Source organism: Leiobunum rupestre, chromosome 6, assembly GCF_980474605.1.
Source record: "Leiobunum rupestre chromosome 6, qqLeiRupe1.1.hap1, whole genome shotgun sequence".
Classification (NCBI taxonomy): domain Eukaryota; kingdom Metazoa; phylum Arthropoda; class Arachnida; order Opiliones; family Sclerosomatidae; genus Leiobunum; species Leiobunum rupestre.
Genome location: NC_143389.1, coordinates 26,419,986 through 26,564,164, shown reverse-complemented (window position 1 = coordinate 26,564,164; position 144,179 = coordinate 26,419,986). Strand labels below are relative to the sequence as shown.

General features: G+C 35.6%; 6 protein-coding genes and 1 long non-coding RNA gene across 13 annotated transcripts; 4 read left to right on the top strand and 3 right to left on the bottom strand.

Annotated features, from left to right (window-relative positions):
• Positions 1–13,048: 13,048 nt before the first annotated feature.
• LOC149940528 (uncharacterized) lies at positions 13,049–14,617 on the top strand. Its single transcript, XM_090179289.1, has 3 exons — positions 13,049–13,171; positions 13,497–13,592; positions 13,658–14,617. Exons 1-3 carry the CDS (start codon positions 13,049–13,051, stop codon positions 14,615–14,617), a joined length of 1,179 nt encoding a protein of 392 aa, XP_090035415.1.
• A 21,740-nt stretch (positions 14,618–36,357) lies between these two features.
• On the top strand, positions 36,358–41,525 carry LOC149940527 (UPAR/Ly6 domain-containing protein crok-like). 2 transcript variants are annotated; one of them, XM_090177938.1, is made up of 4 exons: positions 36,358–36,490; positions 38,404–38,574; positions 38,726–38,903; positions 40,641–41,525. In XM_090177938.1, the coding sequence occupies exons 1-4, from the start codon at positions 36,424–36,426 to the stop codon at positions 40,714–40,716; spliced, it is 492 nt and encodes a 163-aa protein (XP_090034064.1). In that variant the 5' UTR covers positions 36,358–36,423; the 3' UTR covers positions 40,717–41,525. The 2 variants fall into 2 exon arrangements, with proteins under 2 accessions (XP_090034064.1, XP_090034065.1); XM_090177939.1 differs by lacking the exon at positions 40,641–41,525 and adding an exon at positions 40,303–40,612.
• A 7,768-nt stretch (positions 41,526–49,293) lies between these two features.
• Positions 49,294–51,131, top strand: LOC149940526 (uncharacterized). Of its 5 annotated transcripts, none has more exons than XM_090178003.1 (4): positions 49,294–49,343; positions 49,410–49,493; positions 49,588–49,674; positions 50,442–51,131. In XM_090178003.1, the coding sequence occupies exon 4, from the start codon at positions 50,529–50,531 to the stop codon at positions 51,084–51,086; it is 558 nt and encodes a 185-aa protein (XP_090034129.1). In that variant the 5' UTR covers positions 49,294–49,343; positions 49,410–49,493; positions 49,588–49,674; positions 50,442–50,528; the 3' UTR covers positions 51,087–51,131. The 5 variants fall into 5 exon arrangements, with proteins under 5 accessions (XP_090034129.1, XP_090034130.1, XP_090034128.1 ...); XM_090178004.1 differs by having other exon boundaries at positions 49,577–49,663; XM_090178002.1 differs by having other exon boundaries at positions 49,577–49,674.
• A 2,950-nt stretch (positions 51,132–54,081) lies between these two features.
• LOC149940525 (UPAR/Ly6 domain-containing protein crok) lies at positions 54,082–62,263 on the bottom strand. Its single transcript, XM_090178900.1, has 3 exons — positions 62,083–62,263; positions 61,419–61,601; positions 54,082–54,976 (listed from the first exon to the last, which is right to left on the bottom strand). Exons 1-3 carry the CDS (start codon positions 62,171–62,173, stop codon positions 54,756–54,758), a joined length of 495 nt encoding a protein of 164 aa, XP_090035026.1. The 5' UTR covers positions 62,174–62,263; the 3' UTR covers positions 54,082–54,755.
• A 305-nt stretch (positions 62,264–62,568) lies between these two features.
• On the top strand, positions 62,569–70,692 carry LOC149940524 (uncharacterized). Its single transcript, XM_090178899.1, has 2 exons — positions 62,569–62,598; positions 69,704–70,692. Exon 2 carries the CDS (start codon positions 69,705–69,707, stop codon positions 70,434–70,436), a length of 732 nt encoding a protein of 243 aa, XP_090035025.1. The 5' UTR covers positions 62,569–62,598; position 69,704; the 3' UTR covers positions 70,437–70,692.
• Positions 70,693–70,965: 273 nt separating this feature from the next.
• Sec31 (COPII coat complex component secretory 31) lies at positions 70,966–106,675 on the bottom strand. The gene is made up of 26 exons (XM_090178861.1): positions 106,488–106,675; positions 105,488–105,603; positions 105,185–105,274; positions 103,222–103,420; positions 102,656–102,751; positions 102,451–102,588; positions 102,203–102,345; positions 101,945–102,056; positions 101,715–101,867; positions 101,473–101,598; positions 100,453–100,683; positions 99,893–99,967; positions 99,749–99,814; positions 98,669–98,935; positions 98,389–98,515; positions 96,766–96,920; positions 95,490–95,660; positions 95,222–95,425; positions 94,206–94,401; positions 83,179–83,359; positions 81,542–81,609; positions 80,344–80,432; positions 79,661–79,960; positions 78,408–78,542; positions 72,430–72,501; positions 70,966–71,281 (listed from the first exon to the last, which is right to left on the bottom strand). Exons 2-26 carry the CDS (start codon positions 105,598–105,600, stop codon positions 71,093–71,095), a joined length of 3,696 nt encoding a protein of 1,231 aa, XP_090034987.1. The 5' UTR covers positions 105,601–105,603; positions 106,488–106,675; the 3' UTR covers positions 70,966–71,092.
• Positions 106,676–129,494: 22,819 nt separating this feature from the next.
• On the bottom strand, positions 129,495–130,304 carry LOC149940522 (uncharacterized). Of its 2 annotated transcripts, XR_016481405.1 has the most exons (4): positions 130,262–130,304; positions 129,834–129,938; positions 129,633–129,747; positions 129,495–129,578 (listed from the first exon to the last, which is right to left on the bottom strand). It is a non-coding gene; the product is annotated as an uncharacterized LOC149940522 (long non-coding RNA). The 2 variants fall into 2 exon arrangements; XR_016481404.1 differs by lacking the exon at positions 130,262–130,304 and having other exon boundaries at positions 129,834–130,017.
• Positions 130,305–144,179: the final 13,875 nt, after the last annotated feature.

Here is a 144,179-nt window from a genome sequence, read left to right as displayed (position 1 = left end):
GTAGATGGCAGCATTACCTAATCACGGGACCATTTCAACCTCCCAACTTTAAAGTTTTCTTTCATTCTCGCAAAACGTGCCCCGGATTGTTTAATTTATTTATAGGTGCATATATTGTTTAGATCGAAATATATTATCTACTCTGTTTAGATTTACTCTTTTACCTTAAAAGCATAGTAAACGAGTTTCAATAATCAGAGTCAACATAACTTGGCAGTGAAATAAACGTTGGCACGTGTTTAATTCTTGTCTCGCTCAAAGTACCACCTTGGCCAACCGAGACAAAATAAAAACACTCGATAAAATTACTGAAACTGTCCGTACTAGTGGTACTCGAACATTTCTGTACATTATCGATAGGTGGCGGTGCGACTATTGAAACTGGCAAATTACTGAAAGCAGACAAGTTGTTGACTGCATTGAAGTAATTACTGCAGTCGCCGGGAGTAGTGGCTCACTCCTGTAATCCCAGGCGTCCGGGAGGCAGAGTTTGTGGAAGACCGTGTGAGGACGACCACTAATCCCCCAACGGGTGGTTGTCATACTTCCGCCACGGGTGTCCCAACCCTATCCCCAATTATCCCCCCGTTGGCGTGGCCGTAACACATATCTCGCACCTGATTAATCAAGTGGACGAGCGGACTGTATTGTCCCACCCGTCACAATGGCTCATAACGAGCAAAAAAAAAATTACTGCAGTCAACAACAAGTCTGCTTTATTTAATTATGGTTTTAAGGTAAAAGAATAAATTTAAACAAAGTAGATAATATATTTCGATCTAAATAATATATTTGATACAATGCGATTCTAATATTAGCCATTCTCTTTGAAATGTTTTATGGTTGTACAAAGGATTTTAACTCAGTATAACACTTAGGACGCGCAAGGTCTAGCATATTACTTCAGAGCACATCACTTGTCTATAAATAAGTCCAGTTTATGACGTTTATGGGAAAATAATTCCAGATCTTGCCCGTTATTTGATTTCACTACTTTTATGGCCTGGAGTAATATAGGACGTGACGTTTTTGTGTAAAGGACCTTGCAATTTTCAATCGAATGGTTTTTGGGTGGATTTTACGCTTTTTTGTTCATAACAATAGAAGTGAAGTTATTATAATACCTTCAAACGTAACAAAGCGGAAATAATATTTATAAACAAAATTGGAAAGTGAACTTTCACCTATTTGGAATATTGAGAACTGCCTAGCTCTTTCGCCAACATTGTGTACGTTTAGATATTGTTTACCTTAATGTTTTGAAAATGTGACGTCATTATGCTCTTTAATTCATTTTTTAATAATAATAAATAAGCTTGTACGATTGTTATTAAACTTTACACGTTTTGTACTGTGTGTATTACTCATTGGCATCGATAACCGCCCTCTGGCGGCACACTGCCCACCCTGACACTAGCGAGACACTTCGAACTCACTGCACCTCTATCACTTAGAAACAACCTATAAATCAGTAGCATTCGAATGTTTAATCTATTTCCCTAGGACAAGATCTGTAATTATATTCCCATAAACGTCATAAACTGGACTTATTTATCGACAAGCCCTATGGCGGACAACCCCCACCCTGACACTCGCAAGACTATTGTTGTCGAACTCAGCGCCCATTTTTACCTACAATCCACCTATAAATATGTTGCTTACATAGTTTCCAAGTATATCCGTCATAGCGGTCTATTTTTTCGAACACAGCGCCACTTTTTCACCTAGAATCAACCCTCAAACCTTTTGCATTATTTTTTTAAATCGCTGGTCGCCAGTGTTCAGCGATAGATACAAATATCTTAGATAAAACGTATTTAGATACGTGTATAGATATTTTTTCTTTACATAAAATAATAGTTCCAAAATTCGAGTACCATCTAAACTTACCTAAAAGAAAGAGTTAGATAAAAAAATCAATTGCCATCTTTTTAGTTGCAGATATTTTTAGAGATAAAAATATTTTTCTAGATTGTTTAATTTCAGTAACTTACTTTTTATTATGAATTTCAATCTGATTCAGGCTTTTTGAGCAAACGTTTGTTTACTCATTATCTGTTGTGTAACTCTTAGATTTTACGGGTAGATATTATTACGTCATAGTTTTTGCGAAGTTACCTTAGTATCTCACGATTAAGTTGTATCAACAATCAATACATTTAAGACGATGCTCCAGTTGATACGCGAAGTAGCTTAGGTCATATTATAAAAATGTCGGATTCAATTAATGTTGTTGACGAAATAGGTGTAGCCGGCCATAGCAAACCAAGACAAGTGACAGTCGAAAATGGTACATTATGGAAACCTAATCTTCCGTATCTTCTGGACGGCGAGTTTTTTTTACCGGTTGATAATTGTAACTTAAACGACAAATCACTACCGGTCAGGTGTTTAAGTTGTCCTGAAAGAAAAGTGTTGATGGCTTCTAGAACATCGACTGGTAACTTGCTGAAACACATTAAGGTAATTAAGTATTTACATATACTTATGTTTTTATAGTATCTTTAAATATTTTCAGTGAAAACATAAACAAATGTTACGAAAATAGCGTTGAGTAAAATGTTATAGTAGTGGTAGTAGTGGTCACCGCTGTGACACCGCCGTGTTTAATGATTGCTTGTTGTTAAGCTTTTTCAATATATGACGTCCTCAAATGATTTGGTCATGCTAATATGATCTTAATAAGATTTACGAGATTACAATTATTCGAATTTAGAAGACAGCGCTAAGACCCTATCAGCCAAAAAAGTAAGTTGGACCGACGTCTCTCGTAGTCCGTTCAACTAACTTCAGACTTTTTGGCTGAGGGGGGCGGGGTAATTTTGAGAGTAAATTAAGCATTTACGACGTCTCCACGACAATTTATTCTTTTCCGTTTATTAATTTCGATGCACCGTTATTTGTTCGGTTAACATCGACACTCCGTGAAACGACAAAAAACCAGCTGTCTCGTTACTCAACTTATATCTCTGTGATAAAGAGGGGTTCGTTCCAAGATACTCTTGTTCGATCCGATAGTCCTGTATTGGGATCTTTTAAGAACAATTAGCTGGAACTTATAGTGTTAATTAATTATTATAGAGAATACACCCTGACGTTTTAAAACAAATCCAAGAAAAAAAGCTGCCAAGAAATCGTCTTCGGAACTAGATTGTAATGGTGAAAGTTCGAAGCGTCTACGCTGTCAGCCTCCGTCCAAAAACGAAGTAAGTGTTTTGCATTTAAGCGCAAATTGTGGCTTTCAATCGGATGTTTTAATTTCACTATTTAAAAAGGGAATATAACTTCGTTGTTCGGTGTGGAACACCAACACTTTTTTTCACCACTCCCGCCTATGCTCTGACTTTAGACATTTTAGCGTTGCTTACTTATTGAGGGTTTTATTTATTAAAGATCGTCTTTCCGGTTTTATTCCCTTTGAAATGAACACACTATTCATTTAACATGTGGTCCAAACTTCTCAAATATATAAATACTTAAAACAGGTTAATATCCAAATATATTTGGAAAGCCTCTATGAATACCGCTTATTAATTAAGCCAGAAGTATTTTATATGCGAAGTGGCAGGTGGTATAAAATAACATATCTACAGATAGGTTCAAGGCCAACCAATCAGTCAAAATGGCTTCTGGGTGGGTCTATTTCCTTACTCGTTATCGCGTAAACGGACATGTTTGAAATCGCAAAGCCGTTGGGCCGGAATTCGAAGCTCAGTGAAGGCTGAACTTGCCACTCTACAGGGTATTGACAACAAAATGGAGGAGGGCGAATATCTCAAAAGTGTTATAGCTACGGTATTGAAAGTTTAGGGTGTAATAGATCGCTTAGGGGTCAACCGACAATTAAAAATTCTATGACCTTGAACCATATCTTCAAGGTTGTTCGAAATTTAACTTAAGAGCCGTGAGAGTTACGAAGTTGGTTCCGATCAGAAAGGTTTTCCTCCCCGTCACATTTTTAAGCTAACTAGGAAGTCGAGAAATGTTAGGCCATTTAAATTTCCATAGTCGGTTTATCCCGTAAGCGCTCCATAACACCCTAAAATATCACAACCGTAGCTAAAACACCTTATGAGATATTCGCCCTGGTCCATTTTTTAGTTAACACCCTGTATAAATTATCTCTGACAAAGAAAACGTATTCGCAATTACCGATACATTTGTCGGTAATAACGGTAGTATGGTAATCTACTTTTAACTATACCATAAAGTACTACGAAGTAAAATTTTTTTTATAAACTCTTTTTGATAGGTTGACGAAGTCGTGATGGACTATGTAATAGCCGAAATGCGGCCAGTATATACTGTTGAAAAACCCTCATTTCGACGTCTGGTTAAAAGTTTGTCCGGTGGCACCGAACCATCTTATGGTACCAGTTTCAAGGATAAACTCCTGACAAAACGAGAAACTTTGGAATACAACTCAAGGGTTACGTTTGTACAGCAGCTGATGTCTGGAGCTCTAATCATAAGTCCTTTATGGGGGTTACCGCACATTATATAGACCCTTTGTCGTTAAACCGTACATCTGCCTTACTTGCATGTCAAAGAATGAAATTTAATCACACGTTCGTCGAAATTTCGTCCGTTTTATTTGCAGTTTATTCAAATTATGACTTAAGTATTCCGAAATTAGTGGGGACGGTCACGGATAATGCGTCTAATTTTGGAAAGGCTTTTAGACTCTTTAGTGTTCCAGACAATATGTCCGACGATGAGGTTTGCTTCCTAGAAAATGATTATCAGAAGACCATAGACATACAAGAATTTCCCGATGTCTCGTTAGAATGTGACGATACAAACGATTCAAGTCTTCCGAAACACTATAAGTGTTTTGCTCATTCGTTGAATTTGGTTGCGACTACGGATGCTGAGCAATCATTGAAAGATAACACCTTCAAGTCACGATATAATTCGGCCATAGGAAAATGTTGCTCTATTTGGAATAAAATAAGTCGTTCGACTTCGTCGTCCGACTATATCCAAGAAATTCTTCATAAACGGCTACCCACACCTTGTCCAACTAGATGGAACTCATTTTATGATTGCCTATTGGAAATTAATAACGCTAAGGAACATTTACCCGCCATTTCAACGTACTTAAATCAAAATCAGTTTAAATCCACAGATTTTGATTTCATTTCGGTATACCTATCGATAATGCGTCCGATTGCTTTGGCGTTAGACATACTCCAAGGCGAAAAACGGTGTTACCTTGGGCTAGTGCTACCAACTTTGTGCCAGATTAAACTTTCGTTAGCTGCTCTTGACAAGTTAAATAAATGTTCGCCTTTAAAAAAGTCTATTATTGAAGGGTTAGATAAAAGGTTTAGAGAAATACTTATATTGGAAAACTCTGCAAGTACACCATACGTATTAGCTACGGTCTCGCTACCGAAGTTCAAGCTACAGTGGCTATCAAAATGTGGTGAAGGACATAAATTAGAGTTTGTTAAAAACCTTTTCATATTAGAAGCTACTAAGTTATCAAGAAAGATTCGTCCACCGGAACGTAATACAGATGAAGTGGATCTGTCAGCTGCGTCTGATAAAGTGGACTCTTTCTTTTCGTTTCTAAACAACCACGAAGACGTCGATCCTGACGATTCTATGTGTAATAAAATTACCCTACAAGTTATTAATTATTTCGAAAATAAAAGTAGGGACCTAATCATTTTACATGAGTATCCTATAATAAAGGAAATTTTTCTTAAATACAACACTATATTGCCTTCCTCCGCAGCTGTAGAACGAGCCTTTAGCGCCGCTGGGCAAATTCTAACACCAAGGCGAAATAGATTAGACGACAATATGTTTGAAACTATGCTAATGTTGAAGTATAACCAAAATAATTTTTTGTAGAAGTATAAATGGGTTGAATATATCTAAAATCCCAATAAAGAAATTTGGCAATGTATAAAAGAGTTTTTTTTTTCTTTACTTAATAAATATTCTAGGTATGTATCCGGCTTTGTCATTGGAGAGTCTTGCGTAATCCCAATAGGTTTTTTAAATGAAGACCACCAACAAAAATTTACTAAAAATGTCTACTGGGGGTCAGTGGCGTAACTAGGAACTACGCCCCCCCCCCGCGGAAATCGACTTCGGGGCCCCTTTTTTCTTAATCATAAAATTTTCGGGGCCTCTAGTTCTCTGCCCCCCCCCCCCCCCACGGAAATCGGGGCCCCGTTTTTCTTAATCATAAAATTTTCGGGGCCCCTAGTTCTCGCCCCCCCCCCCCCGTGCCACGGGGTCTGCGGGGCAGGGTTGCAAGAAAGCCGGCTTTTTTTGAAAAAATTCAAACCAGTGGTTTTAATTGGCTATAACCGGTTTTTTCGGTTATAGCCGGCTAAAATATAAACAGTACCTTTTACATATGTAAGTAGAAATTGTCGGTCGTTATTGTCGTAACTAAGGAGCTAAAAAATAAAGCGAAATAGCTATACATGTATAAAATAACTGAATTATTTTGATTTCTTCGGGAAATTCCCCATAGTTTTTGTGTATGACGCACCGACAGTAATGTAAGAACGACAAATGAAAATTAGTTTGTTTACAAGATAAGTTAGTCGTCAGGCACTCGTAAATTACCTAATATTTCAAAAAGAACATTCTGACCCGCTGAGCTACATGTCAGGCAGCGCAGCGTTTTATTTTATCTCGTAACTTAATTATTTCAGCATTACTAGAAGGCACAGTAGTTAATTTAGATACATTAGTATACACTTTAAGAGTATTTTACTATGTATGGTAACGAAAATAACAGATATAGTAGATGTCACTATTATAAATATGTATCTAAAGAAAACAAGGATCTACTTTAAGATACTTCAATAGGCATCTGCGAAAATGTATATTCAAATAAAAAATGTATATACTGTTAGATACTTTTACTCAAATAAAAGGATAAATGTATCTACTATCTGTATCTTGTACCTAGATACCAAATCGCTGAACACTGCTGGTCGCTCCGGTATAGTGCTTCTTATGTGTTTATTACTCCACGGTTTCGTTACTGACTCGCTGAACAGTACATTTGTCGCCATAGCTCAAGAACTATAGCAGATATGAACTTATCCTTTGGAAGGACACGATGGGAGCTTCCTTTGAAACTGTATACCAAATTTAATTTAAATCGGTTCAGTAGTTTTTGCTGTAGAGCGGTCTGCGAGGAGAAGATGGAAGAAGAAGAAGAAAAAATTAAGCCTTACTTTGCCCCATTACTACGAAACGTCAAATCAACCCTGTTCCTGTAACCAATCAATTGTTTTGATACGACTTATAGTTTTTGAGATACGAGGGGGTAAAATCGGCTTCATTCTGACTCGAAATAATATAGCAAGTGCTCGGGTAGGTGCTTTACTCTATACCCGAACCTTGCATAGGGACTACCGTCCCTTTTGATTTGTCAAAATTTAAAAGCATATTAAACATTTATTTTTATCACAAAATTTAATACTGTAATGAAACTTCTTTATAATATTTGAAATTTTACTTGGAAAATAACTATTTCAATAGATCCACCTTTTCTTGGTGGCGCCTTTCTCTTGCAGCTTCTTTCAATTCATGAACTTTTAAGATAAGTCTCCGCAATTGTGTTAGCTTTATTTTCAACTTTTTTTTTGGTTTCTGCGGAGAGGCGATAGGACGTTTTAGGTGCAATTGAAACTTTTCCAACACTTCTCATGACTTCAGGTACAACACTATCGTCATTTACTGCAATCTTCGCTACTTCCATCTGCAAACTCGACATCTTTACGAGTTGAACCTGATTTAAGATTATTTTCCACCATATTTCTTTTCATAACGGTTTTATATCGCGTTTCACATTGTGAAGAGCTGCGGTTAAATGACAAAACATCTTTTATGTCCTTAGAAATTTTAAACCACATGACTTTCTTATTTTTGAACATCTTCATTTGTCCTATTTTGGGTAAATACTCGGCATACTTATCTAGTAATAGTTTTGTATCTCCTGTACCCCACTCAGCTGTTTTGGAAAATAGAAAATAAACAAAAAAGATTTAAATGAAAAAATATTGGGTTAATTCAATACTTTTGTTTGCAGATTCTTCATCATTTAAATCAATGAAATTTTCATTTGAGTTAGATAAACTAGACATATTTAAACCGTCGGAAATGAAGCCGCTTTCAAGTAGGAGTTTTTCATCGAGTTCTACCAAGGATTTCTCTCCTATAAGAAAAAATTGATAAGAAATACATATTTTTCCTTTAATGATATATCGATTATTTCAATTTGCCAAGTTGCAATGTGGATTGAATCATTAGTCTATGATTCAATTGAGGAAGGAAGAGTTCAGCCTAGGCATGTGTTGTGTTATATACTTACCATCAACTACAACGTGAGCGAGAATAATCGCATTGTTTCGAATAAATAAACCGTCTTCATTAACAAAAAGTTTATCAAAAATGACATTGCTCGCCATTTTACCTGAAAAACGCGTCTTCATGTTTCGCGCCAAAAACCAGGGGGCGAAAAATTAATTACGTGTTTCACTGGGAAATCTGCTCGGCAGCGCTCCGTGGAAATCTTATCCAGAGCAGTGACATAAAAAGCGAAATCGGGGCGATCTCCGAGCAGCTCAGTGGAAAATGCTACTAATAAGTAATAACACCGTTTGAACCAATGCTCAATTTCCGGGGCTATAAGTAGCTTGAAGACTTGGCCATCTAACCTCTATCTACCTCGAAATTAATAAAAATTTTGAGTTTCAAATTTGAATTTTAATTAAAAACCGCGTTTCAAAATTTAAAAAAAACCGCGATCCCGGGTTTCAAGCACGAGCTTGAGACCGCCATTTTATTTTGTTATTTTTGGAGAGATAGTTTTGGGTTAGTGGCGGTGGAGGAATGCGTTACTATCGTACAACAGCCAACGAAAGGTACTGTTCTAATAGGTGCACACGGAAATATTATAAAAATCGTTTTAGTTATTTATCCGATTTCTATGGGGAGAACAGACCACTGACAGGTAAGTGCGAGATCGGAGCTGACTATGGCGAGATCATAGACTAAATAAAGCTACGCTTACTAGACTGGGGGCTTAACGTTGTAGAACTGTTAAATTGAACGAAAGAAAGGTTACTTTGAATTAGCAAGGTAAATTTTAATAGTGTCTTTGGTTGTTTCACCTGTTTGATAGGAACTCCTCCATTTTCCTTCTTTTTTTGTTTTGCTTAGTAGGCTTTTTCTTCTTTCTCAGTTATTATGGCTTCATTAAGAAACTTGAAAGCATAAAACAGCCTCATTTTACAATATACATAAATAAGCATTACTCTGTACTTATGACAGATATTTTTGTCTTGAAAATCACACTTCGATACAATGTTTTGTAAGATGTTTGATTTGTGCATTGAATTATTAAATTCTACTATGAAAACTTTTTCACACCTTAACATAAATTGCAAAACTGCATCTGACGGAGATTTCAAACCCTCAAAATCACCTTTAGAATGAGAATAGTCTTAAGTGTGTAACAATTTGTATATTCGGTTTCCATTACGTTTGACTCGTGAATAAATTTGCAAATTTCTTTGTGACAATTGGCATGTTTTTTTAGCTATTTTCTTCTTGGAGCTGCCAACAACATATGAAAGGCAATTTAAATCGATGTTTGATCCAAAATTTTCAGAAATTTTTTCAGCAGTCGATGTGTCCAATATATCTAACCCTATTTTTCTTTGAGACTTAATGTCGTCAATTTCTTGATTAACTTGAACTTTTTCTTAAGTTCTATGGTTGTTAAGGGTACTTAATTTTAACAGTACTACTCCATCATCCATCTCACAGTTTTGGCTGTTGCTTTTTACTAAAAATGACATAGCGATTAGATTTTTAAAATGGCTTTTAAATTTGGAAGGTGATGGATTTTGGCTGCTGCCACCCCTTTGACGCAGTGCAGCAAATAAATTTTCTAGTGTGTCCTGATTTAATCTTCTGGTGAAGAAAAACTTGACATTTTCAATCTTCAGGTTTTCCCACAATTGCTCTATCGCATTGATGCTATGGATCCAATCATTTACGCAGTGTATTTTCACTTTCGAGGGATGTCTGAATTTAAGATCTTCAAGCATTAAAACTTTCAAATGTTCAGAATTTTCGTGAAATAGTCTTAGAAGAGCTTCTTGACTTTTGAATTTACTAGCATTGCAAGCGTCAAATAGTTTATCAATCTCTTCGATGAATTCCGCAGTGTACGCAGCATTGGCTTCTAGCTCTCCCAAACTCACATACGTCAACATACCATTAGATACCGAATGACTAAAGAGCTTAGCTGCATCCTTGACACGCATTTTTTAATAACTATTTGGGTGAATCATTTTTTCTTTAATTTTGGTGCAAACCTTATAGGTTTTTGGCTGTCTTTTTTGAAAAATTGTTCCACACAATGGAAGTAAATTGCATGTTCTTGATAATCAATTACGTATTTTCTGAAATTGTTTCTAAGGCTCTTTAAGAGGTGTGGTACATCATATATGAAAAAGATTTTACTGTCGTTGTGAAAGAAGTAGGGTTTATCTTTTGAAACTTTTAATTGGTTGTATAAGCTTCAATTTGTGGAGCCTTGATCACAAATTGTAACTCTAACATTTAGACCAATATCTTGCAGCTTAGTTAGGGTCTGGAATAGTAAATCTTTCAACTCTTTCGCATTCATGGGGCCTCTTGGAAAATCATATGCAACTGGTTGTTTCCAGTGTTTGAACAAACCGTGTACCATAATCACAAGTGTTTCATTAGCAATAACCTTTGGCACCTTCTCTTCTGAATTAACGAATCCCTCAATTTTATCACTTGACTGGTCTTATGAAACGGCTTGCAAAAGTGACATTTCATCAAAAGTAACGTTGCAATTTCTGTCTCGTTCATCCATATTTTGGAGACTTTTCTTTAGGCTTTCAAACAAGATATCATTCATTCCCGGTTCCAGCTTGATTGAAGACATCCAGTTCCTTAATGTGCGAGGATTAGGCAGATAAAATAACTTCCTTATAAGTCGATATGCTTTTGGACTTTGATGGTAAATTGACAATGCAATCTCTTTGTCTCTATCATTAATCCATCTTCTTACTATTGAGTTTTTTGTTGCTAACCGTAACTGAGTTTCAAAAAATGAGACTTGTTCATCATTAAAAACTCTGGCAATTTCCACTATTTTATTTATTTTGTCTTGAGGTGTTCTTGGTTTTAAGGTTTTCAATTCTCTTATTTTTTTCTTGTACCGACTAATTGCTGAAGATTTGACCCTTAACTTCTTTTTTAATATTCTTCTCCTTGACGTGTCTACAACTGAGGTTGTCTTTCGGGTGATAGCTAAATTTTCTTTTCCTGCGGGGGATTCTGCTTTGCGTAAACAGCCAACATTTTGAGTACCAATTCCAAAATTTTCAGCTACGTCTGGAGGATTTTCCTCTTCGGGGGATTTTGCTTTGCGTGAGCAGGCAATATTTAATCTACTTATTTAAAAAAGTTCCACCAAGTATAGAGGGAGTAGAGGCTTTTCGTCCAAGGAGCTTAGTTCTTCGAGGCTTGCTTCCAAACAAAACATTTTTGATGTTTCTTCATAACCTTGAGCAAATAAATATTCATTTACCATGAAATTAATTTCTAATTTCGGAAAGAACATGGAATTAGCTTTAGAGGTTTCTTCATCAAATTTTAGTTTCTTTCGTGGTATTTCAGTTTCTGAATTAGAATGTCTTTTCCTGTGAAAAATGTCACGGTCATTTTCGTTACAAGTTCTGGTTCAACTATGCTCATAGAACTGCTGGGAGAAACTTCGAATTACTAAGCGAAATCCCATTATATTCTTCATAGAAAGAAAACCTTGTTCATTTTGATTTAATCACCCAATAAGCGAAACCCCATTATATTCGTAATAGAAAGCAACCGCTTTTATGTTGCTGTAACCCCTCTCCAACCACACAGTCTTCTGTCTTTCGCGTTTAGCTCGTGGTAAGGAATAGGTGGTTTAAAAGAATAAACCCCATTATCCTCAGTTTCCACAACCAAGAACGCTAGTTCTTTAACGACGTACTCATCTTTGGACCTCATAAAGTTGACTTCAATAATGCATGAGTTTCCTTCCGACCTTTAATTTATAATATATAAGAAACGATTCCCTCAAACATTTTCAAATGTTAAGAAACCGTTTATATATAACTAGCTACATCCATACTTACATCGTACTAGAATTCAAATTCCAAGTTGCAAGGGACTCGGGGATCTTTATTCAGAATGATATTTTAAAGAAAAAATTCCGGCTTTTATGGTAAACTTTGTTGTACTTTGTACCACGCCTTAAACAATTAGGATTATGCCACCACGTTCGAAACAGCAGATTAAGCAGGCTTTGGAAATTAAGGGCATATCGGCGCAATACGCGTTTAAACAATTCACGGTCAATTTTCAAATCCCTGTGTCCATGTATTTTCTAAGAGATACGGTGCTCATAGCTATATCGCAGTACAATAACGACCGGCGAACGCATCAAATACCGTCAATATAACTCCCCATGTTAATTCTATGCGGTACGGTGCCCGGTGAGATACCGTCAAAATAATACCTAATGTTATTTCTATGGGGCATGATGCCCGATGCCCCATAGAGCGTTCTCGGGGTACGGCGCCCGCTCGCCGTATATTTACGGTCGGCGAACGCTTCGATGTTGAGCCGGTCCTTTTTTTCTAGATGTCGTCAAAATAATACCCCGTGTTAATTCTAAGGGTTATCATGCCCGGTGAGTTACCGTCAAAAAAATACCCCATGTTATTTCTATGGGGCACGATGCCCGATGCGTACATTTACGGTCGGCGAACGCTTCGATGTTGAGCCGGTACTTTTTTTTCTAGATGCATCATGGGGCATCATGCTCGGTGAGTTACCGTCAAAATAATGCCCGATGCCCCATAGAGGGTTCTCTCATTTATATACTACTAAGGACTCGTACCAATCGACCAGCAAGGACCCCTGGGCGTCGAGGGAAGAGCATGAACACAAGGGGTGGTGAGCATTATAATCACCCAGGATGGCAAATGAAGATTTCGTGCGTGACCTAAAATCTGAACTTCTCGGAGAGCCGAAAGCTGAGAAGCGTATTCTAAAGGAAGATGCAATTCCCTCTATAGACCTATCCGCATATTACAATCACGTAAGCTGAACTATAGGGACAGTGCCATGTCGGATTAAAATTCTAACGAATGATCCTGCGTATAGATGGCAGTGTGAGGCAGATCTTTTATGATTGGTTGACTTCAAATCATCTTCTGCTTATATTTTTCTGTTTATCGACAGAGTTGGTATTAACATTTAGCGGTTAATTTTTAATGTACGCTTAATAAGTAAGGTATTTTTTTTAAATATTATACATTTTTAGGTATATTAGAAATCCAGAACTTTCAGATTTTCCAATTATGTATTTCTAAATTAGCCATAAGCTTTCAAAAAACGTTAGTTACGTTTGTTTAAATCTTAAGATTCGGTTAAACGTTTCAATCATCATGAGCCTCATTAGGTACTGTGGAGTTTTATTCTGCCCTCAGAAAGGACCAACAGATCTACATGGAAATAAAGTAAGTAGTTCAATTCAAAGACATACAACAATAAAATAATTGCCTAACAAATGTATCCTTTCTAGGTGACATACCATGGAGTGCCAGCTAACGACCCTCTACGCAAGTTGTGGATTCAAAAAATTAGAAGACGTGATTTCTTTTATAAATCAGTATCGAACATTTTTGTTTGTTCGCTCCATTTCGATGAAATCGATTTCATGAAGAATGCAGCAAGTGGAAAACGTCATTTACTAGATGGTGCAGTTCCATCCAAATTTAAATGGAAACCATTTGAAGACGAGGGCCCTACATCTAATTTAAAAGAATCGGGGAAAAAAATGGTACAGCCAGCAAGTATGGAAATCAATAGACAGCCTATTGCTAACATTTCTTCCAGTATTGAAGCTGTTAACCAAGGTGAATGCGTAAACGTTCCAGATGTGGAAATGATTCCCGTGAAAGAAACATCCAGCTCAACTCAACAGAATGCGTCACAGTTAGAGAACGAACGTTTGAAAATGTTGGTCTCTGATTTAAACTTAAAGCTGAAGATTCAAGACAAGCGTGTTAGTGTGTTAGAACACAAACTTCAAGAAGTCGAGCGGTTGTTACAAGAAGAAAGAGTCAACTGTAAGTTTTTTGAAAGCAAGATAAAGAAGGCCAAATTTGGCATGAATACTATTAAAGACAGCGATGCAGACGTTTATTTTTACACTGGCATTCCAAGTTATTCTAAGTTAATGGCACTCTACGAATTTCTGGATCCCGGTTCAAACGGCAAAAATATAGTTTGGTGGAGAGGAAAATATATGGAAGAACCGAAGGAAGAACACGCATCTCCGGCTGGGAGACCAAGGAAATTGGATGTTATAGACCAGTTTTTGGTTATTTTAATGCGACTGCGTTTAGGTTTATTTATCAAAGATTTAGCAGACAGGTTCGGTGTGTCGAAAAGTACAATTAGCACCACATGTATATCGTGGATTAATTTCATGTACCTCCAACTGGGACAAATTTATATTGGCAAAGCAGAGACCAAATAGACGCTACTATGCCCAGGGAGTTTAAGGAGAAATACCCAAGTACTCGCTGCGTGATAGACGCCATTGAAATAAAGTGTCAAGTTCCAAAATCCTTAGTGTTACAAACAGCGACATACTCGAACTACAAATCTACAAATACCTATAAAGGCCTGATTGGCATTAGCCCAGAAGGTTACGTAACTTTTGTGTCTGCGCTTTACACGGGAAATATTTCTGACAAAGAGTTAACTAAGAAAAGTGGATTTCTCAGTATGGATTTTAACCCTAACGATTCCATAATGGCTGATAAAGGTTTTCTTTTGGAAGATTTGCTAAGACCCCTAAATTTAACGTTAAATATTCCACCATTTTTGAAAAACCACAATCAATTTTCTAAAGAGGAAGTTATGGAGACCCATCAAATTGCCAAACTTCGAATACATATTGAAAGGCGGATTAACCGGATTAAAAATTTTCATTTTTTTGAGAGACCAATCCCAATTACGTTGGCACCTGTAATAAATCAGTTGTGGACAGTTGCCACACTTTTGACAAGTAGAGGGAAAGTAAGGTCGACACGCCACTCCCGGGTTCGGGTTTGGGTTCGGGATCGAAATCCGGAATTTAAGGGGTGAAATGGGGGTAAAATCGTTGAAAAGTCAATGTATTTATGATATTTCTCGCGACGATTTGTTTTTTCGTATATCAACATATTGTGTCCAGGCCAACTTGTTCATTTATCTACGCTTATCTCGAAAGATACTTGAACGTATATCTTATCAAGTTTTATCGTACGGAATAAGTTGAAATGATGTAAAAATTGATAACCTAGGCGACGCGTGCGTAGATTACCCCGGGGGACGCGGTTAATTTGAATTTAAGAGTGTTTTGACGTCATGGAATATTCGTTGTTAAAGTAGAATGGAAATATTTTTAAACTTCATTTTAATAACATTATCACGTAAGTGGTACTTAAATATGCTTGGCACTTGAACCAATCTCACGAGTATTTCTTAAAACGAATATCTCGATCGCGTTTTATCGTACGAAATAAGTGGAAATTATGTAAGTTGTATGATACTTGATAACCTAGGCAGGAAAATAGCGCGCGCGGGCGCGGATTACCTGGTAGGCGCGGATTGCCCGGGCGCGCGGTTATTTTGAATTTAAAACATGGATTCCCTCTCCGAAATAATTCATGTACCCAAAATTGGACCGCAAGTTTTTTTTCTTTTTAGGGGAATCTCTATGGGAGTTTAACATTACAATAAAGCTAATAGGTCCAGTTTGGGGTACTTTTGGTCCGAAATGGGGTACATAGGGCCGAAAATGGTGACTTTGGTCGTTTTAAGGGTACTTTTGGTCTAATTTGGTCCATTTTTGGGTACATCAGAAAAGCAGTTGGAAAAACGAAGAGCCTTATTTTTTTTCCACCCATCTCCAAACTCCAAAAATTTATTGCTTTAATTTATTTATCGCTTCCGTAGGTATAAAATAAGATAAAAACCACTTACCTATATTTTAATTACGGTAAATTAAAAAATACTTAATTAGTGTACTAAGTTACGTTTAAAAGAACCTTTTGTAACAATTCCAATATGTAAATATAGGTAAAAGGATTGGAAAAATACTTAAAGTAAGTGGTTTTACTGATAAACTCTAAAGGAATTTAACTTTGAAGGGTATCTTATTGTTTTTAATTTTATTCAAGTTGAAAACGTATTAAGAGTCCTTCAAAGTACTATAAAAGGATTTTATTTACGAACTAAATTCATATTTTCTTCAAACTTTCAATTCGCTTTTATTACTATTTAAATACGGTAAAATATAATTATTATACACAAATATAGTCAGAAAGATACTAAAATTAAAATTAAATTAAATTTGTGTGGATAAGATTTGTAAATATCATTTTGAAACTAATAACTTTCATGTGAGCTCTATTATTGAGATTGTTATTCCAATAAAGCAATTCTTTGGGTAGTGGGGAGGTTTTCCGGGAATTTTCCCGCACACGAGTGCGTTTACCGCGTATATTTCCGTATAAGGGCGTTTTCCGCGTAGTTTTTCCGCGAATGAGCACGTTTTTCGACACACCAGTGCGTTTTCCGCGTAGTTTTCCGAATTGAGGATCTTGTTTCTTGGTATGTTGATGAAAACTGAGAAACATTTGGGATATACTGATAAAATATTATTCTTATTGACGGGAATTCTCGTCACTGCTTATCGAATGTATAACACCTTTTAAGGAAAATAAATTTTTGAGACAAGGCTGCCATCTATAGAAGCGTTTTACAGTTCATTGAAAAATCTAATTTTTTTTTAAATCATCATCTCGTTCGTAATTGCCTTTCTATCTCTTCAATTTTAAAAGTATATCCTAATTAATTCTATATTTTTAACATTAACAAGTCTCCAAATTATACCAACTTTTAACCAATTTTCCCCAATTGTACTAATTTTTAACAGAATTTCCTAAATTATTCTAATTTTTACCATAAGCCAACTTAATTTCAAAACTATTGTCTATTTATGAAAATTGAGTTTTGTACGTATTTGGAATCGTTTCATTTTTATCCCTAAAATGGGTGATTTGTAGGAAATTTATATTATTTTTATTGGCTTTACGATATTTCAAGTTAATTTATAAAATTTATAAATGAGTTTAATTAAATTAATAATTAAGTTTCGTTCGTATATTGAATCGGTATTTATTTATTTATAATAATTTTTTCACCTAGATTAATTTTTTATCCCCCACACTCTCGATCCAGCTCCCTACTATACGTGTCCATTTATAATATCAAAATTGAACCGTCATGAATAATCCATATAAACGTAAAAGACGCGGGCGTCTTGAAGTCCAAGTTTCGTTTCCACTGAAATAGAAACAGCAAGAGGAAAGGGTCTTTCTGGTGACCTAACTTTTAACATTGCTGGATGTTTTATATTTATTGTGTTCTGTTACTTATAGTCATATGGATTTCCATTCATTCGAGGAAGTTAGTGAAATAGTGGAAGAGTATAATAGGACGTGGTTATATATGCAAGAAATAAAAGAGCATTTGGACGAAATGGAAAAGCATTTAAAAAAGTGGGAATTGAAGTTAGAAGAAGCTTGTCAAAGGGAAATTGTACTGTGAAATAAAGTTAAAGATATAAAAACCAAAACAATTGGATTGAAAATATTGCAAGATAGTTGGAAGGGAGCAGAGAAGTAAAGGGATAATATTGTATATCATTGATTGGCTTAACACCTGTTAAATAAAATATAAAATAAATTATGAAATAAAATAAAATATAAAATAAAATATAAAATAAAATATGAAATAAAATATAAAATAAAATATGAAATAAAATAAAATATAAAATAAATTGAAATAAAATAAAATAAAATGAAATAAAATATAAAAAAAATATTAAAATATTAAAATTACTAATTTTTAACAGAATTTCCTAAATTATTCTAATTTTTACCATAAGCCAACTTAATTTTAAAACTATTGTCTATTTATGAAAATTAAGTTTTGTAGATATTTTGAATCGTTTCATTTTTATCTCTAAAATGGGCGATTTGTAATAAATTTATATTATTTTTATCGGCTTTACGATATTACAAGTTAATTTATTGAAGAAAATATTAATTTAGTTTGTAAATTAATCTGTCCATAGCCATTTGGAGATAATTTCTGCACAAATTTACAATATTTATAATTTTTCCAAAGGTATGAAACTATGATTAAGAGATAAGTAAGTTGTATATAAAACAGTTCTGAATAGAAAATTAAAATAAATAATAATGTTTTTAATATCTGTTTAATAAATAATAATTATAGTAATTAAAGGTGGCAGATGTTTTCGCAAACAACTAGTGTACTTTTTATCAAATATTATAAACGATTTAAGCAGCGTGCCTATATTATTCTGTCTGCGTTTCTAATTTTTTTTAAATTTAATTTCCATCTGTATGCATTTGGATAGAGCATACCTTCGTTTATCGGAGCGAAGATCGTGTGGTACAGCTTAAATTTGCTTTAATTACCCTGAAATGATAAGATTACGATTATTCGTTCTACAGCTGAACAGAAAATGACATAGCGAACGAATTTTCCAGATTTCTTTTGAACCTCCATCCGTAAATGCTACAAGAAAAACCTCGTCCTTCACCATAAGAAAGAAAAATGGGGAATAGAATTTAGTTTTGGTTATCGTTTTGTTCATACTGTAATAGCAACAATACTAAGATGACTTTTCGATAAAGGATTAGTTTTGGAGAACTTTTTATATTATCGCGTGTTGATCCTTATTACCGTATGGATTTCAACACAATTGAAGAATATAAAACACAATGCAAATAATTTAATTCTTTTAACTGATAATACTGATTTGAAAACCTTGATGTAATTTTATTTATAAGCTGTGGGTTTTTATGCTATATAATTTCAAACGCAGGTATTGTTTAAAGTACACTCTGTTTGAAAAGTCTTCGACAGCTGAAATTTTTGCCCTCTTTTTAATTCTGCTAGAAAACTATAATAGATGGCTCGATGAAACCAATTGCAACTTTTATTTATTTTCCAATATCTTTCGTTATTTATCGGTTTCGTCCGCCAAAAATTAATAGTTTGGCGGGAACCGTCAAAACTCATTTTTGACAACTGTTTAAATATTGGTTCTACGGCACTGACTCGCGCGTTTTTGAATTCACAATGGTCGATTCATATTTAGAAAGTGGAAAAATTATCTCTCTACAACCAACGGTTGAGAAGCTATCGCGTTTCCAAATTGTCGTCGAAGTTGCGTTATTTATAATCGCTTGATGCATTTTAGGTGTTTCCTAGTTTAGAGGTAAGTTTTGAAACGCTATAACTTCTCAACCGTTGGTTGTAGAGGGATAATTTTTCCACTTTCTAAATATGAATCGACCATTGTGAATTCAAAAACGCGCGAGTCAGTGCCGTAGAACCAATATTTAAACAGTTGTCAAAAATGAGTTTTGACGGTTCCCGCCAAACTATTAATTTTTGGCGGACGAAACCAATAAATAACGAAAGATATTGGAAAAAAAATAAAAGTTGCAATTGGTTTCATCGAACTATCTATTATAGTTTTCTAGCAGAATTAAAAAGAGGGCAAAAATTTCAGCTGTCGAAGACTTTTCAAACAGAGTGTACAAATGCATAATTTAATATATCAGGTTTTGTATTTTTGTGTTTATTGATAATATAAATACCGATAACATTATGCAACTAAATATTACATTTATGTATTGGTGAGCTTTAAAGGTACTTGGATCTTTTTAACTAAGAACCCTATGTAAATAATGTAACCATATTAATAGTTAATTAATAAATTATAAAAATATAAACGCTTTCTATATATAAAATATAAAATAAATTATGAAATAAAATAAAATATAAAATAAAATATGAAATAAAATAAAATATAACATAAAATGAAATAAAATAAAAAATATAAAAATCTAAAAATATTAAAATTACTAATTTTTAACAGAATTTCCTAAATTATTCAAATTTTTGCCATAAGCCAACTTAATTTTAAAACTATTGTCTATTTACGAAAATTGAGTTTTGTAGATATTTTAAATAATTTCATTTTTATCCCTGGTTAAAAGTTATTATAATTAGGGATATTTTGTTAAAAGTTAGTATAATTTGGGAGATTCTTTTTAAAAAAAACTGCATAGTTTTGGTTATTTTCAAACAAAAATAGAAAATTAAAGCCTGCTTTTTGATTTTGAATACCTCGGAGCTTAATAACAACGCTAATCACTTGCATCTTGTAAAAAACAGTAACCTGAGATTAGAATTAAAATTTGCTAAACCGTTACCGGAGCCGATTTCCATTCTAATTTACGCTGAGTTTCTTTAAGTATTTTTTCAATCCTTATACCTATATTTACATATTGGAATTGTTACAAAAGGTTCTTTTAAACGTAACTTAGTACATTAATTTATTTTGGAAGTTCAAAACGTATTAAGAGCCCTTCAAAGTACTATAAAAGGATTTAATTTACAAACTAAATTAATATTTTCTTCAAACTTTCCATTCGTTATAATTTGAATTTAAATGAAAACATCATGGATTATAGGTGCGTAATCTACTATTAGACCGAACGGATTAAAAAATACTTTAAGTATTTTTTACTGATAAACTCTAAAGGAATTTAACTTTAAAGGGTATCTTAGATTATTGTTTTTAATTTTATTCAAGATCAAAACGTATAAAGAGTCCTTCAAAGTACTTTAAAAGGATTTTATTTACGTACTAAATCCATATTTTTTTTCAAACTTAGAAGTTAGTTTGTATGAAATACTTACTAATACCTGAAAAATGGACTTTAGAGTGGATAAGATTTGTAAATATCATTTGAAACTAATAATTTTCACGCTTTATTTAAGTCAAGCAATTACATTTTTAAAAATGAAAGAAGTTAAACAATATATCAAGGTATTACACTCAGGTAAAAAAAATTAGTTGCATTATGTTATTATATTTATTTCTTAATTACAGTGATGCTTAAAAGCAAACCTCATATGGTATGTACTTGAACCCATTATGGTATTTGAAATAGCTTAATATATGAAGAAAGTAAACATATTTCTTAAAGCATAGAAAGCGTTAATATTTTTATAATTTATTAATTAACTATTAATATGGTTACATTATTTACATAGGGTTCTTAGTTAAAAAGATCCAAGTACCTTTAAAGCTCACCAATACATAAATGTAATATTTAGTTGCATAATGTTATCGGTATTTATATTATCAATAAACACAAAAATACAAAACCTGATATATTAAATTATGCATTTGTACTTTAAACAATACCTGCGTTTGAAATTATATAGCATAAAAACCCACAGCTTATAAATAAAATTACATCAAGGTTTTCAAATCAGTATTATCAGTTAAAAGAATTAAATTATTTGCATTGTGTTTTATATTCTTCAATTGTGTTGAAATCCATACGGTAATAAGGATCAACACGCGATAATATAAAAAGTTCTCCAAAACTAATCCTTTATCGAAAAGTCATCTTAGTATTGTTGCTATTACAGTATGAACAAAACGATAACCAAAACTAAATTCTATTCCCCATTTTTCTTTCTTATGGTGAAGGACGAGGTTTTTCTTGTAGCATTTACGTATGGAGGTTCAAAAGAAATCTGGAAAATTCGTTCGCTATGTCATTTTCTGTTCAGCTGTAGAACGAATAATCGTAATCTTATCATTTCAGGGTAATTAAAGCAAATTTAAGCTGTACCACACGATCTTCGCTCCGATAAACGAAGGTATGCTCTATCCAAATGCATACAGATGGAAATTACATTTAAAAAAAATTAGAAACGCAGACAGAATAATATAGGCACGCTGCTTAAATCGTTTATAATATTTGATAAAAAGTACACTAGTTGTTTGCGAAAACATCTGCCACCTTTAATTACTATAAATATTATTTATTAAACAGATATTAAAAACATTATTATTTATTTTAATTTTCTATTCAGAACTGTTTTATATACAACTTACTTATCTCTTAATCATAGTTTCATACCTTTGGAAAAATTATAAATATTGTAAATTTGTGCAGAAATTATCTCCAAATGGCTATGGACAGATTAATTTACAAACTAAATTAATATTTTCTTCAATAAATTAACTTGTAATATCGTAAAGCCGATAAAAATAATATAAATTTATTACAAATCGCCCATTTTAGAGATAAAAATGAAACGATTCAAAATATCTACAAAACTTAATTTTCATAAATAGACAATAGTTTTAAAATTAAGTTGGCTTATGGTAAAAATTAGAATAATTTAGGAAATTCTGTTAAAAATTAGTAATTTTAATATTTTAATATTTTTTTTATATTTTATTTCATTTTATTTTATTTTATTTCAATTTATTTTATATTTTATTTTATTTCAATTTATTTTATATTTTATTTTATTTCATATTTTATTTTATATTTTATTTTATATTTTATTTTATTTCATAATTTATTTTATATTTTATTTAACAGGTGTTAAGCCAATCAATGACATACAATATTATCCCTTTACTTCTCTGCTCCCTTCCAACTATCTTGCAATATTTTCAATCCAATTGTTTTGGTTTTTATATCTTTAACTTTATTTTTCAGTACAATTTTCCTTTGACAAGCTTCTTCTAACTTCAATTCCCACTTTTTTAAATGCTTTTCCATTTCGTCCAAATGCTCTTTTATTTCTTGCATATATAACCACGTCCTATTATACACTTCCACTATTTCACTAACTTAATCGAATGAATGGAAATCCATATGACTATAAGTAACAGAACACAATAAATATAAAACGTCCAGCAATGTTAAAAGTTAGGTCACCAGAAAGACCCTTTCCTCTTGCTGTTTCTATTTCAGTGGAAACGAAACTTGGACTTCAAGACGCCCGCGTCTTTTACGTTTATATGGATTATTCATGACGGTTCAATTTTGATATTATAAATGGACACGTATAGTAGGGAGCTGGATCGAGAGTGTGGGGGATAAAAAATTAATCTAGGTGAAAAAATTATTATAAATAAATACCGATTCAATATACGAACGAAACTTAATTATTAATTTAATTAAACTCATTTATAAATTTTATAAATTAACTTGAAATATCGTAAAGCCAATAAAAATAATATAAATTTCCTACAAATCACCCATTTTAGGGATAAAAATGAAACGATTCCAAATACGTACAAAACTCAATTTTCATAAATAGACAATAGTTTTGAAATTAAGTTGGCTTATGGTAAAAATTAGAATAATTTAGGAAATTCTGTTAAAAATTAGTACAATTGGGGAAAATTGGTTAAAAGTTGGTATAATTTGGAGACTTGTAAATGTTAAAAATATAGAATTAATTAGGATATACTTTTAAAATTGAAGAGATAGAAAGGCAATTACGAACGAGATGATGATTTAAAAAAAATTAGATTTTTCAATGAACTGTAAAACGCTTCTATAGATGGCAGCCTTGTCTCAAAAATTTATTTTCCTTAAAAGGTGTTATACATTCGATAAGCAGTGACGAGAATTCCCGTCAATAAGAGTAATATTTTATCAGTATATCCCAAATTTTTCTCAGTTTTCATCAACATACCAAGAAACAAGATCCTCAATTCGGAAAACTACGCGGAAAACGCGCTGGTGTGTCGAAAAACGTGCTCATTCGCGGAAAAACTACGCGGAAAACGCCCTTATACGGAAATATACGCGGTAAACGCACTCGTATGCGGGAAAATTCCCGGAAAACCTCCCCACTACCCAAAGAATTGCTTTATTGGAATAACAATCTCAATAACAGAGCTCACATGAAAGTTATTAGTTTCAAAATGATATTTACAAATCTTATCCACACAAATTTAATTTAATTTTAATTTTAGTATCTTTCTGACTATATTTGTGTATAATAATTATATTTTACCGTATTTAAATAGTAATAAAAGCGAATTGAAAGTTTGAAGAAAATATGAATTTAGTTCGTAAATAAAATCCTTTTATAGTACTTTGAAGGACTCTTAATACGTTTTCAACTTGAATAAAATTAAAAACAATAAGATACCCTTCAAAGTTAAATTCCTTTAGAGTTTATCAGTAAAACCACTTACTTTAAGTATTTTTTCAATCCTTTTACCTATATTTACATATTGGAATTGTTACAAAGGGTTCTTTTAAACGTAACTTAGTACACTAATTAAGTATTTTTAATTTACCGTAATTAAAATATAGGTAAGTGGTTTTTATCTTATTTTATACCTACGGAAGCGATAAATAAATTAAAGCAATAAATTTTTGGAGTTTGGAGATGGGTGGAAAAAAAAGGCTCTTCGTTTTTCCCACTGCTTTTCTGATGTACCCAAAAATGGACCAAATTAGACCAAAAGTACCCTTAAAACGACCAAATTCACCATTTTCGGCCCTATGTACCCCATTTCGGACCAAAAGTACCCCAAACTGGACCTATTAGCTTTATTGTAATGTTAAACTCCCATAGAGATTCCCCTAAAAAGAAAAAAAAACTTGCGGTCCAATTTTGGGTACATGAATTATTTCGGAGAGTGAATCCATGTTTTAAATTTAAAATAACCGCGCGCCCGGGCAATCCGCGCCTCCCAGGTAATCCGCGCCCGCGCGCGCTATTTTCCTGCCTAGGTTATCAAGTATCATACAACTTACATAATTTCCACTTATTTCGTACGATAAAACGCGATCGAGATATTCGTTTTAAGAAATACTCGTGAGATTGGTTCAAGTGCCAAGCATATTTAAGTACCACTTACGTGATAATGTTATTAAAATGAAGTTTAAAAATATTTCCATTCTACTTTAACAACGAATATTCCATGACGTCAAAACACTCTTAAATTCAAATTAACCGCGTCCCCCGGGGTAATCTACGCACGCGTCGCCTAGGTTATCAATTTTTACATCATTTCAACTTATTCCGTACGATAAAACTTGATAAGATATACGTTCAAGTATCTTTCGAGATAAGCGTAGATAAATGAACAAGTTGGCCTGGACACAATATGTTGGTATACGAAAAAACAAATCGTCGCGAGAAATATCATAAATACATTGACTTTTCAACGATTTTACCCCCATTTCACCCCTTAAATTCCGGATTTCGATCCCGAACCCAAACCCGAACCCGGGAGTGGCGTGTCGACCTTACTTTCCCTCTACTTTGACAAATTTTCAAAATCCTCTCGTCGCAAAAGATTCGTCAATTGTATTAGAATTAACTGATGATGAGTTAGACTCTTACGAATTTACAGATTTCCCCCTGTTTACTTCTAACGAGAATGACGATTTTGGAGACATGTAATTTTGTAACTATTAAATTTTTTTTTTTAAGATAAATAATTCTTTATTAGAAAATTAGGTTTATCACAACAAGCTTATTTTGACTTAGGTTACAAACCAATTATCACAGTAACTGTTGAGCTAATTTAGGAAGCATCAATTCAAAGTAAAATTTGTCAATTTTTTCTAACATTACATTCCATAGTACTTAATACGCTGTATGATGATACCATTTTCAAAATAGACTACAAAATCACACCACGTGAAACCTGATAACCCTAGTTGACCCATGACTTGGTAATAATATTTATGAGACTGACTTAGCTGTGGGTTACCATATAACAATACTAACATAGGAACTTTTTTCTTTAATGGCGTCAGACGGTTTTAGGTGTTTAAGTGTGTAAGCACATTTTATTTCTATACAACCAAATGGTGGATCCTCCTTCGTGTCATACACAATACCATCAAGTGATGACCCCAACCAAACTCGACTCGGAGATATGATGAGGCCAGTTTCCCGTACTTCCACATTGTGACCCAAATCACGCATGTGGTTGACGTAGCTCTCTCACGCAGTTGGTTCCATTTTAATACCATATTTTACAGCTCTGACATGACCAATATTGGAAGGGAAAATTAAGTTGTTCATTCCTTTTTTGGTCCACAATCCATTACGTTTGCTTACACAGACTTGACCAAATGTTGATGAGGTTAGCCGAAATTTTCTCGCTTTTAACCAGTCTGCACTTTTTGATTGTAGCCTCGTTCGTATTTCCATTTGTATACACTCTTCTGATGACAGCTGTATGGCCTAAAAAAAGGTTGAAAGATCATTAATTGCTTGAAATTCTGAATGAAAACTGTATAAAATATTACCTCAAAAACTAAGGATTCCTTCTCATCCAATGGAAAGTATTTTGTGAGTAGGTTATTAGGTAAATGATGCCCTGGTATATGCACTTGCAATACATTTCCACGTTGGTAATTTGAGAGTTGTGGTTTATAAATGGCTAAGTTGTGTAATAATTCTCCAGTAAAATTAGCCATTTGTAGATGGTAACTTAGTGGTGAACCTTTTGGGGCACAACCAATTGTGGTTTCTTCCAATCAATATTCCGTTGAGATGTATTTGCAAAAAAATTAAATACAGTTCCAAGTTTCACCACAGCATCTTCTAAAGAATCATTATCTCTAGCAGCTTTCCTACTTTCGTAAATTTTACATTTCATGTCTTTCAATTCACGGTTCTCTTTAGGTGACTGAAAATTTATATCGAGTAGTCGTAACGGCTGAATTTTGTCCCCTCTTTTCCTATTCCACGTTTGTTTTGTTGATGTCTTGGACACGGGAGTGTTTTCATCAGCAATTGGCAGATTTTCATATCGTTCTTCAGATTTCATAAACTCTAATAACCTCAGTAAGGCCATGAGATGGTTGCAAGTGCCTCCCAAACCAGCAATACATTCGCAGTAGCGATCCAAAACCACCCCTTCTTGTAAATTTAATGCTACGACAACTGTATAAGGTGATTCTCTGGCTCTCTGACTTCTGTAGCATTTTCCTTTAACGTAGTACACGTTATCCTTTCTGTAATCAATTAGAAATTATATTTAGCTCAATTCTAACACAGTTATAAATTAGGAAGGGTAACAAGGCTTACCTGTCTGTAAACGTTACTTAACTATTCCTCTCAATATATTCCTCGACGAAAAACCTAAAACTTTTCTTGTAATGATTTTCAGTATCATTCTTTAACCTGTAGTATTCTGATATATCAGTATTTGATATATTTGGCAAGTCTTTTAAAGAAGATACGTAACTGACAATGGGAAAAATCAAGCCGCTAATATTCCTCTCCATTTTTAGAAAGTAAGCAGACGATCGTTAAAAACTGGCAAAACAATGTTTGAACCTAAGGCGCCATCTACATGCAGGATTAGTCATAAACGTTTTTTTGCCAAATGGAACCTGCCCCTGTAATTCCGTCTTCCACAATTCTAATTGCAGATAGGTGTATTAATCTCCGTAATTGTACTAAAGAAAATGAACAACATAATTCTTCAATTTGTAATGGAAGAAACACTAGAATTGAAAAACGCGAGAACAAGAAAACAGTTGAAATACTACTAAATAACACTATTTCTAGTCATGCCGCCACTAAATCAGATGCTGCGTAACGTAACATCTCAGAAAAGAATCTCAACACTCTAACAGAAAGTTCACCTAACTCTCAGAAAACACCTAAGTCATTAATAAACACTGAAATTTCTCCAATTATAAAATGTGCAACACTTGGAAGTCAATCTTTTTCTTCAACCTCATCAATGAAAAGTTGTAATAATGAAACTCAAAGCGAATCGTTCTTTGATTCCGAAGTGCACGATGTAACTGAAATTACTTTATCCACCAATGAAGAATCAAGAATGAATCATGATTTTGATAACTTAATGGAGGAAAAGAGAGCCATTGAGAACCATTACTCTACTGTCAGAAAACAGTTGATTTTTGCAGAGAAAAAACTACAAGGTAAAGATACTACAATCGCTCAACAGTCCATCGCCATTAGTTCCTTAAAGAGAGAAATGAACCGTTTGAAAAAACAACAAACATTATCTACTATCATTAAGAAAAAAAGGAATCGGTATTACCCAAGTTACGCGACAAAATTGTTGGACCACATTGGCAACTTCAAGTAGTCATGGTCAGGGGTCTGATAGGAGATTGGAAGCAACCGATTTACTTTGAATATGATCAGAAGATGACGAAGAAAATCCTAATCGACCTTATCAGCGAAATTCACTTGATTAATTATCGTGTCGTCGCTTGTGTGTCAGACATGGGCGGCGGCAAACAAGGATTATGGAGGGAGCTTGGTGTATCGCATTCCAGAACATCTATATTTACCCCTCCAACTATTTCTCCAGAAACCAAGATTTTATTTTTCGCCGATGCACCCCACTTACTCAAATTGCTTCGGAACTGGCTTTTAGATGGTGGATTTGAACTCTTTGATGGTGAAATTGTAAACATTGAACCCATAAAAGCATTACTCGAAATGGATTCAAGTGAAATTAAAGCCTGTCATCGAGTGAAACCCAGTGTTGGGCATTTTCGTCAAAGAGCCGCTCACGCTCACGTCTTATTGAGCGGTAAAATTTTCGCTCCTCTCTTTTCGCTCTTTTTTGAGCGGTATAATTTTCGCTCCTCTCTTTTCGCTCTTTTTTGAGCGGTAAAATTTTCGCTCCTCTCTTCGCTCTTTTTGAGTGATAATAATTGCGCTCTTTTCTAGCATACAATTAACTTATGAAGCTTTAACTACATCTTCATCTACTTTCTACACACAATCCCTAGGTATGTGCAAACTTATAAGAGTGGAGGGCGCGTTTTGAATGGTCGGTCGCAGATTATCACGTGTACATTTTTATTCCTTGTATTTCAGACTTTCAGTAAAGTCTTAAGTTTAATTTCAATGTTTATTACCAAAGCAAATACTATTTGTAGTTCATTTGCCATAATAATGAATTAATTCGCCAATTAATTAAATAATACTTGATGGCATTCAAATTATTATTAATTAATTAATTAATATTAATTGTATGAGAGGGGGCTAAGGTTTTGTCTTCCGCCCCGGGCGACCGTAAGTTTAGTTACGCCACTGTATAGCGATTGTCGTGTACTAGTTTCACGTATCGAAAACCCTCGTCGCCATTGCTAATTACTTTGAAATCGGACACCCAGAAGACAGAAGTTTAAGCGGAAAACTTTTCGCTCCTCTCTTTCCGCTCTTTTTTGAGCGGTAAAATCGGCGCTCCTCTCTTTCCGCACTTTTTTGAGGGGTAAAATTTTCGCTCCTCTCTTTCCGCTCTTTTTTTGAGCGGCAAAATTTTCGCTCTTCTTTTTCCGCTCTTTTTTGAGCCGTAAAATTTTCGCTCTTATTTTTCCGCTCTTTTTTGAGCGGTAAAATTTTCGCTCTTATTTTTCCGCTCTTTTTTGAGCGGTAAAATTTTCGCTCCTCTCATTTAAAAAGATATTTTACCGCTCATTTTCGCTCATAATAACAAATCCGCTCACAATGAGATGAGCGGTGCCCAACACTGGTGAAACCACTGCACATACTTTGCAAGAAAACTGAACGTCAGAATGTCAGAATGGCATCCCATTCTGTCGCTTGCGCTTTACGTCAATTCTCTCCAGGTCAAAATAAAGAACTAAATTTAGACACCGCTAACTTTATCGATGTCGTGAATGATTGGTTTGATGTTTTAAATAGTCGAAAGAAGTGTGTGGCTAACTGTCCTAAGAAAAGTGGATACGGTATAAATTTAAGTATTCAATACAAGTGCCTAGAAGATATGATACATCTTGCTTCGAGTATGACTTGCAAAGGAAAAAATGGACTACAAGTTTTTCAAAAAGGAATTATCATGACGTCAAGATCACTCCAGTCACTCTACATAAAACTTGAAAGAGAATTTGGCTTCCAATATATCCTATGCTACAGATTAAATCAAGATCTTCTGGAGAATTACTTTTCACAGCTTCGAACTAGGGGTGGCCTTGATGAACACCCTACTGCTCTAAATACCGTATACAGAATGCGTATTGTTATGTTGGGCAAAAATCCCGGAATGGTGCAGAAGCATTCTAATACAGCATCACACTCATCGGAGGAATTTCTGACAACGGACTTAATACGAGAACTTGGGAAAACCACAAATAGTAACAACGTTAGTGAAAGTTGTGATACGTATGTAGTCGCTGATGTTTTACGTACAGTTGATGTAAGCGTTGACCTGTCTGATAATACTGAAGACCCTACCCTACAATTAATCGACAGAACACTTGAAAATACGGCAGATCAGGTCAGAGAAAGCTGCACAAATTTAGATTTGTCAATGACGGAACAAGTCGGATTGGAATTTATCTCTGGGTGGGTTGCTAATAAACTAAAAATAAAATACCCACAACTTGTAAAAGACGGAGCTCAAGAGACTGATATGAACCATTCCTACTCTAAAAAAGTTCCATCGTGGATTAGCCAGCTTTCGTACGGAGGGGTAATAGAGCCATCAACTGATTTAAATAAAGAGGAATAGGTTATTGAAAAATTAACCAAAAATGTACAGTAACAAATCCCAGAGTTACCACACGAAGTCATCAGGTGTTACGTTAAAGTACGCACTTTCATTAGGATCAAGTTCTTAAATGAAAAATTAGAAGAAGTCAAATCAAAGAAAAACTAATAAATAATAATAATCAGCTAGGCTAATACCCAAGGCACCACCTTAGGCCTAAGTCATCATGCGACTTTTGAAGCCCTTAATTCAGGTGGCCGGGTTACAATGCGTAGGAGGGTGGTGGCAAGCCCTGCATGCCACGAGATCGAGCCAACAGCTCCCTACACTAACTATTACCGTTAACCTAGACAAGTTTTTATGGAAGGGGAAACCGAAGAACTCGGGGGAAAACCCCTTAAACCGAACTTCAACACGAAGAAAGTGCCGGATCAATGAAAAAGCGTAAGAAAATGCAAAGACTTTTAAAACTAAACTACTAGTTATAAGCGTACCTGATTTTTTTTAAATATTACTAATTTGTTCCTAATATACATTTGTTATAAGTGATTACTGTGATAATTAGTCAACAAATAGTATTTAAAAAAACCTATACGAAGAAAAGTAGAAGTAATACTTTGATGCATTATGTAGTACCTGATATTTGTGATATTACCTTTCAATAAAAGAGTTTTATCATTTCATTTGGTTTTTGAGTTCTTTGAAATTAAGCAAAGACTCCAAAGAGCTCACGAATCCTAATAACTAACCCTTAGCTCAGAGCTAACGGGTAGTCATTTGGATTTATGGCCCTAGATAAGCGTCGATATAATAAAACTATCATAGATATATTTAATTATTCTTTCAAGGAAAAAACTTAAGTTAACTCTAAAAGTTAAAAATTATTCATTTCGAGTAGGTTAACGCATTTCTAGTATGTGTTACGAAACGTCGTCTGCTAAAAGGATATTTGTGACGTCAAATATTTTAAATTTACAATAGCCAATGGCCAATGCTTTCGTCTAGTAGGTCCCTTTGGGCTGAACTTCTCATTATAATAAGAAAATAGCTCGGGAAAAAGTTTAATTCCCAGTTTTACTTACATTTTATTGGCTGTGGTTGGGTTCGTTGTCTTTTGTCTCATGAAAATATTTCGCGTGATAGTGAAACCGCGAGTGAAACGAATGAAATTATGTAAAGTAGAACCAAAAGTGTATAATATTTTTACATAAGTGTGACACTTCCTATTCTTCACATGCAAAAGTTTTACTGAGAGCTATTCACAAGACAGACTACGGGCTTCGTCGTCGTTTTGCGTAGCGTTTGACAGCGCCTCGCTAGGGGGAGATTTTCTTCTGGTGATGACGTCACTTCATTACTAGCTCTCGGTAAAATATTCCCCAAAGTGACAAACTTATGAAATAATATAATAGACTTATGGTAGAGCTCAAAAGCATATCTAAATGTTGGATCAGACCATAGACAGGAATATATACTGTCTATGATCAGACTACAGTATCAGTAGTTTCTTGAAATCAAGTGTGGGCTAGGCGAGGGCATTTTTTAGATATTACTGTGAAAATACGGGATATTATTATGGAATTACAGATATTAATTGAAATTATTTTGGAATTACGGATATTACTTGAGATTATTTTGGAATTACGGATATTACTTGAGATTATTTTGGAATTACGGATATTACTTGAGATTACACAAATTACCTGGGATTACTCTTTCCTCCTGTGATTACCCGAGGGATTACCTAACGAGTGTACACCAGATTAGTTATTTTCCCCTCGACTCGGACTAATAATAAAGGGCATTTTTTATTTTATAATATTTAATTTTTAATATAAGCAGCCTAAAGCAGATGTTATTAGTGGTCGAAGCAGTCTGAAAGTATTAGGACTAGCGCCACAATGCTACCCGGACCTTGAATGCTATCAAGACTAGTTTCGGTCACAAATAACGCTCTTTATTGTTTTATTTCGAAATTCTTATTATGCGTAATAGATCTGAAAGAGTGCAGTAAAATGTGCGATTTTTTGCTGCTTTGTATCTTTTGGTATGTCTGTACACAATCCGGGAACGGCTTAACAGAGAAATAACTATTCATTAAATTAAATTAGTCTAACAGAATAATAAAGTCCATATTTTCAACACTACGCTTGAATTTATAGCAGACGATCACAGTGGCTTTCCTAGCAGCCTTGGATATAAGGTTTTATTTTAAACTGGTCCTTATAACCAGTGACCCCCTAGCATATGAATTTTTAAACTGGTCCTTATGACCAGTGACCCCCTAGCTTATGAATTATTAAACTGGTCTTATATAAAATGTTCTAATGTCATTTATAAGCCTAAATAAACCTATACTACATGTTTAGAAGTTAGATTATGTTGGTAAAATTAACTTTACACGTATTCAAAATAGTTAACTGTATTTTATGAGTACCACAAGAATAGTATAATATAGTACTATCTCATCTAAGACTACTACCATAGCCTAGAAGACCCTCGTAATTTACCGTATTATCTCTCTTTCTCTAGGCTCCGTAACTCCAAGGTCTCCGGTCCGTTACCGCGTAGCCAGGTAGCCTACCGTACTCCAGGGAAAGCGAGACTAGACGATTGAGGGTTTGAGGCCAGAGGGGGGTTGGACAGTTCGACTCGTTCGAGAGATGCGAGCGAAGGGACTCTACATAAAACCTCGACGTGCGGCCGCGGCGGTAGTAAGCGGAGTCGCTGTACATATAAATCCAGTGAATAGGGAAATGAAAAATTGATATAAACATTAAATTAATAGGTCATCTCCAATTATTTGGAATTATTAAACTGGTCACCTTCGGTTTTTTTTTTGTTATTATTTCGAATTAATAAACTGGACACGGTGACCAGTGACCCCCCAAATTTTGAATAAATAAACTGGTCTGAGCAATTAATTAACTGGTCTTTGACCACCTGACCACCGTTATTTCCAAGGCTGTTTCCTAGGAAGCATGATAAACCATGGACCAAGAATCTAAGAGGACTCACTGCTCAGGCCTGGGCCGCGTCAAAATTCTGAGAAGGAATTCTTCACTTGAGAAGAGTTCTTCGTGAGAATTTTTCTCCCCGTGAGAACTCGCTAAAATGCGTCAAATGCCAAAAGACTCTTCTGAAGACTCTTCTGAAGACGGCGGCTTACGATAATCCCACGAACGTAGTAAACTAAGCCTTTGACAATAAATATTATTTTTAAACGATTTCACGACAATATATGAAGGAAGGAAATATTTTATTTATAATTTAGAAGGAAAGGTTTCGTAGGAAATTAACAACCATTCTATTTTCTCTGAAATTAATTTTCGTCCACAAAAATATCATAATGTTTATTTTCTTCAGCATCAACTAAACTTATTAGAATATTAGCTACCATTTTTATTTGTAATTTGACCGAGTGAGAATGATCGGAGGCATTCTCACTCTTCTCAAGAGAACTCGTGAGAAGAGATTACGTCACCTCCTGTGAGAAGGACCGTCAAAATTTTGAGAAGTGAGAATACTCACTATCAAGGGAAGAATTCTTAGAATTTTGACGTGCCTTGAACAAGTTTTTGAAAATTACGAATGTGCCGTCTCCTCTAAAATGATGAGAAAACGTTATCATCCATTATTTAAAAAATAAATTGCCGGAAAACGCGTCTTATTTGAACGAACCATTGAGAGATAGACGGTGCCAAGGGTAGAATGATAAAGTTTTCTCGTCATTTGGGAGCAGACGGCAGTATTCTTTTTTTTTAAAAACTTGTTTCGCGAAATGCTGAAATCCGACATTTTTATTGGACCTCTAGATTAATATTCCCAACTCAATGAGCTGGAGCTGGACAGTGATGGGCGCGCTCGTATCTTTGGATACTTTTAGGATACGAGATGATACTTTATCCGAAAAATAAAAATTAAAATATACGATTTTGATATGATCTTCTACATTGCAAAATGATCGCGATAGAATTTTGAAGAAATAAATTCGGGAGCGAACTATATTTGAAAAGATTCTTCTCTTACCTAGCCTAGCGAAAAAAAGAGCGGAATAGAGCTAGTGCTTCCATTTTTTGTATTAGAAATTACACGATAGATTTTTTCTGGTTTATCTTCAATTTTGTTTGTATTTGAGAGGAAATATTTTAGCGCCATCTAGATATGCCGATATACACTATTTGAGCGGCGAACGTATCTCACGTGATACCGAAATATAGCCAAACCCGAAACAATGTTAAGTGATAGAAGGGAGAGGAGCGGTCAAAGGTCGCGCCGTTTTTCTGGCTGTTTTTTAACGGGGGGGGGGGGGATAATTCCCTCTATCCCTAGGCAGACAGAGGAGGGAAAGCAAAGACTGATTCTAGCGATAAAAAGCTGCGCCGCGTAGACTGAAAGGCGATTTCAAAACTAAAACCAAAACTTCCAAAAGTTATTTTTCCCACCGTCCCAACTCCCACGCAGTTAGAGTGTCACGTGTGTTGCAAACTGGCAGCGTGGGCTGTGGCGATGCAATAGCTTTATTTATTTTCCATAATTTAGTTTTTGAAAATACGAAAATTAAGATCGATTCTAATCCATAAAATCAAAATCAAATATTGGAAGGTTTACTACTGAATTAATAATCAAAAGATAAAAATTGAAATATTAATTTTAATACTTCGAACTTTTGATATGAAAAAATTTGATTCTACTTTCTCGTGAAACGTACTTGAAATATTTTTAAATATACTTTTCAAAATAATGAAAACTAAAGAAGTATTTGAAATGATACTTATCTAAATCTTTAAAGATTTCTTCTGAAATTTTTCAGGCAAGGGCAAAAAAGAATTGAAAATAATTGAAACTCTCATATCTTAAAGAAATTTGAAAGATCGTGAAAAAATCAAAGGGCCAAAACTGAATAAAATGAAAGATTGTGAATGATTTTGTCGCCATCTATGCTCAAAAATATCAAAAATAAAATGATATTTACAAAAATTTCAGAGGGAAAAAATTGAAAGTATAGTATAACTGCTGCCATCTATGTAAAAAGATACGAAAAAGATAGATAGAAATTTTTTTGTGCATCACTGGAGCTGGAGCTTCACGTTCAATTTTGACAAAATGGCGCCGTTGTTGTCGGTTAAATGCTTGGGTTTAGTAAGTTTTAGACCTTTTATTTTTGAAATTGGTTTTTTAAAAGTTTAAGTAACGGTAATGAACCATTGTGTTAAGTAAAATAACGGTAATGAACCATTGTGTTAAGTAAAATAACGGTAATGAACCATTGTGTTAAGTAAAATAACGGTAATGAACCATTGTGTTAAGTAAAATAACGGTAATGAACCATTGTGTTAAGTAAAATAACGGTAATGAACCATTGTGTTAAGTAAAATAACGGTAATGAACCATTGTGTTAAGTAAAATAACGGTAATGAACCATTGTGTTAAGTAAAATAACGGTAATGAACCATTGTGTTAAGTAAAATAACGGTAATGAACCATTGTGTTAAGTAAAATAACGGTAATGAACCATTGTGTTAAGTAAAATAACGATAATGAACCATTGTGTTAAGTTAAATAACGATAATGAACCATTGTGTTAAGTAAAATAACGGTAATGAACCATTGTGTTAAGTAAAATATCTAGTAAGCCGCATCTAGCTGAAGTTTTTTTTAATCAAATTCACTAGAATCCATTTCATTTCTAAACTGCTTCCTACCGTGTCAAAATATCGGGAACAGTGAGTCCCCTTATATTCTTGGTCCATGGACAGACACGGCCAACTTTCATCATGGGTTGCTCATTGAGCGAGCAGACGAAATCGCGAGTATTTTGTTGCCGTTTTCTAAGATATTTTTGTTTCTAATTTAATTTAATTTTTAACGTTAGAGAAACAGTTATGAATCTAAGTTTAAATAATTTAATTGTTTTAGGAGCGACAATTTTAATTTTTACTTTCATTATTGGTAAGTAAACTTCATTTACGAATATTTTACTAAAATATGGTCGCGCCCATTCTATATGGATATCAACGATATAGAATCATCGCCTATAATGACGGTTTATGGTTATGTACAGTTGCCACCTTAGATACAGATAATTTTTAGTAAAATATTTTAATTTAACTGGGTAAAGTTTCTGTTTATCAGTTTACCTGCCCATGTTATCTCAAATTTTATAAAACACAGTCAGCATAGCATGATTTTAAAGTTATTTCTCCTTACGAAATTTTCAATTTCTAAGGTAGTAACTTGGTAGCCCATAAAATAAATTGAATTGAAATAATTCAATGGTTTAAAAATCTAGGACTTCAATGTCTCTAAAATACCACTAAACCTTAAAAAACAATAAAACACTTTCACATATTTGGCCCCTATTTGTATTATTGATATCTGTTTTTATAAATAAAGTTTCATTTTGCACAAATTTAGTTTTTACTAAGCTCGCCAATTCTAGTTGTATTAAAAACTATTTTAGTAACCTTTATTAAAAAATTATCTGCAATAATCATGATTAAAATGTTTTTATGATCTATAACACATAATGCATCAAGTGATCAAGACCTGAAAATTTGTTCCTTCAGTTTAAGAACATGCAGATGTTGAATGCAAAAATTACTATTGGAACGGTAGTGCTTAAAAGTAACAGGGCTAGCCACAACCCTTGGTGCAGTTCAAAACATCCTCCTGAATCGCTATGAAAAGTGCCTCAATCAATTTAAAAATTTTATGAAGTATAGTGTGTATTAAATTAAATTACTTTATGGGATCTATAATGGTATAATACTGATACCTTCTGACACTTAAAAGTGCCTCTTTTTGAACATGGATTTAAATGTGTTTATGTAATATAATGTATATTAAATTAAATTTGTTTAAATCTAAATTATCTCTCAAAAAGAGGAGCCTGGGTTAGATCCCAGCTTGTGGCACTGGGTGAAAACTCGGAACAACTCCTTATGCATTGAGTTTGCGACTTCTTTCCTTGCCTTTTAAAGGGGTTCTCCTCAAAGTACTTCAGTTTCCTTTTTTTCATAAAAATTTGCAGAGGTTTTAAAGCAATAGTTAGTGTATGGACCGCTAGTAGTTATCTGTGGTAGCATGGAGGAAGAGAGAGGAGACTTTATGAATAACCTTTTTACCCCGGAAGCTTGATGCCAACTCCAACAGGGTAGGAGAGTGGGGGCTGACAAAAAAGGGGATCAGCACCCGTCAACTCTCATGGCCTGGCTGCGAGATCTCTAGTTGGCTCCCTCAATTTTTGTTGAAATTGTTACCCGTTGTGAAATTACACCGAGTATGCCTAAACACTAAAAGAGGGCGCCAAATAGGGAACGCGTGAGACGACACGAAAACTGACGGGTGCTGATCCCCTTTTTTGTCAGCCCCCACTCTCCTACCCTGTGGGAGTTGGCATCAAGCTTCCGGGGTAAAAAGGTTATTCATAAAGCCTCCTCTCTCTTCCTCCATGGTGGTAGGGATAGCCACAACCCTCCAACACCGTTTAATTTCCTCTAGCCTGTCGCAATGCATGTTAGCTTATTTTTATTATAATGTTATAATGCTGATGCTTGCCAACACTTTACTTTAGTGTGACTGGGGTAATACAAAATAAATTCACCTGGTCAAGCTTTTCTGTAGTGCCATTCACAATTAGTAGAAAATGTTCAAGAACTGGTCGTAGAGGAAACACATTTATTTTTTTTATTTCTGTTCCTTTCCTAATGCGATTGTAATATAATTGCACCTGTGTATAAAGTGCTAAGCAAACGTTTGTTGGTGAATATCAAAGTCTTTGGGACACTTTGTATAAAAAAAATCTTTTATAGTTTTTATTTTTTACCTTACTTTGGAAGTATAAAAAAGTTCTCATTTTACAGGTCTACCAGAAACAAATGCGATTAAATGTTGGGTTTGTCGATCTGATGCAGATCCAAAATGTGCTGATCCTTTTGATAATACATCACTTCCAATCCAGGATTGTAGTGTTGAAAAACTTTCTCATAAGCCAGGTCTTCCATCAACTATGTGTCGAAAAACGAGGCAAAAAGGTGAAATTTTCAAAAAAATAGTCTAGTATGAGATTTTCAACCACAGTCCCTCAGAACCCTTTCTGTGAACTTGAATCTGGGGTTTTCTGAGGAATTGTCTAGTTAGTTTCCAAGAAAACATTAAATTAACTTTTAAGATGAAATTTTTCAGTGAATGGACAATGGCGTTTTATTCGCTCATGCGCTTTTATTGGAAAACCAGGTGAAGGTCATGCTGATGAAAACTACTGCTTAATGAGAACTGGCACTTACAATGTGTTCATTGAAACATGCACGTGCCAAAGCAAGGATGGTTGTAATACTTCCAGCAGTCTCAGAATCTCAGCTGTGTTAGTAGTTTTTTCACTTTTGTTTTTACTATGTAAAGTGTTAATCAGGACTTATTGACACATATTACCATCAATACTGCTACGAGGGGATAAAAAATCTTTAGTCATTTCATTAATTCATGAAATTTTATTTTACATTGAGAAAATGTTTTTAAATAAGATAGTAGTAGTGGTACTATTTTTATTGTTGATTGATACATTAATTTTAAACAAATTGGGTTATGGTGTTTTATGCAATATTTTTACCCTTGTTTCAACCGTCAAGACTGTCTTGAGAGAAGGGTGTTTAATTTTTCTCCTTATTTCCAATTGGATTTAAAATTACATTAGTGTGTTTTTATCAATTATATTTTTAATTCTTAAGAATATAAGGTGGAAGTCATGACAAACATTCCCGTTTACTATTTTAGTCTTGAACCTTTTTATACACCAAAAACCATTCATTATTTCATTTTATCTCATTTTTTGTTTTAAATATAAAACTAGTACAGTTAGCCCGGTCCCACAATGTTCAATCATTTTTTGCTGTAATGATCAAACTTAGCTCTTAGTTAAAATGTGCATTTCATATAATTATTTTCCAACTCCAGTTTATTCCCTAGATCATAATTATTCATTTTTACATCGTTGGCAAATGCTTGGAATTATTTTCACATGAATTAAACTCTGGGTTTTCAAAGCCTGTGCTTTTTTACCTAATTGGCAAACCTGGATACATCAGATATTAATATTATAGAAAATTATCCTGTATCATTTAATAGTAAATTCCATTGGCGTCCACTGAGTGTTTTTTGAAAGTGTTACATTGGACACCACACTCAAACTAACTGTTCCATTTAATAGTCACTCTCCACGTACAACAATGAGGTAGAACTTGATTGAGACAATGCTCATGTGACTAAAATATTTTGGAATGTCCAATGAAAAGTATAAATTATTAAACTATTTGGCACCACTTATAAATTAAACAAAATTACATTTCATTATTTATAAAAGAAAAACATCCATCAAGCAAAAAATATTTAGAGTTGAATATCCCTAACAATTTTGTATATACTGGTATTCCGTCCATTTACTATAATATATATTTTTTTAATTTTCCTATAATGGGGTACTTTGCATTCCAATTTTGAAATATACGTCATAGTGGCATATTTATTGTATTTTTTACACCTATATTTTACCTGCAATAATGTCTGTTTAAAGGGGTAATGAAAAAGACAGATAATCGAATCTTTATTGATTTATAGATGGAAAATGAATACAGAATTATGGTTACAATTTTCGATAAATTAAACAGAGTTTTTAATTGATTTAAAACTTAGCATAAAAGTACGCTAAATGCTACACGACTTGTTATCATAAAGTTTATTATTTTTCCTTTTCATTTTCCCTTTAGTTAAAAAAAAGTGAAGAGAATGATCTTCTAGCTCCTTAAAGCATTTATTCAGAAATAGTAGTGGCTTTTTTTTGTTTCTTGGGTATGGTATGTGTTTTTGTATTCGTCTTCAATGCACGCAAGTGCTTGCTCGAGAATTGCTTAGGAATGCAAGTGAAAGGTTGTACAAAATTTACATCAATTTGTTTTTTTTACTTTTTGTGCTAACATCCTCACAGCATTTGGTAACGTGATTTTCGAAACTATTACAAACTTTATTTTATTGAGTATAAATAAAATTAATACTTTGAATCAAAACTAACTACTGCCCCTGGTTTTGTATATATTTTTATCTATAGAGCAAACTCATGGAAAAATAAACACCTAAAGATAGGGTTAAACATTAGATTTAATAACTTTCTTCACATTATCTGAGCCCCAAAGCCACATTGTCCTAAGTAAATGACAAAAAATTTCTTAAAAACTTAAGATTTTGGGAAATTAGTTTTGTCATGAGTCACTTAATTTGAGTTTAGCTTATAGAACTGAACTGAAATCATATTTGCTAGTTACAACTACTTCTTTTCCCTAAACAAAAATAGGGAAGCTTTAATTGAAAAATTATTACCATTATGTAATTAAGTTAATATTAAATATTACAAAAATATTAAAATGTTTGATGAATCTCTACCAGTGATTGACACTGACTTGTGTAATAAAATGATTGAAAACATCTTAGACACTAAAGCAAATATTAGAAAATCTAACTTAAAGGGAGTATACAAAAGTCTACAATGTAGAAGAAAATCCTGCTTCGAGCTTGTATCTTTCAACAATTTTTCTTTACACCTCGCAGAAGAACATTCTAGACTGAGTTAGTATTTATGGAAGCTTAAACTTCCCTTTTATACTCTGATCTTAAAATCCTGAAAATAAATTTTAATTTCCATTTCAAAATGGGAAGGTTTGACAGTTGAATTCAAAATGAGTGCCTTAATTAAAATACCAAGAGGGATATTTTTCATTTCTGGTATGGAAATTTGGTGTGCAAATCTCGATTTTTATGCCAAAAATTATTTGTTAAATGATTGATTAAGGAATAGATTGAACATCCTCAACATAAGTATTTAAATCAGAATATTTAAGAGAAACTGGATTTGAGAATTCATTCCATGGTAATCAATTTTGTTTTCAAACGAACATATGCTACCTAAATATTTTTTAACTTAAAATGTGTTAAACTGTAAACATGTTTTGTGAAATTCAATCTTCTCAATTTTGTAAAAAAAAATATTTATGGTAGAACCGGATTCAGAAATTTAAAATTTGTCGAATCTATTACAATACTGAAGTTCGTTTATTTTTGCATATAGGTGTAACTGATTTCTTTTATTGGAAAACTAATTATCAAATGCACTAATCTAAAATTATATACCTGAAAAATATTTTTCATAGCTCTGATTAATTTTCACAATTAATAAAATGTTTGCTGGTGTTTTTCTACAAATGCCAATTGTTAAATAAGCGAATTAAATTTTAACTATGAGTGTATTTAAACAGTTACTATAGTTATTTGAATGAAATGATAAAACCAAAGTTTTTAATCAAGATATGTAATTTTGTAACTTAATGTTTTGTACACATAAAAGTAAGGTTTCTTTTTTCATTTGGAAGTTATTTTTTGACCTACAAGTGACTGAAAATCTTTTTTGTCCGTGTGTGAATGTAACCAAAGATAATATACACCTGATACGCTAGATTTAAAACCAATGACTTACCATTAGTCAATAGCATTTACCCACTTCCTGCTAGAACTCTCAAAATATAAGCTCCATAGTTGTGGCAGGTTCAACTATTCGTCTGAAGTTAAATTTAATGCACTGTGGAAGCTAGCAAGTAAAACTTAAGCAGACGCTTGATATAATTAGATCCATTACACGGTTCGGCACCATTGCGTCATCTAGACCCGTTTCGGTCGGTTATAGTTTCACAGCAATCAAAATTGCGTTGTCATAGGTCGTCAATATTGCGGACTTCAGTCTTGTGTACGAATTTTTCAAGATGTCCCCAGAACTAAAAGTTGGATATGGGTAGAAATTCGTGTTCTTTGAGTAACAAGGAGTAAAAACGTTTCATGAGATAAATGAATAAACATTTCTATTAGCAAAAGCTTATTAAGCGTTCGCATCAAGAAGTATGCTATCGTTACAATTTAAAATAGTGACTAGGTGATTTAAATTACCAAGAGACATAGTAAAAAATTAATTTCTTTGTTTTATGATTTCTCAGAGGTTACATGTACTGTTAACTAAAAACATTACATTGATCATTGTATTTACAAACGTTGTTCGAAATGGCCCCCATTAACGTGTAGGCAAGCTTGGACGCGCCTTTGGAAAGATTCTCGAACGCGACGAAAGATTTCTGGCGTGTTTCGGATTGTGTCGTAGGCGACAATTATGCGTTGACGTAGGTCTTCAATGTCTCGAAGTTCAGTCTTGTATACCAAGTCCTTGGCTTAAGAGGTTTTCCCCCGAGCTCTTCGGTTTCCCCTTCCATAAAAACTTGTCGTGGTTAACGGTAATAGTTAGTGTAGTTGGCTGTTGGCTCGCGTGGCATGCAGGGCTTGCCACCACCCTCCTACGCATTGTAACCCGGCCACCTGAATTAATGGCTTTAAAAGTCGCTTGATGACTTAGGCCTAAGGTGGTGCCTTGGGTATTAGCTAACAGTTCCGCCTCGATCTATCCACCTCTGAGGAAACTCGGCATCAAGATTCGTTGTCTTACTGCTAGCGGTACGTCTTCAAGTAGCTCTGGTAAAGTGTCTTGTAGAAAGCTTAAGTACGACTCACCAGATAGTCTTAGTGGTAGAAAACAAGGTCCAATTAAGTGGTCGCCAACAATTCCGCACCAGACGATGAACCAAAACTGTACTTGATGTGACCTAACCGTATTCGCGTGCGGATTTTCTGGCTGCCACTCATGACGATTCTGTAAATTGAAGATTCCGTCACGAGAAAAATTAACCTCGTCAGAAACTAGGAGCGTACTTAACCAATTGACGTCGGTAGTCTACTCCTGAAACCACTGACAAAATTCAACTCGTCTTGGATGATAACGCACTTTTGATACTAGTTATGTTTTTTATCGAAAAAGATAAGAAACCAAATGTTTAGTGAAAGGAAACAATTGGGTCCAAGGAATAATATAAACTGCGCATTTACGCGTTTTTTATTTATTATTAAGAAAAATACAAGTTATGAAGCTAGAATAGCTTGTATATAACGGTAGAAAGGAGAAACTCCCGAGTGCGGCAGCGGAAAGTCCAACGAGATTGAGCAGAAAGTACATCTGCGGGGAGGGAGTTCCAAGTTTGGATAGCACGGAAAGCAAGGTGCCATTGACGTTGTTTGGTCCGGGCCCGTGGTTTGAATATTTTGGCTGCATGACCCCTGGTCTTGCGAAGAGTGTCTAATTTGAAGAAAGCGGACAACTGGAGAGCAGACTGACCCGACCACATGCTCCAGATACACACCAGGTCATTAACCGCATGTCTGAGAAGCGGGGAGTCTAGCTTGAGGGCCTCATTCCGCGCAACCGGAGGAAGGCACTCGAGGCCCTTAGTGAGTTTAGTAAAACGGTTGTGGGCTTTTGTAAGGTTGTCCCGGTCACCTTGAAGGGGCGGGCTCCACACTTCGGATCCAAAGTTGATGTAGGGCAAGACAAGGGAGTTGTACAAGGTACGTATCAGCCGTGGGGAGCGAGAATAAAAAGAGCGACGCGTCAAGCCGGTGATAGAATTAATCTTTTTAAGAGCTTTTGTGCAGTGGTGACTGAAGTTGAGGGAGGAGACCACCCAAACTCCGTGATCGCGCACCGGAGAATCACTGGTCGGGATAGTAGAACCACCCAAAAAGTACGAAGCACAGGGATTAGAACGCCCAAGGTGGTTCACTCCACATAAAATTCCATTTTGTGAACTTTAGCCCTGGCCGCCACAGCCTGGAGGTCTTGATTGAGGCGCTGTTGATCTAATGAGGTGGAAACCTGGTTTGCTAATTTTGAGTCGTCGTCAAATAAGTAGAGTCGAGAGTGCTGGACCGCCTGCGGCATGGAATTGATGAAAACGGTGAAAAGGATCGGACCAAGCACACTCCCCTGGGGAAACCCTGTGAGAGGAGTTTGTGGTGGTGAAGCATATCCTTGAAGGACAACAGAATGCCGACGCCCGATGATGAAGTTGGAGAGCCATGTGAGAGCAGCTCCCGTAATACCAGCTTTCTGCAGAGCAGCAATCAATTCAGGATGGGGGATGGTATCGAACGCTTTTCGGAAGTCAAGATAAATTACATCGACAGGCTTCCCCTCATCCAACCAGGTGGTCCAGTCGTTGGTGGCAGGCAAGAGATTTGTGGTGCAAGAATGTTTGACGCGAAATCCATGTTGAGATGGATGGAGAAAACTGGTGGCCTCTGGGAAGGCATGGATAGGTTTATCAACCAAGCGTTCTCCTATTCGAGCAACGTGACAGGTGTTGGCAATAGGGCGGTAATTGGCAGGGTTGTCACGGGTGCCAGCTTTATTAATCGGAGTGATGTTGTCACTCTTCCATTGCTGGGGTACAATCCCTGTAGTGAAACTCATATTGTACATGATGCATAACGGGGAGGCGAGCGCATTGGCTAGGAGTTTAAGCAGGAACGGGTGTAGCCCATCCGGGCCAGCAGATTGGGTAGAGTTCAACGACAGCAGTTGTTTGTGTACATCAGCCGCAGTACAAGAAAAGGAGTCGAGAGAAGGCTGGGCACTGCCAGGGGTGGGAGGCACAGTAGAGGGCGAAAATGATTGATTGACAGTAGAGGAAACAGAGATGAAATGGTCAGTGAGGATAGTAGCCATCAAACTTGGTTCAGTGACAAGTTGGCCATCAGAGGCCCTCATCGCTGTAATGGTGAAATTAGTTCACCGCAATCTATTAACATGACTGTAGAAGACCTTCGGATTAGAAGCAATTTGCGCAGTGAGGTCAGCTTCAAATTTGCGCTTAAAGTTCTGACTAGCGTTAGTTACGGCATTCCTGGCATTTTTGTATGCAGCGTAGTCCTTTTCAACCCGAGATTGAGAGTACCCACGGCGTTTAGAACGCACGTACTGCGCAGAGGTAGTGGTTTTAAAATGGAAGGATTTCTGGAAGCGTGCAGAGAAATGAGTCGGATGAAGAGGACGGATGACCCGAAAAGGAACTAAACGCTGAATACCGTCATGAAGTATGGCCGCAAAACGGGACCAGCAGAATTCAACATAGCCAGAGCCAAATGTTTAGTGAAAGAAAACAATTTGGTCCAAGGAATAATAGAAACTGCGCATTTACGCGTTTTTTGACGTTTTGGAGGCTGATTTTTGACGGCTAATTACTCGAATACGGTTCAATTTGGGAAAACGTTGCTTGGGAGCTTTTTCACTCCTTGTTACCGAAAGAGCTAGCCTGTAAATTTGTGCCAGACTCCTCTGAAACACCCTGTAGAAAGGTTTCCGTTCTAAAGAAAACAATTTTTAAACGGATCGCACGATCCAGCCTTTGGATCGTAGAACATTTCACCATTTTGTTGATTTTAAACCCTCTCGAGCACTTAGAAAGTTTCCCCATATTGTTGATTTGCACCCCCTTCCCTCGAGCGCTTACAACGTTTTACAATTTCGTTGATGATCACTATTTTCGCCCGTTAATTTCGAGGCCCGGGAAACGGGCTAAAATAGTGAGCGATTATGTCACAGCTATTTTGGCCTTAACCCTATGCGTCATAAAAAAACAGGCGAAATTAGCTGTCACACACTTGCGTACTAATTTGGCCCATTTCCCTGGCCAAAATAGCCTATTGCCTGAAAGTGGCTATTTTGGCCTGGAATAGCCACTTCGTTTACAAAGTGCTTCAACCTTTTTAGGATCAGGTGTTACTCCCTTCCTGGAAATTATTTATCCCATGTACGTCACTTCGGTCGCTCGGAAGAATTCACACTTCTTGGCGTTAAGCGTCACTTTTGCTTTCTTCAGTCTCGAAAGCGCCTGTCGTGTAAGGCCTGATCGTACTTGATACCGAGTCCACTGAAGTGCTTGAAGAAGAGTTCCCGTGCTGATGCGATACCAATTGGAAGTATCTCGAAACAGTATCTCGCAAACGGCGTGTTGAAAGTAATTTTCAAATGACTTTCGGAATCTGATAGAAACAAGACACTGCGTCAAGTCCGGCGTACAGGAAGACTTGCCTAAAGCTGGAAAATATGCCGGAAAGACGTTAATAAACGCCGAGTTGAAAATTTATTCAAATTCGATATACCGCTAACGTTCAACTTTTTACGCTGCTAATTTTCCGTCGAGTGTGAAACCAGCTTTAACTGCAACGGAAAAAAATAATTACGCCGTAGCTTGTACAAAAGTGAAACTCGACGTAGTTCAGCAAGAAATGGACTCGGTGGAAGCTCACAAAGTGAACAGAGACTGGATAATTCCGATCAAGATTAATGGAGTGACCGTACCTTGTAAATTGTACACGGGAGCTCAGGCGAACCTTCTTCCATTGGAGAAATTTGAGATAATGTCACCGAGACCCGAAAAACGCAGGCGTCAGTCTCAATGGGAAAATCAAGACGTTCGGAGAAATAAGCCTCGTTGTTCAAATTAAGTCTGAAAAAGTGTCTACAAACCCGGCCACCTTGGGTATTAGCCTAGCTGATTATTATTATTATTATTATTAGACATGGTTCTAGTGGAACAAGGTCAAAGACCAATACTGGGCCGAGAAACTAGCTTAGACTTGGGTAGAGAACATGGTGAACCAGTGGCGCCGATGCCATGGGGGTGGCGGGGCCGAAGCCCCATTGGGAAAAGTCAATGGGGGCAAAGCCCCCATTGGTAAAACCACCGATGTTAAAGGCCGTTTACTTTTAAGTTCCAAAACCACATAAATCTGTTTATTTGGTTTTGAGATATGATAACACTATCGTTCCATGGATTAATTAACCATAAACACGTGTTAAATGGATCGTCTTCAGTGAGTCGGTCTTCCCCAAAATTTTACCGCCTTGTATCGGTAAAACAGGAAACTTCCGTTATATACAATTTTGGTCACCAGGGTGCGCCTGGAGCAAATATTTAACCCAAGAGAACTATGCCTGAGTTAATTAATCCATGATCGTTCTTTAATTTCCAAAGTGTAATATATTGATTTAAAATATTTAAAACTTTTTATTTAATGATGAGACACGATACTTCATGACTGGTTATAATAAAATTTTTATTTTACAATACTTAAAATAAAAACATTTAAAAGCGGACAAGCTTTCGAACCGTAGTTCCTCGTCAGGTCCCAAAAATCCTTCTGATTACAATCATACAATCTGGTAATCAGAAGGATTTTTGGGACCTGACGAGGAACTACGGTTCGAAATCATTAAATAAAAAGTTTTAAATATCTTAAAAATAACATGTCTAAAAGTCTTAAAATTAATAATGTTGATTTAAACCTTATTTTCTAATATATTTATGTTAAACTAACTATTTTTAAAGTCAGAACACAAAAATATTTTAATAGAATATAAAATACATTTGTTTTATAAAGATTATAATTGAAAATGGAATATACAGGGTGTCCACTAAAAAACGATCCAGGGCGAATATCTCAGAAACCGTTTTCTCTAGGAATTTAAATTTTTTATGTTAAGTAGCACGTGCAGGGGGCCAAAGAAGAATGATATCCTCGATAGAGCTAATAACTCCAAAACAAGTCGTGCTACATTATCGAAATTTGCTAGACAATCGCATCATGGTAGGAGATTTTAATATTTGGAAAATTGAATGACCTTGAATCATTGTCTTCAAGGTCATACTAAAATTATCTCGAGAACCATTACGTTTAGAGCCAAAATTCCAATTAGAAAGTTGTTCTTCGTCACATTTTATGTATTAATATCTTGGAAATAACGGTGGTCAGGTGGTCAAAGACCAGTTTATTAATTGCTCAGACTAGTTTATTTATTCAAAATTTGGGGGGTCACTGGTCACCGTGTCCAGTTTATTAATTCGAAATAATTAGAAAAAATAGAAGGTGACCAGTTGAATAATTCGAAATAATATCAAATAATAGGAGATGAACAGATTATTTTTTCAAGGTTTCGATCAATTTTGATTTCGCTATTCACCGGATTTCCATTTACCGCGACTCCGCATCCCACGAACGAGTCGAACTGTCGAACCCCCTCTGGGGGGCGATTCTGAAAAAAATCGAGTGGGAATTGAATTTCGATCTCGATACCTTATACCATGTCGAAATCGACTTCGACAATTTGCATTGATTTATGCTTATTCGAAATCTTTACCGAATACCATTCATCGTGATCTCGAAGTTCGAAATCTAGTTTTCGATCGAAAATTGGATTTCGAATATTTACAGAATAGGCCCCCTGGCCTCAAAGCCCCAAACCCTCAATCCTCTGTCTCGCTTTCCCCCGAGTACGGTATTCTACGCGGTAACGGACCGGGGACTCGGGAGCTACGGGGCCTAGAGACTAGAGTAGAGAGAGAGATAATACGGTAAATTACGAGGGTCTTCTAGGCTATGGCAGTAGTCTTAGATGAGATAGTACTATATTGTACTATTCTTGTGATACTCATAAAATAAACTATACACTATTTTGAATACGTGTAAAATTAATGTTACCATGTAGTATAGGGTTTTATAGGCTTATAAAATGACATTAGAACATTTTATATGAGACCAGTTAAATAATTCATAAGCTAGGGGTCACTGGTCATAATGACCACTTTAATAATTCATATTCTAAGGGGTCAGTGGTCATAAGGACCAGTTTAAAAAAAAACCTTATTTCCAAGGCTGCATGGGGCCGTGACTCGATTGACTTGGGCCAATCAAATGCGGGTTCTTAAGGTGACGTAATATAAAATCAAATTATTATTTTCAGTAACTCAAACTAGATGGCAACGAGTCGTTGCCGTAGTCACTCTTTGAATCGTGATTGGCTGATAATGACGAAACCTCCGAAAATGTAATTGGCCCATTTTGTATTTATACGCAATCATTCTATGTTATAAGATTTCTATGGATGATCCAGGTGTTTGGCGGGAAACAACGTCTTTGGCATCAGATTGGCATAAGTAATAAAGTATCCTCAAATTTCGAAAGGCCGCACGTGCAGGTAACTTGTGCCAGTTGATTGTTTTCATATTAAAATGTGTTTTTTTTAAATAAAACTGAAATTAAAATAATAAAAACTAATAGTTTCTGGTTAGAGGAGGAAACATTTCCTTCCAAACAAACCACATTGCATTGGGGATACAGCCAATGGTCTATTAATTAGGAGTAAAGGTAACTTTTTGGTAATTAACCCATGTCTATATTTATCAAACTCTTTGCATATTATGTTCAACATCTTTTGGAATTAGCTTAACAAATGAAGGCTACCTATTTCTTAAATATCAAAGAGAAAACAATATGGTATTTTTTAAAGGGCAAATATTTGGTTTATCCTGAATAGTAATTATAATGTCTTCTAGGTTTTCTATTTCGCTCCTAGGAACCAGATTTGCTTCATTTTGTATACTGCTTTTTTACTTAAATTGGTTAATTGATATGTGTACAAATTCAGACAGCTATGGGTAGACAGCTGGATTCTTATCATTTATTAAGGTGTTATTGAAATAGCGCTATTATAATTGATGGTACACAACTGAAATTGTGTAACATTTTTAAAAGAATAATATGATATGATAATATTAGAGGGATAAACCAAGTCATGTATTAATTTTAATGAGAAGTTCAGAATTATTTAAAGAGCACATACTAAGTTGATAATGCTTGGTGTTCTCTCCCTCTCATTTCTATAGCTCTTTATATAAAATACGAGAGGTCACGTGATTACATTCGATTCATTGTGCAGTTAAAGTTAGAGAACACACGCATATTTTTGTTTTTGTTGAGCTCGCGCGAAAACGCACAAGACCCTCTACACGGAAATATTAGGAAGCGCACGCTCCAAAAAATAACACTTTTTATACATGTATGCGTATATATTATTTTATAGAAAGAGCTATTGGACAAATATAGGGCCAAACTGTTTATTTGTGGTATCATCTTGTCTTAACAGACTCAGTTTATGTAGAGCCACAAAGCAGCCAACAGGAGAACCTCATAAACAGCCGATGCAGACTTTTTTCTAGTTTAAAATTTGAAGATGATATTCCAGTTCAAAATTAGCTTGAGAGATACAAAAGTATGGAGGCGCATTCAAGTTGAAGAAGATGATAATTTTAATGATCTACATAATACAATTCAAGCTGCTATAGGTTGGAATAATTGTCACTTACATAAGTTTGAAATGGGAAATCCTAAGTCATATGGGAAGGTTGTCATTTCACCTCCTTCAGAATTTGATTACATGTGTGATAGTGAAGGCATTGACGAAGAAAGCGCTATAATTAAAACCTTCTTTAATACTCAAAATACGTGTGCTTTATACGAGTATGATTTTGGTGATGGCTGGGAACATACAATTGAACTTGAGAAGATCTTAGAAAATAATAGTGATGATTACTTCCCTAAATGTGTTGGTGGAGAACTTGCCTGTCCTCCTGAAGACTGTGGTGGTGTAGCAGGCTATGATAACTTGTTACAAATTATTAAAGATCCAAATCATCCTGAATATAAAGAGCGCATGGATTGGCTTTCTTGGATTGGACTAAAAAATTATGACCCTGAAGTATTTAAGAAGGATACCCTGTTTTTCTTGTAGTACTGATTTTTCACTATAAGAGTGTTGTTTAATAAAGAACCTTTCTTATCAGTTTCTCCTATTTTATAATTTAAGAGCCTCTACAATGTTTGTTTGGTACTATTAAATTAGGGATGCACCGATATATCGGCTAATTTTTCAAATATCGGTATCGGCCAATATCGGCTTAAGCGAGGCCGATATTAGCCGATATTTCTGGTATTAGACATTTTCTAGTGTTTCTTTTTGATCGCTGTTGTAGGAAATAATTATTCGCGTCCAAAACGGTAAGGAATCATAAGTGGTTTTTACACTCCAAAAGCCTTAGATCATATCATTTTTTAACAGGTGGTTACGAGAGTAAACAAAAAAGCATAATATTGTGATAGGTAACTTTGTTAATATCGGCCGATATATCGGCTATCCTAGGCCGATAATATCGGCCGATATTATCGGCCACGATTAGCCGATATATCGGCTGTACCCATATCGGTGCATCCCTATATTAAATGCCTTTCATTGATGGTTAATTTCAGGTTAATTTAGACCAATATTATTTGGTTCAACGGGGTATTGAAAGTCTATTGACAGAGTAAAGATATTTTCCCAGATGATGCCTGAGCTTAACCTAAATGCTCTGACGAATAATTCATAAAAGTTGTATTAGTAAACTCAATTGGAAGCAGCAGATAAATTTAAATAGCAGCCTACAGTTCAGATTTATCAGATTTTATATCTCCAATTTACAGCGATTGCATACAAATCTTCCCAAGGACACTGAAATTGTACTAATAGTTTGTTAAACTCAAAAGAAAGTAATATTGAAAATCGTCAGAAGTGTAAACAAAAAATTTTTGACAATTGACCCACTTTAAGAATAGGGTGAAATTTTTAAGATTTCATACTGTATTTAGTTGGGGGCTAAACAACAAAAAAATATTTTTCGGGAACTAATCTTTTATATACTCAGGATATTTTGTAAATCAGGGTTGGCATAGAACCAGCCATACCGGTTATAGCCACCTAGTTAAATCCGGTTATAGCCACTTGAAAAAATCCAGATTTGTTTGGCTTTTTAAAAAAAAAATTACAATATGAATATTTTAGTAAATTAATAGTTTTTATTTAGAAATTTAGTTAATTTTTTGTTTCATATTTAGAAACCGGTTTACTTTTACCAGTTTTTCGGTAGATTTAAAGTTCCAAAGTTCGCTGCCTCACTTCTGTCGGTGTGTCATACACAAAAACTATGGGGAATTTCCCGAGGAAATCAAAGTAACTCAGTTATTTTATATAGTTATTTCGCTTTATTTGTTTAGTTTCTTATTTACGACAATAACTGCAGACAATTTCTACTTACATAAGTAAAAGGTACTGTTTATATTTTAGCCGGTTATAACCAAATAAAACCAGTTATAGCCAATTAAAACCACTGGTCTGGATTTTTTCAAAAAAGCTGGCTTTTTTCCAACCCTGTTTATGTAAATTGAAGTTAAGAAAACCTAATTTAACCCAAAAAATCGATCAAACCATCAACAATTATTGAAAATTATAAGATAAATAATGATACCATATTTCAAATTTCCCAGTTCTTTATTTAGAAAATGATGTAAGATTTAAGCCTATAATGTAAGTGGAAGGACAATTAACCGTTTTTTGAAATTGGGATTGAAACCTAATGTTGTTGTTACTCTCTTCAATGTTGATTGCAGTCAATTTATGATTTACAAACATAAAACTAGGGGCCAATTGAAAAAAATCTACTTTTTTTCTAAATTCGCTTTAATTATTAAACATCTAACAATGCTGAAGTTGAAATTGAATATATATATAATTTAGAAAAAAACCAGTTAGAAGATTTTTTCAATTGGCACCTAGTTTTATGTTTGTAAATCATAAATTGACTGCAATCCACATTGAAGATAATTTATTTTTGGTCTTGATTGGTTTTTAAGCCCAATCATTATTCTGACAACATTGAACATCTTGATTGGTTTTTAAGCTCTGCCAACATTGTCCACATTATTTTTGAAGAAATTATAAACACATTAGAAAAACAAGTTTTTATTTCTGAAAATTTATAAAAATACATGTATGAAATGAGCAGGGAAAACAAGGTCAACTTGCAAACAATTCTTATTGAGAAATCATGTCATAAGCAAGATCTATTTATCAGAGCTCTTTGAAATTTTTTTGAACCAATTGTTTAATAATTTCCAATTATGAAGAGTGTATAGATTTGCATCTACCTCTTATTTCCTCTATATGCTACTTAACACAAGTAAAAATATATGAAACTACCTCATTTTAAAGTACCAGTTTGTGTGTAAAGAGCACATTTTACATAAAAAGGCATTCATGTAAAAAAATTACTTTACCAAAAGGTAAATTTTATGGTCTCATATTCCAATATGTAATATGCCTTTTTATTGGTTTGGGCCAAAATAGTTTAACTAGAAAATTGTGTACACTTAAGTCCATTGCTATCATACTGAGAATGTTCTGGTAGAAATGGAAAGGGCTTATTCTGCTTTAAATATAGAATGAAACACATTGCTAAATTCATTGGCTAAGAAAAAACACCAGAAGGGATTTAAGAAATCTTTCTAATGGTCTTTATGGACCTGATCTAGTTATAAGTCCGCGTATTTAGTTGATTAAAATTCAATATAAGATAGTGTAATGTCCAATTGGCACAAGTTTAACATACTACGTTTTGAACAGCAATAAGAATCCTCTAACACTGTCTCCCTTAGCCATTTCAAGAATATATAAATTTCTTAATTTTCCAGTTTTAGCAAAAATGTTCCAAAATATCACAATTCTGATTACCTAGTTTTGACATTGGACGGAATTATTTGAAACTATTTGATCAAGCATCCAATAAAGATGAATGGAATGTGGATCATCTCATCATTGGTTCAAAAATTTTGTAAGGAACACTGAATATTGCAGTGTTAGCACATAATGAAAGTTTCAAGGTGTTACAAATTCATTGAGGTTACTGGTAAATATAATACATTTTCATAATCCATGGGAAATAAATTTAGGCTCATGAATGTCCTTGAATAAATATTTTTTTAAGATTCTTCACATAGATCTAGTGTGAAAATTGGCTACGGGATAAACATTTTTATCTTACAAAAGGTAGCCAAAAAAATATATGAAAACAATTCTTATGAAGTGATATTAAATAAAATGAACGTATCTATTTATCCACTCTTAAAAGAAGAGTGGAACATTTAAAAAGTGCACAATCATTTCACCTTGTATATTACAACAAAACTCCCATTCTTAAGTCTGATAAAAAAATCATTGTTTTTTTCCTCTTTAGAAGTGGTAGTGCAATGAATTACAAAACTAATCCAGGACGTACGGCACTAATTACATAAATTAAGTGTAAAGGGCTGGTAACCCTTGAATGTTAAAATGGGCAGACTCAAATACCAGATTAATATAAAGAATAAATGCTTGTACATCAATACTCTTCTGTGTTAACATAATGCACAAATTTATTTATATAATTAGATGGAAGACAAAATGGATGATTGCTCCATTTAAAAATTTAAGGCAAGTTTACCTGTTACAACACCAATTAAATTTTAAGAGAATAAAAAGTAAGAACTATACATCTGACTCTTTGCCCATACATCTTTAAAGGAATAAAACTTGTAAATCCATTTACACAATTTAAAAGCAAGTTGCATAGACTAATGCAAACAATAATGTGTAGATTAAAATCTTCACATTCAAATGTCTAACACTTTCAGCACCATTACAACCATCTTCAGCGCAGTAACACTCCTCCCAATACACTCCATTTTCTTTATAACCCCAGTCACAGCCCCAGTTTATTCCTCTTTCGGACATCTGAGCACATCGTCTTGTAACAGTCCTCCATCTTCCATCCCCTTAAAAATTATACAAGAAAATTAAGTAAAATTGGATCCAATGTTTGCTAACTACACCTCAAAATAATGGAGGTTTTATTAACAGTTTAATAATCTACATATAAACTGAATATATTGAATTTGGCAATGTTATTTCAAAATATTTAGTTAGCTTTAAGGACATTTTATTTATTGTAACTCAAAATTTAGTTTTTGTCAGTTGATAGCCATTTACCAAAATGACTTTCACCAAAAATGTGTCAGTTTGTACTCTCCAATTTTTAAGATAAACTGAATGTTTGGGACCATCAAGTAAAAGCTAAGGTGATATGGACTATCCAACTGTATAATTGGCCATAGGTGTTTCCATGAAATAAAACAAAACCCAAAACTTAAAGTAACCAATGTTTTTCTCTACCTCACGAGCTTAAAGCTTTTTAGTACTTAATTCTTTTAAACCCAAATAATAGTCCAGCGGCATAGCAGAATGATTGTGCACTTTCGTATAAAAGCATGAAATTTTCCATGATAGCTATAGAATGCCATAAAAAAAAATATAAGAAATCGAGCCTCTTCAAATTTTACCCATTTGGAACCTTGCTTCCGCAACCGCACGTCGTCTTACCCCTTTCCCCCATTTAGTTCTTACACCAGCTTTTAGAGAGTTTTCAAAGTAATTGTCCCAAATCACATCTAACCGCGTTACGTTTTGAAGCTTCGAAACTATATATGGAATGAATATTTCTTTGGCGTAATGACTAAAAAGTCTTTGAATGAGGTGGCAGCATTTGTACAATGACTGCGCCGTCAAGAATTAAACAAGTAGCTACGGGGACATCTGATTGAGGTTCTGCCTCCTCTTCAAGACATTTAAGGAGATCGCTGTTTACACCAAAACGAAGCTTTCCACCATCAGAGTGATGGAGGAAAGCCTGGTTCTCATGCTTAAAGAACGAATCCAAATCACCCCCTCTTGTTTGGCGACCAATGTAGAGGTGAGAAAACAGTTCAACGTTGTTTTTCATTGTGAGTATCTGTTGCTTTCCTTTCGTACGTTTAATAGGATCATCAAGTGGCTTACTTCTATCAACTTCAGTAACGAATGTTTCGAATTGTTGTTTACCAATAGTTTCTACATTGGCTATAGACTTTATGACCTCAGCATCCGCAATGTCTTTTGTATTTAAAACACTACTTTCCCCTAAAAATGGGTTGCCAAATTCTTCTATGGTTTCAACAAGGGATTTTACATTTTTTTTAAATGACGCCTGAACACTTGTTGCTTGTTCGTGGTGGGGTGCTAAACAGTGACCTCCAATTTCATCTTGAAATTCGTTGATGACTCTGGCCACTTCAGGTCCCGCCACCATCCAACGCCTGAGGCCACTTGGGTTGTCTGTAAGTCCAACAGCTCCTCCATCGCCTTTAATAACCGCATTATTTTGTTCGTGAGCTTAGTCGAGGGGTATGGCGGAGAAGATCCGATTAGTCATTTTCACTGTGAAGTTTCCAGCGTTGAACTCTCTGTGAATGGTAGGATGTTTGCTTTCCAGCTCTGCCATGTCTCTGAGATGTACAGGTGTCCAACGAGCGTAATTGGTGTGGTCCAATGCAAAGAACGCAGCTAGATACTGTTTAAAATCCGCTTTTTGCAAAGAACGGACGTAGACAAACAAAAGGATTTCTAATCTGATCACAGTGTCCCAGTATTGAAATTGAGTAATGGATTGATATTTTTGATTACGCCATACTGAAAACTCCAGAAGCTCATTTTCTTCACTCAGCTGTTGACTTTGGTAATGTTGGTATGCACGATTCTGAAGTATATACCGTGCCAATACGGTTACTTCATGCGCCCTCCTTGTACGGTTAATATGTGCCGCTCTCAAAAACAAATCACATACTCCAGCTATTCCAACACCAGCTTGTACCAGAGCCTCAACCCAGCCACTGCCTTTAAGCCTATCACCAATCGTCAATCGTTTTCAAGAAAGCCATTTCAAAATGTAAACCACCCATCATGACCACAATTTTGTCCTCTCCGTACCTATCGGGCCACTTCCATTGAATTTGTTTCGACAACGTAAATAACGGCTGATCATAAGCGATAACCGGTGTTTGGCCTGCATTCAGATGCTGAACGGTGTTCTTCAAAACGTCCATTGAATGTTTGATCATTGCTATAGTATGAGCACTTTCAAGGAAAAGAGGAAGCAACACACTGGGACCTGTAACAAATTCTTTCGTTGTCGGAAGTAGGCTAGCGTGGTATGCAGACCAGGATATGTTCTCCACAGTACTATTAGCGATAGATTCCTTTGCATAATCTAGCCACTTGTATTCTGCTATTTCGTGTTTCGGAAAATTTTCATTGTTTAGCGATGCAATACTCGTTGGTGGAACTGCTGATCCTTTAACACTGCAAGCCACTGGATGCACTTCTGTGAAATATTTTGGTCCATTAGTACCCGTAATTGTGGGAATGTTTCGGTCAAGGCCCTCGCGATTGAAATTGAGGTGCTGAAAGAGAGAGATAGAAATGACTCTTTTGATGTTGTTGAGCTTGGGCTATGGTCTATATTATCCACTGCTGCAGTTTTAAACACACCACTTCGCATTTTAGAGGGGCAAACGACTTGTTCTATATTATATTGTTGACACACTGCATTTCCCATTTCTGTAGAAATATGAATCACTATCATATGATATGCTTACTCCCAGACTTGAAAGTCGATCAACAATTTTCTTTTTGCATGTTTGAGCATGTACCATTAAACCGATGTAAATGGGTACAGGAGTCTCCTAGATTCTACTGTGCTTCATATGTATTGTCTTAATTGACCTTTCATGCTGGACACTATTAAACTTTAAAAGTTGAGCGATCGTTAGTGCTACTTGAGACAGAATATTCTACCTTGTTTTGAATGTTTGAACCCTGTAAAATCATGCTGACAAGTTGAAGCAACAATGGGTGTATCGATTTTATCTGTGAATACTCTGAGAAACCATTTAAAAAGCAGTTGTGTTCTTCAAATATGTTGCGGCGAACAATCTGGGCTGCATGTGCTAGTTGAAGAGCATCATTCTCAGAGTCTAATTCACAACGTTTTGTCAAAGCAGCTCCGATGTCGTCATCGAAGGCCAAGTACAAATCCCTCCCGGTTTTTTGTGGGCGCATGTCTGGAAATTGAAGTAACAGGCGTTCTTTTAGCCGTGTAGAATGTATTCTTGAACCACTATATCCGCCGAGTTGCTCCATCCTTGTATTGTCTAGGCTCGAAAGATCGGAAAGTTTGAAAACATTTGCTACGTTTTTTTTCTCTTTGAGTTTCTTTAATAAACTCAACAAGCTCTGCAAATACTCTTCCTGATATCAAGTTTTGGGCTTCAGAGCTTGGTGTTTCCTCAGCTGAAGCTTTCCTTGCACGATAGTACAGTGAATTTAGACAAGTATTATGATACATTGCGTCAATCGCCACCATGTCTCCTGAACTAAGACGACCCAGAAGTTAAGTGTCCCCTAGCAGAAGTGCACATTCTCGAACTCTGCTATCAATTTAGAAAGTACTTGCTGCGTGCAGTCTTTCTTTGCCATCTTCTTTTCCACAGAAAAACATTCTTCTTTTATTTTATGATCTGATTTTTGACCGGACCTATTTCTCTTCAAAGGTGAATCTGTGTCTTGAGTGAGGTTATTTTTAAGGGTTCGTTTTTGTGCTCTTTTTAACTTAGTTTTATTATACTTCAACTTGCAAGATAAGTGGTATTTAGCACTATTATCCACCATGGACGCTTCCATACCTATCCCTTCATCTAGTCTCGCGAGTGTTTCATCTGAAAGTTCTAAAAGCTCGTTAAATGTTTTAACGTTTTCAGCAAATAATGCGCAAGCGGTTTGTTTTACATCTTTGCTCTTCCTTTTTGCTGGACATGTTAACTGTTCCTTGTTGTTTTCTTGGCATAGCATACACAAGCTCCAGTTTGTCTTTATTTGTTTTTGGGCCGAAAAGCCTGAAGTTGATGGCTGACTCGGGTCTACTTATTGAAAACTTTTGGACACATTCACTAAAGTGCGTGGTACATATAGACTTATAAAAAAAATTACTACCCGAAACGCGGCACAATAACTCTAGCACAGTATTACTTGGACAACTCTACCCGGTTTCAAAGAAATTTCTTCAATAAATTTTAGACATTGTTTTTTGTGTATTTTGACCTGTTGACGTCATTTATAATGGGCCAAGCATTACCAGTTACTAGGGAATCTAAAAAAAGGAGCCTTTGACCTCTTAAACAAGATATATTGTATTATGTTACCGGACCCGTAAAATAAAAGAACTATCTAGATGTAAGAAGACCGAATCTTTATCACGGTGAAATGGAGATATAAATTCTTTTATTTACCAAATTGTTTTTACGAGAAACCAATCAATTTTAAAACAAGTTCATTTTTGACAGCTATTCTGGATAATAATGGGTTTAAAAAGGAAATTTTTAATTTTTAACTTCAAATTCGTCCTCAGCAAAATTCTTAAGTGAAAATGAATGAAATCCGACAATAGAAAAATGTAAATTTTGGCCACCATTTTGAATTTTTCATTAGTTTAAATGTTCATTAATGTTATTTTAAACTTCAAATCTAAAATGAAAATCAATCAAATCGGACAACAATAATAAAATGGTTAATTTCTGCCGCCATCTTGGATTAAAGGGGCTAATTTAATTAGTTTAAATGTGCATTAATGTTATTTTAAACTTCAAATTCGTACTCAGCATCATAAAATACATGTCTAATATTAAAACAAATCGGACAACAAAAAGAGAAAATGGTTAGTTTTGTTCGCCATCTTGGATTATAGGGGCTCATGAATAAAATTTGAAGTGGCTCATTTCTTATATTTTTTTTATGGCATTCCTAGCCAAAGAATATAAAGCCCCAGGAATGGAAGGATTGATATTATTGGCCACGTGTTTTGGCTGTGCTAGGAACTTCCGGCCAAGCAAATCAGAGTAACAGGATACAGTTAACGCAACCCGGTCTCTCTTTAAAAACGAGACGCAAAAGTTCCACTAGACCGAGCTACACCTTCCATTTCTGGGGATTTATATTCTTTGTCCTAGCCATCATGGAAAATTTCATGCTTTTATACGAAAGTGCACAATCCATTTAATTTCCGGAGCTATGTCATCATGTTACAAAAGGCCAGAACTTTAAGATGTAGAAAAACAATGTTGTAAGCCCCTAAATAAAGGCAACACCTTTCCACCTCTTAATTTTTTTTAATATATATTCCTTAGATTTGTATACGTATAAATCTAACTAAAAACGATACAGGGGTAAAAACTCCATAATTTGTTTTAGCTAGGAATTTAAAATTTTCAGGACACATAGTACGTGAAGGAGGCAACTTGAAAACGGAAATTACATGTCTTCAAGGTCATTTAAAATTTATCTCAAGAACCATTAGAGATAAAAAGATGATTTCAATTACAAAAGTGTTCCGGCCGTCACATTTGAGGTTTAAATAGCTTTGATACCACCTAATTTGACTAATAACCATTCTAGGGAATTTAAACAAAACAGGAAGGTTGTGATGAAAATAATGTACCAGAGACCAGGTTGAAGGGCTATTAACTCGAAAAGTGCTCATGCTTGAGTATCGAAATTTGCTAGACATGCTCATCTAATAGAAAGTCTTTAGAATTTGCAAACTCGGATGACATTCGACACATGATCAAGGTCATTCAAAGTTTATCTCGAGAACCAATGGATTAAAAGAGAAATGGTTCCAATTTAAAGTGTATAAATTTAAATTTTAAGTCTAAATGTCTTTTACCCAATGCAAAACACCATTTCTCTAAATCCATTGGCTCTCGAGATAAACTTTGAATCATCTTGAACTATGAGGTCATCCTAGTTTACAAATTCTTAAGACACCATACCAGATGAGTATGTCAAGCAAATTTTTATACTCTAGTATGAGTATTGTTTGAGTTATTAGCCGGCCTTCAACCTGGTCTCTGGTACATTATTTTCATCACAACCTTCATGTTTTTGTCTAAATTCTTTAGGCTTGTTATTGATAAGGAAGGATCAAAGTTATTTACACCTAAAATGTGACGGGGATTACTTTTCTAATTGAAACGGTTCTCAAGATAAATTTTAAATTACCTTGAAGACATGGTTCAAGTTCATGGAAATTTCATTTGTCAAGTGATCCCCTGCACGTGCTGTGTTCCGAAAGTTTGAAATTCCTAGCTTAAATACTTTTGAAGTTATTGGCGTTGTATCATATTTAGTTAACACCAGTGGCACCCCCCCTTGAAGCTTATGCTTTGAATGTGACTTGATGATTTGTTATTACACCCATACCCCATAATAAATATTGTAGGCCACTCTTTTAAACCTCAAATAGGCAGTTGTCTACTCTTGCTTACATAAATGCAAATAAGTAACACTTACATATAAATCCCCTCGGGCTTTGTTGAATGCTTTTATAGCAGAATGTTCCTGGGGTAACAGCTTCTTCTCCCAAACAATCTATCATCGCATTTTTCTCAGAATTAAATCCTGCATATGCACCACAATTGTCTTCTCCTTTTGCATCTTGGTCAGAGCTACATTGATAACACTGAATAGAACTTCCTATAAGATTAAAATAAGCATTTTAAGAAATACTTGCTGCACTTAACTTACTACCCTTATACTTCAAAGTTACGTTCCATCGCGTACATCTCTACGTGTGATTTATACGTGCTAAATAAATTTTTAAACCGTTCATTTAATTATAACGATCTTGGTTAATTTATAAATGGGCGTTAAGGTTGTAGGGTGTGGTCTAAGTTCAAATTATTATTGTACTAAAGCTATTTTATCTTCTAATAATTTCAGTCACTATTAAATATATCGCCCATAAATCAAATTCAAAAATATTTTTATTTTCATTAAATGATATAATAGACAATTCCGAAAGTTAAGAGGTCGTGATACTTTGCATTACCCAAATTAAAGGAAAATACTCAGTAACAAGGATGTTTAGGAGTAAAAAGCGTAGCCTCCGTGAAACATTAGTTACACAGTTTACACCAGTTAGTATGACTAGAGATTTAAAATTTTCAAAACTCACCAGGTGTTATAATAAATGAAAGTATAAATAAAAATACCAAAAAGGTTCTTATAAAAATATTTGATCTTAATGGATTTACTATCGGCGCCATAATATTTTAGTACTAAAATAGAGGAGAGGCCGCTGGAGGGAAGCAATTTTTTGATAAACCTGTGGTATCAGCCAAGCCCCCTGGTTTAAGAGCAGATGATATGCAGAGCGTAGACGACACTCACGACAGTTCTTTTGAGAGCAAGAAATAAGAAAAGACTTGTTAAAACTTTGTTAAGTTAAAAGTTAAAAGATGATAAAATTGGCGAATAAGTAGATAAGTCCATAATGAAAAGGGATAATAAAGCTAAACCCTAAATAATTTTGAAGAAATTTAAAAACTTACCGATAGGTCTTCGAGCAAACAAAAAACGCGAAACTCGGACCATAGAGGAATAGCCCTGGAGTGGTATTGATAGTTCTGATTGGGCTAAGCACTGACGTTCCTCTTCAAAAATCGCTTAAAGGGGGATGTAGAAACGAGAGGTATGTCGAGGTAGACTTTTATCTATTCCTCCATGTTTTCATACATTCCAACACAGGCACGGAATACGAGACAAAATCCCCCAAAGAAATTTATTTTCATCATTATTGATCGTTTTAGGTGAATATTTCTTAAAAAAATACCAAAATAAATTTTCAATGCACAAATTAATTTTTTATTGAAATTTTTACCATCCTAAATCACTTAACCTAACCTAACCTAAATCCCCCATATTTGGTGGGATTTTGTCCCATACTTTGGGGGGATTATTTCTCATGCTCCGGGGGGGATTTCATCCATTAAAAATATGGGGGCGGGTTGGGGGCGGGGAATGTGTCTTGGGGGGAATTTGTCCGTATCCCCTAAAAGACATATATCATAATTTTGTCTACTAACCTTGGGCCGTTGCGACCAATTCAAAGTAGCGGTTTATTTTTAAATTTCAATTTAATTTCAAATTCTATGATACTTTTAGCACGCATGATGAAAAAGCCAAACTCAAGCATTAGAAACAGGAAATATAGTGCGCTCGCTTTTAAGCTATTGTGGACAAAAAAGGAACGAGGACCACGAATAATGCAAAACGAAAACAGCGCCGCTCTCTTATTGCACTCATGGTAAATACTAGTACAGCACTCAACTATTTAAAAAAAAAGAACTTAGTTGGAAATTAAAATTACTTTAACATTATGCACAATCTACGTATTTAAAATCTGTATTAGAGTGGTAAGCCTAAACCCAGAAATACATGAACCGAAATTATAAGCGAGCGCCTTTTTCTTTGGGGGCATTTGCATTTTGCCATAGAGACAGGGGAGTGTGAAAACCGAAGCATTTACAAATTTCGGCCCGCCCGCGAATCCACGAGAGAGGAAAAAAAAACCCCGAGGTATCATGGGTAGATTCGTTTGCCGTCTAGTGAGGGACAAAGCGATATCTTAAAAAAAATTGCGTAAAACGTCGTCTGCAAACCGAGGCTTACCATACCATAACCAAAGAAATGGACGTGGCCGGCTGATTGTAGCTTATGTTGTAAATAATTAGATTGCAAAGAATGGCCAGGGTGCTTTGTTCCAAGGTTTAATTGGTATTGGTAATATTGTCAATTCCTTTGGCTAAATTACATCCCACCGATTTATGTTTTAGTTTAGGCTTGTTCATTAGAAACATATTAAACTGCGTAAATGACTGTGTTTGTGACACGGACTTTAAGTAAATTTCTTAGTCCGTGTTTATTAAACTTTTACCCCTAGAAACGCCAGGTGGCGTACTCCAAAGCTCTTCGAGACGTGGAGGGCGGAATGAAATTCCGTTAAGGGGGATTACCAAAACTCCTCTTTTTAGGGGGGGGGGGGGAGATGGGAACATGAATCTAACGTTACCGAGATGGGTCGCTGATAATTTCGGCTCATGTATTTCTGCTAGTGCACTACCGACTAAATTATCAAGGCCCGTGCGCGCTCTATCCGAAGGGGGGTACTTTGAGTGAAGGATTACGCGTATTTTCCCGGTAGATGGCGATCTTAAGTCTAATTCTTTAGGGGTTATTCGTAAAATCGCAAAGTAAGGGGCAGTTCGCTATGATAATATTCAAATTGCTTTCAAATGGGCTTTCTTTCAATTTTCAAGACGATATTGCTCGAAGAAAGTATATTTCCGTGTAAAGTGACCATAACATTCCATAATAAGGGAAAACAACAAAGAATAAAAACTTTTAGGCCTACAACAATTTACAAAAAATTAATCATTTAAAGTTTAGGATCTTATTTTTATTGCAACTGATCAATCACAGTTCCCATAGTAATACTTTCTTGTCAAAGAAAGCTATATTCTTACAAAATATCACAATTTATTTTTGGTAAAGAATATTTTTTACACTTTATCACCTAAGCTTTTTTAAAACATCACAGAAATATTACTTAATATGAGTAGAGCTATAAAAAGTGAGGTAGACTTGTATCTCATTAATATTTCTACATTTTTAAAACATCACAGCAATATTACTTAATTTAAAAAATGAGTTGAACTATAAAAAGTGAGGTAGACTTGTATCTCATTATTATTTAGACTTTACAATATACATTTTTCTGGTGCAAGAAAAAACCTTTTATCACCTTATTAGTTTTAATTAAATTTACCTAGTTACTTTAGTTTTTAGGCCAAAAAAAATTCGATTTAATAAATTTTACTTACAAATAAGAAGTAGTACATCCACATGTACTTGTAAGAGCGGCAGTGCCTAAACCAGCCTTGGAAATAACGGTGGTCAGGTGGTCAAAGACCAGTTAATTAATTGCTCAGACCAGTTTATTTATTCAAAATTTGGGGGGTCACTGGTCACCGTGTCCAGTTTATTAATTCGAAATAATAACAAAAAAAACAGAAGGTGACCAGTTTAATAATTCCAAATAATTGGAGATGACCTATTAATTTAATGTTTATATCAATTTTGGTTTCCCTATTAACTGGATTTATATGTACAAAAAAATCTTACGAACTGAAAGTTTATTTCGATTTTGGAGGCCCAATCATAGCCACCTTTTTAAAAATTTGGAGACCCCCAAGTAGGCCTACACTTTTTCAACGTAGGCACGTGCCTACTTGTGCCTATTGCTGGCGGGGAGCCTGCCTACAACTCCTTAAAAAATTTGCATACACACTTGAAACACCCTGTATATTTTCTATCTGAGTATGCCTGTCTCTAATAAGTAGTAACTTTTTATGTAATGCGAGCTAAATTCGTTGAACTCTGGTGTCAGGCGAAATGAAAATGACCCCGATGAATCATTAACGCTTTTCCATAATTATTTATATGGGTGCCTACATTTTACATAAAGAAGGCCTGAACTTTCAGGAAAATGAACTTCTAGGGTACGACAGAGATGGCGCCAAACAAAGGCACAGTCTAGCTACTGTACGACTTTTTTCACTTCCGGGATTGACGTCACGTTTGAAAACGGAGAGTCAACGAATGGCTGGAAGAGCCGGTTATTTTGTTGATAAACGCAATCGTGATGTCACAGCACGCGGGAAGGCTAGTTGCAGACGACACGACAGACGATATTTTATAAAATTTACAACAATCGTAAAAAAGCGTTCAACAGACGTGGCGTCCAGTGATGGGCGCGCTCGTATCTTTGGATACTTTTAGGATACGAGATGATACTTTATCCGAAAAATAAAAATTAAAATATACGATTTTGATATGATCTTCTACATTGCAAAATGATCGCGATAGAATTTTGAAGAAATAAATTCGGGAGCGAACTATATTTGAAAAGATTCTTCTCTTACCTAGCCTAGCGAAAAAAAGAGCGGAATAGAGCTAGTGCTTCCATTTTTTGTATTAGAAATTACACGATAGATTTTTTCTGGTTTATCTTCAATTTTGTTTGTATTTGAGAGGAAATATTTTAGCGCCATCTAGATATGCCGATATACACTATTTGAGCGGCGAACGTATCTCACGTGATACCGAAATATAGCCAAACCCGAAACAATGTTAAGTGATAGAAGGGAGAGGAGCGGTCAAAGGTCGCGCCGTTTTTCTGGCTGTTTTTTAACGGGGGGGGGGATAATTCCCTCTATCCCTAGGCAGACAGAGGAGGGAAAGCAAAGACTGATTCTAGCGATAAAAAGCTGCGCCGCGTAGACTGAAAGGCGATTTCAAAACTAAAACCAAAACTTCCAAAAGTTATTTTTCCCACCGTCCCAACTCCCACGCAGTTAGAGTGTCACGTGTGTTGCAAACTGGCAGCGTGGGCTGTGGCGATGCAATAGCTTTATTTATTTTCCATAATTTAGTTTTTGAAAATACGAAAATTAAGATCGATTCTAATCCATAAAATCAAAATCAAATATTGGAAGGTTTACTACTGAATTAATAATCAAAAGATAAAAATTGAAATATTAATTTTAATACTTCGAACTTTTGATATGAAAAAATTTGATTCTACTTTCTCGTGAAACGTACTTGAAATATTTTTAAATATACTTTTCAAAATAATGAAAACTAAAGAAGTATTTGAAATGATACTTATCTAAATCTTTAAAGATTTCTTCTGAAATTTTTCAGGCAAGGGCAAAAAAGAATTGAAAATAATTGAAACTCTCATATCTTAAAGAAATTTGAAAGATCGTGAAAAAATCAAAGGGCCAAAACTGAATAAAATGAAAGATTGTGAATGATTTTGTCGCCATCTATGCTCAAAAATATCAAAAATAAAATGATATTTACAGAAATTTCAGAGGGAAAAAATTGAAAGTATAGTATAACTGCTGCCATCTATGTAAAAAGATACGAAAAAGATAGATAGAAATTTTTTGTGCATCACTGGTGGCGTCACGATCATAGATATAGGAAACGTATATAAAGGTCTAGATAAAATATTTCAAAGGGAGTGAATACGGAGGTGACAGCTAGCAGAAACGCGTAATTTCTGCAGGCTATCCTTATAAGGCGCTATCTATCGGTAAAAAAGCTCGTGCTATCGTCGCGAGAGCCATTATCTCCTGCTTAAAAATTATACTAAAAGTCACCAACAGATGGTGTCTAAAGACTACGGCCTGTGGAAATTTCAAGCACTTAGTACTAAAATGGTAAGAGAGCTCGCGCTTTTGGTCACGTGCCTTCCTGGGTGTCTGCTAGGTGTCAATTCCATAGATATAAGAAATGTATATAAAGGTCTAGATAAATTTCGGGGCGTCTAAGCATTTTAGTACTAAGTGCTTGACCTTTCCGCAGGCCGTAGTCTTTAGACACCATCTGTTGGTGACTTTTAGCATAATTTTAAGCAGGAAACAATGGCTCTCGCGACGATAGCACGAGCTTTCTTACCGATAGATAGCGCCTTATAAGGATAGCCTGCAGAAATTACGCGTTTCTGCTAGCTGTCACCTCCGTATTCACTCCCTTTGAAATATTTTATCTAGACCTAAATTTATATAAGTTTCCTATATCTATGGTCAATTCCGTATTTTATGTTAGGCTTAGACGCCCCGAAATTTATCTAGACCTTTATATACATTTCTTATATCTATGGTCACGATTGCAAACGGAGATCGACGGTTAATTAATAATTTCCCCTCCGTTGAGCGTCACTGAACGCGGCCATGGTTTCGCTGCTATTCCCGCTTGATTAGTTTTCAAATTTCGCGGGTAAAATCAGTTTAAGGCTGGTAACCCTGATATAACTTTTAGTTTTGCTTTCGGTAACGTGTTTACAATTTTATATCCACTCTCCAGTAGCCTGTTAATTTGAAAGATAGGAGGTATCTTCGTTTATTGAACATAAATTGAATGGATAAAACCATTTATTACTTTGCAATATAATCACTGTCAGAAGCGGCTTTGAACAGTCTATTCCTTTAAATTTTTTTGGGTTAAAGAAATAGTCAGGTATGTAAAATAATTAATGTATGCCTACTTTGAACAGGGACTTTGAATGCCATTGTATTTTTCTAACATGTGGCCAAACGTTTCTTAGTACCCTTTTATGAGGAACAATTGATGTAACTACGACTCTCATTACCCATGTCTGAAAATATCACTAAAAGCAACCTTTTATTATAAAAAAACAGTAAACGCCTCTTTTTAGTGATGTGAAAATATTATGTTTCTCTTTAATGTATTATTAGCCTTAATTTTGTTACCTATCGCGAGTGCCTTATACAAATTGAGCATATTTTGAGAGGGTTCCATAGTTTTTTGCAATATTGAGTGAAATGAAAAATTAAACTGTATGGAAAACTATAAGATGATAGCTAATTTTTCTTTCAAGTATTAAAAGAGACTAGATAATGTTTTTTCAAGTATTAAAAGAGACAAGATAGAGGCACCCATTTCCTGAATCAAATCAGTGAGGAAACTTTGGGAAAGAGAGGAGCACCCCCCCCCCCCCCCACCATGCTTTTAATTATTGAGGAAAGAGACAAACACAATTTTAAATTTTTTAATTATTAGATATATTTTTTTAATTATAAGAAAGCTCTCCCGTCGCGCCATTTTTGTCCTTTTAAAAATCAGCATTTCTTTATTTGTTGGGAGTGGTAGTGGCGCCAGTAGGACCACAATATTCGCGAAATATACTGCTGTAGTAATAACTAAAATGACAGTGCCCGAAACAAAGCTTTGGTTAAAGGATTAAAATGACGGTGGGCTACTAAACAGATAGGAAAGAAACATTTCACAAACCGTATTCATTTTCCACTAACCATGTCCGATACCAGGTATTCGCGTTGTTCCGCAAGTTTGAAAGATTCTAATTGTTCATTCTGGCGACGAGGAGTGCAATTATAAGCGTTATTTAACGCAATATACGTATAATAATAAAGTCTTTAATCAGTATGAAATCCACGATCTTAAAATTAATCGAGTGGCTGCAAAGCATCAACCTAATAGCGAAAGATGTAACGTGTCCCTAGTGCGACGACTTAATGGTTCTTGCCGAACAGACGAGAACCACCGAAAAGTACGTTTGGCATTGCAATAAAAGACGAAAAGTGCCAAAACAAAAGGAGTCCGCCAGGTGTCCAACCAAAGTTTCAATTCGGAAAAATTAATTTTATTCAAACCATCGCCTTGATTTGCGGGAAATTCTTTAAATGGTGTACTTTTACTTTGGTCTGCAGTGCCAAATTGCCGCAACACACGGTGTTTCAGAAAAATCTGTCTCAGTTTAATAATTGTTGTGAAAAGTAGCTGTGTAGGAAGTTTTACTTACTAGACAGCACATTTCGCGTTTTTCCTTTTGTTTTTTAATGCAAAACATTATTGTTTGAGAATTAATACTTAAGGAGATATAGTTAATGGGGTTTATATATGCACCCATGATGATTATAAGAATGAGGCTGGGGTGCTGGTCCAGCGCTCAAGCTAATCAGTTGCCAATGTATAGTCTTTGGGCAATTTTTAATTAACTTTTTAAATAATGCTTTGTGGGGAATAATAATTTTTGCACCATTTTAATCTCCTTTAGTATTTAAAGGGGAACAAAGGGACTGGCGGGGCTATTGTTCCAATTTACCAGTTTTGTTAGCACCGTGATTTTTTAAGAGATGTACATTTTGATTCTTTTAATTTTTATTAAATTGCTGATTTCATTTCAGAATGGAAGCATCAGTAACTGATTGTGGTATAGCCAAAAATAAAGCTAATAATACAAATCATGACAGTAAGAAAGAAAATGCTAGTGATGACATGGAACAGTTAGCGAAGTTAACTGCCAAAATATCACTTAAGGAACAAACAGAATGCTCGTCTATGAACATCCCATCGAAAATTAATGATAGAAAATGGTTATGGGCAGCGGCAAGTGAAGAATACAGACGTCAAGATGATCCATTAGGTGGGAAATGGTTAATTTTCTTAAAAGAAACGGATAGAGATAAAGATACCCTAACCACAATTGACAAAGCATGGGCTTTAATTGAAAAGGCTACCCAGGAAAATATGTTTTACCAGGCTAAAGTATCAACTGCAGTCAAAGAACCATACGCTACAAATGATGATTTCGGAGTCATTGTTATTTACACCAAAGATTTTGATGATATTGAGGATATAAATAAAAATGCCAAAAATATTGAAAGTGTCTTGAAAGATTATCTCATTCCAAAGAATTTCATACGCTACAAAACTAATGCTGCAACTGAAGCTAGACTGTACCCTAGTCAAAACTGCAAAAATGTTACAAATTATCAATACAGTATAAAGTATGGTTTACAAGTTAGAAATGGTACTTGTTGGGTAACAGTATCTACAAAAAATCCTAATGTTAAGAAACCCTTTAATAAACCCCAATCTAAAAAAACTATAAAATTAAAATCTATGCCTAAATACTAACCAAAATATGTTGCTAGTACTATATTTTTATGATATTGTTCTTTGTAAATGTATGGTAAAATATTATACTAATTGCCAAAAAAATCACCATGTACTAGGCTTATATTTTAAAGCAATAACTAATGTAAATGGTAAAATTACAATATCTATTACTAATTTTCTTCGGGCTTATTAAAGCATTTGTCACTAGTATTTTAAAATATGCTCATATACCTTTCAGAAATAGTTGAGAATCAGGTCTAAATGTTTAACTTTTGTAATGCCTGAAATTCTAAAACATTTTGCAATTAAAAATGCAATTTTACTTAAATCCTAGGATTCAAAATAAGGTAAAGGTAAGAAATAGTTTACCACTCCATATGAAACTTGATTAAAAAAAATTAAAGAAACAACTATGTTCTTTTTTTAGTGCAATATTATTAGAGTGGTGGTTATTTAAGCCAACTTCGGGAACATTGTTACTTTGTTTAAAATATTGATATCAGATTTTGTACCACGACAGTTAAAATAAATGAACTTATATTTCTCAATCATTTTATTACCATTCCAAACTGAAAAAATATTTTCAGGATAACATATATTAAGTGAATTATAACAATAAACTAAATCATTGAACTTTCTAATTTATTAAAATACCAAATATTTTTATTGTTTTGTCACTGCAAATAAACACCAAGTTGCTGAGCTGTCTGAAGTAACACTTTAAGCCCCAACATAAAACTACTGGTTTCAGCAAAATTAGTGCTTGATACAAGTTGGGTATGAATTGCTAAAGATCCCTGATAATCGCCCTGTTGAATCATTTGGATAATCTGATGAAGTCCTGTAAGTGTATTACTTGACAGCTGCAAAATAAGTTTTTAGATGATTTAATAGTTGTTTATATAAATTAACGTGGCATTCTTGTTTTAATGTGGCTGATACATCACAGTCTCTTACTTTCACAAGTCTACGAGCATGCTTACAGTTGCGAGGAATTTAGGTTTTTCTAGAGAGTCTGAATATTTCTCATGCGAAGAATATACTATTAAAGCTGTGTCTTGTGACGTAAGAGCAACATTTTAACAAGTTGGGGAAGACCATTTTATTTCATGAAATCAACTTTTATTTGGGTTAAAAATAGATATAACTTTTAAAGTACTTGGCAAATAGCCTATACTAAAAAACTTGTAGTACATAAGTTTAAAATTAAATATTATGAGGATTTTATATTTAAGTTGATTTTTCAGGTTTTACTATTTGAATAATTACAGAAGAATGCAGGGGTGGATGAAATTAAAACTTAAGAATATTTTTTGCAAGAGCAGATAAATTAACTGAACTTGAATTAATCGTGCATTAATTACAGATGTAAGTTCATTAGCATCTAGTCCATTTTCTAGTTTTAGCTTTTGAAATTTTTCAGAGTAATCTTGCAGAACATAATGGTGAATATTTAAACCTTAGTTTTTAAATTATTTCAGTATGTACTTAAGAGCTGTAATTCAAAAGTTTGCAACTGTGTCATGATGAGAGATGGAACTAATCTAATTATATGATAATTATTTTAAAATAGAAGAATTATAACATAGATGATTGTCATCATCATTTTAAAGACAAATTAAACTTTTAAAATCATTCATAATAATGTTAATATTTATGATCAAAACCAATTTCGTTCAAATAGTTGCAATGTTTTCAAAACTGTATTAAAAGTATTAAACAACGTCACATGAATTGTGGATTTGACTGTAAAGAGTTCTATGATGATATAACATTTTAAAAAGCCAATGCCTAAATTATTCCTTACTCTTTGAAATATATAAATATAGTTTTGGCTTCAAGGGAATGATAGGTGAATCTTGAGAGATCCAATTTGAAAATAACTATGTTAATTACAACGAAGTTAACTGTACTAAATAACCCCTTTGCAAAGACAGAAAAAGGTCAAACAACCTCAATTTCCTAATTTACAGAGCAGAGAAATGCTACCCAAACACTAAAAAAAAATTACCAAGTTATCTCTCAGCTTATCATACAGTGTTTCTAATTTCCTTGCAACATCATCCAATTTCCGTCTTACTTGCTGTAAAAAGAAAAATATGAATTTACTATTTTGACCAAATATCACTAAATTAAATTTTTTTCTTTAATTTATTGTAAAATTCAATTAATGCCCAGATCCCCACTCTTGGTCTAATTACTGACAGCAGTGATTCAGCTCCCCTAAAATGTATAAATGCTTATTATCAAAGATTTAACTATATCTGCAAATGTGTGAAAGTATCAGATGGAGCCCTACTGTTAGGTTGGATCATGTTTTTGACCCCTTCACACATGCCAAGTGGCTGATATGCTTATTAAATAGAAATAAGCACTTGCTAGGGAAATAAATTTCATTGAAACATCACTGTGTCTTTATTAGTTTAAACCCCAACTCTGGAAACAACTTTTTGAAAGCTATCCAACATATTTTTTTAAACTATAGATATATTTAAGTGATAATTTACTGTAGAGTGGGGTTAATTTAAGTAAATTTAAACAATAATTTGAAACAAAAGCAATTAATAAAAACTTAAGGCCTAGCTTAGGATGTTCAATTAATTGAAGTGTTTACTTTTCTAATATGGGTTAACTAAGTTTTTATTCAAAAACCCTTTATATCACCTCGCCAATTTTAAGTTATAAACTAATGATAAATTTGCAGGGACAATTACATTAGTTTCTCCTCAGAGTAATTATTAGTCATAAAAGGGAAACGTAGTGGGCAGGCACAGGCTTGGGAAAGGAACAATTTTCCGAAGACTAAAATTAGAGTCGCAATCTATCTATTATTGAAGGTGAGAAAATTTTTATCACAGCGCTTGATGGATGTGAAAAGCCCAGCCACTTTTCTACACCTTTGAACTAAACTATAACACTAAAAGTGACACATCTGGTTATGAATTTTCTGAAAAACTAACATGGTCTTTTTGCAAAGAAATTTCCTTTACAGACCGACTGATTTTCAATGTGGGTGTTGATTAGCCTTCATGCCATTTTTAGGGTTTGATTTATACTCAGTGCCGTCCCTTCCATAAACTGCAACCTTGTACCTCTTCGTGGTGGAAGGGAGTAACAGGTGGAGGGGCAACCCTTCATGCTGGCCAACTAAGGCTCTGCTTCTTCCTTAAGCTAAGGTGTGAGGTATCGTGCTGAGGGATGAGTGGTACCGGTGAAGCGAAAATACGGTATCGTGAACGATCCCCTCGGGGAACCAGGCGACACCCCGTTGTATTTTAGCCTTCCGCCCGGACAGAGGATTAAGGGCGGTGACCTTCTACTTTCCTCTTTTCTCGTGGGATCTTTTATGAATTCCAATAACAACAAAAAACCATCAGGCAAGGGTGTGTCTTTGACAGTACCCTGCTCTAGCCAGGGGAAGGGTGTATCTCAGGATACTACCCTCCCTTCCACAAGTTCAGGTCGTGGGTCTGTCGTGGAAGATACCGATCCTGCAATTCCAGCTGAAAGGAGGTGCCTTGGTTTACCTGTGCAAGGATGACTTCACAGGTAAATGGTTAAGCCAGGAGTTCGACTGCAACGAACAGGTTCTCCAGGGAACGAAGTTTTTCGTAACAAAAGCCAGTGACCTGCCGAAACCTTTTAAGGTCGCTCTCCATACAAGCAACGTCTGGACGAAGGACCCTAAAGTGCTCCTCAGGCGTCTTCAAACCTTCAACGGTGCGCTGAACACCAGCTGCGTAAATTCGAGGAACCGGCTGCCATCCGTTGGATTTTTCTAATGGATGGTGAGTCGGTCAACGCCATCAAAGCGGCAGGATTTGCCGCTCAGGCAGGTTTGGACAGGGGTATCTTTAAGATACTCAGTCTCCCAAATCAGAACTCAGTCGTAAGTGCTGTGGAGGGTGTGGATAATCCTACACCTATTAATGAATCCAAGTCTAACGACTTTGTAATTTCAGGACTAGAGGACCTAGAGCCTCTGCTCAGCGATTTCTCGGAAGGGGATACGCTGACAGAGGACATCAAAAACCTCAGTGTCTCGGACGGTGAAGAGGTCCAAGGCATGGTGGCTCAGCCAGATGGAGTAGTAGTGGGGGAGACTGGTGGTACTAACCTAACCAGTGGGAGTGATGTGGTTTCCACCCCTCACGGGGGGGGGGGGGGCGGTGGATCCCGTCAACCTCCAATCTAGGCCCGTCGCCATGAGCATTAAGGTGGTGCAGATAAATCTTCATCACTGCAAGGCAGCCTCCGCTGTACTCTGTCGAAGGCTTGCTAAGGAGCAAATTGATGTTGCTCTTATTCAGGAGCCTTGGATTGCCAAGGGTAAAATCCTTGGTCTTAATAGTGCAGGTAATGTCTATTATGACCATAATTCCGTTTCTCCTAGAGCTTGTATATTGGTACGCAAGGACATTCATGCCCTTCCGCTCTCAATCTATCACTCTAGGGACACTGCCGTGGTTAAAATCATTTCCCCTTCTGCTGATGGGAACGATGAACTCACGCTGGCTTCTGCTTACTTTCCTTATGATGATGCTCTGCCCCCATTATTTAGGTTGTGATGCAAACGCTCACCATGTTATCTGGGGCAGCAGCAACTGCAACGATCATGGTGATAAGCTAATGGAATACGTGGTTAGTACGAAACTTCATATTCTTAATAAGAACAATGAACCAACTTTTGTTACTCGTAACAGAAGTGAGGTCATTGATCTCACGCTGTGCACAGAAAATGTCGCAGCTCTTATTAATGACTGGCATGTGTCTAGTGAACCATCACTGTCGGATCACAGACACATTTGCTATACAGTCAGGATGAAAGTGGTTCAGGTTTGTACTGAACTTCGTAATCCCAGGCGAACTAATTGGCCTGGTTTTAGGGATGATTTAAATTTTCATCTGAAGGATGATAAGCCTAGGCTATCATCGGTGCTGGATTTTGATTTGGCTGTTGATCGCATGCAACATGCCATTATCGACTCCTACCACCGTAACTGTCCGGTGAAGTCTACCAACCAGCCAAGGCTAGTTCCTTGGTGGAACCATGAGATTGGCAGGCTTCGCAAACAATCTAAGAGGCTTTTTAACAAAGCTAAGAGGTCGGGTGATTGGGTTGCCTACAAGCAAACCCTCACTGCGTACCATAAGGCCATCCGCGAGGCCAAGAGGGACTCATGGAGGAATTTCTGTGAAAATATCTCTGATATTCCTAGTACGGCAAAGTTAATGAAAATTATTGCCAATGATAAGACTAAACATCTTGACACTATTAAGTTGGAAGATGGCAGTCATTCTTCGTCGGGTAAGGAGACTAACTAATATGTTAGATGTACACTTTCCCGACTCCAGAATTACGAACAGTATTGATTCTGACCCCCTTTCTATTAGGATTGCACGTACCAAAAGGGAGGACTGGGCGGTGGCGAATAAAATTGTCACGCACTCGAGACTTATTTGGGCTATAGTCTTTTAAGCCCTATAAGTCTCCGGGGCCGGATGGGATACTTCCCATTCTGTTGCAGGAGGGCATTGACATTATCTGCCCAATGCTGAGTAGAATCTATAGGGCTCGTAATGCCCTTGGATATATTACTAGCACCTGGAAGCTTTCTAGGGTAATCTTTATTCCGAAGCCAGGGAAATCTAACTATCTTGAGGCTAAGGCCTTTAGGCCAATCAGTTTGACTTCTTTTTTTCTAAAGATTTTGGAGAAATTGGTAGACAACTATATTAGGGGAGAGGTTATTTCTCATATACCTCTCTCGACGGCTAAGTATGCCTACCAAAAAGGCAAATAACCAATTGCATTGAAAGGGCTATTAACTTTAAGGAAATAGCGTTAACAGTGTTCCTAGATATTGAGGGCGCTTTTGATAAGGTGTCCAGCGCAGTCATCATGAAGGCTGCAAAGCGCTTTGGCATTAATGACACTGTGTCCTTGGCTCAAAGCTATGCTGACGAATCGTGTGGTGGTATCCTCCCTGCTCGGTGAATCCCTTATGGTCACCACCAGCCGTGGTTGCCCGCAACGTGGTGTTCTATCACCTCTGCTGTGGTGCCTGGTTGTGGATGAACTTTTGGTGAGGCTAGACAGGGATGGGTGCCGCTGCTTTGGCTATGCCGACGATATCGCCATCATCTTTACGGGAAAGTTCCCCAACACTACTAGCGATTTAGTAAGAAGGGCTCTTGCATCAGTGGAAAACTGGTGCAGGGAAGTTGGTCTTACGGTTAATCCTAGTAAAACGGTACTTGTTCCTTTTACTCATAAAAGGCTGCAAAACTCTTTTAATGATATCTCCTTATTTGGGACTATTTTGAGGGAAAGCACGGAGGTGAAGTACCTTGGTATTACTCTTGACAACAAACTAACGTGGAAGCCTCACCTTGACTGTATTGTTAAGAAGGCCAAGATGTTACTTTGGAGGACCAGAAGTGCAGTTAGCAGGTCATGGGGGCTTAGCCCTAAACTGGTCTTCTGGCTGTACACCATGATCATCAGACCATTGCTCTCTTATGCTGCATTGGTCTGGTGGCCAAGAGTCCGAATTAAGACTGTGCAGAGCGATCTGCGCACCCTACAGCGGCTGGCTTGTGTCAGCATCACAGGAGCTATGAGAACCGCCCCAAGTGCTTCTCTAGAAATTCTCCTGAACATTCTTCCTCTTCATCTTTTCATAGAAGAAGCTGCTGCTATGGGATCCTACAGGCTCAACAAGAATGGTTGGTGGAAGGCGAATACTTGGGATAATAGCCACACCAAGATCTTTCGGGAAATTTCATGTCAGTTACCTGTCTATCTCATGGGTTCTGGATATGATGACTACGAAGCTACATTTTAGTAAGTCCTTCAATACTTATTTTCCAAGCCGTACAGAGTGGGCCAATCTTAGTACCCTCGGGGCCAGAGGAGAAATCGTCTGGTTTACCGATGGGTCTAAGACCCGCTCTGGATCTGGTTCGGGAATGTATTGTCTTACTAGCAATCTCGGCTTCTTTGAAAGCCTTGGTGTCTATGCTAGTGTTTTTCAAGCGGAAATTGCCGCTATCTGCTTCTGTGTTGACTTTTTTCTTAAAAAGAAGCTTCATGGCAAAGTTATCCAAATTTATTCGGATAGTAAGCAGCCCTCAAAGCTCTCAACCAGTTTCAGGTCTCTTCAAAACTGGTTTATAGTTGTTTAAACCTCCTCTCGGAGCTAGGCACCAACAATAAAGTTCAGCTCTATTGGGTTCCTGGCCATCGGGGCTACTATGGTAATGAGAAGGCCGATGTCTTAGCCAAGAAGGGGGCAGAGGCTGGGTTCTTTGGTCCTGAACCTGCCGTTCCTATCCCCTCTAGCATAGTTCGCGGCCTTATCTCTAACTCCATGACTGACCGTCAACTCAAGCTTTGGCTTGAGATGGATGGCCAAAGGCAGGCTAAAGAGTTTATCTCGGGCCCCTCTAGGCAGAGAGCCAAAGAGCTGCTCTCGCTTTCCAAATCTAATATCAGGTTGGTCGTTGGCCTACTAACAGGTCATTGTCTCCTTAACAGACATCTTCACCTGATTGGAATCAGTGATGATCCAATCTGTAGGGCGTGTGAGGCTGAGGAGGGAACCGCCTCTCATGTGCTTTGTAGGTGCGATTACTACGCAGCCGAAAGATTCGAGCATCTTGGTATGCATCAACCGGAAACTTCTGATTTCTATAATATAAAAGCTATAGCTACGCCTTCTTTTGGTTGTCATTGAAAGTAGATAGGTAGTGTATTAGCAGATGTTATTACAATTTGGCAGCCAGTAGCGTAAGGACTTTTCATGGTATGCATTTATAGGGTTATGATGGATGAAACAGATGCTATAAAAATGAATGTTTGAATTTTATTATAATTTTACACTGTCTTTTGTGTTTCCTCCAACACAGAACAATTACATTGCTCAGATTTAGGCATTCTCGAATGTGAATAGGTGCTACCTTATAAGAGCATTGCATTGAACTTACTGGATTTGTAGCCCTCTGCTGGCATTGCTGTCTAAGATCTTCTAAGATATCTTGAAGTATTTGATTCTCAGGAGGAATAGGGCCTTTCTCTTTCGGAGGTTCAGGGAGTGTTGGAGGTGGAGGTGTTGGCACTGCCTAAAATATACATAGACTTTTTAATTAAAAATCAATTTTGAATATGCTCTGAAAGAAATCCCTTGCTTAAACAAATATAATACAGCCCCCATAGCCTAGATTTGAAAACAAACCTTTCTGATTAACAGTTTTGTAGTGAATTAAACGTTTACCCACTTCAGCTATTGAGCTAATTTTTTTTTCGGGTTTCGGCAGTGATCACCTTTCGTTTAACTGGGAAATTTTAATTTATCTAGGACATATATATATATATATTGTTATGGAAAGAGTAGACATAAATAACGTCAAAGTGTATAATAATTAATGACAATGATGCCTTTGCTACACATACAATGTTTTATTGTAGGTCTGTATCACTACGAACTAGTAAAATAATGGACTACAACTTAGAATATGCTAACTCCTTTAACATAAAAACGTTTCCAGACAATTCATTATTAAAATTTAAATATTAGACCAATTATGCCAAAACTCTTGACAGAATTGTCTTTTTTTGTTGCAATCTAGTCAAATTATTTATAAAGATTCTAAACTTTCACCATTTTCCTGATAAAAGCCCAACAAGGAGTATTTTTGAAAATGACCAAATATAAGGGCAGTACTACAACAAATGGGTTAAAGTAAAGTACTTTACAACGAATGAGTGTATGGCTGTACTTCAAGGAAGATGAATACCCTACAGGAATTAATTTGGTTTACTGTTTTATTTTTATACTAGCCAAGGGGTGCAAAATTAATTAAAATCCCATACACTCTAGAGAAAAATTATAAATCTTGAAATGTGGGTGGAAATTGGCCTACAAAATCAGAAATTTATCATCATCTGAGTAAAAATGTTTCCAGACCAAAACCCTCAACATTAAACCTTGAATATAACAGAGAAAAAAGACCTTAAGTGCCACAGATGATTTATGAACTTGCTACAAATGCTATTTACACTAAGTTATCCTATTCCAAAGGTATATTGTAGTTGGTGTTAAATAGAATTATCCGGTGAATTAACTTCATATACTAATAAAGAGATTAAATAAATTGGCTCTTTTAAATATTGTGTTTGAAATACAGGTTGGAAAAATTTACTGATTTTTTTGGTCGTAAATATTTTTTTATTGTATTACCTGGGGCTGAAGTGTGGCTGGTTGCATTGCAGTGAAAGACTGAGGAGGTTGATGAGGTGCTGGATCATAACTTGGGCCACCATACACATTCCCACTTGCTATATTTTGAGCTGGAAAAATTGCTGGGGTTGGTTGTGGTTGAAAACCAATTGGTCCACTTGGTGGTGTTGGATTTACAAAATTAGTTGGATTTGTAAATCCACCTGACAGAGGCGGGGGATTCTGATGTACAGATTCTTGAGGATTTAAAAATGGAGTCATCATAGAATCTGGCGTATGGAAACCTGGCCCACTAGATTTCTAAATAAAAAATATTAGTTTATTTTTGATTTAGTTTCATCAGGGGCAAATGAACCGAAGTTACTGAAATAGCACTCAGAATTGGAGGGCGTTTTCCTTATGAAAATGAGAGAAAATAAAATAAAAGCTTATTTCCATACCAGTCTTTTTACACGATAATTTGCACTTGGGAATTGTGGGTATAGCTATTCCTATGCATAAAAAATGGTTTCATAAAAACGAAAAACATTTTTTTTTCATTCTAGGAGCGCGCAAAATTTCAAATTAGAGGTCAAAATGTAACTTCATAAGGAAAACGCCTCCAACATGGGGAGTATAGCCATTTGATAACTTCGGTTCATTTACTTTTGGTTTCATATAACTTTAATATTAACAAGAAGTACCCTTGTGGATGACTTCAAAGGTGGAGGGTCGTTCCAGCCAGGTTTAGCCTCCGAGTAGTTTGATGGAAGAGGTGGATTACTTGATTGCACTAGGTAAAAAAAATTGTCTTCAAATTTCAATAACAATAAGACTAAAAAGAAAGAACCACTTCAAGGGGTCCACCAGCTTATAATAGTAGGAGCATATCATTACAAAAATATGCTAAATATTTCCCGTTTATGATGAAATTATTTGTACACTCTTTTGAGCATATGGATCACAATTGGATATGGAACCCTCTTCAATTCTGCCAAAAACAAATTGGTCTCAAAATGGCCCAATTGCATTTTTCATTCAGGGTGAATTGTCTAACTAAAATTCCAGAAACAAATTGAAGAAATGTCATTGGCATAGGGCTTATAATAACATACATCAACCCTTATCCCAGTGCATTGCCTACGATTTAAATTTTAATGTTTTAAGATCTTTAGTCTAACCACATTCCAGATAATCCAATAAACAAATATAATAAAAGAGCTTCCTTTTACAATAAAATTTTGTTCTGTGATCTTTCATTTGGGTTACAATGACAGCAAACAAAAACTTATTGGTTACCACAATTTTTTTTAGGCATAATAAAACTGAATTAAAAATTTAATAGGTGATTCCAAAAATATTTGTTGTTACATGATTTGGTTACTTTTTGTCATACTGTTAACTTCATTTAGAGCGGGCTACAATCCATTAAAACAATAAGAGCGAGCCCAAAGAACGCTTTTATTCATGTTGCAACAGGATGTTGCTTTTTCAAATTCTTTAGTTTGAAATTTCACGCCAACCATCACTTCATTTAAATTTTAATGCGGAACGGATAGTCAGAAGCGCGCTAGACGGAATCCACTTGAGACAGCAAGGAAGATCAGTTTGTCAAATTGTATATGATTGGTTTTTTAATTAATGATGCCGAATAGGGGTGCATCTAACGAAACCTAAAAAGACATATCCTACCAATGGGCACTCATTTTGCACCACTATTTTTAAATTTACCACCAGTGCCATATTGAAGGAGTTTAATTTAAAATGGCCTATCAATAGGAACCCATTACGCACCGTCATTTTCAAATTTTGCACCATGACAGTTTCGTAGTTTGAAAAAGGGCCCCCACATTACTACTACTTGTAGCTCTACTATGATCTTTTTGTAATTAATAAACTAACCTGGAGGTGTAAAGGAATTCGAACCAGAAGCCGGAGCCGCAAAATTTCCATGAGATATATTTGCTCCACTGAAACAAAATTCCAAACAATTAATTTTCCATTATAGAGTTGCCTTTGTTTCATTAAGGATATTTACACATCTTATTTTTCAAACATTACTAAGGAGCTCTAAACAGTGATTTGGTATTTTAAACCCTAACTACTACAATATACAAATAGTATAAATTATACGTGCAGGGTGTCCACTAATTGTTATTGTCTAATGTGGCAAGTTAAATTAAAGACACATTATTAAACTAGCTAGGTTAAATCAATTTAATTAAGGATTAAAAAATAAATATTAAATTAGAATTATGTAATTACTAGTTACATGGAGAACAAACAATGAAGAGAGCGCTATAATCTGTTGCTTATTTTCTAAAACGTTAAGCAAACTATGTACTTTTCATAGCAGGATTGCCAGCTCATGCCGTTTTTCATTTAACCAATAGTGGCAAAGAATAGAATATACAACACTACGAAAACATAACCCCGAAAAATGGAAAACCCCGACAGTTGGGGTTGGGGACCAAAGTAGGGGATTCCCAACTTTCAAGGTCGGGGACCCCGTACGAACACTAGGAGCCGGTAGCTTAGTTGTTACAATTACAGCACTGCCCATTTAAAGAGAATGTCATCTTCATGTTATTTCTAGCTGTGATTATTATACAAAAGTTTGAGCTTCATTGTACGTTCATGTTGAAAATGCAAAAACTTTTAGCCTGGGCAAAGCAGATTTTCCACTTCATTCCTGAGATAGGACTTTTTAAAGTCTAATTTTTGAAGCAGCCACCTGGTGGAAAATTAGTCAATAAGCTCGTTAGGCTCAAGCCTAGGTTCACAGCTTGCCAAAATGTCAAGGCTAGATGTACGTAGCATGGGCAGCAGGTCAAAATAAATCTCATGCTCAATTACTACAGACACTCCACTCTAAATAATAAACATAATACTGCTACCGATTTCACCAGGTGTAATAGCAAGCGTAGTACATTAACAAGTTGTTGTGTTTGTTAGGAAGTTGTAAGAATGATAGAGCAGCCACACTTGGGTTGATAAATGCCAAACAAAACGTGTCAAAATCTCAAATTTGAAAAATAAATACCTTCAGAAACACAACTCTTATTTCTAATAGACAGTTTTACGTTCAGATGAATCATTTTGCAAAGATAAGTGTAAATTTTAAGTTTTGAAGTGATAAAATTATTAATAAGCCTTGGCTACGGTGGTAAGAGCTCGCGGAGGAGATTTCTCCCACGTGGTTCTAAGTTTCACATTAGCGCACGACTTGTGCACATTTATAATGCATTTCACGAAATTTATTTCAGAAATGCATAGTTGCGGACGTAGAAACTATGAGGTGTAGATTTTAAATACCTACCTCAATAACGGGTATGTGATCGTCAAAAATGTTTACTAGACCTTTGCTTATGGGGACCTTATGATAGGCTTATGTTCTAACTTATAATTTCATATAAAAAAAATAAGGGAAGCATTCTGAGTGCAATTAATTTTAATTTTCAAGACAATCCTGGTACTATTAGACTCCACATACAAAGTACACACGCATTAAAGATTTGAATTTAAATTGATTAACATACCTTTGTTCTACACTAAAATAGCTTTGGGGTTGAGATGTTGGCTGAAAAGCATGTGACCCTCCAAACTGAGGAGGTTGATTAAATCCATATGACTGCTGACCATATGGAGTCTGACCATATGATGGTTCAGAATAAACACTAGGATCATGGAGTCGACTAGGATATCGTTGTGATAGTCCTACTGAAAATATTTTTAAATATTATAAAATCTATAATTGGATGATAGGATGGCTTATAAAACAAGTGGGCTTAAAACAATTTTAATTTACATTTATAGGTGTGGATTTCATTGAAAATATGTACAAATATTGTTCGGATATCTAAATTCTCACTAATTAAATTATATTTATAACCCTATCCTTTTCAAACCAAACTATCGGCTAAATTGAAAACTAAAACCATGGACTAATTAACAACAGGGACGGGCATGGGAAAAAGTAAAAAATAACAAGCAACGACGCACTCTAGCGGTACTCGCGGGCATAACAGGAAATGATTGGATAAGCTGGTGATTCAAAATAGGCGGGGGAGGAGTAATATAGGGCAAGAAGCATCCTTGGAATTTAAAATTTGAACCACGAGATTACCATGTGGTGCTAATATATTAGTCTTTTAAATTAGTCGTCGTAAAAATTTAGAATGTAAGGCTTCTTCGATCATACTTATAGTAAAATATTCTGCTTACCGTCTGAAAGCAATTTCCAAATTTGTAACGGTTGTTATTATTAACATTGTATAATATTTAAAAATATAAATGATCGTACCATGGCTTAATAGTTGCTTACCTTTTTAATGATGAATAATTTAGAATTAGAAGGGGAAAACGTACTATTTAACTATACTAATTATACTTATTGAACGTGATAACATAGATGGTTATGAGACACGTTTGGGGCTTCCGTTGTAACAACAATCTGAAAAGTAAAAGCAGGTAAAAAAGCCCGTTAGACCTCATAATGTGTAGGTAGTGTTGGGAGACTTAATTTTTTTTGAAATCTGTCAATTAGTCTAACTTTTGAAACAATATAAGGTTATATGTGCATTGTTTCCCATTTAAAAGAATGAACTAAAAATTTTAGGCAAAATTCAACTACAGCGGCCTCATGTAATTGTTTTTTTTTTGGTGGAGAATGTAGCACTTGACGCGTAGATTACGAAACTAATTTTTTTTGGCCGCAAATGATAATTTTTTTAACTAACTTAATTTTAAAAAAGTAGTAATTTTAGGGGATTACAGTTTTTTTTTGGCGGAGAATGTCGTGCTTGACGCATAGATTACGAAGTTATTTTTTTGGGCCGCAAATGATATTTTTTTTAATTAACTTAATTTTAAAAAAGTAGTCATTTTAGGGGATTAGTAACGTTTTTCTAAAAAATAGTTCCGTCGTGTATCTGTCGACACCACTTTTTTGACGCGCCCCAGCCCCATTCCGAGCATTGACGGTGGGCCTTCTGTAATCGTACCTAGTGGCTGTTGCCCTTAATGTTGTTATCTATGTACCTTAACCTAAACTATGTCATGATCAAAAAGGGAGGGAGAACTAAAACAATAAACCACGCTTGGAATATGCTCAACAAGATCTGATCATTTATTCATTCTCATCCATACAAAACCAAAAAACCTAAGTAAAGCAGACGACACTTTCGTCCGACTGCCAGAAACAAAACTAAACGGCCAACTATGTGAAGTACCATATGATAATATTTAACATACTCCCCTACTTCACATACACAAGCAAAATATTACATTCCGGAAACATTATAGTCCAAATACTTTGTTAATCTACACAAAACTACAGTTGGTAAAGCTTTGGTGAAAATATCAGCTAAATTATATTTGGAACGTTCAAAACATATTGTGAACAGTCCTTCCTTACACTTTTCACGAAGGAATTTTACACGTAAATCCAAGTATCTATTTCTTGCATTATCAATATGATTTTTAATGCATAGAATGGCGGCTTGATTGTCCATCTTCAGTATAATACGTCCTGGAACATGTGGAATTATTGGTTTACACTCTTCTAAGATGCGTTGCAGTACTATAATGGCTTTTGTTGCTTCAGTAGCTGCAAATAGTTCTGATTCCATGGTTGATAATGCTGTCAGGGTCTGTTTAGCTGATCGCCATGTGATAGGGTTTGAACGGCACATTATTATACAACCAGAGGTGGATTTTCTTGTTTCGGGATCAGATGCAAACGATGCGTCACTGTAGACGTTAATTTCCAGATTGCTCGTACGTTCCAGCTTTAGACATTTCTCTTTCGTCGTAACCACATAATTCCAGAGGTGTATCAACTTCTCCCAAATATTCATATCATACTTTGTACAATACTGTGCTAAAGTATTTACAGCGTATAAAATATCTGGACGAGTATGGCGGGCAATATACAACAGGCTTCCTATTAAATTGCGATAAGGGACTTGCAGTGGATGTTCTTCTGTCTTCACAGGAGTATCAATTATGCTTCGATATCTCATGGGTTCATAACACCGTCGAATCCCAATCAGAAACATCTTCAGCCTTCAGCGTTTCTTCAAAAGTTCTAGGGCCATCACGGTTTGCAAAACAGAAGTTTAAGTTGTTAAAAAAACCAATGACGTTAGTGTCAACATTTTCTTCTGTTGGAGGTTCTTTCAACGCTAAATCGCAGATCCCTGAGTAGTGATTGTTCTTCGAAAAATCTATTAAATCTGGGTTAATTTATATTCCTTTTTCTGAACTCAAATACTTCACGGCTACTTCTACAATCTTTATGCTCCCCGTACTTGTAATAAATGTCAAAAGTACAAGCTGTCTTTCCTGATTGTCGTTGTCTGACTTTAGAAATCCAAACAGTTTGGGTAGGTGCTATTTCTCTTTTGTCTTCAGCATCTGATTGCTGTTTTACTGTTGTGTCAGCTGTTATCTTTGTTACCTCCTCCGATTGTTTTGATACTTGTTCCGGAAATGGAATAGGAACTGGTTGTTCTACGGCTTGATCGTTATCTTCATTCGTGATCGGCAAGTGTACATAGTTTCGTTCGTCCTTCGTCAACGCTTTTTCATAGTGCATTGTTTCATTGAATTTTACGTTGTCACATTCAACAATTTTGTCTGTTTCGGGGTTCCAAATACGATAACCTCGTGTGTTCAAGGCGTAGCCCACTAGGACACCTTTCTTGGATGTATCAGAGAATTTATTCTTCCTAATCTCTTTCGGTACAAAGTAATGTGCAAGACTACCCACTCTTTTTAGGTGCTTTACAGATGGTGTCCAGCCAAAACGCATTTTATTGTCTAATTTCTTTTGTGGCATACGATTCTTTAAATAGTTAAATGTATATAGCATTTCGACCCAAAACCGAGGAGACAGTTGACTATCCTTTAGCATAGCTCTTATGGAATTTAAAGCTGTTCTATTGTATCTCTCTGCTGTCCCGTTTTGTTGGGGTGTATATACATTCGTGCGTTGGTGTGCAATACCCATTGAATTAAGGAAATCTTGCATTTTATTACTGCAGTATTCCATACCATTATCGCTTTTAATACAAATAACTTTTTCACCTGTTTGGCGTTCCATCTTTACTATGTACTCTTTCATCTTATCGAAAACCTCCCATTTATTTTTCATTGCTGCTACTTCTGTCCAACGTGTATTATCATCGAGAAATGATATGTAATACACTTTGCCTGATCCTGATATGCATGCAGATGGACCCCAAATATCAGTATGTACAAGCTGCAATATTTTTGTTGTTTGTATTGTAGGTATTGCTTTCCTTTCTATTCTTGTCATTTTTGTTTCTTTACGTATGTCGCACTCATGTTGTTGATTACGAAACTGAGGTAAATATCTCACACTTCCACTGTTTGACATCCTGATAATGGTATGGACACTATGGTGACCGAGTCTTCTATGCCATAAATCCAAGCTGTCGTTCACTTTTTCGGTATAATTCACTACCGGTACATCTTCGGTATATGGCTCACCAAACATCCTATATAATCCACGGTCACCTTTGAATAGGATTATAGTGTCGCCTTTATCATTTAGAACTGTCAATGTCTGATCACCACCCCTCCACTTGTGTCCTGCCTTATCACTCTGAAATCCGCTAATGAGATTTCGTCGGCCATTTGGAGCAAAACCTACATTCTTCAATAATAAGATCCGTGTCTTATCTTGTATATGATGTTTGATTACTACATCGCCTATCCCTGTTATGGTAAACGTGTCATGATAGGAATTCATTGTTAATGGAGCGATAGATTTCAAATTTGTGAACCACTTCATATTGTTGCACAGATGTGCCCCTGCTCCAGAGTCCCAAATCCATTCATCTGTCCGCGATCCATATTCATCGGGCTTTGATACTGTAGCAACATCATAACTTGGTCTGTCTCGAGTATTGGTATTTCTCTTTTGTTTGCTATAGCTCTTCTTTGGTTTTCTACATCTTCTAGCGAGATGTCCAGGTATACCGCAATTGTAACATGTTCTAGTTTCTCTTCGGGTTTGTGACTGTGGTGTCGAAGTTGTCATTACATCTAGCCTTGATTCATTTACATCGTCCTTTAATCTCAAACGATCCGCTTCAGAAATAATAGCATGTTTTACTTTCGCTGATGTAAAATCCGCATCCTCCCATTGATATACATTTAATACGACACCATTGAATTCCTGAGGGAGCTCACTGATCATCTGGTACGATATTTCATTGTCAGGAATAGTCCCCCCTGCTTCTTCTAGAGAAGAAACAGCTTCCAAAACTCTCTTTAGGAAAATCTCTATCCGCTCCCCTTTCTCTGGTTTGCATGTAATGAATGTACGACGTAACATGGCTATACATGCCCTGAATATGGGTTCATACGTTTCTTTCAACGTGGTCCATGCCTTTAATGGATCAGTAGCATTCCTTAATAGACGTTTAATCTCTGGCTCTAAAGTCAAATATAAATAACCTAATGTCTGGGACTTCTTTTCATTATGTAGTGCCAATAACTGTGGATCTTGTGGTGTGGTTGTTGTAGTTTCAATGAATTTACTTAAACCCTTCGCAGCCAATGCCATTTTAATATCTATTTTCCAATCAGCATAATTTGTGCCGTCTAATTTCTTGAAGGTGAAGAGTTCCTCCCCTTAGAAAGCCATGTTGACTTTCACCTAAGCCTTGCCTTGCTATAACTGCTAAAACTATCGATCATTAGGCTCTTAACCTTTGTTGCCCTTAATGTTGTTATCTATGTACTTTAACCTAAACTATGCCATGATCAAAAAGGGAGGGAGAACTAAAACAATAAACCACGCTTGGAATATGCTCAACAAGATCTGATCATTTATTCATTCTCATCCATACAAAACCAAAAAACCTAAGTAAAGCAGACGACACTTTCATCCGACTGCCAGAAACAAAACTAAACGGCCAACTATGTGAAGTACCATATGATAATATTTAACAGTGGCATCGTAATTAGTGAAATCGTATCAACTTAATAGTAACAAAAATGAGAACAGGTTTGCTTCCAAAACACGTAAAAGACTTTACTAAATTCCCCGTATTGGCGCCTGACGCACTTTGAGATTATCCGTATTGGCAAAGCTAATATTTAATTTTACCTCATCTTTTCCCTCCCCCTCTTTGGCAGATAATGTTTAACGACATAATTGTAACATTTTTAAACAGCTCATAAAACATGTCTTATTTAAGTTTTGGTTAATATATCCGCGACATTATTAATAGATTTTACATATTTTAAATCAAATGTTTTCTTTTCTATATTTTCCCAAACAAAATGAAACTTTATATCTATATGCTTTGTACGTTGATTCTCTATATTATTTCTCAAGAGGGCAATAGCGGCTTGGTTATCACAGTTAACTAAAGGGTTATTAAAGTTTACATTAAATTGTTCAATTTCATGCAATATCGGTTGGAGCCACAACAGTTCTTTGATTGCTTCAGTTAAACCCACGTATTCAGCCTCAGCCGTTGATAGGGCCACTGACTTTTGTTTAAATGACCTCCATGAAACCGGCGTTGAACCCAGGAAAGTAGCGTAGCCACAGTGGGAACGTCTAGTATTCGTATCAGCTCCCCAGTCGCTATCGCTATAGATGACTAGTTGCGGACTTTCACTGCGTTGATAAACCAGTCCATACTCAGCTGTTGTCAGTACATACTGCATCAATTTGCAGAGTCGAATCCAGTGATTGTGACAGGGCAATTACGCTGTATAAAATGTCCGGTCGAGTTTGTTGGGCAACGAACAGAACACAGCCAATCATCGCTTGGTATGGTACGTCTCTCATCTGATCTTTGTCGTCTTCCAAAACTGGACAATCGGCTTTGGTTAATGTTATAAGCTGCACCATTGGTAGATTAACGGACTTCTCCACTTCTCCACTTGTACTTTAACACGTTTCCCAAGTTCTTCTATAAAGTTTGTCTGTTGTAACTTCAAAGTTCCATCTTCTTGGAAGTCAAATATCACTCCCAACAAACTTCGTATAGGACCAAGCATTTTAATTTTATATTTCGTGGATAAAATATCAGCAACTTCCTGTATTAGACTTTTATCCCTGGCTAGGACTACTAGGTCATCCACGTATACGAGCACAATTACTTTTAAAGGTATATAGTATACACAATTGGTTCCTATCAGCTTTGAAAAACCCAAATCCCTGAAGCCTTAGTCCAGTTCCTTAAACCACTGTCTCCCACTCTGGGGTAATATATACAGTGCCTTTTGTAACCACAAACAGTATTTGCTCGGATCCTTCTTGATGTATCCCAGGACCTGCTTCATGTACACTCTATCGTCAAGACTGCCGTATAAGTATGCATTGGTAACGTCTAAATGGTAATGTGCCCAGCCCAGACTCATTACGAATAAAGAGATAAATAGTCTTATTAGCGAGAAGTTGACTACTGGAGAAAATGCGTCGCCATAGTCTTTTCCTTCAACTTGTCCATAACCCTGTGCTACGATTCTCGCTTTATATCTGGTGATATTTCCTGCTGGATCCTTCTTCAGTGCATATACCCAACGGCAATCTATAATCTTCTCATCGGGTCTTTCAACTACTGTCGCTACCTGTCTCTCCTCCAGAACGCCCATCTCCTGATCCATAGCCCATTGCCAATTTGCCTTTTGAGGCGACTTAATAGCCTCTTCATAATTTGCAGGTATAACCACTTCAGTACAATTTGCCTCAAAAACTTCTGAGATGTCTGTAGAAGATATGCCCTAGACTAACGTTGCTGCTGAAGTTTTCTTCGAAAAGTCAAATAAATTTAAATCGTAATCCAAATTATTTTCCTGCATGTATCTATCGACTTTCGGCTTTGACCGCATCTGCTTTCCATCAGGATCGTAGAAATAAATATCTCTTTGCCCTGCTGTACCTCCGGATTTCCGTACTCTGATTTCTCTCAACCACCCATCTGGTAATCCAGGATATGTCTTTCGTCCCGTTGGTACTTGGGGCTCATTTACACCCTCTGTATTTTCGAAGGCATCCACGACCCTTACAGGCTCATCAACAATTTTGTCAACAGACTGCTTTGGAATGGATTTAGTCATTTCATCTGGCCAAAATACAATATCCCCATCTTCTCTACGGGCTTGTCTGACAACATCAGCTCCTATTTTCTTTTCCACGACTGAGACATGTTTCGACTCTATTACATCTTCATTCTCTGGAAACCACACACTATACCCTATCGTATGCACGGCGTACCCAACAATCACTCCTGGCTTCGCCCTTCTCCGAAATTTATTCTTCCTCCGTTGAGGTGGGATATGGACAAATCCCAGACATCCAATACGCCTCAGAAACCTCATACTGGGCTTCTTGTTTATCCAGAGTTCCAGCGGGACTTTATTGCCAAGCTTCGAATGTTTCGATCGACTTTTAAGGAATGTAGCTGTACGTACTAATTCTGCCCACAGGTTATAAGGTAATTCTGCATCTTCCATCATAGCTCTGACGGTATTCAACAGCGTCCTATTTGTTCGTTCGGCCGTACCATTCATTTGGGGCGAATATGTATTTGTACATTGGTGATTTGTCTTGGCTACATGATTTTGAAAAACGTCGTTAGTAGTAGATATATTTTCTATGACATGAGCTTTCACCGTATACAAATTTTCCTCCGCTAATGGCGCTTCAAATGCTATTTTACCATCCGGGAAATATACGGTATACTTTGACTTCTCTATAACAGACTTATGACCTGCTTGATCGATCAATCAACCTGATATCAGATTACATCTCATTCCCGGCGCATGCATTACTCCTCTCAACCTGAACATGTTCTTAACTCCATCATCGATCCTGATCCATATATCTCCACACCCAACAACACATGACTTTCCTTCTCCCATTGTCGCTTCAGTTGAAAATTCTGAATACGTGCAGAACCAGTCTTGATTACTGCAAAAGTGATGTGTAGCGGCTGTGTCTACAATCCAAACGTCTGGATGGGCCTCGGCTGTGTCTACAATCCAAACGTCTGGATGGGTCTCGGCTGTGACAAGTGCCGATGCGATGAATGCACCTTGTAATGAAATCTCTTCTACATAGCGAGTATTACAATAAATTACTTAGATTTTAAATATAAGAGACGCCTGAGTTTGGTTAAACAACATAGATTATATTTTATTAGCACTCACTAGTTTACTCAACGATCCTTTCTTACACTTAATTGTTCCGCCGCTTGTCTCATACCTTCCCCTCTCTAGTCTCGTCTTCATCTATATCTATTTCTCCTGCACCTCTGGTATTTAACCACTAGAGGTGTTGGAGTTTGCCCCCTCCTGGGGCGCCCTCTATGGCGGTCCTTACAACCTCTTCTACCACCTCTTCCTCGAGAGTAGCTGACACCTCTTTGCTCATTTCCATTAGATTCTCTTGATTTATTATGCCTGCAGTCTACTGCCCGATGTCCCCAAATGTGGCAGTTATTACACCTCCCTTGAAATTGACTGCTACGACCTCTTGAGTTGAAACCTCGATTTATATGCGTCAAAAATGCATTTGATCCTTGATTCTCTGAATATTGTTGTAGCTGTTGACGCCCATATTCCACAAGAAGTTGACTCTTTATCATCTCTGGTTTAAATTGAGAATCATCATATCCATAAATTATCGACACCAGATTTTGATAAGACTCCGGAAGAGATCCTATTAGCTGATAGGCAACTGTCTTGTCTGCAACTGGCTCACCAGCTTCATCTAATTGTCGCTTATATAATAAACCCGTCCAATAAACTTGATCATATCTTCACCCGGTTGATAATCAATACTGCGAAATTCCCGAAGTAATGTATTAATTCTTGCTCTAGTAGTTGATTGGAAAGCTGTCTGTAATGTCTTCCATATTTCAGTAGGAGTCTTCTGCCCTTCAATGATGCACCTTAAGTCTTCTGATAAACTCATTGCAATTGTGGTATAGGCTTGGGTTACTCTTTGCTTATACGCCTTTTTAATATCTTCGGATTTCTCTCTATCAGGGGCCTTTTCCTCTTCTGATACTATCTCCCATAATCCGCGATTTTGTAATATTAACTCCATTTCGTACCTCCAGCTTCTATAATTGGTTGTAGTAAGCTTTGTTGTGACTTGTCCCATAACCATTATTCCAGATCCACTCTCCGCCATTTTGTTCAACTTGGTATTCACAACGTGACTAAGCCTTGTCTCTCACCTCCGTAATGCAGCTTCAAGTTTCATTTGTCCCCAGCAGAGATGCCAATTGAAGTAGGGTTTAATAAATACGGAGGATAAAACATAGTGTTTATTTAAAACTATAATTTAACATAACGAATAAATTAATAAATATTAAGTATTAACTAATTACAACCATACTCGAGGGAGAGGGAGTGCTATGACCCAACTGCATCAAACGTAAGCTTGTCTAAAAACTGGGGTCAACTACGCATGCTACGCGATAACAAAAACCGCGCCAAATATGACGTCATCAATTTGGATGGCGGCCAATTTAAATAGACTGTGAACGTCATTAAACAACTTTATGACAAAGCTAATATTTAATTTTACCTCATCTTTTGAAAAAAAGCTGGGTCGTTACTCGTTTGCACCTATAGTGGGGTTTAACTGTGAAATGGAAGACAAAATGCGCTGATAATCAAAGTTTAATCTAATTTTATTTTTTCAATTACTGGCATTTTATTCATTTTCTCTTATATTTTTCATTTTAACTCATTCTGATTTATTTGAACTCATTTTGATCACATTGATCAAATAAATTTATTCATTTTTACTCGATTTAAATAAATAATCAAGTTTAATCTAATTTTATCAAATTTATTAAATTATGATCAAAATTTTTATTTCTGATCAAAATTGATCAATTTTGAAATTGTTTTTTAATTTCTAAAAGTATCACTATTTTATCATTTTACTATTTTTTCCCATTTTTACTGAATTTGGTCATTTTTTACTCATTTTGATCAAATTGCATTTAAACTTGATTATATTTATTATTTAACTTTTAAAATCAATTTTTGATGTGTTTTAAAAGTTTTGAAATTTTCAAAATTTTTCATATTTTAAAAAGTTTCACAGGGGGCTGGGCTGACCCTTAAAATCCTTCAGATTCCCATGTTATTTTCAATGGAAAAACTTCAAAATCCAGTTGTCAAAAACGTTTTGGGTTGCCATGGCAAAACGAAAGCCCGTCGCAACTTTTCCTTTGCAGATTTTTAAAGTTACATGGAGGTGTACATTATACTCGATTTTGAACAAAATTGGCGATTATCACCACGGGTTATTTCCTTGTGAGTAGAATGTTTTCATATTACATTTCGCTATGAAACTAAATAACATCAGCTTAACAGAAATGGAAATTTGAAAGTACTAGGATTCAAATATAACTAGTGAAACATTTTTACAATAAAATCTAGGCATTGTGATTGGTTTAAAATCTGCTTTGGGAAATTTTAATTATTAATAAAATACCCTTTGTTAATACAAATATCTCAAGTTACTGAAATGTCAGAAATAGGTAAAACATACCTTTTGCTGAAGAAACTGATTCCGAAGATGTTGGAGGAGGGGGAGGAGGTGGAGTTGGAGTGCTTTGTGTTGGAATATAAGGGTTGCCTTGAAGAGGAGGGGGTGGAGGCATCGTGGAATAACTCTGGCCCATGCCACCTTGAAGCTGGGCAGTAGGATTATAGAATGAATCATAAGATGGAGCTGGTGGTTTAACCTATGGAAATATTTTGACCAGTTAAATTATTGAAAGATGTACCATGTATTTATTTCAACCATAAATATCAAACTGTATAATTATGAAGTTTCATAACATTTCCCATCACAAATATTTTGGAGCGGTTGGTGGCATGTGAGAAACGTTTCGATAAAACGTGTTAAGACAGATAGAAAACTACATAGTTTAATATTCATACTAGAATTATACGTGGACGCATTAAACAACACTACACTACAGTATCTGTCCTCAAATTAATTTCAGGTGAGGTTGGAGGAAAAACTCAAAACAAGTTAAGTTTCCTTGGATGATAAAATTAGCGAATAAGTCGATTAGTTCATTATGAAAAGGGATAATAAAGTTAAACCCTAAACAATTTGACGAAATTTAAAAACTTACTAATAGGTCTTCGAGCAAACAAAAAGACGCGAAACTCAGACCAAATAGATCTTAAGAGTGAAAAACTAATTTAAAATAAATAAAATAGCCAGAAATTCCAACTGTAGAACGGTTTCGTCCTATTTGGGACACGCCAGTACCATGCGGGAAATCTGGCTTGCGACTATAACACTGAGAAGAGAAACTAAGCCTAAACCTAAAAAATTTCAAAAAGAGTTGCATAACAAAGCCGAATAGGGGGAGAGTGGTGGAGATTAGTATACACGCAATGTTAAGTTAAAAGGAACCACCTATGGACGGCATTGTAAAGAATGATCATCCTTTACAATGCAGTCCATAGGTGGTTCCTTAACTTAAGTTTCCTTGATTTAATTACAACCCCTTGATTTGAAAAAGGTTTACATAACAAAAAAGTTCATACTTGATTACGTGGTTGATAAGATTCTTTCTGGATTTGCTGTCCGGATGAAAAATTGGAATTAGGTCGGGCGTAGCTTTGATTGTTAACAGCACTGCTACCAAATTGTTGAGAAGAAGCACCATGTGTGGTAATTGGTTTAGACGGACCATCAGATGGAGGACTCAAAGCCACTAATAGTCGATCCTTCAATGTCATTAAAGACGGCTAAGAAAACGAACTTAAGTTTTATAACATTATTATATTATATAATTGAATCCATCCCACTAACCTCAGAAGCATCTCTGATAAAAGTACTGGCTAGTGCGAGGCTTCCTTGTGTAGCTAACAAGATGACATATTTTCCCAAAAGGTCAGATAACACACCATTTTTCTTAATTTCCACCTGACTTCCCATCAACTCCATTGTCCTTTTTAAAATCATCATTTGCTCTATTAAATTCTGAAAATATACTTAAACTAAATGAATAGTTCTATTAATTGTATAGATTTGTTAATTTCAATGCATAAATATTTGCTGGCTCAGGGAGAAGATTAAGTTATCACTTTCCCATCAGACCATTTCCATAAAGGATGACAATGTCTATGGGATCAAGTACTTAAGGAATCATCATATGCTCAGCATATATATATATTCTTAACTTCGTCAAACATTTTTTAACACAGGAAAGTACTACAAAATGGAGCTTTCAAAAAGTTGTAATCATAACTCAAGGCTACTTTCATGCAAATCCAGGTTCATTAGCTTTTAATATGTTATAACAAATTAACTATTCTGTTTAACATTATCAAAATTATTTTAATAAATAGAGGGAAGTATACTCAATAGTTTTAAAAAACCGTTTGTAAAGAATGTCAGAGTAATTTTAAAAACTTCAATTAAAAATCATGAAGAGTTGACTGATTAAATGGCCTTCATCAGTAAAAACCTCACCACGTATTTAAAGATAAATTTTTCTAATTATTCCCCATAACCCTGACTTTTAACATTGTTAAGTTTTTGAAAGTGTACTAAATACGTTAGGGCTACTTCTAACAAATACTAAAACAACTGAAGATGGCAACATCCACGATGCCATTTCCCCTTAACATGTGAAAAAATATTAAGAATTAATGAGCATTTTTTAAATGATAAAAAAAGATTTAATAAAAATGGATAACATTAAAAATAGTATATCCTAAAGTAATTAGCAGCACTAGGAATTCAAAATTTGGGCAACTGTGAAAGTTAAGCAATTATCTATATCTAAAACCGTTTGGTAAATTTAGAACTTTCCACTTCATTATAAATTTTACGTTTTAGTTTTAGTGGAATTTTATAAAAATGTAACAATAAAATACTCATTAAAACATTACTAGGTGTTTTTAAAGAGGAAGCACCAAGCTTTAGCCAATCAAATAGATTAAAAGATAAAGCATTTTCTAATGAATTAATCTTGCCCCTATATTAAGGCACAAATAAGACAAAAATTTTGTAATGCTTGATGCTTCATTCGACTTTAAAAGTAGTTGGAAAGGAAAAAAATTCTAAATTAAACCCAACTTACTTGCAAAGAGCTCGAGGAAATACTATTATCACTGTTATTTATGCAAACCCAACATTTCGTTAAATTCTCCAAGTTTCCTGAACATATGTAACAAAGCATAGCATTTTTAACATACTCTGGTGAATTTTCTTCTTCAAGTCTCTTTCCCAAAATATCTAAGACAAATTGAAAAACCCAATTACTAAATTTACAAAAACAATCTGTTTAACCAGCTAATATAATAGTAGTCATAGAATTAAACGATTGAAGTATTTTCGCAGCAAGAAAAGATACTGATTGAATTTTTAAAATGCGGTCCTTTCGATTTATTTTATTTTCAATTATTTTTTTATATTTGGAGCTATGGTATTTAAATAAATGCAATGAATTTGTTAATATTTGCCTGAACTATTTAACATTACCATATGATTTGGTGTAACTACTTATGAGTAAACTATAGCTTTATACTGATAAAGAAAAGAAAAAACTTTTATTTTCGGACATATCAAAATAGAACATGTAAACTCCTTTGGCATACAAAAAGCAACTGCCTCAACTTGCAAGTAGACGCCTTTACAGTGTTGCCAGGGCTAGATATAACTACGGTATGGAGCAATGATTAATAGGAGTAGCTTTACGCATCATGAAAGTCAACAGAATTAAACTTTAAATGCCCCTTACCAAAAAATAAGTTGGTTTTTAGTTGGTATTTAGTTGGTATTCACATTTAAGTTGATTTTAAGTGGTCAGCATATTTCAGTAAACTAGTTAAGTTGGTAATAAGTTGGTTTTAAGTTGGTGGGAAAATGCCTTTTTCTTTAAGTTGGTATTTAGTTGGTTTTTAGTGGTCAGAAAATTACATATTATTTTTTAAGTTGGCTTTAAGTGGTCTTTATTAAGTAACATTTTAAATAAGTTTTAAGTTGGCTTTAAATGGTCTTTACTAAGTAACATTTTAAGTAAGTTTTTAGTTGGTGTTAAGTTGTTTTTAAGTAGGTTTTTAGTTGGTATTTGTCTCAAATACAAACTTAAAACCAACTTAAATAGTTCTTAGACCACTTATTTTTTGGTAAGGGTGTATAGATCATGAGCTACTACCGACTCAAGAGTGAAATAATTATCAAGTGTATAATTTCCTATACTTTCTTATTAGGAAAGATTTACTGAATTGAGCTAGAGCGCATAGAAAGCTAGGCTAGGATGGACAATCCAACCTCTTTCTGGTTTGTTTTTTCATTATATAATAAAAAGTTTTACTTTTCAAGGTTAAAAGTGGGTGCTGAGTTCAAAAAAGTTTAAGGTAAAAATGACTACTAGATTTATTTTAAAGAGTTGAAGGTCGTTTTTAGGTGTGCATAAGCATTAAGCTAAAAAATAGTCTTACAAATCACAGCCTTGATAGTTAGCTCTCTGGGGCTAACTATCAAGGCTGGGTGTTAATTGTAAGTTTCTCCAAGTTTTCAATATTTTGAATATTTTTTTTCACCTCAATGTGGTATATGTAAAACAAAATTGTTAAATAAAATTGTATTGAAATTGAAAATTGAATTGAAAAATATTTTGGGATACTTGCTTCTGGAATAATAACACTACCTGAGGACTTTCACTATCTTAATTATTCTGAAAATGTAACATTTTACTTACCACACAACAGTGCAAATTCTGTGGGTACGGCATAAGTTAAAACTGCAGCTAATGCTTCCTTCCAGCACTCTAATTCACAATTTCGAACAACATTTTCCCAATCTGAATTTACCACAGCTGATATTAACTTAAATATAAAAACAATACACGGGTTATTTACATAAAAAACAATAGATATAAGTGCCTCAAATATACGAAAGTTCTGAAACTACTGCTGTAATTCGTTGCTTATCTGATATGAACATTTTTTAATACTATGGCTATTAGGAATTAAATTCACCTTAGCTGTACTTGAAACTACTGATGTTAGATATCGTTTCTGCGTGCTTTGAAGTAAATCAGCACCACCCGCTTGTGCCAATACCAGAGAATCGGCCCATTGGTTTTCACTTATGCATAGTTCAACTGCAGCTTCTATATTCCCAGTTAATAATGCTCTGGCTAAAGTTCCGGCTGAGGTATCATCATCAGCTGATATATGAAATGGCTCTTTCGTAATTTTTACATTAGCAGCAATATCATCAAATGTACTTGAAGAATCTTGGTCCTATTCAGAAAAATACAATTTGATAATGGTCAAAGAACAGAATCACTTGTGCATTTATACGTATTTTACAACTCTGAGAATCTAGCATAATATTACCAGTAATTTAAAGTCTCAATCTTAATAATAATAAGGCACCACCTTAGGCCCAAGTCATCTAGTGACTTTTAATTGCCTTAAACAGGTGGCAGGGTTACATGGTGGTAAGCCCTTCGTGCCACACGAGCCAACAGCTCCCCACACTAACTATTACCATTAACCTCTACAAGTTTTTATGGAAAGGGAAAACCGAAGAACTCGGGGACAGAGCAAAAGTGCTTTTTAGAAATTAGGAAAACTGTCAGAAATTGCTCAAACTAGATGCTTAAGTTCATACCATAATTGCACTCCATTAAAACTACATCATGCCAGTTTCCTTTATCCATTTTTTTGCCCTTAAAGAGCAACAATTATTGCCCTTAAAGAGAAACAATTATTGCACTTCAAGGATTTTAGAATAGATAGGAACCAGGTAAAAAATACATTATTCCTACAGTGTTAGATGTGGAAAAAAAATCGCAACACTGAAAGTATGGTTACAGTGTAGCACCCCTGCAACCACCCCTTTAAAACTGCATTACATTACAATGTAGGTAAACGGTTGTACCATTTACCTCTATATTATTCAAAGATCTTAAATTAATTATGTTAAAACATATAGGTACTGTTACATACAGAAATTTATCTATATCACAATAAGCTTCAATCGTAATCAAAACGTTTATGGTTTAAGTACTTTTAACCACATTATATGCCTATGTAAATCCATTTACGTACTGTGAGACTAAGATCCTTTATGTTTGCAGGTAAGTTTGTTTCTGCAGATTTCTTTAATGGTTCCAGCTGTAAGTTGAAATTATCAAATAGTAAGTATGATGAGTAATAATAAAAACTTGTTAAACAGTGTAAAAAAATATGTACTTGAGCAGCTATTTCTTTCGGATCATAGCCAAGTAAGGATAACATGAGACTACGTGGAGATGGATCAAAGTTTGCCTTAAAAATAACATGCATATAAGTTATTTAACTATAATGTGTAAAAGCAGAAATCCATATGGCTTCTTGAAATAATCATTTTCCCATATCAACTACGGTATACACTTTTGGAACTGGGTTGTGGCTAAATCACAAAGCTGTGGGATTATGAAGCCAAGATTACGGATACCATCTAGCTTCCACCAATAAAAAAAGGTAGGCTGGGAAAATGAACACACCCGAAAATAGATTTAAGAAAATCCTAATAAATTATATTAGCAAAATTTTTGGATAATTAAATTACATGTTCACAAAAAGTAAAGGGGGTATTTTTACTATTGATAATCCAAGGCTTAAAACTATCATTCTCAATTCAACACGAAACATAACATGATGGTCTTACACCTTGTAAAGTAAAGTTGATAACAAAGGCATTGAAAGTATACTAGTTAACCATTTAAGTTAGCGTTATGGATTTCTGGTACAATAAGAAAAATATAACTTACATAGAGAAAATTCCAAATCATTTTATGATGATTGTCATCTTCTTTCTCTAGTTTATATTTACAGAAATCAGCCAGTGTTCCTTCTTTCAATGACTCTTCTAAATGCGTAGCATTCTTAACTATTGTTGGTTCAGTGATAACTTGACTAATTAAAACGCATCTATTTTGGGTTGGAGTGCCAGAATGACTTAGCTTTGAGTCATTGGAGAAACTAACTAGTTTCCCACCAAACTAGAAAATAAAAAACTAAAAATATAAAAACTCTAAGGATGATTTATACATCTGCTCTAACCCATATGTTAGGCTAAGTTTGGGCTGGGGCAGACATATAGGACTTCCAAAATGTGTTTTGAAATTATTGTAAAAGAATACTATAAAACTATTTAGCTATTGTATTGATAAAGATCATTCTAAAATCAGTGGTGGGATTAAATCAGATAGTGGGCATTTCTTGTGGCTAAAATGTCTACAGTGGTTCATCAACCCCAATCCAGTTTCTCTAGTCATTTCTGTCACAACAGATTTCCATCTATATGAGTTTTGACAACAAATATCATGTTTGCATTACTGAGAACTAAGAAACTAATAGTCCTTTAAATAAAAGATCATTCATAGCCGATTATAGAGTTTCTGCTGCTGCGACTTTACATATCTATGGTTTCTCTTTCTACTGCCAAAGCTGAGAGTTTTCTGTGCATAGATCTGGCAGAATTTTTCAACAGGGGCGCAGACAGTCAGAGATGGGTTTATTTAAGCGCCTATTGACAAATTGTTTAAAATAATCATGGCAGGAACCTGTACTAGCAATTGCGATCACACTTAATAGCAGATAGAATCCCTTTAGCCAGCCTCTCAATATATCGTGCCAACAATAAAACTTTGTAACAAGCTCATCATCAATAAAAATATCACAAATGAACATATTTTTTTTTGTTTTATTCCCATGTGCCCAATTTGTTATTTTTATGAATAAGTGACTGACTATAGATAATTATAGTACTGTTGAAAAAGAGAACTCACCGCAAATGTTGCGCCAACTGGTCTTCGTAACCATTTAGGAGGCTTTTGTAAAGGCATTGATACTGATCGAGAAATTGATGGTTGTATAGGTGTAAAAGTATCAGCCCCAGGAAATGATTCTGCTATCTAAGGAATAAAACTTTTAGAAAAATTATTTCCCTTATTTCACTAAAACTCTAGTGAAAGTGTTTTAGGCATCACTGATATTAAATTGAATTAGATTGTCGTAAGTTTTTCAGTACCTTGCTACTTGGTTGCAATTGCTGTTGCCCACCCATCAAAGAGTACACACTGACATGACCATCAAATGATGAACTTGCAATGACAGCTGGATTCCTAGGACACCACGCAACCTCAAAGCTCCACTGATTATTGGTTGGAAGTTCACAAACAACCTACATATTAAAATATTGAAAAGAAAATGAAATCAAAATTCCACATCTTAAATGCTTAAAAATTCAACAAATAGAACCTCTCCTCCAGCTTGACTTGAGTTTGGATTCCAGCAAATAATTCTGTTGTCTTTTCCACAAGAGAGTAAAAGATCTGGATCTTGAGGACACCATGCTATAGACAGAACACCTCTAACAAAATAAAAAAAATGTGTAAAATAGAATTCTAGTCACATAACAGGGAACTTTGTTCTACTACTCCACATAAATTTTAAACCTAAGAGATACTTTAATGCAACACCTTGTAGGCTTATGCAAATAGGCTTTAAAAGACCAACCTCTGATGACTTTCAAGAACTTTAAGAGGTGATGTTGCGAATCTGAGATCCCACAACTGAATAACAGGACTATGATCATCTTCAGAGGCAAAACATAGTTGAGTCGCAACTTCAGGGTGCCAAGCAACCACTTTAAGACGCAACTAATAAAAAATTATAAAAATAATTTCATTTATTTTCAAATTTTATGGAATATGCAACTGGTGACAAATTAACCATCATTATAAACTGAAATCGAGCAAACCTACCCTGGCTGTTGAATCTGACACCTTAATAATGGGTTCATTTTTACGAAGATCCCATACAACACATCTGGCTGGAAAGGTGGAAGCAAGGATGTGCTGAACCTGTCGATTCCATGCCACACATGATATTTCTTCTAATGGCTAAAGAGGTTTAAGATATGTATGTAATTATCTAAAAATAAATTAAACAAGATTTCAATGACCTTACTTGTGATTTGGCACCTGGGGTCATTGGGGAGTTAGGATTATTTAAGTCCCAAATCAATATTTCAGACTCTCCTCCACCAGAAACCATTAAATTATTCTACGAATTGCCATACAAAATACAGATTATTAAAAAGGATTCTTAGTATTGTTATTAATAAGAATGTAATAATTTCTACTTAAGAGTTGTACAAGAATTTGGTATAATTTACCCATGTAAGTTTTAGGGAACCGAAGAGGTACCAGACTTATTTGATTTTTTAAGGGGAGGGAGCTTACTCTTCAAACATAAGGTAAAATTGGGAGCAGCACTAAATATCGTTTCCATAGTCATTCTCCTCAAGTATAAATAAATACATTCTTGTTATAAATTTATTTTCAGCATTTATCAGATATTATTAATAATATATACTTTGCACGCTTTAATAATGGTACTTAAAAAGTACAGCATCCAACTGTTTAAATTCTTAGAACTAAACCAAACTAAAAAGTAGCTAGGCAGCTAGCGACTTTTGATGCTTTTAAATCAGGTGACTTGGTTAGAATGCGTAAGTAGTTAAATGTGTTTACCTGAAAAGGATTGAAATCCAATGAAGAAATGGAAGTTGAATGTTTGTTACTATGAAACAATTCTACATCATCTTCACCATTAATAATTTTGCTGGCATCATACACAAGTAAGTCTCCTCCATCTGAGCCTGCTACCAGCACTCCACTTTCTCGTGTTTCATCATTCATTCCAAAGTTCCCCCATGCTACTTTATTCAGTCTATAAAAAATAACATTCTAATTTCACAAATTATTAAGTTCATTTTGCTAAAATGATGTGATATTAAAGCCAAATTTAAAAAGAACATTAAACATTGAATATAAAAAATAACACAAACTAAACAGCTTTTGGCAAAAATATAATTAATTGTTATGATAGCTTTACAACAATTAAATACATAATTTTTAAAACACAGGTCATAGAATTGTCCACATAATGGCTTTTTTGTTATCTAGTGTCAGGGCTGTTTTTTTAATTCAATTTGTCTGCACCAAAACTTAGTTTTGTAGGTTTGGAAAGTGCTTTACTGAAAGTAAAGTTTAATTTCTAGAAATATGTTTTGAAAGCATGGGTAGGATCAAGTAAATTTCAATTTTGCTGCTTAACAAAGAGTATGTTCTGCAACCTTTGTCAAGAACCTGGCACTATTCAGGGTGAAATAATGGGTATGTTCGAAATGCCTAGTTCTATCAACAATAAGCAGATAATAATATTTTAATTTTTTTCTGTTGTATTGTGCCACTGAAGGCAGCCCCGATAAATTAGATGATATAAGAACCGAGCAACCATGTATATATAGGGGTTCACTCAAAGACGGAGCAGTAGTGAAGCAGAGTGTGGAAAGAGCAAGTGGTCTGGCCCAGAGGAGTGGCCCTTGGTGGAAGTCATGTATAGTCGAGTAAAGTGCGTGTAAGAGTTAGGTCATCTCTAAAGGACTGTGTAGTGAGGTATCGAGACCGAAGGAACCGTTTTTTGTGCACGTAATAACAAGTGATTGTCAACCAAGTAGCCAGTGATAACTGTATCAAAAGCTTTTGGTATCTTTACATTATTTTGTAATATGGTTTCGAAGTGCGAATTTCATTATGTCCAGACTTCGTCGAGTGACCAATTAGACAACGCCCTTGAACTATCACCCCTAGCCCCGTTATATCCAACCTCGTGGTAGTAAAGTTCAATACCTGTCCTGTTATATCCCCAAATCTCATGGTAATATCTCTTAAATTCGCTAGCCCAATTCCCAAACCCATCGCCCAGTACCGGATTCCTAAGGGTTCGCACAATATTTCCAGAATAAAATCCCCTGACATTTCCAAGTTTTCCCTGACTAAATTTTTGTAGAATAAATTTATGTTTTGGGGTAAAATTGTGAAAAATGTTAATTCTGTATTTTTAAGACATTTTTCAAAAATTTATTTTCCGGATTTATTTTTGGGGTCATTTTAAAAGTCCCGTACTATTTCGGCCCATTTTCAAATTCCGTAACTTTTCCCTGACCTTTTGGAAACTTTCAAATTCCCTGACTTTTCCAGGTATTCCAGGTCATGTACTAACCCTAAAAATTAATTGAGAACTGAAGCTGATCCTCCCAGAGCTCGCTTTCATCCCACTATTAACTAGTTGAACCCTTGGCCCCTAAGAAAGGTTCCCTAGAAAGGTAACCAAGCTCAGTTTGTTTCTTTTGAATTGTATTGTAATCATTGGGATAAATATAACAATCCATTTTTCTTGCATTAGTTATATTTTCCTCTATTCACCTACATTTTCAAGTCTTACTTCTTACAAAAATATATTATAGACTTACGTGGAGATTGATCTTAATAATCAACTTTTCTAATAGAAAAAATCTAAAGTAGAAAGGGCTATATTTAACAACTGAAAAACTAGTAGATTTAAATATTAAATCTCTTTAAATTTAAAATTTTGCTTTTAATTGATTGAGAAATAACAGTAGTGACAAAAATTACAGATATGATAGTTTACCTGTGATCCAAAGATAGGCTACCTTTTAGGCCCATTTCCAAACCAGGTTCAGTAAGATTCAGTGCATATATTTCCAAAGCTGCTGAAGTACTAAAAATATCACAACAACTGTTATGTAATAACTTCTTTAATCAATTTCTGTCAAGGCATGCTACAGAAATTATATCTGGTGAAATCGATAACACATCATTGTTAACATTAATTTCATTCTCTTTGCATTAAAAAAAAATGCTAAGACTATGTAATCATTTCCATACAATACACCAGTACTCAATTTGTTGCACCATACATAGCACAGCATACCTGAAAGAAGCATCCAATTGCTGGGCTGCAGTTCCAGCGGCTAAATAGATTGGATGTTGCGCAGCAGGTGACCATGCTATATTAGCTGTCCTATCAACTTCTTTCACTTTCATTCTCTGTTAAATCATGTAAATTATTAAAAAATGATTACAAATTTTTTTGGGTTGATTCTCTTTAAAATCCATAATAATTATCAGCTAGGCTAATACCCAAGGCACCACCCTCAGCCTAAGTCATCAAGCGACTTTTATAAGTCTTTAATTCAGGTGGCCGGGTTACAATGCGTAGGAGGGTGGTGGCAAGCCCTGCAAGCCAACAGCTCCCTACACTTACTATTACCGTTAACCTCAACAAGTTTTTATTTATTCCCTTAGCAGATCCTACTGCTACAAGTTATGTGGGTATTTATTGTGAAATTGGCCTACTAACATTTTCTTGAACAAATGTCTTACTGACAATTTTCTAGAGAAAGGTGAAATCTCTCAATTAGCCTTTTCAGTTAACATTCAGCTGCTGGATTTGTGTCTGAAAAGCTGACGCATAGCGTTAATCCTAATTTTTTCATTTAATATCATTTTCCATTATAAGTTGGAGTGAATTGTGATTAAAGACTGAACAGTACACACTTTGAGTGCTTGGAACAGAATAATGGAAAAAGCTCCGTTTACATTCATTACCAAACCAGTTAGTCATTTTAGATTTCTGTATATAATCTAAGCTACTACTTCAATGCACAATAGAAAACATGGCCACTGCAGTGAAAGAAAGGCACTATCTTTATAAGGGCATTAAATATCTTTTAAGCAATATATCCAGAGCTCTTGATTATATAGTTAATTATGAAACTCTATTGTGGGCGAATGTTAACATGGCAAGTATTATAGACGTCGGCTATGTGTTACTATAGACTACGTTAGAGTTTTAACCAAGAGGTATAATAAGTATTGATCAAAATTCCAGTGCAGCACAACAAAAATATTAAATATAACGAAGAACATACTTAGTAACAACGGGATCAATTTCTATAAATGATAAATGTTTAATTCAATTTGGAAAGAGTCTGTCTAAAAGCCCCTCCGGACCGGTACACTGACGCTAGATACGTGGCAAAAAACACGTTGCAAAGCAGACGACCACAAGAATAGCAGACGAAATATTAAATTCCATCGTGCGGCGAAAAAATTGTGTCAAAAAATGCCTTAGACACCTAAATGATACGACAAGTTACCATTGATCTAGGAACACGCTATCTCTTTAAAGTAAATAACTTTTTTCGAATACGTAATGTACTAAAAGCACTATGATTGAACGACGTCTTTAGTTTACATTTAATAAACCTAGCTCACGATCAGCTAAACTTCTATTAATACCACAATCTTCGTCGATAGAAGAAACTTTTTGGTTATGCAAAATGATTTTATATTAGATAGTAGCAGGAAACTATAGAGGTATAGAGTAGTATCCAGTAGCGGCGCTAAGGGTGGGCTTTAGCCCCCCTGCATTTCTGAGAGGGGCCACATATTTATATTAAAAGGGCCACATATTTATAATTAAGAGGCCACATATTTGAATGTATGAATTTTCTTTATCTCTAGAAATTGGTTTTATTGCCAAGAAAAGTTTTTCTGGAAAAAAACTTTCAAAATCAATTTGTTTACTCAATAAGATAGTAGACCATAAGCAGATAGCTTCGGGAGGAAGGGAGCGGAAATTGAGTGAAAGTTGAACGGACAATAGAAAGAAAAGAAAGGGAATTTAGGGAAATACCCCGGACGTGCACGTGTCCCCTCCAGGTCGGATACAAGGTCATAGAGGTCCAGTAAACGCGACGAGCCGCACTATAAGAAATCGACCTTGCTCTTCTCGCTTCCTGGAAAATTTATAAGTCGATCTTTGGTCGAAAAGTAGCTTTACGGTCCTGGTCCAAATACCGACTCTAAAAGTCCTAAACGTTTGTGAGATAATAGGTACCTTTGTAAAAACGTTTTTGGTCGTTTTAAAGTCGGTATGGCGACTCAACATTTTGGACCACTTGCCGACTCTAAAAGTCTAAGCATTGGAACTATTTAGAATCCGACCGCTGACCTTGAATTGTTATAGCTGTCGTGACTTGAAAAAGACATTACACATTTATAGCCCAACCAACGGTTGACTTATATCCGACATTTTATTTGCCAATTAATCTTTGGCGATTTAATAAAACAAATTAAAATATTTTTAAAATAACATCTATTCTGTATTATATTTTTTCGAAAAAGATCGTATATTCAATCTGAGAATGTTTCCTTATTAAAAAATCTCTCAACTCAAGTAGGTCATATTCATATAGCTAAATATGTTAGGGTAAGATATTTTCAATGAAGATTTACTAGTTAGTTTTACTAAGCCCCAAGAAATTACAGAACTCTGTGCTCTAGATTCAAGATCTTTCCGACGGAAAGAAATTCATTACTTCACTCCCATTCATGGGACATCACCAATTACATACATGTATATAGCTATTTATATAGCTATATTTATGACTTTACGTGGTCATTTTCAGTCATATAAAATATCAAAAAGGAAGTCGGCCCGACTACCTGATGGTGTCGGACCGACGTCGCTTCGACGTAATTATACAGTACATTCTTAGTCGGGATGACGTCGGTAATTTTGGTTATTTATCTTGATCGTCGACGTCAGCCCGACCCTACTTTGCCATACTGGCCCACCAATGTTTCGGAGTATATACGACGAACATTTAAAGTCGGCAGAAGTCGAACATACGACGTCGGGCCGACCCTAAATCAAGAAGGACATTTCGACCCTAAATAGTGCAGTGGGCCAACGTCCACCCGACTCCGCGAATTGCGTCTCCCGCCGACGTCGGCCCGACTCCGATTTGCTACAGGGGTACGTGGTTTTGCTCTAAGAAATGATTTACCTGGTTTTAGCATTATAGACTCTTGGAGAAAAGAAGCTAGGTGTTTCTGGAGGGGATAATACAATACCTCTAGCAGAGGCGGTGAGCACTGAAGCGCGACAAAGGGGGACAATGAAAATCCTACATAAGCTATATTTTATAGATTTCTAATCCAAAAATTTGTTGGTAAAAAAAGCGAATAGTGATCATCTTCGGGAGAAAGTATTGAAGCTGAAAATACCCACCATGTAAAATTTCCCAAACAACAGAGCTCCGGTCAAAGGATTAGCAACTAATTGTTAAAGCAGTGAATTTCTTTCACTATAGTGGCGACATCTCCCGTTGTCTACATGTAACACTTGGTCTAACGGAATGCCGGGGATGCAAGTGTCGTCTATGAAGTAAAATTTAGTTTATACAAAGAAAATAATATAAGAAAGTTGTATAGTGAGACGCAAACCGTCAAACTAATTGCACAGTGTAAAAACGAACAATTATAACAGCATCCAAAATTCGCTAAACTTCCACTGTCAAAGTGGGAAGTTAGTTGGAAGAATAAAAATGCCTAAACAAAATGGTCAACGAAAGTTGTTTAGTGTGAATGATTCGTTACTAGATAAAATTTAAAATTGAAACTATTAAACAGATCATATTGTACAGAATTACAATAATAATCATCACAAAATAATACTTCAGAGCCCGGATTTGAACCCACGACTTTCCAATAGGCAAAAGGACGGATGTGTATTATAAAAATAAAAGTCAGGCTTAAGACATGAATCAAATATTTAATTAATTAATTGTCAATTCATTTACGAAATTAATACTCCCTTTAAACTATTAAATTTATACACCATAAGAACTCTAATCAAATATTTTATTTAAATAAGGCTAAGTTTGTATTTAAATAAGGCTAAATTTTTATTTAGATAAGGCTAAATGAGAATACGAAATATATCTACCACAACAACTCTGATGAAATAATTTAATAGACGCTTCAATATAACCTCTGTCCTTCTCTTCTGTGATCACGCACTTTCTTTCATCCAACCATAGACTAAAGGCGGACGCACACATAGCCTTCGCGAGCGAGATTTTCGCGTCGCTTCGCGTGATGTTAATGATAATGTGCTCAACATCACGCGAAGCGACGCGAAGATGTCGCTCGCCAAGACTGTGTACGTCACCCTTAAGGAAGGTGGAACAGTTCCTTTGCCTATGGTCCTACGGTTTAAAGTTAGGAGCAAGTTCCTTAGTCTATGGTCCTACGGTTTAAAGTTAGGAGCCCGTGCATGTTAATTTTTTCCAGAGATCTATTTTTCCCCTAAAAGATTATATTAATCAGGCGGCGCGTGTGCGTCCGCCTTTAAGGCGTCGCTTCACGTGATTTCAATGGAATGGAAGCCATGGCGCATGGTCGCGTGGGCGAAAAGTAGCGGACGAAATCGTTCGCAAACCTTATGTGTTTCGCGAGCAAATCGCGTCGCTATGCGTGATGTTGGGCACATTATCATTAACATCACGTGAAGCGACGCGATTTGCTCGCGAAAATTTCGAACGTGAAGTCTATGTGTGCATCCGTCTTTAATCACTGAATAGAAAAGAGATTTAAGATTATACTTAGATTGATAGTAAGCTCTATTAGGGGGTTAAATTATTTTTAGCAATAGTAAAATTAGTGGCTAAGGCAACCAAAAGTGACACTAGAACTTCTTAGTGGCGCCATCAATCGAAGAATTTTCTTAAATATTTTTCTCTCTAAAGTAATAGTTTATATATATAATCTGCTCCGTTTTTGATGTGTAAAACCCCTTTTAGACGCCTAAAAGGGTTTTTATGTGTAAAACAAAACAGTTATGTCAAATGCAAGTAGATTTTCCAGGCTTAATAATAACCAAAGTCATACGCCACTGATAGTGGGGTGACTCTCCAGGCTTAATAATGGCCAAAGCCATACACCACTGAAAGTTGGGTAACTCTCCAGGCTTAATAACGGCCAAAGACATACACCCCTGAAAGTGTGGTGACTCTCCAGGCTTAAAAGGAAACAAGGTCGAGTAGCCCCTCCAGTTAGCCTTTTCAGTTTTCATAGCGCCACTTAGCGGTAAACGCGAGAAACTAATAAACCGCTTAAATTTATCTGATAAGCAGACGATTTTCCATTTAAAATACTAAGTTTCTGCTTAGCAGACGAAAATGCAGTAGTTTATAAGCTCACTCTGTCTCTATTTAAACTGAAAAGGCTTATTCAGAATCTCTTCATACCAGATCATGCCTATGATATTTTGCCAGAGCTCACATATAACGAAATATGCAAATTGACTTATGATACGAAAAGTACGACTCTCTGTAGTCAGCAGTATATTTGGCACGAAATGCTGCATTCCCAAATGCCAAGTCTATTTGTGTACCATGGTCGCTCGAAAACCTCCCTTTTCAATTTGGCATAAGTTCCATGCCATACGAGGAAAATAATTTAGTTAAAGCCGTTTTGCTTTTAAGGAAATCTAGATTGAAATCGCCAACCACAACCGTTGGCAATGAATTGTCATATTTCTCGTCGAAAAGCGGGTTAAAATCTGTAAAAACAACAGTCAGGCTAGCCTAATCGGCCGGTGGTCTCGCCTAATCAGCCGGTGATCTCGCCTAATCGGCCGGTGTCCTCGACGATGGTCTTAAGCACACCAAGTCGCACACAAGGAGGTACAGAGTTTGGAAAGTAAGAAATATAACAATCCTCTTTTCTACCAAAGGAAATATAACAGTAGAAATAGCTATAAAATCTCTGTGTACATTTAATTTAAGGCTGATTTATTGGAAGGTTTCTTAACAACTAATTTATCGCGCAAAGCCATAGCTTAAAGGCCTAGGTTTTCTTTGCCTGTCCCCCTTTAAATTAGGCCAACATGTTCAGCGGTTGGCCTACCACTAGGGTATTTGTGCTCCACTAAGTTAATTTAAAGGGGGGCAGGCAGAAAAAACCTATGGGCCTTTAACATTGAAACGTCAAAATATTTTAAATTCATCGTGGAAGTTACGGTTGCTATTACACTTATATTTTCTTTGCTCCTAATACCATTTTGAGTATTGATAACTGTAAATGAACCGCTTTATTTTCCTCTAGAAAAAGGCCAATTGAAATAAAACCCAAAAAATTTATGAACGACCCAATGCTTATCGATGATGACAGCGATGACGAATTCTACTCCTCTTTGCCCAGCCATATTTTAGACGGCCAAGGAACGGGAGGCGATTCCACTCCCGAAGCAGAGGTCATAGAAATTGTTAATGAAATTTTAGAAAAATCATCAAAAGAAGAGTTATGTTGAAGTCGATTGTTATGTCCGGGCCGTTTTTTTTTCTTAAAGGTATTCGGTGTTGATAAAATGTATAATTTGTGATTAAATAAACAATTGATTATAAGGTTTTATTTCTTTTACCGGGGACGTACAAAAGCGTTTGGTAACTATGGTTCCATATTTCCCCGTTAGCTGGGAAAGACTACTAGAAACAAACTATCATAAAAAAATTTCATTTTCAGAATAGCGCCATACTTATATGTATTATGCTACTTATGATACACTCGTCAGCCCTTCGAGGGACAAACCCCCATTTGTAAATTCAACCGACATTCAGTTCGACTTTAATTTTAAATTAATTCTAAGTTTTCCTTTGTTAAAATGCATTTAGGGGAGTGGAAAGAAGTGGCGGACTGGCCATAGAGGAAAGTGGGCCACCTTTAACATCACAGCGTTATAGTTGCCCCACGAGCCGTTCGTGAAGTGGGCCCAGGGCTGTTAATTTAATAAGACCTAGTCCATCACTGAAAAAAAAACGATTTATTTGATTCCAGAAATGTCTTTAATAATTGGTTTAAATATAAGACTCAGTCCATCACTGGTCGAATGCGAAGGGATTGGGGCCTATTGCACAATTTCGGTACACTGTCCGGTTTGTAAACTCTCTCGACCCTCTGGCATCGTGTAGGCTATACCATCTTTTGCGTTACGAAATGGGCGGGGGAACTAAACCGCGGGCCACAATTGCATTGGCGGTGAAGTGCACGCGTTTCCCACTAGTGGCGTCGCCTGCGTTCTGAATTTGGCCTTTAGGTGGAGTTAAGCAAAAACGTGGCCAGTTACCACGGAAATTCAGCGAAGCGAGTTAAAATTTACTATTATCGAATAATTCGTAGTTTTTTATGGACTAATAATTTCGGAATTTTATTATTTTTACCGTTGCATGTCATGTTTCCTAAAAACTCGAGAACGGTCAGGTCTAGAGCTTTAAAATTTTAACTCAATGTTAAGGGCCTGATTTCCAACTAATCGCACCTAATTCAAAATACCTGAGATGGTTATTAATCTAAATTATAAGAGTTATTTTAAATGCTTCCCCCTTATCTATTTTTTTATTTTTTGCCTTATCTATTTTTTTTTTCGGATCTTCCGAGAGTGTTTCGTTATCGGCATTGACCCGCCTGCCCTCGCCCTGCAGATTGCGTACGTTAAAATACTATAAAAGCTACTCGCGGAAAGATAGTCTAACGAATCTCAACCAAAATAGCGAGCTGGAGCTGTCCGCATATTTTCCGTACCCGCCTCGATCCGCCTGCCCTCGCTACGAAATTCGCGAACACAGTTAAATACTATAAAAGCTCCTTACGGAAAGATAGTTCAACGAATCTCAACCAAAATAGCGAGCTGGAGCTGTCAGCATATTTCCCGTACCCGCCTCGATCCGCCTGCCCTCGCTCCGCAGTTCGCTAATCCTTGCCAATGGGGGCGGCGGCGGCGGCGGCTCTCATGTCCCAATCTCGATCGCATAATTTCGGTCCCCGCCCGCGTGGGGGTGGCACCGAAATAAAAAGTGATGAAACTGCGAGAAAGATGGCTGAAAATCATATCACATCACGTGATAATAACAAAATAAATGACACATCAGCATCAAGTGTAGTATACAGTTTACACTTTAGTGACACAGATTATCATAAAGGTACAGAATTCATCTTTAAAAGACAATTGTGTGGCTTGACATTTTCAAATGCACTGGCGTCTCTAGACCCTTGGGGGTGGGACCTGATATTAAAAATTAGCCCACCCTAAAAATCTCACAGTAGCCCCTCAAAAATGTAAATAACGTTTAGTCATTTTCTTGCCTTTTAAAAATCAAGTAACCAAATTCAAACAAATATTAGATTTATTGATTAAACCATATGTAACATAATCACTCATAAGTATGCCATAAAAGCATTTTCGTTAATGAAACCTTGTTCACGGGATATGACTAAATTACGTCACTTACAACTCCGTGACGAAATACGCGTCATCAACTTTACTGATGAGAAACGGAAGTTAGTGAGAATTCCTGGCGCGTTTCTGGCTTTGCCTATGTCAAGTTTAGCTCGTGCCTCGCGATCACATGATTTTATTTCCATGGTAACCTTTTCAATAGCGAAAGGATTATAAGCATTTTTCATTTTTGGGTCCGCTCAATGTATGTTCCGCGTGAAACAAGGTCTCATTGAATTTTTTCCAATGGAAATGTTATACAGAGGCATACTTATGAGTAATTATGTTACATATGATTAAACGAATCAAATTTCGAATTGGGATTTACTATTCTCCACTAATTTAACTATTTATTTATTTATTTATTTATGACAAAAATAATTGCTCCATAAGCCTCAGGTGGGCTTTTGTTTGAGCATCGCTACAGAAAGACGCAAAACCAAAAAATTAAACAAAAATTAAATAAAGGGAGAGACGAAAACAAATGAGTAAATTTGGAAATATTGGTTAAAAATCAAGTAACGCGAGAGGTATCTTTAAAATGAAAAAAGGCAGAGACGTGGCGGCGAAACGTGTGGCGATTGGGGATAGAAACAATCATTAATCACACTACAGGAAAAATGATTTAGACGCTGAGCGGTACGAACAAGGGCTTGGAGAGTTTAAGGGAATGGCCCCGAGTTTGGGAGGAACTAAGAGAGAAGAAATCGTCAAAATTTAGATTCAAGTTATTATAAAAAAATCGTGAAGCAAACAGAGATCATTAACACGGTGTCGAAGATGTACCGGATCGATGAGAAGGTACTGCAAGCGAGAGGCGGCAGGGAGAGACGAAATTTTGTGGGGAAGCTTAGCGAAGGCATTTTGAGCTTGTTGGAGAGCAAGGATATCCGATTGGAGACGAGGGCGCCAGATTGGGGAACAGAAATCCAAGTGGGGGAGAATAAGGGAATTATAAAGGGTACGAATTTGCCTACGAGAGCGGAAGAAAATATTGCGACGGACAACACCAGTAATAGAGCGAATTTTCTTAGAAATTTTGTTAGCGTGACTCGAAAATTTCAGAGAAGGATCCACAATAATGCCTAAATCGCGTTCAGAGAGAGTGGTGTTAATTGGGGCATCCCTAATAAAATATGTGTGATTGGGGTTATTCCTTAAGTGTAAGACGGAGCATTTGTCGGTGTTAAAAGATAACCCCTTAGAGTCGGCCCAGAGAACAACAGCGTTAAGGTTAGATTGAAGACACATACAATCGGGAGATGATTTGATACAATGAAATAATTTTGTGTCATCCGCTAAGAGCTCAATGAACGCATCACGGACAACATCAGGGAGGGAGTTAATTAAGACGTTAAACAGAAGGGGACCAAGGACAGAACCCTGGGGGACACCACAATGGACATCAGCCCAATCAGAGACTTCACCGTGAATCACAACATGCTGTTTACGAGAAGAAAGGTAATCCGCAAGCCAAGCAAGCACATCACCACAAACACCGGCGTCTTGAAGGGTGGAAAGAATAGCGGCGTGAGGGAGGGAGTCGAACGCCTTTCTAAAATCCAGAAGAATTACGTCGACGGCGAAGCCCTGATCAAGCCAACTTGACCAACGATTAGAAGCAGACAGGAGGTTAGAGAGACAGGATCGTTTAGGTAGAAAGCCATGCTGGGCATTACTGAAAAATTTTGAGGAAGAGAGGAAGCTAAGCAGCTGTTCAAAAGCCAAGGTTTCAGACAATTTAGGAACCTGGTTTAAAACGCAAATGGGGCGAAAGTTAGATGGAAGATCGCGGGGACCCTTTTGTGAATTGGAGTGACATTTGCCTCCTTCCAAGAAGGAGGCAACGAACAATTCGAGAAGGAGAACGAAATAAGAAGGTAAAGGGGAAAAACAAGGGAAGCGGCACAATTGCGTAATAAGAGTGGATGAATACCGTCGGAGCCCGAAGACTTGTCAATTTTTAGTTTCCCAAGTAGACGACTTATATCAGCTGGCGTACAGGTAAATTTGTCAAAAGTAGAGAGAGGGGCAGCGCAAGAAGGAGACGGGACAAAGGGCAGAGGTTGAATAGCAGAGGCAAAATACTGATTAAAAACATTGGCGGCCTCCAAGGAAGAAGTCGTAGAGGAGCCATCAGATTTTTTAATTTCAATTATTTTATGGCGAGTAACGCGAAATCGATTGACGTGAGAATAGAAAGCTTTAGGGTTGACCTATACGAGACTGGAAAGAGCTGCCTCAGATTTTCTCCTCAAATTACGAGAGTGATTAGTGTGGCCGTTGCGATCCTTACGATAAGAGGCAACATGTCCAGAGATAATTGACTGGGAAGCGTGTCGTTTTTTAGATTGATTTAGGCGACACCAGGCAATAGATTTAGCTTTTCTGCTTAAGGCAGAGCGGCGGTTACAGTTATTATTACGCTGCTTCGGCTTACTAAATGGGATAAAGGACGAAATACCGGCAGTTAAGAGGGAACGAAAGGCAATCCAAGAGTCAGCGAGGGAATCACGGGAAAGCGTCAGAGACCAATCAATACGTGAAAGAAAGTCATTAAAAGCGTCATAGTTCCCTTTTTAAAAATTAGGTTTAGGTCTAAAAATGGGAGCCATACAAAGCAAAGCAAAATTGAAGAAAATAATACCGTGGTCACTAGTACCCAAAGGAGGAAAAAGAGAAGTGTTCGAAACCAGACCGGGTTCAGAGGAAAAAAATAATTAAGAGTGTTGTCGCGAAACAGTGCACCGCCAGATCTAGTTGGGAAATTAACAAACGGGGAGAGGGAGGAATCAGTTATACAATCAAGAAAGAGTTTCGTTTAGGCACAGGAATACTATTAAGCCAGTCTATAGAGTGATAATCAAAGTCTCCTAAGAGTAACAAACTATAACGCTTCGCGTCACAATGAGAACAAAGAGCAGAGATTAAAGAAATAACATACGCGTGGTTGTGATTATGAGCATTATTTGAACGATATATAACGCAAATAACAATAGTTACGACCTGGACTGCGACAGATTCGACACCATAGAGATCAGTGCCCATTGAACAGTCAATAGCAACATCATGAAAGTTAAAAGGCCGAACCAATAGAGTCTCTTCGATAAACAGGGCAACACCCCATGAGGGCGACGAACACCCCCAATAGGGTCTTTAACACGATCGTGGCGAAACAGCGAGAAACCTGGTATGTTTAGTTCAGCGCGAGAAATGTCTTTGTTCCACCAAGTTTTGGTAATAGCGACAAGAGTTATTCCAAATTTTAAGACCAGCGAGTTCAGTTCATCAATTTTATAACCCGATAAACCACCAGCATTACAAAAGATAGCATTAGAGACTCTAGGGGAAGTATCAGGGGGCAAACCTAAAACAGCGTCGGAGGTCCGATGGTATAAAGTGGACAGTTGGTCCATTAAACATTTAACGTAGGTGGGTCGAGAAGGACGAAAGGCAACTTGGGGATAGTTCAAAGTTGAGTTGTCTGGAGTTCCGGGAGCAACGAGAGTTGGGGAACATCATGCACTGTATGAACCCTTACCAAAATCGTGACTGTCACTTTTAAACTTAAAAAAGTTTTATTTAAAGCTGCCACAGTTCCAAATACAGCCTAAAATCAGATTTAATTCGTACTTATTCTGAGAAAATGAGTCTTAATTATGGTGCAAAAATCTTGTAAAATCAAGTTTTAAATAAGTATGCAAGAATAAACACATTTAAGACTTAATTTAAGCTGCTACAGTTCCAAATACATCCTTATTTATTACTTATTTCATACTTTGAGTTTAAATCAAGTCTTAAAAGACTTGATTTAGACTCTAAACAAGTAGGAAATAAGTAATAAATAAGGATCGATGTATTTGGAACTGTGGCTTTAAGACTTGATTTAGACTCAAAACAAGTATTAAATAAGTAATAAATAAGGATTTATTTGGAACTGTGGCATCTTAAATTAAGTCTTAAATGTGTTTATTCTTGCATACTTATTTAAAGCTTGTTTTACAAGATTTTTGCACCGTATGATTAAGACTCATTTTCTCAGAATAAGTATGAATTAAATCTGATTTGAGGCTCTATTTGGAACTGTGGCAGCTTTAAATAAAACTTTTTTAAAGTTGAAAAGTGACAGTCACGATTTTGGTAAGAGAACTCTATAGCTGTAATTTGAAATCTGCCGATATCAGTAAAACTAATATACACCCAGGGTGCCCTGTATGTGAGCAGTCCACTGCAATCTATAGTGAAATTCTTCGCCAATTATTGCACGGCGATCGCTATATAGCAGGTAGTTTTTTCGCTCGGGGGTCCTTTGAAAAAATAAAATTATATTCTAAATATCTAATTTTATAATGACCCTCTAGCTGGCTACTCAAAAACTGAATAAAAAATAACTACTTTGTTCAGCAGCTGCCATGCTGGATTGCAAGTTTTAAAATCTAAAGACTAGGCGACTTTTGACCCAGTTCAGTTGTTTTACACACTCATACTTAGAATTAATTTTACATGAAATGAAATATCCAATTTTAAGAATTTCAAGTATATTATTTAGTAAATAGACTTAAAATTTTTAAACTGTTATTTTATGGCAAAAATTTTAATTTTAAGTATGTGAGGGTTTCAAGTAAGTTTAGCTTAATCAAATATAGCCAGCCAATCCCGTACGACCATTTGGTAACCAAGCTTTAAGATTAAAGTTGCAAATCCATTACCTGTTTAATATTAATCTTAAGGGGTCATTATAGTTGAACTCATGATGATATCAGTTGTTTGGACTTAACTACAATATAATTTTAAAAGTATAATATAAAAGTATAGTAGAGTATATGAAATATTTAGTGTATTGTTTGGACAAATGTACATATATTTATATAAATTGTGCGGCACGTGAGCGAAACTCATTTCAGATAACACTACAAAAATAGCTAGATAAGAGGATCCAGTTGAAAGTTTAACATGGAATTTACGATTACTTTTATTTTAATTTCAAATTGTCACTTCTAAGCAACCTCCAATTAAGTCTCTTTCAAGTCGCCAATTATGAGTTTTCAATTATGAGACTAAAGTGAAGTCTTAAATAACTCTTATTTTAATATAATATTTGAAATCATAATCAACTCTCAACTAAGTATCTTTCAAGTCCCAAAAATGAGTTTTCATATATGAGATTAAAGTCTTAAATAACTCTTATTTTTATCTAATATTGTAACCCTAAATCAACTCTCAATTAGGCCTCTTTAAAGTCCCCAAAAATTAGTATCCCCACATGATATTAAAGTGAAGTCTTAAATAACTCTTATTTTAATATAATATTTTAACTCATAATCAACTCTTAATTAAGTCTCTTTCAAGTCGCCAAATATGAGTTTTCAAATATGAGACTAAAGTGAAGTCTTAAATAAATCTTATTTTTATCTAATATTGTAACACTAAATCAACTCTCAATTAGGCCTCTTTAAAGTCCCAAAAAATTAGTCTCCCCACATGATACTAAAGTGAAGTCTTAAATAACTCTTATTTTAATATAATATTGTAACTCATAATCAACTCTCAATTATGCTTCTTTCAAGTCTCCAGAAATGAGTCTTCCTAACTGAGACTAAAATGAGTTTCATTTAAATATATAATAATAAAACTCTTTTATTGAGACTAAAATAGATTTTAATTAGGACCCACAATTCTGGTCTCAGTTTTTTACGCTTACATAATACTTAAAAATCCTTGATCCTACATTAAGACTAATTGGCGACTAAAGTAAGACTCCCATTTTGGTAAGGGAAGAGGCACCGTAGTAAGGAAATGATCCTGGCGAGTTCTGGAGTGGTGGTGGCTGAAAACGTTGGAAAGGTGCCGGCTGCAGATTAAGGAACGTGAAATTCTGGGAGCTAACACGAAGAGGCGACGAAATTCCATGAGAGTGCGATGGAGGATGAGAAAATGACGCCTTTGGGACGGCACCGTTGGCAAGACTGGAAAGAGGACGTAAGGGAAGCGAGGGTTGGTTCCACTTTACAACATTGAAGTTACGAATAGTCCAGCCCTGCTCGCCAGCGTTGATCTTCGCGTTCATTTCGGCTTTGGCCTTGATGAAACGTCGACGATGAATTGGGGTAAAATCAGAGCGGGCAGCGAAGGGATACGAGTTGTCAGCCATGTGCTGCTGGCGGACGAAGGAAAAAACTTTCTCCTTGTGGTGAGGGAGCTCCAGTACCACCTTGATGGGGCGAGGCCGAGAAGTAATTGGTGGAATCGTGCGACCAAGTCGGTATAGCCGGACGAAGCTATTAATACCACACTGAGAGAGAAAGCTAGCAACGTCAGCATGATCACCAGCGGAAGAGGATTCCGGGAATCCGAAGAGAAGTACGTTATGCCAGCGCGAAACGGCCGAGGCAGATTCACTGCAGGCAGTGTCAATGGCGGCCGAAATCGTGGATGAAGACTTAGAAATCATTTCAGCCACTTTGGTCTCGGAGCAAAATGTTGATTCCAGTTTTTTACAAGAGTCTGAATCCCGTTGAGTAAAAACAGGAGTTTATTTGCTTAAAACATCGTCAGCGATAGACGAGGCTGGTTGGTGAAGTAATGTAGTCAACGCTGCGTGGCGAGAGTCCAATTCATTCCTAACACTTGTAGTTTCGGCAGAGATCAAGACTGATAAGTTATTGATTTCAGTCTTGTTGGAAATTTCAAATGCAGAAAATTTAGATTGGAGATCAACCACCGAGGAGTTACATCGGGAGATTTGATCATTAGTGCCGCGCAAAGAAGTTTCTAGTGCGAGGAGCCTGCTATTAGCAGATTGTTCTGAGTGGCGCAGGGATGCGTTATTCGATTTCAGCAGATCGAATTCTTTCTGGAGCGTAGATTGAGTATGCTCGATGGTACAAAATTTACAGGTAAACGGAGTCGAGTCGTTTATATCCTCGAGCTTGATTTGGTTGAATAGCGGCGTATTCTCGAAGAGTACCCATTGACGACAAGCTTTACAACTAACCCAGTCAATACTACTGTCGATAACATCACGTCGAATGTATGGAGTTTGGAAGCTCTTGGACTCTACTGTCTTTGTCCTTGTCCTTGTCCTTGACCATGGCGAAGATCACCAAAAGAAGTCTTCCAAAAGTTTTTTTTTTAACTTTTGTATCACTTTTGCAAAGCGAATGGAGAAATCTTATAAAATAGAATGATTCCGTATAAATACAAAATGGGCAAAATACTTTTTCGTAGGTTTCGTCATTATCAGCCAATCACGATTCAAAGAGTGACTACGGCAACGACTTGTTGCCATCTAGTTTGAGTTACTGAAAATAATAATTCGATTATGGATTACGTCACCTTAAGAATCCGCATTTGATTGGCCCACGACAATCGAGTCACGGCCCCTGCACGCGCTCACGTGATCGAGTTTAATAGGTGTTTTTTTTTCGCTTGTCCGGGGACAAATAGTGTACACTTTTTACCCTATTCGCCTGTTCTCGGGGTAAGATTTACCCTGTCCCGAATTTTGTTCGCTTAATGTTCCAGAGCTGTAAGGTTACACTTTTTACTCCTCCTCGAAAGGAGGTGTAGAGGGAGTAATCTAGCTTTGTCGTCTGCTTAAATTTCGTTACACGAAAACATGACGGGCAAGCTTTTTATAAATAACCTTTAACCTGCCACTAACTACTCCCTTCTTACTCCAAGGCCGCGTCAAATTTCTGAGAAGGAGTTCTTCTCTTTTTGAAGAGTTCTTCGTGAGAATTTTTCTCCCCGTGAGAATTCGCTAAAATGCGTCAAATGTAAAAACTCTTCTAAAGATGGCGGCTTACGAAGTTACGATAATTCCACGAACTAACAGTAAACTAAGCCTTTGACAATAAATATTATTTTTAGACGATTTCACGACAATATATGAAGGAAGGAAAGATTTTATTTTTAATTTGAAAGGAAAGGTTTCGTAGGAAATTAACTAACCATTCTATATTCTCTGAAATTAATTTTCGTCCACAAAAATATCATAATGTTTATTTCCAAGTAAACTTATTAGAATATTAGCTGCCATTTTTATTTGTAATTTGACCAAGTGAGAATGCTCGGAGGCATTCTCACTCTTCTCAAGAGAACTCGTGAGAAGGACCGTCAAAATTTTGAGAAGTGAGAATTCTCACTATCAAGGGAAGAATTCTTAGAATTTTGACGTGCCCCTACCCGTTTTTTTCGTCAAGACAGAATTGAAGTAAAATGACGTCATATGGCTACACTTTTTAACCTGCACAAAAAACCCAGAACCGGCGAAAAAAAACCACCTAATGTAGTTTTTAAACATGGTTTCTTTACTCGAAAAGATTTTTCTCTTATATGCAAACGTTTTGGATAACTATTGCGTTGTTTGTTGTTATGGCTCCTCGATGTTTCATTTCCACATGTAGAAAACGATTTGCGGTGGACGGTAATGTGTCGTTGTACAGGTAAAATTTGGGTTTCCTTAAGCCTCGGGGCAATTTGAAATGTTAACAAACGGCGGGCTTTCAAATTGATGATTTGGTAAAAAAAACTTCAGGAAGTTCAGTGAGCCTAGTGGAACAACAACTCAGGACTATAATTAGTGCCATATCCGTTTTTTTAAAAACACTTTAATTAACATTGTAAATATCGGTCTTCTGATCGTTGAGTACTATCTCTTATGTTGTTTAACAGTGGAATGTTGAATTTAAGCAGAGTGCGAGATATTTATCTTGGCTAAGCTTCTAAGAGAAAAAGCATATTATTAAATAGTAGGTAAAGTTTTGAAAAATAAGACAATTATCAGTATGATTGTTGCTGTTTCATTCAATGACTGTGGTCAATTCGTCATAAGTGTCATTCTTTAGTGTAATGTATTTTTTCTGGGATATAATTACTCTTTCATTTTGTTTATCTAAGTTTCTACAAACATAATAATAAATATAATATTACTTACTTTGAATGTGAAATAACCTTTAATTACAAAGGACCTTCAGTCACTGCCTCTCCCAAAACTGCCATTGACATAACATTGCCTGCTATTTTAAAAGTTGGGCCTATGTCAGGCCTAGGCTTAAATATTTTCCTAAACCTAAACGAAATCTTATTTATCTTCCTCACAATGGCATTTAAATATTCCTTATAATAAGTAAATATGAAAACAAAACTAAAAGTTCAAAAAATCTTAACACTATTATCATGTTACTTATGCTATTATTAAATAAAAATCCAAAAATGTTGAAGTGGTTCATGTGAAAAATTCCAGCAAAAACCTATGGGAATTCTGCGAGCTTGGATCGGATCATGGAAGAAGGATGGATCGTGTAAGCATGGACGGTTTATAAGAGGACAGGTCAACCAGGCTATTTTTTCTAATATAGCACGTTTGCTTTTTAAAAAAAAAATAGTACGGCCAAGGTCATAAATATTTTTTTCTTAAAATGGCGCGCGCTACGTCCTTGTTTAAATTTATCGATATCAGAAAAGGGAAAAATGAAATCCACGACGATCACAAGTATCCAGAAAGGTTAGTATTCATAAAAGTTTGTTATCATTATTAATTAGAACAATTATTATTTAAAATAAAACTTTCTAAAAATATTTAAGAGCCAGATATTGTTAAGCCTTGACTAAACTTACTAAAGGTGTATTGAAACTAGATGCATGATTTTAAAGGATATTCAATTTTATTAGGAGTGAATATTCCAACTAAAATTTGTTAATAAACTTTCTTATGTTATAGGATTTCTACTAATAATAAGAAACAAAATAAAGACTCAAATCATTACGGCATTCTGGAAACTAAAGGTTCTATAGAGTCACACGACCATTGCGATTTGGAGACATTTGAATATATAGATAATGTGATTAACTGCTGTGATAGTTGCTATACATCCTGTGATACTTCTGTCTGTGATTCTAGTGAAAGGCGTGATATAAAAACCAAAGCTGAAACGAGTAATAAGAAGAACGTAACGAACAAAGCATCCGGGTACCTTTTACGTATGTCATTTCAAGAGAATCAAATCTAGTAGTTTCATAATTTAGTGATAATTCATTTTCTTATAATAGAGTATACAACTGAAGGATTTAAAGAAACAATCTGCAAAAGTTTTGAGAAGCTGGAGTCGTTAGGGTTTTCTGCAAAAGCAGATCCCAACAAAATAATTATTATCAACGAGTTAATAAAAATTGGAAAGCATGGAAGAGTACCTAGATGGGAAGAAGGATTTGACGCAATATTTGACAAATTTGCAACAATGAAAACGTCTAAATCATTTTGGGGTCCAGCCCAAGAGTTGCAGTCGAATGATCGGGTCCTTTCTCATACAGTTGCGTATATTTCATCAATATCTCCACCGGTAATTTGTCATGCCTTTCAATATTTTTGCTTTAAATGGGCTGGAATGTTGGAAGCCAACTTTCTGGTAGTTTTATTGTATATTTAGTTGATTGGTAATACTAAAAATTTAGAATACATTTTTTCCAACGTTTCCCACTACTTGAAAGCCAAATTTGTTGTCGTAATTCATATTTATATAATACAAAATTTTCCTTTTTAGATATTTTTATGCCTGTCTGAATATGATAAAAAATTTTGCGCTGCTTTCTTTCTTAAAAATCTACTCGATCTAGTTCACATACATATGGCAAAGAATGAAATATTGGAAGAAAAATTCATTGATCAACCGCCAACTACAATGGAATACCAAATATTAACAGCTACATCCAATAAATTAAAAGATAAACAAATCTTATATTATGTAGCTGGTGCGACAATTAAGTCGGTATCAAGAAGTGTAAAGTACAGTTTGGAATTTTTAGAAGCTGCGGCTGTGAAAGGATCCTATGAAGAGATTAAACAGTATTTAAATGTAGAATTACCAAGCCTCGATATATCGGCCTGGGTAACCCAAAATAATCGAGGTGGGCTACTTTACGTCAAAAAAAAATACATACGAAATGTTTTTAGCAATTAACGGAATTGCCTCAAAATTTTATGGCACCCAAATCCTAATAGAAAACAATAGCAATAGGAAACAAATGGCTAGAGAAAAGGTATTAAGTAATAATGAAGTCAAAATATATTGGCAAAATTTGTTATCTAAATCACGTATCCCCGAAAATAATGAATTTAGAACCAAAATTTTAACAAAGATCACGGAAAGTTTTTTAACTTTAAGAGGTAAAGGACTGCAGCTATATTTAAGAGCCAAACACTTTGCCAAAGAAAACAAAAAACAAAAGTCTGCCCCTTCTTTGAGAAAAGGTCTAAAGGAAAACGCAAATGTTAAATTTTAAATCCTAGTTAATATCTGTGATAATGACAACTAATGGTTACCATATTTGATCTCAAACTAAATATTATAAACTATGAAATGATTACATTGCCTTTAAAATGTAGACTGTTAAATTTACTAAAAAATGGTTTGTAGGTGAAAAGACAAGTGAATAAAAAAAAATTGATTATATAGATGAAGTAAACTTTAATTTCTTTTTAAAAGAGAATAATTTCATTATGGCAATACAATTGTATTACCTTCCGAAGGTGGAGCTATTATGTCGTCTAATTTAATGAATCTATCCACATTTTGACCAAATTGTAAAACATCGGGATTAGAATTTCCACCACACGATGATCTGTGCTTGCCAAATTCTTGTTCCAAGCAATCTTGGTTCAGGTGACAGGTCAAAACAAACGAGGCATCTTTAGACAAGAGGAACCGAACAATTGCAGGAACAGATTGGGCTAAGGGGAAAATATTAAATTTAATTACATCATAACTTTATTAGACACTTAACTCCTAGAAATACTAGTACCTGTCATTATTAGACCTTCCATTGTTTCTCTGGTGGGCATCATCATTTTACGTTTACTAGCTGTAGAGTCTGCAGCATTTACCGCTACTTCATTCTCCCACTCCTTGAAATACTGTGTAAAGGACGTTTCCAGCCACTAAACAAATTTATAAAAACTATTTAGAATAGAGCATGTTAAATTAACATATACAGCTTTTTATTACCTCCAGTCGTGAGTCTTGTGGATCATAGTATGGATTCAAATTAGGATTTCGCTTAATCTGGCCTTCTCTTAGATTTCTACTATTCATGAGGTCAAAAAACTTATCCATGATTCTTATAAATTTTACAGTCTCTGAATATTGATCGCCAAATTCTAATTCAAGGGCATTTGCCACAGTAGCACTGAAAACTTGGGCAGCGAGTCGTACTCTCATTTTCGAATAAGAGTCTAAATACAGATGATCACGAGTTAGTTTTGGTAAAAGTCGAAGGGGCCGTTGAGAATCGGATTCATATAGTTTTAGTAATTGGGTCCATAATATTTCATGACCATTCTTTAAAAGACGTTTTGTTTTACTATGAAAGTTACTATTAGCAAATGCATTTCTTGTTGTTTTTATCAAGTGGGGAGGGTCGCATACAAATATACCCATCGATCTTCGTCACAGGCGTAAACATTCTTCCATTTGAAACCGTCGCTTACAAAATTCCTAAATGTTTTCCTATTAGTGCTAGCCCCATCAGCTATTACCGCGATAACTTTAATGTCGTGATATTCTAATCTTCCAATAGCCTCTGATATGATTGAGTGTAAATTGTTGCTATCCAGGTTTTTGCAAGGAAAATAGGCAATTGGGAATTTGAAATTTCCCGTAACACTACGAATCATTAGTTGCAGAACATGTGTTGCGACTTCTGGAATATCTTCTTTACTAGACTGTTGTTTTATTTTTAATAATTCGTTGCCAGTGTCATCGAGGTTGCTAAAACCTATTAGTTCTCCGGTGTTGGCTTTATATAAAATGTCCTCTTTGATTTTGATTTCATCCAATATCAAACTTACATAACGTTGATGTTCCATTGGACAGGCGATATCCAACTTCTCTTTTGCCATTTGAAAAGATTCATTACGGAAGCCTGATTTCAAACCAATGTGTGATGAATGATTGTATAAAGTTCTTTTTGAAGGTAGTTCCAGAATACCACTAGATTCTATCGATTTATACGCAGATGGTGACTTTCTATAGAGGTAGATACACCACTGCAGGACTTTTGGGTGCCATCTTCGTAGGTTTTTTGTTCTCGCTTTTAAAGCAGCTAGTTGTTGCTCGAGGAACAATCTCTTGAAACTATTTTTAGGCAGTGAATTTTTCTGATTTTCCAGGATTGCAGAAAAAAACCCAGTGTCTTGATCATTTAGTTGCTCTCCAGTTCTATTTAGTTGATCACGAATTCTTGCTTTCACTATTTTCAGTTTTGCTGTCAAATTCAAATTGCTTTTCTTTTGATCTTTAACTTTCTTTAGCAATTGAGCTCTTGACATAAAGCTATTTCTTGATTCACGGCTTTCTTTTTTCTTTTTAACTACACCCACCAGCAAAGACTTTCGATATTTGAAACAACTGTTGCACATATTAACAGTTTCTGGGTTTTTACCATTTGAATTTCTAAAAGATCGCAAAAAAATATCACAGTTTTGGGCATGCACAGCATTTGTAAAAATATTTTTTATCCCCTTAGGGTTAACCATATTATCGAAATAGTCAACTAAATAGGTACTGAAAGTTCCAGTACACAATTCTAAAGCATCAATTATTTGTAATAAAATCAGCAATGACTCAACATCTTTGATTTCAGGAAGGGCTTGTTTCACAAAATTATTTTCAGCCATACTCTTCCCATAAATCCGTAGAACTCCATTTTGTTGTCCATCTTTTATTTCAAATGACTTTAGAACATAGCCACCTTCTAAATTAATTTGCGAGAAAACTAAACAATTATCCGTGGCTGAAGCATTCCAACCGCGTGGTAGAGCAGCTCCCGCTAATAGTGATTGTTCAAAATGATGAGTGTATTTAGTTTGGTTTAAAATGTTACGATTGGGTTGACTTTCATTTAAAGCGATATTATCTAGTTCACTATCACATTCCATTGACAAAGACTTGTCCACCACTAATGAAAACGATATTTTTGGAGGGCCACTGTGAGATCTTATAGGTGTGCTGGTGCTACAGTCTGGCTTGGGCTCTTCCAAATTTGCAATGGTAGCACAATCAGGTATTCCAGAAAGTGATACATTATCATTCTGATACTGTAATTATAATTTTTAATATCTAATGTTAATCAATTTGCGTATTATAAAAACTGGTAAATTGACCTACCATTAACTGAAGAGAATCCAACGTTTCTGTAAAATGTATAGGATCAGGGTGGTCGTTTGTTGGACCATGACCATTAACAAAATGTTCTGAACACACATAATGGGTATATTGTTCAACCTTTGCTATAGTTAGATCATCATGTCGTCCACACGCGGAAATCCAGCGTTTGCATCTTTCTATATCTTTTTTAGGCCGAGGAAAGGGAATGAAAAATACGTTGTTTCCACAAGGCTTAACGGTTTTATCAGTATTACAACATAACGAGTATTTGCATTGCTTTCTAACCATTTTGGAACAATTTAAAGGAGATCTAAATAATAATAAATGAGGTTTTACGCTAATTACACTTTTAAAAGTTTAACTACATTCAATAAACATTATTAATCCACTACACCGGCCAACATGAAACATCCATTTTATTCTAACGGAAACGCGATCTAGAAGGTTCTCCAAATTCCACCCCTCTCACCTCCCCTCACTCTATGCTGAAGATAGCTCGGTTATACAGTGGAAGGTAGCCGTTGACCTGTCCTCTTATAAACCGTCCATGGTGTAAGAATCGTCCGAGCTTCTACTATTTTTAACCGCCACGTTATGGCGCTAGCGGCTGGCCGTAGTCAATGAATGGCCGCTGATTGGCTGAAGCTTAAGCCAAGACTATATAATCATTAGTCGTTGCTACAAAATGTCTGGGCGTCAGGTTCTCCCGTAGACGGGATCATTCTAGGTAGGAGTATAAGATTTCTATGTTCCCACCAATTCATATAAGTATCACCACGGCCAACTTTGATTTCGCGCTGCCGCGCTATAGCGGCCATAACAAAATTTTCAAATCCCATGTAAATAAGCGAAAGAAAATTGTCCCGCTAGGGCGCTACGTCTCCTCACAAAATATGTAAATTTTATTACAGGCAAAGGCGGGGGACTCGAATTAAATCCGGAAAAAACGTTTTCTCTCGTAATAACATAATTTTTTCGGAAAAAACACGTTGGCATAAATGAAATGAAAATAACATGTTTTAGAATTATGTTCGGGTAAAATTGCCAGATAAACTAAACTAATTAAAGGAAATGTGTTTTTTAGTCAAAGAGGGGAGAATTTCATATAAAGAGACGCGTAATTGATACAAGGCGCCATTTTTGAAAATCGGGCTTAGAAACGTCTCGGTAATTTTTGATTTATTGTTATTAATAATAAAACGTATATAAATATGAAACCATACCATCTTGTACCTCAAATACAAAAAATATGACAGATTTGTCTTTTCACGAGTTCCCAAGCAATGAAAATCTTCGGTTATTATGGTTAAAAATCATTAAATGAAAAGATTTTCAAATGAGTGAAAATGGTAAAGATGTAGTCAGGTTTGTATCTTTATTTAAAAAAATATTTATCAGCCATGTTGAAAGTGCTAGTGCAAGTTCTTCAGGAAAAAATATTTCTGAGGTGGCTGAAGATGAAATCGAAAAAGAAATTGTAGAAATATAAAAACTCAATAAAAGTCACCATAAATAACTTGCAATCAAAAATTTGGCGTCAAAACCTAAAATTACAGGTTAATTAAAGGTTAATAATTTTCAAGGAAAAATGGTTTCCTAAAGCTCCCATCAAAGATGACACTGAAGAGATTTTTTTTGAAGGAAATATTAATGGTGAAACAGGAGTTACAAAAGCCATCTCCTTGGTGTGATACAAGACCTTCTAAATTGTCCGACAATCAAATTCCTGAAGACTATAAAAATATTTTAGAAGCCCTTTTGATCACTCCTGAAACTCGATGTTCTACCTTAAAATTAGCCTGTGAAGCATACTTAGCTGGGTATGTTTTGAGGGAATTACAAAAGAAGGAATTTTGTGGCTGCTGCGTTGTAAACATTTCCCAGCCATGTCACAGCTCTCCACTATTGGATTTGATTAAAAACCAAGATAGAGGAAATCTTAAATATCCAAGTCGTCCATTCATATTAATTGTATCAAGAATAGTCACCTTTGTGCAACATTTGCGGGTCTCAAGGTGTTTACGATGAACTTGAGAAATGCATTTTGCCAAAGCACGAACTCTGTCCACTATTTTATAGTTGTGATCCAGAACCTGCCAAATTAATTGCAGGAATAGTCTGTCAGAAAATAGTCCCTCCGGTTATGGATAACATAACGCGCACAATTTCTGCTAAGCATGAAAAAGTAAAAGAGCTTGTATATAAGCCAATATCTAGAAAAGAATACAAACTTCAGTAACATTTACTTTGTTATTCAAAGATTCACTTTACAACTATACTAAAAATATATCTATTTAATATCAAGAATAATTATCAACAACATTATTTTAAAGATGTAGGTAAATAATTACTTAATTTAAAATATTTGAATTATTGGTTTTATAAAAAATACTATTCATAATTACGCATTAATTACCGTGATAAGGGGTTGACCACATCTGCCGGAGCAGAGCCGGAGATACACATTTTTTATTTTTATTGTCGTAGAATATAAATAGAGTATTAAAAATATTTCAAAGCTAAATTATAATTTAAATATAACTAAAATATTAATTTACTCTTTCGTTAATAAAATAAAAATATAAAACCTGGAAAAAAACGACTTTTTCTTTGAAGAATAACAGCTGATTGCACTGGAAGGCGGCAATAAAAAGAGAAAATGTGTGAGGAGTTCTAGCGCTACTTCTCCCTGGCGGGAAAAATCTTATTTTGCAAAAACACGGCGATTGTTATGGCCGCTATAGCGCGGCCGCGCGAAATCAAAGTTGGCCGTGGTATCACAAACAAAATACCCTAACCCTAATTAAAGAAATATACTTGTAAATAAATAAATAAATATTAAACGTCGGTATTAAACATTTTTAAAATTATTAAACAACTAGATGGGGTACCCGGTATTTCCCTGGGAAATATGCCTATTACGAAAAAAAGGCTCTTGTTTCCCTTAATAATATACCATTTTTAAAACAGTGCAGATAATTTCCAATAAAAGCATTAGTGACAAACACCGTCGCATTAAAGATGAAAGTACAACGCCCAGGTAGCAAAATTTCGTTGATTAACGGTTGTAAAACGGTTACAAACTTGTTGTTAAAAAACGTTATGAAATCGTCAACAATGTCTGGCAATAAAACGACAGATAAAACCGGTGAAAAAACGTTATGAACAACTTTAAACTCACCAAATATCCACGATATTAATTTTAACGTCTTTAGAACGTCTCTATTAAAACGTTTTTGTAACGTGATACCAATTTAAACAAAAACGTTATGAATCCGTTGAAAATGTCTAGCAATAAAACGATGTTTAAAACGGTTGAAGAAACGTCACACTCACAGAATAACGACGATATTTTATTTTAACGGCTTTTAAACGTTACTTGTACAATAAAATAACCATAAAATGAAATTTACAAAAACTTTTTTTTAACTTTAAACAACAAAATATTTTTTTTTGCTTAAGTTATTTCACTTAACCACAGTTGACCCTGTGGTAGGTTTTAACATCAAATGCTAGTTAATAAAATCAAATGATTGCTTTTAACACTAGGCGTATTTTAAAGAAGGCACTTTTGTTTCAATTTACATCAGGTACATATTTTTACATCAGGTACCTTGTCTCTTTTAACATTAGCTACTTATTTGTTTATTTAAGTATCAGATCCTTTTTATGAAGATTTTAATATCAGGTTACTTTTTATATAACTTTTAAAACGAGGTAGTTTCTAACTATTTAGTCGACAAAACTTCTTTCTAGGTTGAGCACATTTTAACCATAAGAAAACACTTTACCAAAATCAATCTTAGATAAATGGAATCGTTAGTCTAAATGCAGAAAAAACTAAACGATTAGCTAGTTGAGATCAAATTTTGAATTTCTTAAAAAAAATATATTTTTGCAGAAAAAATATTCTCAAAACAATTATCTATTAAAACAAACTTTTATAAAAAAAAATTACTTAGAAATTGTCCATTCACGTGGTGTTTCAAAAAGTTTTGGTATGATTTAATAAAAATACTAAAAAAATTAGCGACAGTCTTGTACGCCTAATTAAATATTTAAAAAAAACACATTACCAAAACAAGAATCTTGCAATAAGCCTGGTTTTATCTAGCCCATGTTTAATAAGAGCTTGAGAGCTTCAGCATTAGCTGTCTTTGCTGTATTTTCAGTAGGATCTGTTGGTTCTTTCGATTCAGTCAAAGATGATTCTGAAGTTACTGTAGAGCTCACGTGGGTACTAGAAAGCTGTTTTCGGCTCTTCAAACGAGTCTTGGAATATTTTAATCGCAGCTGCAATTACAAACTCATCCGCTTTGTAAAAGCACTCGTTTGACCGTACTGCAGCTATAAAACAAAAAATTTACTTGCAAAAATATTTAATCGCAGTTGATTAAAATTACCAATAACAACATCTTTCAGAAGTAGGGTTATAAAACCCATTTTTTATGACCAGCCCAGTTTAACTGACCAACCTCATTATCTAACCACTTCAAAGCTTTAAATATCACCTTAAAATATCAATTAGGAAAACTGTACTTTTGAAAACTTGACTAACCCCTGCGGTTTTGAAAGAAATTACTTGAATGTCGCAAATTTTTGTCAAAAGTACGGTCACAATAATATCAATATAGTTCATATTTACACTAAAAGATAAAGAATGTAGCATTGTTGTTGCCTGCAGGTTCGGCTAATAAGGCGGCCAAATTTATGCCCCCAAGCATTTGAGCTATGCTAAATGTTTTGGTATATTTTTTTAACGAAGACCCTTTCGCCTCCCCTACGTTCGTCTGTAGTAAAAACCATAGACTAAATATGCTTATAGACTGGAGGGTTAACGTTATAAAACTGTTAAAAACTCGGAACGGTGACCTCTAGCGGCTGGTCTCTAAACTAGGTTTCAACCCCCATTTTACCCCTCCACCGCTGCTATTACATACCCGCTTTAGGGCGCGAAATATTTGCTACTTTGAATGGGTAATTGTAAGTAAAACCTTTTTTGAAACTTTGATTAGAATTATAAAATTAATATTTAGATCTTAAAAATTATTTTTGCCGTTGTTAATGTAAGAAAAACTTTTTTTGAAACTTTGATTAGAATTAAAAATTAATATTATGTGCTAAAAATATTTTTGGTTATAGAAAATGGTTTTAATGTACTTGTACATTGTATTGGAAAACACTGATTAACAATCAGCGAAATATTACCTACATTTTGGTTTGTGGAAAATGTTTTTATTACAATTAGAAAATTAATATTTGTCTTAATAACTATTCGTTTTTATTAAAAAAATACCTCTAAGCTTAACAAGCATGATTATACTATTTTTATATATAGTCCAATTTTTTTTGTCAAAACATTATAACAGAACTAATTTTTATGCAAATCAACAGGTTTGAAAAAATCGACAATGAGAAATTATTACAATATCTTGCTTTCTTCTTAAAAAACACCAGTTGCCAAAAAGAACACAGATATTAATTTTAAAGGGATGATGTATATAACATTTTTATTCATAGGAAAAAATGATTTTGGTGGTTTCACATTATCCTCTAAAACAGTAGTGCAATGTTCACATAAAATAATGCAATTAGCGAAACTAGGATGTTTCAGTGTCTATATTATTCATATACCAAAATTAGCAAGGTAAATGTTGTAGTTTCAATAATTTCTTGGACGGTTTTGTTTGTATGATAGGTACTTGCCCATTTGCTATCCTTTTTTGTTTTGCTTTGTAAGCTTTTTCTTCTTTCTCTATTATTATTGCTTCATTAACAAATTTAACAGCATAAAAAAGCCTCATTTTACAGTAAGCACGAATAAGCATTTCTTTATATTCTTCACATATATTTTCATCTTCAAAATTGCACTTTGATACGATGTTTTTTAGTATATTTGGTTTGTGCATTGATGTGTTAAATTCTAGAATGAATACCTTTTCACACCTCAACATAAATTGTAACACTGCATCTGAGGGAGATGTTAAACTACCAAAATCACCTTTAGAATGAGAATAGGCTTTCATATGGGTAAAAATCTGATATTGAGTTTCCATTATTTGCGATTCATGGATAAATTTGCATATTTCTTTATGACAAGCGTTGTGTTTTTTAGAAAATGTTTTTCATTGAACTACCAACGATGTATGAAAGGCAATTTAAGTCTATATTCGATCCAAAACTTTCACAAATTTTTTCTGCATCAGAAGTGTCTAAAATATTTAAGCCAATTTTTCGTTGCGCTGTTGCATATTCAATTCCTTCTTTTCGGAAATTTTCTGATTCAAGATTTTTTATGGTGTTTAGCTTTAAAAGAGTTACACCATCACCCATTTCACAATTCTGGTTGTTACTTTTAGTTACAAATGACATGGCCACTAAATTTTTGAAATGACTTCTAAATTTGGAGGGTGTTGGGTTTTGATTATTTCCACCTCTTTGACGAAGTGCCGAGAAGAAATTTTCTAAGGTGTCTTGGTTCAATCTTCTAGTGAAGAAAAACTGGACATTTTCAGACTTCAAATCTTGCCACAACTGCTCTATTGCATTAATTGTGTGGATCCAACCTTCCACACAATATATTTTTACAGTTGGTGGAAGTCGCAATTTAATACTTTCGAGCATTTCCTTGCCTGATTGTAAAACATCCAAATGTTTAGACGCTTCTCGGAATGGTCCAAGTAGAACCTTTTTACTTTTGAATTTACTTGCATTACAAGCATCAAAAAGTTGATCAACTTCTTCAATAAAATCTGCAGTGTACACAGAATTGGCATCCAGTTCTCCCAAACTTGCGTACGTCAACATGCCAGCAGAAACAGAATGGCTAAGGAGCTTAGCAGCATCCTTGACACGCATTTTTGAATAACTGTTTGGGTGGATCATTTTTTTCTTTAGTTTGGGAGCAAGTCTAATGGGTTTGGTGCTGTCTTTTTTAAAAAATTGTTCAACGTAATGAAAATGAATTGAATGTCCTTTGTAGTCTATTACATATTTCCTGAAATTGTTTCTCAAGCTTTTGAGTAAATGCGGAACATCATACATGAAAAATATTTTTTTAGTGTTGTGGAAAAAAAAAGGATGGTTTTTGGAAACATTAAATTGGTTATATAAAGAGCGGTTCGTTGAGCCTTGATCACAAATAATAACTCTAACATTTAGGCCAATTTCTTGTAGTTTTGTCAGGGTCTGAAGTAATAACTGCTTTAATTCTTTAGCATTCATGGTTCCTCTTGAAAAAGCGTAGGAAACTGGCTGCTTCCACTGTTTAAATAAACCATGAACCATAATGACAAGTGCTTCATTTGCAATTACTTTTTCCACCTTTGTTCCTGACGTGACAAAGCCCTCAATTTCATCATCTGTCTGATTATAAGAAATAGCTTGTAAAAGTGACATTTCGTCAAAAGTTACAATGCAATTTTTATCTCGTTCATCAACATTTTCCAGTATTTTCTTCAAACTTTCAAACAATATATAATTTATTCCAGGTTGAAGCTTAATGGCAGACATCCAGTTTCTTAACGTGCGTGGATCTGGTAAATAAAATAATTTTCTTATTAGCCGATACGCTTTGGGACTTTGATGATAAATTGACAAAGCTATTTCTTTGTCTTTATCTTGAATCCATCTTCTGCCAGTGGAATTTTTTGTTGATAGCCGTAACTGAGTTTCAAAAAAAGAAACTTGGTCATCATTAAGAAAATCTCTTGCAATTTGCACTATTTTTGATATTTTATCTTGAGGTGTTCTTGGTTTTAGGGTTTTCAACTCATTTATTCGTTTTTTATACCGGCTAATTATAGAAGATTTGACCCTTAACTTCTTTTTCAATATTTTCCTTCGTGGTGTTTCTGCAAATGGAGTTATCCTTATGCTGATTGCCAAATTTTTTACTTTTTCATTTTCATTGTTGACGGGGGATTCTGCTCTGCAAATTAGGTTATCTGCATTATCACTACTCGTTTCGAAAAGTTTCACTAAGTCTGGGGGCTTTTCACCCAAAGAGTTTAATTCTTCAAGATTTGCTTCCAAAAAAAAAAGTTTTAGATGTTTCTTCATAGCCATGGGCTAATAAATATTCATTCACCATGAAATTAATTTCTAATTTTGTATTAGCTTTTGAAGTTTCTTCGTCAAACTTAAGCTTCTTTCGTGACGTTCCGTTTTCCAAGCTAAAATGTTTTCTTTTTTTAGGAGTTGGAGTCACTACAGTGTTGTTCACTACAAGTGTTTGTTCATTTTGTGCGTCTTCAATATTCACTATATTTTGTTGAATTTCTTTCAATACTGTTGGTGATGAAGGAACAGCACTCCAAATCAACTTTTTCTTTTCCTTATTCATGAATTCTGGAGATTTAAAGTGGGAGGAGCATAGTCGTAGATTATTGTAGCAATATGTGGGATTTTTGGTTTTCAAATCTTCTCTCTGAGAGTAATTAATCCATTGACCACACCTGTCAATATAATGGAAATATTTGTAATAATTACAGAAAAAATTACAGTAACAGGTGCTTTCACTGCTTTTCTAATACGTACCTATCAGGATCTTTGGGAAATCTGAAAAAGGAAAGGCCACACTCTTTTCTTTGTGCATTCTTGCAGGTTGCTTTAGCACAATATTTGGTTCCAGTTGTCTGACCTCTCTCGGCTGCAGCCCCTCTATTTATATTCGGAGCGCGGACCTCATAGAGAGGAGTGTCGCACAATCCTCTCTCTGTTTGAGGATTTGGATGGTTGGGCTGTGTTTCTTAAAAAAGTTAAATAATATAACGTTATTTTAACCTAAATATCCATATTAAAAGTTACGTTTTTGAATGTGGTGAAAATAATTTAAATAACGTGGTTTTTTCAACTTAACTATTTTGATTAAAACATGAGTTCTAAAAGAGGTCAATATTTTATTAAATATAAACATTTATAAGTAGTGGGATAATAACCATTAAACGTTATTTTGACCATAAACCAAATATTGACCATTTTACAAACGTTATTTTGCTACCTAGGATAGGATGTTCAAAATTATATTAAATAGCACAGTGCTGTACGTTTCTTGCGGAACACCTAGAGCTTCTAAGCCTCTGACTTCAATCTCCATTTTATCATATAATTGGCGAAAAGCTACTATGTCATTGCTATCTTCTATGGGCGGTAAAATGAAAAGATTGTTCATATGGGCGTTCTTTATGACATCAACCCTTCCAAATCTTCTTTCTAAGATCCCAATCGCTACGCGATAATTCGTATCTTCTATACTTGGTGACGAAACGGCGTTGTAAGCAGGTCCCACTAAATACGATCTCAAATACACCAGTTTCTCAGTGTTACTTCTATCGCTCTTATTAATTAAGAGCTCAAACTGAGACCAAAAACCTTTCCATAGTTGGACCTCTCCGTTAAATTTGGGAATCTCAATTTTTGGAAGTCGCGCGGAAAATGAATTTTCAAGTGCTTTTAAAGCTTCTTCTTTCCTGACTAACTTTGCCACTAAACACTCAATCAAGATAACATTCGGCGGATCCTTCTCCAATTCTTCTTCTATTTTCGTAATTAACGCATCAGCTTAACTACGGAAAGTGTCCCGTTTAGAAACCACCCGTTCCAACTCCAACTTGAAATTGTTCGTCACGTCACGTGTCTTCTAAAGTAATCAAGAGTCCTTCAAAATGAACCTTTCAAGTTAAACACGCCGCTTTCTTTTATACGCGTTCACTCCTATCTAAAGGTTCCCGGGTTTCGGCACCATGTTAAATTCGGTAAAATGGAACAATAGCCCCGCCACCCCCTTTGCCCCCTTTCTCGACCCCCCTTTAAGTACTGTTTAAGGAGATTCCAATGGTGCAAAAATTATTAGCCGCAAAGCATTATTTAAAAAGTTAATTAAAAATGCCCAAAGACTGTCATATTATATGTCTTCTGTGTGATGTTGACTTATACAACGTCGAATGTATTCTAAGTAATGGCGCCTGACGGCGCCGCGCACTCACTTCGCTTGAGCGCTGGGGGCGCGCAGCGCCTCCCCAACCCCATACTAAAAAAAGCTATGGGCCATCTATAACGCAACCTAGAGGACAGCACCAAGCCTGACGCATCAAGTATCGTCAACCCGATATTAATACAACTAACCTAATAATATAAATAACCTAACCTATTTTCCCCACCAAAACCCCTAAAATTCGTTGAAATACCGAAAATAGTAAGTTAGTAATGTTTTGCATGTCCACATTTTTCTTTTTCGTCATCAGCCCCACGTTATCCAAAACGCATTAAAATCTAGGAATTTAAAGAATCGTTGAATACGGTTTGGGAAATGTTTCTTTCCTACCTTTGTTTCGGGCACCGTCATTTTAATCCTTAGACCCCACGTCTACTACAGCAGCATATTTCGAAAATATTGTGGTCCTACTGGCGCGATCAGCATATTTCACGAGTATTGCAGTCCTAATGGCTCCATTTCCACTCCCAATAAATAAAGAAAGGCTGATTTTCGACCGGGAAAAAACGGCGCGACGGCGAGCTCTCTTCGCCGCGGAGTGAATTCAACGCCCCGAACCGTTCGGTTCGTACACATAGGCATGCGCACGATAGGGCCAGGGTGGGCCATGGCCCGACCTGAAAACTGAAAGGGCGCAAAAAATCTGGGGGAAAAGGGCGCAAGCCTTAACATGGTATGGGCCCAAAAATTCCTAAAATCCACCAAAATAAAATTCTAAACTAGAACAAGAGAAAATCGATAGAAAGATTAGAATGTAATATATTAGTAAAAAGTATAGTTATCGGTAACATGCTAAAAAAAATAATTGTTATTTGGTGATATTCTAGATTCACTCCCAGGCGTTTTCGGACACGTATTTTATATTTTAATAAACTGTTTGTGAAAATGGCAACTGATGGACACGGTCGCGAAATTAGTCGTTTGGAGCTATGATACGTTTTTTTTGGGGACTCTGTAGCCTTGGAGGAATAAAACAAGTATACAGGAGTTGCGGAGAGCTGCGAAATCGGTTTCGTCAGTGACCGTGAACTTGCGCGAGACGGAGGGGTTCAAACGCGACTAGCGCCAACTGCATACGGAATTTTGCAACTATTATCGTTTTATATCATTGTTTTCGCGTCGTCTGGTTTGTTTTATTCCTCCAAACATATACGAGTCATTTTGGAAAAATGCGCAAAGAATTTAGAAATGTTTCAAAACAAACCAGACGACGTGAAAACAATGCTATAAAATGATAATAGTTGCAAAATTCCGTATGCAGTTGGCGCTAGTCGCGTTTGAACCCCTCCGTCTCGCTCGAGTTCACGGTCACTGACGTAACCGATTTCGCAGCTCTCCGCAACTCCTGTATACTTGTTTTATTCCTCCAAGCTGTAGCCACGGTCACACGACTGTAACAACGATTCGATAGTACATTTTAAACCTTGGAGCAGGGAAGTATTCTGGAGTGGAAAATCCCATAGCGGTAATATGAACGTCCTGTTAGAATTACCCAGACTACCCCGGCTTTTGGTCGAACGTCAGCTTGATCTGCCATCATTCTGGCTTGATGACGTCCGACCAAAAAGTGCATGATGGGAATTTTACAAAGCCGCAGGTGGCGCCCGACTTTTCCACTCCAGAATACTTCTCTTCTCCAAGTTTAAACTAACTGCTAAAAACGGTTTAACCGTTTCAATGCTAGTTTAAATGTTGTTCACACGAGCCCTAATTAACAACTAGTAATCGTTAGTACAACGTCGTAACTATATTTGCTACAGCGAAATACGTGAGGATGGCATATTAAGCATGGACTGTAGTCAGGGACGTCATTAGAATGGGGCAGGGGGCATTGTCCCCCGGCCCTTTTGTGAGCCAAAAAGGTCACGAAAAAATTTAATATAACTACATTAGAAAGGTCTTGTTTAATTTCATGTATACATTGTTTTCGCTTGAATGCTATTATTTATTTCATTCTTAAGTAGTTCGGCGATATCCATTTACACTATGCAGCTTCAGTGACTTAACACTAAACATCGATTTTTTTTACATTTTAAACTGGAAAGTTTTCGACGTATTGTTGCGTTTGTAGTAGGATTGAGCTGTAAGAGGAAACTATAACCAAAACAGCGGTATTTTCAGTAGTATATACCATGGACAACAATACCCAAGGCTATTAGTTGTAGTCGGTGTAGACGTGTAGTGTCGCGCTGTTGAGGATTGTCCGGTTTCTTAGAAAAATAAAAGACGTAACTTCTTGCCAAGATAATTTAAACTCGTATCCTAGATTCGAATACTGAGAGCTTTCCCATAGACGGTTTTTTTACGAAGCGTTTACCCTTTTCCGGCACGTGAACTCAGAAAAATCGGGCTCCATCGTAAACCATGGAGCGAATTTTTTCTGAGTTCCGGCGGGAAGTGGGTAAACGCTATCGGCAACGCGCGAGATAGTGATTTCGAATCTAGGTTACGAGTTTAAATTATCTTTGCTTCTTGCAAGTTGTAATTATATTTTTTACTCTAAAAATGATTTAGGCCTTTATTTCGTCGAATCGTCCCACGTTAAACCAAATAGCATATATGCCTACGGGAGCTAGAGATAAAACGACGCAGGCGGCATGCAGTGGAATTCGCGAGGACTAAAATATTTAAGCTTCAGTGACTAAACAAGCGATGGGCCGGCCGTTGATTTCGTTTTTTAGATTTTAAACTGGGAAGTTTTCGACGGATTGTTGCGTTTTAGTAGGTCTGAGCTTTATGAGGAAACTGTAACCAAAACTGCGGCATTTTCGGTAGAACCTAGGGCTCAGGCTGCAGACTGTAGTCGAAGTAGTGTAACGCTGTCGGGGAGTTTCCCGAGTTTTTTTTAAGAAAATAAAAGACATAATTTCTTGTAAGTTGTAATTGAGCGTAGCTCTCACTGTGGAAACTGGCAGAAAAAGTGGCTGTCCGGTCCTAGAGAAGCTATTGGATGAAACGAAAAGGGGCGTTTCGGAAAACGACTCGAGAGGGAAAAACGGGTGATTGTTCCGCGCTTTAAAAAAAATTGGTATTCTCTCACTGCGATGAATTGGGGGGAAAAAAGTGGGGTTTCGGAAAACGAGTCGAAAGGGAAAGAGTGGTTAATCGGTCGTGTTGGGGGGAAAAACGACTCCAGAAGAGCCGGCGCCAGAAAATTGCTGTCTGACGGAGCCACGAGAGGGGAAACAAGTGGGCCCGGCAGTCCCAAATAATAGCGAGCGAGCGTAGCTCTCACTGTGGAAACTGGCAGAAAAAGTGGCTGTCCGGTCCTAGAGAAGCTATTGGATGAAACGAAAAGGGGCGTTTCGGAAAACGACTCGAGAGGGAAAAACGGGTGATTGTTCCGCGCTTTAAAAAAAATTGGTATTCTCTCACTGCGATGAATTGGGGGGAAAAAAGTGGGGTTTCGGAAAACGAGTCGAAAGGGAAAGAGTGGTTAATCGGTCGTGTTGGGGGGAAAAACGACTCCAGAAGAGCCGGCGCCAGAAAATTGCTGTCTGACGGAGCCACGAGAGGGGAAACAAGTGGGCCCGGCAGTCCCAAATAATAGTTTTACACGAGCCAAGCTTTACGAACACACGAATAGTAGTATAACCGGTAACGGAAACATGAACAAATAAAATAAACGGTCGAGAAAAACCGCTCGAAATATTTTTGTGGGTAATATGGGAACCGCTCGAAATATGTTTGTGGGAAATATAGGGGTGACAATTTCAAAAATTACCCAGAGTGGTTGGGCTAAAGGGTTAAAAAACCAACAGAAGCGATTTCACCACGTTTAGAGATGCACTTACGAAAACCCATGCCGCCCCCTCCCCTCCCTTCACACCTAGGGGCTCAGGGAAGGTGATAGCATAGTTCCCAAATTCCACAGAATGGCTGGGCTCCGAAGAGTCGCCAACAATAGATAGGAGCGCTCGGTGGGAGAGTCGCCATATCTTACCCTCCCCCACCCGAATGGAAGCGAGAGGCAAGCGCTGTTGCGGAAACCGTGTGCGAACGAAAACGCCAAAACGCCAGAGACGGAAACGCCAGAAGATCGCCGAATCCCGATTGCCCGACTTGCTTGGTTATTGGTTGTCGAACGCGCGTGAATTTTAGGGACGAAAATCTGGTATAACTATAGGAGAATATGGCTAGCTTTCTACGGCCTTTCCCTCTCTGGTTTAAAACGCGAGCGTAGGAGGATTCTACCGTGGCGTAAGAGAACGACGTTATTGCGGACGGTAATAATCCTACTGTGGCGTACTGGCGTTAGAAAACGGCGTGTTTGCGAACGGCGGCGGCGGGGACCGTAGCGGCTACGGGAGTTTTACTCTATCCTATACTAGGCTCGTGTAAAACTAAAAAGACTCAACAGCTGACAATGACCGAAAAACACAAAACGTTTAAATGAGTTTTGAAATTTATATTTTTATTGACCGAAAAACATAAAACGTTTAAATGAATTTTAAATTTATATTTTTATTGACCGAAAAAAACAAAACGTTTAAATGAGTTTTGAAATTTATATTTTTATTTAAAAAAAACAACACGTTTAAAAATTTATTTTGAAATTTTACGTAAAAGAACATTTAAACAATGGGCCACGTCGACGTCGACCTCAGATTCCACACCGGTAAGTCGTTCCCCGCATCTTATAACTGTTTCTCCACTCATTAATGCAAACGAATTGAAATAAAGAGTAATCTTTAAAAACTAAATTATTTATCTCGCTTTCCTTTCTCTACTTGAGTTTAATTAATCTAAGCCTAATTAACCACCGGATTTGCATCTCGCTCCGCTCAAGTATTTGTTGAAAATTCCGTTTTCGGTTTTTGCAACGTCCTAGTTAATTCAAGTTCTGGCCCCTGACCCCCTCCTGAAAAATCCAGAAATCACGTCCCTGACTGTAGTCCAATGGGATTTTTACCATTGATGTAGTGTCGTTCAATCACTTTTTCTTCTTCGTGTATCCTGCTTTATCAGAAAAAATGTGCAAGAGAGTGCTTTCCCCGCCGAAACTCGAGCCGAAACTGCTCGCCGAACCAAAGATAATATAAATTTGATCTATATTATCCTTGGCCGAACCCTCTTCGCATTGCTTCGCGAACCAGCGCGTAGAAATTAATATGTTAAATCGAAAACGTAAATCGGGCAACGATTTTAAAAAGGAACGTCTAAAAAGGCTACAGGTAGAAAGATAGTAATAAATCAAACACGCTAGATACCTGGATTAAAAAGGATAAAATAAAAGGTTTGACGGATTTTTTTTTAATATAGAAAAATGTGATATTATGGGATTATGAAAATGAAATTTTAAAAAGTAGAACACGTTTTTGTTAAGGCAACACGCGGCAATGTAATTTTGTAAACTATATTGGTTTTTACTATAGTTTAAAATTAAAAGTACTATTGTTTCGTCACATACTCTACTATACCAATTTCTAGCCACATCTATTGAGAAAGAAAGGAACTACACAGGATCGCGGTGGTATTTAAAAAGTTTCACAAAAAAGGATAGAGGGCACAAGAGCTTAAAAGGGCGTAAAAAAAGCCGGCCCAACCTCCTTTAAATGCCTGCGCACGCCTATGTTCGTACATCTTTAAATTATAATATCTTTAAAATTAATTATTTGAGGCTTATAATTTTTGCACCATTAGATTCCCATTAATAAGTACGTTGGTATGGTGTAACTAAAAAGTGGAAACTAGGTGGCGGGGCTATTGTTCAAAATAGCCTTAAAGGGTACTCTAAGATTAAAACCACCTGACAACTTCTCGAAATAAACAACAATTTCAAACTTAAATGATTTTCTAAACTTTACAAAAGAATCGAGGCGAGTGGCCGTTCTGAACAGTTATAAAAAACACTTCCTTCGTCATTCCGCTACATGTCTACCCAGCGCTTCTCTTTTTTATTTTTAGGGCAAAGTCCGAGGAAAGTTCTAGAATAAGGGGGCTATTCCCATTTTCTTCGGGAAGGGGAACCAAGCTTTGTTTATTTTCAAAGGGGGGCAAATATGATACAATAATAACTAGAACTTTTAGACATAATTCCTCTTGCACATATCCCAGATGAGACACGTAGAAAACTAGATCAAAAGCCAATAAAATTAGTTTTCGTTGAATATGAAAGGCATTCTGACTCTTAAATACTTTAACCAAAACTAAATAATATTACATACAATATTATTTAGTTTTGCTTTTACTAATAAGGTGACTTTAATTAGGGACGTAAATCATTAAAGAAAACTGTATTTTGCACTCTTCTACCTAAAGCGGTAAAACAGAAACTAATAAGGGTGAAGAGAACGAGTTTGTAAATGAAGAATGAAGTCCCGCCCCGGTTGAAATTAGT

Excerpts from the sequence above, each read along its gene's own strand:
- LOC149940528 (XM_090179289.1), top strand. The coding sequence starts at position 13,049 with ATGGCAAATGAAGATTTCGTGCGTGACCTAAAATCTGAACTTCTCGGA. Across the intron at positions 13,172-13,496 it reads TATCCGCATATTACAATCAC|ATTCGGTTAAACGTTTCAAT; the intron begins GTAAGCTGAACT and ends TTAAATCTTAAG. Across the intron at positions 13,593-13,657 it reads CAGATCTACATGGAAATAAA|GTGACATACCATGGAGTGCC; the intron begins GTAAGTAGTTCA and ends TATCCTTTCTAG.
- LOC149940527 (XM_090177938.1), top strand. The coding sequence starts at position 36,424 with ATGAATCTAAGTTTAAATAATTTAATTGTTTTAGGAGCGACAATTTTA. Across the intron at positions 38,575-38,725 it reads TCGAAAAACGAGGCAAAAAG|TGAATGGACAATGGCGTTTT; the intron begins GTGAAATTTTCA and ends GAAATTTTTCAG. Across the intron at positions 38,904-40,640 it reads AGTCTCAGAATCTCAGCTGT|AGCAAACTCATGGAAAAATA; the intron begins GTTAGTAGTTTT and ends TTTTATCTATAG.
- LOC149940526 (XM_090178005.1), top strand. The coding sequence starts at position 50,529 with ATGATATTCCAGTTCAAAATTAGCTTGAGAGATACAAAAGTATGGAGG.
- LOC149940525 (XM_090178900.1), bottom strand. The coding sequence starts at position 62,173 with ATGGCGCCGATAGTAAATCCATTAAGATCAAATATTTTTATAAGAACC. Across the intron at positions 61,602-62,082 it reads TTCATTTATTATAACACCTG|GAAGTTCTATTCAGTGTTAT; the intron begins GTGAGTTTTGAA and ends TTAATCTTATAG. Across the intron at positions 54,977-61,418 it reads AAGCCCGAGGGGATTTATAT|GGGATGGAAGATGGAGGACT; the intron begins GTAAGTGTTACT and ends ATAATTTTTAAG.
- LOC149940524 (XM_090178899.1), top strand. The coding sequence starts at position 69,705 with ATGGAAGCATCAGTAACTGATTGTGGTATAGCCAAAAATAAAGCTAAT.
- Sec31 (XM_090178861.1), bottom strand. The coding sequence starts at position 105,600 with ATGAAAGTGAAAGAAGTTGATAGGACAGCTAATATAGCATGGTCACCT. Across the intron at positions 83,360-94,205 it reads ATCAGTTTCTTCAGCAAAAG|TAGGACTATCACAACGATAT; the intron begins GTATGTTTTACC and ends AAATATTTTCAG. Across the intron at positions 71,282-72,429 it reads ATAAGCTGAGAGATAACTTG|CTGTCAAGTAATACACTTAC; the intron begins GTAATTTTTTTT and ends CTTATTTTGCAG.